The 133,748-nt window shown below is 41.8% G+C and overlaps 3 protein-coding genes across 4 annotated transcripts in view; all 3 read left to right on the plus strand.

The window, feature by feature from the left end:
- LOC140118890 (acidic mammalian chitinase-like) overlaps positions 1–6,500 on the plus strand; it is a 10,244-nt gene extending 3,744 nt beyond the window's left edge. Inside the window, exons 7-11 of the mRNA XM_072137316.1 lie at positions 2,014–2,137; positions 2,220–2,405; positions 3,499–3,615; positions 3,763–3,904; positions 6,226–6,500. Coding sequence (XP_071993417.1) covers positions 2,014–2,137; positions 2,220–2,405; positions 3,499–3,615; positions 3,763–3,904; positions 6,226–6,458 — 802 coding nt within the window. The 3' untranslated portion in view covers positions 6,459–6,500. The remainder of the gene's footprint in view (positions 1–2,013; positions 2,138–2,219; positions 2,406–3,498; positions 3,616–3,762; positions 3,905–6,225) is intronic.
- Positions 6,501–48,972: 42,472 nt separating this feature from the next.
- On the plus strand, positions 48,973–85,070 carry LOC140118891 (uncharacterized). Of its 2 annotated transcripts, none has more exons than XM_072137318.1 (17): positions 48,973–49,360; positions 50,801–50,830; positions 54,570–54,771; positions 55,429–55,485; positions 55,562–55,727; positions 56,030–56,154; positions 59,522–59,636; positions 64,974–65,159; positions 65,661–65,780; positions 65,951–66,092; positions 66,967–67,041; positions 67,666–67,851; positions 68,482–72,327; positions 72,634–72,795; positions 73,510–73,683; positions 83,138–83,311; positions 84,838–85,070. In XM_072137318.1, the coding sequence occupies exons 1-17, from the start codon at positions 49,336–49,338 to the stop codon at positions 84,861–84,863; spliced, it is 5,811 nt and encodes a 1,936-aa protein (XP_071993419.1). In that variant the 5' UTR covers positions 48,973–49,335; the 3' UTR covers positions 84,864–85,070. The 2 variants fall into 2 exon arrangements, with proteins under 2 accessions (XP_071993419.1, XP_071993418.1); XM_072137317.1 differs by having other exon boundaries at positions 49,003–49,360; positions 66,967–67,413.
- A 19,586-nt stretch (positions 85,071–104,656) lies between these two features.
- On the plus strand, positions 104,657–113,478 carry LOC140118892 (acidic mammalian chitinase-like). The gene is made up of 11 exons (XM_072137320.1): positions 104,657–104,776; positions 105,987–106,016; positions 107,234–107,435; positions 109,671–109,727; positions 109,814–109,979; positions 110,093–110,217; positions 110,892–111,015; positions 111,198–111,383; positions 111,589–111,708; positions 111,792–111,933; positions 113,114–113,478. The coding sequence occupies exons 1-11, from the start codon at positions 104,752–104,754 to the stop codon at positions 113,386–113,388; spliced, it is 1,452 nt and encodes a 483-aa protein (XP_071993421.1). The 5' UTR covers positions 104,657–104,751; the 3' UTR covers positions 113,389–113,478.
- The last annotated feature ends 20,270 nt before the right edge of the window (positions 113,479–133,748 follow it).

Genomic DNA, 133,748 nt, shown 5'->3' on the forward strand with positions numbered 1-133,748 from the left:
TGGTGAACAAATAAGGTATATTCATACAGAAAAAGATGCAGTCTTCCTAGTTGGCTGCATCTGGTTATGAGTATCCTCTCCGTTTTGCTTGAATCAATTATCTGTTACTAGAATTTTACCCCTCACAACAGAAATACCGGCTGGTAAAAGATTAAAAGTCCTCCACATATCATGTAGAATTATATGCCATTGAGGCGCTGTGCCTTTATTACAGCTGTTTTTCTGATATGCAAATGAGTAGACATGAGTAGACACGTTTTCTCCAGGCTGCCAGTAACCCATGCCTTCTACTTTTGATTAGAAAATTAAATAAAAGACACAGGCGGCACCTTTTTTGTAGTCTGAAAGTGTATAGGGAAAGTAACTTGTGTCTTATGCGTCGAACAGATATCAGGGGTCCATTATTCGGTGGATTGCTATGTCATCCTGGAGACTGGTACATACTGGTATATCACATAAATGGGATAAAAGACCAGGTATGTGTTGGAAGCTGTGTTGGAACAGTAAATCATTTAGGGATAGCGTGTCCAACACATACCAGATTTTTTTATCTCATTTATGTCATAGTCCTATTTTTGATTGACAGCTCACGGTCTCTTCAAATCTTGGCCTGAGCAGACAAAGTCCTCTTCCTAGCCACTTTCTGTGCTTACCAAAATGCTGTCCCTCTTACTTGTATGGTAAATTTAGCAGTGATCATTGTGTGGGGAACTGATAGGACTTCATAATGACAGGTTCCCTGTAATCACCAACATCTACTAACGAATTTACCAAAAGTCTGTCCTTCAATTCCAACTCTTTAGGGATCTTTACAATGGCAAAAACAAAAATGATTGATTAAAGGGGTTGACCACTTTAAGCACATATTTATTATTGTTTGTGCAATTAAAAGGTATTACAATTTTTAATATATTTTCTGTATCAGTTCCTCATGGTTTTCTAGAGCTCTGCTTGCTCATTAAACAGAAAACTGTTTACTATTCTTTACTTGCTGTGGATAAAAACCAGTCAAAGGTCATGCAATGTCACACAGCTTGTTATGAGACATGGCTCTGATTATTGTCTGCTCTGATTATTGTCTACTCTGTGATTATTGTCTGCTATCCTGATGAGCTGTGCACCTTTTTGGCTGTTTGTGACCATGGGCAGGTTTTTTTCCATTCAAAGTAAACAGTAAAACTTTCTAAATCAGGGTTGCACAACCTGTGGGCCGCATAAACAAAGCCCAATGGTGCAGATGTAAGATGAGTGCTCACCACTCTGAGTATTTTCTCTTCTGCCCCTGGCTTCTAATGATGCTTTATCTGCCGGTTTTAGGACCCAGGGCAGTGCAGCACCCGGGGCAAGAGGAGACTGCTCTGGGAGTCTCTACTATTATACAGCTGCTCTCTGGGTCTCCATTATTAAAGCTCTGCTTTGGAGATATCCAGTATTAGTTTCTGTTCTGGGGTCTCCACTTTTACATATCTGCTCCGGGGGTCTCTAATATTATAGGTCTGCTCTGGGGGTCTCCAGTATCATATGTCTGCTCTGGAGAGCTTGGAATTTGTGCTTCACTGTGGTTTTAGGTGCAGCTAGGATTTTGGCAGCCCCTTGAAGTTGAGATCCTCGGACCAACAGAGGTTGTCCGATGGCCATCCTTGTTCTATATAATGGCAGCAAGAAGAATTCCAAATGACAGAAAATTGTATTGTATTGGAAAAAAAGTATAACTTTGCACCACACAGACAATATCAATTATTTGCTGAAAGTAGGCAACCTCTTTAAGTTATGACACATAGCAATAGTGGCATAATGTGGAAATAGAAGGAACCTCAGCATATAGATTTCATCTTCTCATGGCACTTCTTTACATTGTTCCAACATTTTCTCCAACTAGCTTTTTAATTGGGTGGATTTGGATAAACCTTTTTAGTTAAGTCCATAAACCTATCAGAGAACTAATAGGTATAGTGTTATACTTGTTGCAGGCAGCATTATTGATTTATTATATATTTAAATTTTTATCTAAAGGTATTTGGACCTTATTAATGTAATGACATATGATCTTCGTGGTTCATGGGAAGGATTTACAGGAGAAGATAGCCCTCTATACCAGGGCCCAGCTGATCAGGGTGGTTATATCGATTTCAATGTGGTATGTTCCCTTCATGTTTATCTTAACAGTTTAGTTTTATTTTTGAATTTATATATTTATTGCTGCCGTTCTTATATTTTAGGATTATGCAATGAATTACTGGAAAAATAATGGAGCTGCGCCAGAAAAGCTTATGGTTGGATTTCCAGCCTATGGACGAACCTTTATTTTGTCTGACCCATCTAACAATGGACTGGGTGCCCCTACTTCAGGTGGAGGCCCTGCTGCTCCTTACACACAGGAACCTGGATTTATGGCATATTTTGAGGTAATAATATATGACTGTATGTTTAGTAAGCTGGATTGACTTTGATCTTATATTCATGAATACCATTATAAGGTCCTGGTAGGGTGATTGTTCATGGAAAGTAAGAGATCACATGACCCTTCATTTGCAGTCATTTGGAAGAAATGTCTGACTAATGAGGTAAAAGACAGGAGACTTCACTTTAAATATCAAGAGGTGCAGAACTTTTAATATATTGGTAAATTACCTAATATCCTGCCCCCCACACTTACACACACATTACAAAAACATGAAGTAAAGTGGCCAACCCCTTTAAATGTAAGTGTATTAAGTATCTAATTCTTTATAACTAGGCAAATATGTGGGATCTGGGAAATAGTGACAAGATGTTTATATAATATGTAAAAATAAATTTATAAACTGCTTCTAGTCTAAGCTAGTAGAGGATGCCCCCTTGTCCTGGCCATGGGCCTAGGTATAAAAAGATCTTTGGAGAGATCCTTGCACTGCTCATTCAGATATTTGTACATTGTAAAGAGGTCTTTGTTTTTTTCCTAAGCTGAATAAGCCCAAGTTTTGTAATATAATACATTAGATTACATTTTAATAATAAATTAGGTTTTAATAATAAAAACTAAGAATATATCTTTTTACATACAGAATTGTTTGGTTGGTTAGCCCTCCTTAAATAGATATTAAATTACAATATATGACAGATGCGCCAATTGGCTTTCCCTTAAAAAAAATAAAGTGGAAAGATAAAGGCAGATATTAATGTATTTCTGGGTCTCTTTTCTGGAAGTGTAGCAGATGATTATATATTTCTGCATAGCTAAGGAATATTTTAAATACTTGGTGAAATTTTGGATAAATACTGTTTCTGTGCAAAGTGGCAATAATTAAATATAACCAAATATTAGCATATTATTTTTAATAGTTTTTCTGCATATCTATATTCAACTTTTCAGCATTTAATTTTATGTGGAAATGCTATAAGCTTATTTTGAAATATACCTATAGTAAATTTGAGAAATGATGACATTGTCATTCAAGAGAAATACTTAAACAAAAATGCTCCAAGATGTTTCATTTTTCTCTTTCCATCTGTGTGCAGATCTGTAGTTTCTTGCATGGTGCCACAGAGGTTTGGAACAGTCCTCAAGCAGTTCCTTATGCTTACAAAGGAAATGAATGGATTGGTTATGACAACCAGAAGAGTTTCCAGATCAAGGTATGCAATCATTGTACACACAAATAAATGAAGTTGAGCTGCAGGAATAGTTTACTTTTTTTTATAATCATATTTTTAAATTATATAATTTAAATAAAATAATGGTGACGAGAATTTGAAAATTGCGTGGTTTTATTCTTTTTGCAGGCTGAATGGCTACTGCAGAATAACTTTGGAGGTGCCATGGTGTGGGCACTTCCTTTGGATGACTTTAGTGGCCATTTCTGTGGTCAAGGCAAATATCCCCTTATGAACGCACTGAAATCAGCTCTGGGTATCTCTTTTCCAAGTGAGTGTTAATACTGAAGCACTTAATGTAATTTAGTCTAGTGAATTTTATATGCTGCCTTCCCACCATTCCACTAGTCTGAAGATTTAACATATTGTATGTAAGTCTTACTAACAAATCTGCCTCTTGATGTAAAAAAATGGGATATGGGCACATAGGGGCTAAGAATTGGTAGCAGAATAGAGTGGAAATTACAACGTAGCATAATTTGTAAAATATGTTGAGGAAATAAAAATACAGTGATGGCAAACATTTTAGAGGCTAAGTGCCCAATTTGCAACCCAAAACCTACTTATTGTAAAACGTGCCAATATGGCAATTTAACCTGAAAGGCAGAAAGTGCCAATATGGAAATGTAACCATGAAGAGCTCTAACCTCCTGCAATCATGAACGGGGGGAGCTCCTCCCTAGTGCATTTAATTTCCATTTAAATGCCACATCTGAACTTGGCCTAATGTTGACATTATATATACTTAGAAAAAAAATTGCCCTCCTTATTTATATATTTTTTACTTGGCTGAGCAGTGCTGTTTAAGTGCATATTGGATTGCTGGGATACCAATTCCCATACATTACACAGGACTGCTGCAGTCTGTCCCTTTTATTTCCATACATAGTACTGCTGCCTTTTCTTCCATGTCAAGCAGATAGTCATGTGTTCATGTGTTAAGTCATACATTAGACAGAAAAAGAGGCAGCAGTCCTATGTAAGAAAAGGAAGTTTTCTGGCTGCAGAAGTCCTGTGTAAAATATGGTTCAATAGGATGCAGTAGTCAGGACTGCCTCATATTTATTAAAGGAGAGGCAGCAGTCTTATTTAAGTCAGTGACTTAAGATTGCTGTTTTCCTCTCCATGTAAAATAGATAGTCCTGTAGAAGTACTATGGGATTTCTGCCTTTTTTGTGAGGCTCCCACCACCTTTTCTACTTTCCGACCCATTTATTAGTGGTTGCCGCCAGAATAAATGTGATTTTCAGCATCCTCGTATTCTGCTCCAAAAAGGGGTGAGATTTTCATGGTGTGAAATCTCCAACACATTTAATATCTGTCCTTTCCATTTTTTGGCCTTGAAAAGTGGCAGAGAGTACAACAAAAGAAAAATGGGCTAGCAGAATAGAAACTGACACTCAAGACAGAAAATTGTCCCCTTGACAGAAAATTTTCCTAGGGACAGAAATATTAAATATGTACCTCATTACCGATATCTAGTCGGAAACCAAGCCAGCAGGGGTAAGGACAGTTTATATAAATGTCCCTCAATGTGACTAAGGATCAGGATGTTTGTGGTGTCAAATGAAACAGGATACATACAATGTGGCATGAGGTTGAGAAGAACTGAAAGCTCACCAGTTCACCAATTCTCACAGCTAGTTTTATTTCTTGTCTGCTGTTTGTTGCTACAACATTTGGAAAGGAATCAGGGGCTGAATTAGCAGACACTGGCCCATATTTATTCTATTTGACTTTGCAGTGAAAAGAACGTGTAAACTGCTTGCACATGTATTTATAAAGTGTCTGTAGTATGCCCACCATGCAATAAAGTTCTGCACCTAATGGGGGGTTCCGATGCAGAGTCGGACCATGCTCCACATTTGATACAGTGACCCGAACATTGCAGATTGCACAATACTAATGAAGATTGTGCACTCTGCACATTTCACAGACAAACTGCACATTGTACAGCTTGCATTAATTTTGACAAATGTGGCCCACTGTGTTAGCCTCCAGCATCAGGGTAACCTTGACCTGTATCTGTTACCTGCTGAAGTTGTTCTGACTGTCAAGTTGAGAGCAAACAGCAGCACCCGCCAACCTGAAGAAACCCCATAGAGAGCAGGTGGCGCAGGAATGCCCCTGGAACAATTAGCAGGACACATTGCAGTGGCAGTCTGGCAGTGGCCACGGCCGTGTGCCCTCTCTGGCACAAATGCCTTAGGTTCACCACCACTGTCCTAGGCAGTTGTCCATTATAGTAAATTACTGAGTTACATTAGAGATTTTCAGAAAATCCATTGCATAATATGATGCCATTAAAGTAAGTGTGATTTCTTAAATATAGCATTTGCCACCACTAATCATGACTGTGAAAATCTGTATTAAAATCCATAAGTGTTCGGCATGAAAATCTGCACAAGCACATGTGCATTTCCTACACTGTTTTTGATGCGGATCTTTCTGTAGTTATCTCGCATGCAGATGTGCATCATATGCAGCTACTTTTTGGTTTCATAGAGAGAAAATAATAATGGTGTCTAGCAGTATAATAATCTGAAAATAAATGTAAATGATTAAAATGTGGCATTTATATATTTCTTGCAGATTGTAAAGCGCCAACAATAACAGCGGCACCAAACACAGCAGCACCCCCAACAACAGCTGCAGAGTCTCAACCGGGCAGCAGCAGTTTCTGTGTTGGAAAATCAAATGGTCTTTATCCCAGCCCAACTAACAAAAGTCAGTTCTATAACTGCCTGAATGGAAACACCTACCAGCAGTCTTGCCAGTCTGGCTTAGTTTTTGACACTAGCTGCTCTTGCTGTAACTGGGCATAAAGTAAGAAGTGTTCAAATAATAAACATATTGTAAATAACAAACTGCATATTTTGTTTCATTTTTTTGCTTTGAAGCATAATAGATGATTTCTTTGATCAAAGTTTTATTTGCTTCTGTATTGAAGTAAACCCACTACTTCTTTGTCCCAATCTTATTTGTTGAGTATTGGTTTTTTTACTAAAATACATTGAGTGTCATTTATCTTAGTTTTTCCTTTTTTTCCTCTTTTTTGGTGCATTTGAATATATGCGATGAAATGTGCAACTTTTTCACCATTAGAGCGCTAGGGATTCTGGGAATCTGGTTACACACATGTCCCTATAATACATGGCTTACTGTTTACTAAGTTAGGCTAAGGTCACATCTCTGTTTGTATTTCTGTTATGAAATTATGTTTAACATAATTTATACTAATTGAAACTAAAGTTAGCCTACTTTCCCTTATCCTTCTGTTTTACCTGAAATAATAGAAGGAAGAATGTAAGAGTATCAAATGGTAGCAAATATAAACCAAAAACATATCCACTGTTCAAAAAGAATTTTAATTACACTTTATAACAAAAAGAATACAGGCGGTCCATGACTTAAGGACACTCTACTTACAGACGACCTTCTAATTACAGACGGATTTCTCTGCCGACTGTGACCTCTGCTGAAGCTCTCTGGAAGCTTTACTTTAGTCGCAGGCTGCAATGATCAGGTGTAAGTTGTCTGTAATAAAGTTTTATTGTTAATCCTTGTTCCCATGACAAAAAAAAACAAACCCACAGCTACAAACTCATCGCCCACTCCCACTCCGTAGAGGTATCCGTAAGGGACAGTATTTGCGAGTTAGGAGAAATTGTAGCAATAGTGGAGAATTCAGGAACCAAATTAACTGCGGCAGCAGCCCATTGAAATATGTAACCCTGATGGTGTTCTTCGGACAACCTTCCATCATGCTTCATGATTATTACCACTAGACTTATTGCCACCTTTGATAATGGAGCTGAGAAAGCAAGAGAATTCTTGCAACACCTTTGGCCCATCCTATTGATGGATGATGACATCAGGGAAATGGTTGGTCCTAGACCACTGATTACCTTTAAGAAAGGACAGACTATTAGGGATACAGTGGAGCGCAGCCACTTTGTCCCTCCGAAAGAAAGAGAATTTGGTTCCAGACCACAGTCCCAGATCGCAGACCACTGGGATGCTTCAAATGTGGTAACAACTGTGTGGCCTGCCCCTATGTTCAGACCACCCAATCCTTTTGTAGTGAAGTGACAGGGAAAACTTTTGCAATTAGCGATTTTATTAACTTACTTTCATCAGGGGCCATCCATAAGGCCACATGTGTTTTTGGTTAAGAATATGTCGGCAAGACAAAGAAAATTTCACAGAATGGTGGGGGACCACCTGGGATATATTCGACATGCAAGGGATAATCGGTGGCATGACACATACATCAGGCACATGGGGGTGGCTCTAAGGTACTGCGTTTTTCCTTGGTATTGATCTAAAACCTTACTCTCAGAGGCATGGAGCCTCAGAGGCACCTGGAACACTCAATGAACAGCTACAATATGTGTGCTTCTTATAATTAGACATGTAGCTGTCATTACATTGTGGCATTTCTTCATCCGATGATATATCCGATGATATATCCATTTACTTAACCCTCTTGTAACATATATCCCCTTGAGCTCCCTCAGGTTACATTAGAGTGTAACTGTGCACTCTATTCTTTATCTCCTAAAAGCCTATTTTTCTTGAAAGGACATTCTAGCGCTTATGGTGGGCTGGGATCACTGCCAGGCTACTTCATTTTGTGCTATGTATTGTCTATTTTGTGCCTCTTAAGAGCCTTATTAATCTAAATGGTCATTTGAGCACTTATGTTGGATCTGGCCACTGCCAGATCATCTTGATTAAGCATTATTTGTAGATCAATTGGTATCTCTTAGGAGCCTCTTTACTTTAGTTGGTGATTCTAGCGCCTACGGTAGCTGTGGCCAATGCCCGGTCACTGTAGATAGGGCCATCAGTGGCTCTTTACCATTTTCAGACTCTCATTAACAATCTCTCTCTCAGAATAAGGCAGCCTATAAAAACCTATTTTTACTAATGCCTGTATGCCGATGCGTCCAGCATTAGTAAGGTCATGTTTCCATGACGGGTACCTGGCAGGTGACTTCTAACTAGGGCTCACCTATGTTTACACCCCTGGGGATCTCCTCAATTGAAGTGGCCCCTATATTCAAATGTAGCATTTTACTGTTGTCCCTCTGATGAATCCTGCTGAAGATGAAACACGTCAGGGAGTGAGGATGCGGGGTGTTTAAATGAGGGCATAGACTTTGGTACTGCCCTTGCAAGGGAGGTTGATCTTTTTGTTGGTGCCAGGGATAGTGAGAGGTGTTCTTTCTGATGCCCAATACCTTCCTGTAACTTCCCTATAACTATAAGTGAATCATGTGGGCTCCCTGTCCGTGCTTAACAGGTATAAGCGAATTTAGCACAAGCACTGGTAATAGTGTCAGCTTGATTGGTATTAACATCCTTTCTGGTAAGATAATAATTATTTAATATGCTACTAGCAATATGTTTTATGCAGACACCACCTGTTGAATGTACGTCTTTGCCATAAGCTTGGTATGATTTTTCCCTTATGTCTTATGTCATACACTCATTGATATTGACATTGTGGTGAAGACACTTTATTTTATTTGTCCGGGTATTACTGTATATACTCAAATATAAGCCGACCCGAGTATAAGCCGAGGCCCTTAATTTTACCATCAAAAACTGGGAAAACCTATTGACTCGAGTATAAGCAGAGGGTGGGAAATGCATTGGTCACAGACCCCCCAGTATGTATACAGCTTGCCCCAAGTAGTATACAGCTTGCCCCCAGTAGTATACAGTTTGCCCCCAGTAGTATACAGCCAGTCCCCAGTAGTATACAGCCAGTCCCCAGTAGTATACAGCACTGCCCCCAGTAGTATACAGCACTGCCCCCAGTAGTATACAGCACTGCCCCAGTAATATACAGCCTGCCCCCAGTAGTATACAGCACTGCCCCCAGTAGTATACAGCAATACCCTCAGTAGTATACAGCAATGCCCTCAGTAGTATACAGCAATGCCCCCAGTAGTATACAGCAATGCCCCCAGTAGTATACAGCACTGCCCTCAGTAGTATACAGCACTGCCCTCAGTAGTATACAGCACTGCCCCCAGTAGTATACAGCACTGCCCCCATGCGGTGGCCCCGATGCGCAGCGCTGCTCCCCCGATGTCCGCGCGGCTCCTCTTCTGGCTTCCCCGCTCCTCTTCTGGCTTCGGCACCCGTCTTCTTTCTTCTCTAACTTTGTGCTGGGCGCCGCCATTGTTCTCTCCCGGATGGCGCCTAGTATGACGCGCTGTTGCTGACGTCATACTAGGCGCCGCCTGGAAGAAAAACATGGCGGCGCCCAGCATGAAGTTAGAGAAGACAGAAGACGGGCGCCGAAGCCAGAAGAGGACCCGTGAGGACATCGGGGGAGCAGCGCTGCAGGTCGGGGCCACCGGAGGGTGAGTATATAAGTTTATTATTTTTTATGACTGTATGACTTATGTATGACTCGTGTATAAGCCGAGGGGACGTTTTTCAGCACATTTTTTGTGCTGAAAAACTCGGCTTACACACGAGTATATACGGTACTATGTTTTAATGTACAGTACAGACCAAAAGTTTGGACACATCTTCTCATTCAAAGAGTTTTCTGTATTTTCATACTATAAAGATTGCAGATTGACACTAAAGGCATCAGTGTGAAACAACTGAAAATATGTCTTTTATTCTAATTTATACTGATTTGCACACTCTTGGCATTCTCTTGATGAGCTTCAAGAGATAGTCACCTGAAATGGTCTTCCAACAGCCTTAATGGAGTTCTCGGAGATGCTAAGCACTTGTTGGCCCTTTTGCCTTCACCCCACGCTCACCCCAAACCATCTCAATTGGGTTCAGGTTTGGTGACTGTGGAGGCCAAGTCATCTAGCGTAGCATCCCATCATTATCCTTCTCGATGGTCCAACTATACGCAAACCAGATGGAATAGCATGCCGCTGCAAGATGCTGTGGTAATTCAGTATTCCTGAATTTTTTATTTTCCCCATTATTTTCAATAAATCCCCAAAAGTGTCACCATCAAAGCACCCCCACACCATCACACCTTCTCCTCCATGCTTCATGGTGGGAACCAGGAATGTCGCATCCATTCGCTTACCTTTTCTGCATTGCAAAGACACGGTGGCTGGAACCAGAGATCTCAATTTTGGACTAGAATTTATTTTCTATTGTGTTCACATACCATGTGTTTTACTATGCTTAGTACCATCCCCCGCGCACACAGATCATCTTTCAGATACATCCTGTTGAAGGCTATTGGAATGTGGACATGCTCAGTAGGTTCCTTTGTCCCTAAAACCTATAAAAACTGTCTGCTACCTAAATAAATTGGAATCCTCTGAAACAACATGTGAAGGTCTGAGTGATTCACCGAACAGCTCGGAGATCAGAGATGGGGATATTTCCCTAACAGACTCATCAGACCAAAGCACATATTTCCACTCGTCTAATGTCCATTCCTTGTGTTATTTAGACGAACCAAGTCTCTTCTGCTTGTTATCTATCCTTAGTGGTTTCTTAGCAGCTATTTTACCATAAAGGCCTGCTGCACACAGTCTCCTCTTAACAGTTGTTAAGAGCATTGACCTGGTCTTTAATCTGAGCTGTTGTTAACCAGCGATTTCTGAGGCTGCTGACTCACATGAACTTATCCTCTGTAGCAGAGGTGACTCTCGGTTTTCTTTTCCTAGGGCGGTCCTCATGTGAGCCAGTCATTAAATCTGACAGGACACACCTGTGATGTGAAAACCATTTCAGGTGACTACCTCTTGAAGTTCATCAAGAGAATGCCAAGAGTGTAAAAGCAGTAAACTTTGAAGAACCTAGAATATAAGACATATTTTCACACTTTTTTGTTAAGTTTATTATTCCACAATTTTTATAGTCATTGAAATACAGAAAACTCTTTGAATGAGAAGGTGTGTCCAAACTTTTTGGTCTGTAGTGTATAAAATCTTGATTTAAGCTACTCATTGCTGTGCTGAAGGTTTTACAAGATTTAGTGAGTTAGAGGGTCTACTCCCACTAGTGGTTCTGTAACAATAAGAAGATACAGTTAAAAAACAGATAAAATTAATTTTGACACTGAATCAAATGTTGGATGTAGTCATATGTACATAATATGCAATTAGGGAGACAAAGTATCATTATGAAAAAAGTAATAGATTCCAGTTAAGTAAAATGGCTAAAAAGACAATAAATAAATTCATAAATAAATTTATAAGAAAATTCATATGCATAAAATAGCCATCAATTTAAAAAGGATGTAAGTGAAAACATACCGCAAACAAACAGACATTTCATTGTCTCTATATATTGTTCATGTAGATATTGTACTGACCAGTCTAGTTGCTTAACAATATGCTTCTGCGGCCTGATGCAGCTATTGTAGATGGAATGCTTAACAAATAATGTGTTTGTTAATATATTGTGAAGGGATCAGAATATGAAAGGGAAAATATCATTAATGGATGATCACACTGACCAGAGTGAAGGTTTCTACAGGGGAAGCAGGGGTGAACCAAGCCCTTCTGCTGCCCGAGGCAAACCATAGAGAGATGCCCCCCCCCCCCATATACTTGATATATCAGGGAGTGTCAGGACCAGATCCATCAAATTGGTTTTGTATGAAAATTAAAGCAATGCAAAATGCATACAGCGTGCCGCCATGTAGTATAAAATGCATACAGCGAGCTGCCATGTAGTGTAAAATGCTTACAGCATACTACCATGTAGTATAAAATGCTTACAGCACACCGCCATGTAGTATATACATACAGCACCTATTACAAACACACCATAAATTACACCTATATATACAGCTATTACTTGTCATACCTCTATATACACACACATGACATGTACACACATAAATACATGACAAAACACATTTACATACACCGTATATACTCGTGTATAAGCCGAGTTTTTTCAGCACAAAAAATGTGCGTCAATACGAGTCAATACTTAAAAAAAACACTTCTGAGGGCAGAATGGGCTGGCTGTATACTTCTGAGGGCAGGCTGTATACTTCAGGGGGCAGAATGGGCTGGCTGCATACTGCAGGGGAAGAATGGGCTGGCTGTATACTACAGGGGGCAGAATGGGCTGGCTGTATACTACAGGGGGCAGAATGGGCTGGCTGTATACTACAGGGGGCAGAATGGGCTGGCTGTATACTACAGGGGGCAGGCTGGGCTTGCTGTATACTGCAGGGGGCAGAATGGGCTGGCTGTATACTACTGGGGGCATAATGGGCTGGCTGTATACTACATGGGCAGAAAGGGCTGGCTGTATACAACTGGGGGCAGGCTGGGCTGGCTGTACACTGCATGGGGCAGAATGGGCTGGCTGTATACTACTGGGGCAAAATGGGCTGGCTGTATACTACTGGGGGAAGAATAGGCTGGCTGTATACTACTGGGGGCAGGCTGGGCTGGCTGTATACTACAGGGGGCAGGCTGGGCTGGCTGTGTACTGCAAAGGGCAGAATGGGCTGGCTATATACTGCAGGGGGCAGAATGGGCTGGCTGTATACTGCAGAGGGCAGAATGGGCTGGCTGTATACTACAGGGGGCAGAATGGGCTGGCTGTATACTACAGGGGGCAGAATGGGCTGGCTGTATACTACAGGGGGCAGAATGGGCTGGCTGTATACTACAGGGGGCAGGCTGGGCTGGCTGCATACTACAGGGAGCAGAATGGGCTGGCTGTATACTACTGGGGGAAGGCTGGTCTGGCTGTATACTACAGGGGGGCAGGCTGGGCTGGCTGTATACTGCAGAGGGCAGAATGGGCTGGCTGTATACTGCAGAGGGCAAAATGGGTTGCTGGCTATATACTGGGGGAGGGGCTGTGACCAATGCATTCCCCACCATAACCTTATACTCAATAGGTTTTCCCACTTTTTGGTGGTAAAATTGGGGGTCTCGGCTTATACTCGGGTGGCTTATACTCGAGTATATAAGGTACAAAGGGAAGACACACACACACATAAATACATGACAAAACACATATAGACAGGGAAGACACACACACACACCTATATATATATATACATGAATAAACATATACACAGGGAAGACACACATTTATATATACATGACAAACATATACACAGGGAAGACACACACATATATACATGACAAAACACATATACACAGGGAAGACACACACACATATAAAAACATGACAGAACACATATACACAGGAAAGACACACACATATAAAAACATGACAGGACACATATACACAGGAAAGACACACATTTATATATACATGACAAACACATACACAGGGAAGACACACACACACACATACACAGCATACCACCATGTAGTATAAAATGCTTACAGCACACCACCATGTAGTACAGTATATACATATAGCACCTATTACAAACACACTACAAATTACACCTATATACAGCTATTACCTCTACATACACACATGACATGTACACACATAAATAACTGACAAAACACATTTACACAGGGAAGACACACACATATATATATATATAAACATATACATATACAAACATAAACATATACATATACACATATACATAAACATATACAAACATATACACAGGACACACACACACACATATACATGACAAAACACATATATACAGGGAAGACACACACATATATACATGACAAAACACATGTACACAGGGAAGACACACACACATATATACACATGACAAACACACATATACACAGGGAAGACACACACACATATAAAAACATGACAGAACACATATACACAGGAAAGACACACACACACACATATATACATAACAAAACACATACACAGGGAAGACGCACACACACATATATATATACATGACAAAACACATATACACAGGGAAGACACACACACATATATACACATTATTCTGCCACAGATATACGTTGAAGAAGACCCTGATAGTTTGTGAGTGCAGTCTCCGTATAAACTGGATGGAAGATAGTAGAACTCACTGACATTGATTCCACAGCCTTGCCATTTGCATGAAGGAAGGATGCAATGGATGTGGTTAAGGTTCAGTTCAGTAGCTTTACCTTAGAAATGACATGCCATGCAGTCAAAACACATTGCTACTGCGCAATGAAGATGAATATGTCTGCAACAGTCACAAATGGAGGACAGCATGAATATGGAGGAAGTGATGTCACAGAAAGAGGAGGAGAAACTGGGCAACAGTGCATGATGGGATAGCTAGCTTAAAGATACAGCAAGCAAATGATCAAACAATAAAAACTTTGACCATTAGGTGGCAGAATGCATAACATGAGAATGAACATATCACTGAATGTACACATTACAAGACCAATAGCAACATGGGCAATATGACAGGCTGTCACAGCATACTCCCCATCTGAAATCCCTGTGACAGCCTGTTATATGAAGTGAAATCCAGGGATTTCCAGCCTGTCATATTGCCCATGTTGCTATTGGTCTTGCATACCTCCCAACATTTGTGAAAGGGAAAGAGGGACAAAATGGCAGCACGCCGCACCCCCAATCGCTCCCTGGCCACGCCCAAAATTTTATTATAATAATAAAAATCATCTCAATAAAAAAAAAAATTAAATTATCCTCATTGGGATTTGAACCCAGAACCTCCAGTGTCCATGTACAATAATGACACAGTGCTTCAACCAACTGAGCTATAACCTCTGTGATTATCTAAGTATAGTATTTTGGTAACTAAGAACTATGACTACTGTTACACTGTGACATAGATTTAATGCTTTGGTATATAGGGAGGGATCTTCTCAGAAATTATTGTAATTATTGAGACTATTATTATTATTATGGAGATGATTATTATTATTATTATTATTATTGAGATGATTATTATTATTTTTACTATTATTAATAATCGTCTCCATAATAATAAAAATAATAAAATTTATAATAATAATAGTTTCAATAATTAACATAAATAATCTCTGAGAAGATCCCTCTCTATATATCAGTGCATTAGTCTGTGTCACAGTGTAACAGTGTAACACTGGCAGATAACACTTCTTAGTTACCAGAAATCCTCAGCTCTGTATTACTGGGCTTATAGCTCAGTTAGTTAAGGCTCCTGACTACAGTGCAGAGGGTCCCAGGTTCAAATCTCAGCCTGGGCAAAACTTTATTTAATTAAATAAATAGCTTGTGTCTGGGGAAGCCCTGGAGACCACATATGGGCAGGGCAGATGCTGATCTGACCTGATGACGTGGTCCCTACTCTCCGGCTAAGCTGACACTTCTCTGAAAAGGATTCCCTGCCCGATGTCTGTAGCAGCCATTCTGTACTGTGAGTTCAGGCTTTCAAAGTATTTACTATGCGGACACAGCGCCGGGACACAGCGGGACCTGGGGGGAAAATCCGTGACAATCTCATAGCTGCCCGTGACACGTTTAAGAAAAACGGGACTTTCCCGGCAAAATCGGGACGGTTGGGAGCTATGGTCTTGTATTGTACATTCAGTGATATGTTCATTCGCATGTTATGCATGCTGCCAACTAGTGGTCAAAGTTTTTATTGTTTGATCATTGGCTTGCTGTATCTTTAAACTAGCTAGCTAGCTATAGATCAAGCATAATGTAAATGTCCTTTGGTTTAGAATGACGATTCTGAACCCTTCAAACAAATGCAATAACTGAAAAACAGCTGATCAGGAACAGTTCAATGGTAGATAATCCAGCTCGCAGCAAACCGCTGTCCCTGGCATAGTTCTGTGTTGAATGACTGAATCAATGTACTTGCATTGTCCCTTCTGCATGACTTATTCCTCAATGGGTATCAAGAGGACAGTCTCAGATATTGGCCTAATGAATGTCTTGGGGACTCCTTGACGTGTAGTGGTAATTTCCACCTTACAAACTTTACCGTCCTCACTAGGAAAGATTTCAGATATGATCCCCATGGGCCAAGAATTCCTTTCCACTTTCTGGTCCTTCATCAGGACTAGATCTCCCACTTGCAAGTTTGGTTTGACCGGCTGCCACTTTCTTTGTCCTTGAAGAAGAGCTAAATACTCCTCTTTCCATCTGTTCCAGAAGCAATTGGCCAAATGCTGAACATGTTTCCACCGTTTCTGATAGATGTTACCAGATGAAAGCTCTTCAGGTGGTTTAGGAACAGATCTGAGTTTCTGAGTGAGGAGAGTTGCTGGAGTGAGAAGAACAGGAGATTTAGGGTCTGTAGATAAAGGGACAAGAGGTCTGGAGTTGACAATAGCGGACATCTCAGCCAGGAAGGTGGTTAAGGTTTCATGGGTGAGCCTTGAGGAGTTTAAGTCTCTGAACATAGAGTCCAATATCTTACAGGTGATGCCTATAATTATTTCCCATGAACCACCCATGTGAGAGGCATGTGGAGGGTTAAAGACCCACGTACAACCGTTGTCGGCCAAGTAGTTTTGAACTGGCTTAGAATCCATCTGCAATTCTCAGGAGGCCCCTGTAAAGCTGGTCCCACTGTCGGATCTCAGTTGCTTTACTGGTCCTCTGATGGCGATAAAACGTCTTAAAGCATTGATAAAACTAGAAGTGTCCATGGACTCTATAACTTCAATGTGTATAGCACGTACACTCATGCATGTAAACAAAACTGCCCATCATTTGCTCTCAGCATGACCACCTCTGGTTCGGCGTGCAGACACTGCCCATGGCCCTAAAACATCCAGACCAACATAGGTAAACGGTGGCTTAGTGCTTGTCCTGTCAAGTCCGACATTTGCTGTTGCTGCAATTTCCCTCTTGACTTGCGACATGGAACACAATTGTGAATTATGTGAGCAATCCGTCTTTTTGCTCTTAAAGCACCCTCAGTAAAATGTCTGCCCTGGTGCTTGACCCTTTCATGATGATGCCGTATGAGCAAAGTAGTTACATGGTGATGGCCAGGAAGAATGAGAGGATTCTTTTCATACACTTCTAACTTGGCCTTGTTCAGGCGGCCACCAACCCTCAGCATACCATAATCATCAACCACTGGTTTCATGTTGACAATTGGGTTGCTTTTTGGAATGTCCTGTCTGTCACAAAGACATTTCAGTTCATTATGAAAAGCACTCTGCTGTACATTACGTATCACTAACACATCACTTAGTGTAATGTCTTCTGCAGAGAGAGGGTTGTGACACATGTGCCAACCACGACATTCAGTGCTATCGTTACTGGTATGAAAACACTGTGCAACGTGAACTAACCTTACAATGGTGCATACAAGTTTTAGCCATCTGGAAAAGCGCTCAAAGCGATGACAGTTCAAGCCGGACCTCCTTCCAGACTTCGTGATGAGGGTACTCACTTCAGGACGTATCTCAGAATCGTTGTCAGGATCTTGGAGACTGAAGACGTCTTCATCAGATGCTTTTTTATTCTCCTTTAGCAAGAACTCTGGACCTGTCAACCAAGAAGACTTGGCAAAGGCGCTAACAGACGATGGTCTGGTGGCACAATCTGCAGGGTTAAGGTTAGATGACACATAGTGCCATTGTTCAGTGTTGGAGAATTTTCTAATCCTTTCTATAAAGTCCACAAAGGGATTTTTCATCTCAGGCTTTTTTACTTGATGTACGTTGCAAGGAGATGAATCTGGATGATGCTTGCCCCTGGTTGTTATGAACACTGGCTCTTTCAGCCTGAAAGGGTAAGGGTGCAACCCAATGGTTAGATTGATCCTTGAAGCATTCACTGTCCATTATTTTGATAAACTCTTTATCTTCTATGGACAAAGCTACTTGTGCGAAACACTGATCCTCCTAAGTCATCATAAGGCGTAAGAATGATGTCTGGTGCCTTATGGAAGTTAGAAAGATACTCCTTTACCTCATAATAATGAGGACATGGCCTAAAGTGAGTTGTGCGACCATTATTGAGCACAAAAGTTTTAAAGGAGTTGACTTAAGATGGTCTAAGATTATTATCTGAACACACATTGCCAATGATTACCCAGCCTAGATCAAGTCTTTGTGCATATGGGGCATAGTCTGGGCCATTGCATTGTTGACATACCTTACAAACTCTCAGAATGTCTCTCCCAAGCAAGAGAAAGATGTCAGCATTCAAATCCACATGATGGATCTCTTTAGCCAGGTGTCTCAGGTGGGAATGATGATAAGCAGCTTCAGGAGTAGGAATTTCCTCTCTATCATCAGGAATCTGGTCACATTCAATTAACGTTGGTAGGGATATGTGGATATCCCTGTTAATTGGAGAAATAAGGTATCCAGTGGCTCTTCTGCCGAGGGTCTGTACTTTTCCAGAACAAGTGTTAAGGGTATATGGAATTGCTTCTCCCTTTATACCGAAAATCTCAAAGAACTTGGGTTTTGCTAGAGACCTGTTGCTTGTCTATTATGGCATACATCCTGATGGCCCTTTCAGGTTGCCCTTCTGGGTAGACACTCACCAGACACACTTCGGAACCATTTTCCTTGCCACATACTTCCATGCAGGAGGAGAAGACAGTGGTAGTAGCTGAAACTTGTGCTGGTGGCTCCCCACCATGCACTGTGACGACTTTAGATGCTGCTTGAATTTGTGGGAATTTGTGGCTACAACATGTGTTTCACTACCGCATTCAGTACACTTGATGACAGCCTTACAGTCTTTAGCAAAATGGATTGAAGAAGCACAACACTTGTAACACACTCCTAGTTCCTTCAGCATGTCTCTGCGTTCTTGCAAAGTCTTTGCCCTAAGCCCACGACATTCTTTCAGTGGATGAGGTCTTTTGTGTACGGGGCACATACGGTTAGGGTCTTCGTCTTTATGGACAGGAGCGTCCTGTCTAGTGTTGCAGGATGCAGTCAGTGGGACATCTGTCTTCCTAACAAACACTGTTCCTATGTTTCTATGTTTGCTTGTTTGTTTTTCGTACCTTGAGCATGATGATGACGCGAGTAGAGTAGATTCTGTGAAGTCAAAGCTGGGATCATTCTTCTTCTGAGCTTGGTCGCTGATGAATCTGGAAAAGTAGGAGAAGAGTGGAAAAGACACATTGGGGGTCATTTACTAAGTAATTTCCCGACGTGTTACCCGAATATTTCCAATTTGCGCCGATTGTACCTGAATTTCCCCGGGATTTTGGCGCACGCGATCGGATTGTGGCGCATCGGCGCCGGCATGCATGCGACGGAAATCGGGGGCGTGGCCGAACGAAAACCCGACGGATTCGGAAAAACCGCCGCATTTTAAAAAAAAATGTGTCGCGAAAATTGCGCTTACCTTCATCCAGGATAGGCTGGTGAATTTCAGGGCATTTTGGCGCACCTCTGGGAACTTCAGTGCAGCAGCGCCACCTGGTGGACGGCGGAGGAACTACCTTCATAAATCCCGGCTGGACCCGAATCCAGCGCAGAGAACGCGCCGCTGGATCGCGAATGGACCGGGTAAGTAAATCTGCCCCACTGTGTTCTCTTTTGTACCTGGAGCCCAGATCTGCCCATTTTTCTTGCATGCCATATGGTAGTTTGGACACTATTGGGTTAACACAGTGAGTTGTATCAAGGTAACTCAGTCCTGATGGACGTGGATCTGTTTTGGCTAACTCCAATTCCTTTAATAGGTCGCTTAGGTCTTGAAGCTTGCGGTTGTCCTTGTTGGTGATCTTTGGGAAGATATGAAGTCTCTTAAATAAGGCACTTTCTATGGCTTCAGAACTGCCGTAAGTCTGCTCAAGTCTTTCCCACGCTGCAGCATGACCTTCCTGTGGCCGACTTCAAAGGTGGATTTCCAGGCTCTATAGTTTTCAGCATGGTCGTCAAACTTTGAGAGACTAATGTTCATCAGTTCTCTGCGCATCATATATCTGGCAAAGTCTGACATATCTGATCTCCCACCTTGTGTCACCAGATTACCTTGCAATATCCCTGGGGTATCTAGATTCTCTGCCATATGGGGCTGAGATGAATCAGAATTAAATGAGGTAGCATAAGGGTTAAGTGGCACTTTAGTCTCGGGACGATCCGCTCACATGAGCTTGTCGTGTAATGCAGACCTATTGGAGCGGGAGGTTATGGAAGATGATAGTGTACGTTTTGTTGAAGTGGACCGGTGAGATCTTACTTCTTGCAAGTGTGCAATGCGAAGTTTTGCCTTATTTTTGGCGTCTTTCACTATGGTATCCTGTGTATGAAGTAAAGTCTCTCTCTTGGCTAGCTCTGCTGTGGCATCATCAAATTCGGCGTTACTCAGGAATGTGATGTACTCTGAGGACAGCCGCTGGTAGCGATCATAGGCGGTAGATAAGCCAATTAATATTGTACTTAATTTGGCTGCATCACTGTCATAGCGTGAGATGGCTGCTACATGGTGTTCAATTCTTTGCCATAAATCACCAAGATTATCACAGAACTCTTCCTTAATTACATCAAAGTTCTCTCTGATCTTTTGTGTGGGTTTGGTAACACGTTTAAATCGTACCATTTGTTCTTCCTGGAGCACAAACTCTGTATCTTGCATATCTGTGGGTCGGGTAATAGGGTGCACTTTGCTAGGAGCAGTGATTTTATAGAGCTTTTTGTGGACATGTTAATCCTTGTCAATGTCGTACTGTCTCTTTAAGATGGGGTTGCAGCTAGTTCACAATGGTGAGGAAGCCACCTGCTGCTAAGATGGTGGGCAGCTATTTGCTTGCTTGCAGACTATAGGGCATATTTATCATACGCTGGGGATATTCCCGCCGCATGTTCGCAGCCCAATACATCAAGAGGCTTCCGACATATGAAAAGTCGCCGGCAGCAGCGAGTGTGCAGACGCGGGGACAGTAATGCCCGTGCCAGCCCACTCCCGGCCGTCCGCGCCCTACGCTCGGCTGTCCGCCCCCCCCCCCCCGTTCACGCCCCTTCACGCCCTACTGGTGTGAAGGTGGCGGATCAGGGCAAATAATCGCAAAAGCTGGAAGGAACTGCAGATTCTTGCAGGAACTGAAGATTCAGCTGTGTTTTGACTATTCTGCCACAGATATACTTTGGAGAAGACCCTGATCGGTTGTGAGTGCAGTCTCCGTATAAACTGGATGGAAGATAGTATAACTCACTGACATGCATTCCACAACATTTCCATTTGCATGAAGGAAGGATGCAATGGATGTGCTTTAGATTCAGTTTAATAGCTTTATCTTTGAAATGACATGCCATGCAGTCAAAACACATTGCTACCGCACAGTGAAGATGAATATGTCTGCAACAGTCACAAATAGAGGACAGCATGAAGAAGGAGGAAGTGATGTCACAGAAAGAGGAGGAGAAACTGGGCTACAGTGCATGATGGGATAGTTAGCTTAAAGAAACAGCAAGCAAATGATCAAACAATAAAAACTTTGACCACTAAGGCAGCATGCATAACCTGAGAATGAACATATCCCTAAATGTACAATACAAGACCAATAGCAACATGGGCAATATGATAGGCTGTCACAGCATACACATGACAAAACACATATACACAGGGAAGACACACATTTATATATACACGACAAACATAGGACCACTAGGATTACCGGACTGCCACAGGATTAAAGGACCACCACAGGGTTGCAGGACCGCCACAGGATTACAGGACCGCAACAGGATTACAGGACTGCCACAGGAATACAGGACCGCCACAGGATTGGAACATGGGAACACCACAGAAACACAAGGACACCACAGGAACACAGAAACACCACAGGAATCACGAAGGCATCTGGAAACACTCAGGAAACACGGAGGCATCTGGAAACACTCAGGAAGGCTTTCACTCCAGTAGAATGACTTGAAGATCCGTCAGGGAATGCTGGGAGTCCCCGAGCTATATAGCCGAGCCGGGAATGCTAGAGCCAATATAGAGGACGCTGGCCCTTTAAGGCTGGGAGAAGTCAGCGCCCCCCCCCCCCTAGTGGCGGGAGCGCGCAGGGAAGAAGCATGTAGCCTACACGCCAGGAGCCAGAGTACAGACCGGAACCAGGAGAGGTAAGTGAGGGCAGGGGGAGCGGGGACCATGGCAGCAGGCACATGTGCACCCGCTATACGTACCAAGGATCGCGGGAGTAACCGTGACACATATATACACATGACAAAACACATATACACAGGGAAGACACACACACATATAAAACCATGACAGAACACATATACACAGGAAAGACACACAAACACATATACAAGACAAAACACATATAAACAGGGAAAACACACATACTTCTGAACAGTGGAAGAGGTGGGCATGGATGTCGTCCGAAGACAACAAAGAAGGGAGCGGCACCAGCAGATTCAGAGTCCAGAGAGTTATATGAGAATTCTTCCCAAGGTAAGAGGGTAGACCAATCGTCCTGCCGAGCAGAGACATAGTGCTCTAGATAGCAGTCCAGAGTCTGGTTGACCCTTTCCACTTCGATGATATGCAGAAGAGAAGTCCAGCTTAACTTGCAGTTAGCTGAACAAGGAACACCAGAACTTGGAAACAAACTGGACTACTCGGTCCGAGACGATGTGTTGAGGAAGCCCATGAAGCCGAAAGATGTGGAGAAAGAACAAGCTGGCAAGACATGGAGCCGAAGGAAGACCAGGCAGAGGCACAAAGTGGGACATCTTGGAGAACCTATCCGTTATCACCCAGATGACTGTATTACTGAAGATGGGAGATCCGTAATAAAGTCCATGGCTATGTGAGTCCATGGGCAACTGGGTATCGGCAACGGCAGGAGCAGACTTGTTGACTTAAGATGTGAAGACTTGTTACAGGCACCGGAAGCACAGGAACTCACAAAATCTCGAATGTCCATGATCAGATCTGGCCACCAGTAATAAAAAGATATGATAGCGATAGACCTCTGCACCCCAGGGTGCGCAGCCACACGAGAGCAGTATCCCCAAGTTAGTATCCTCTTCGAAGAGCTGGTCAGACATAGATCTTGCCAGGAGGAAGCTGCCATAGGTCCACAGGAGCAGCAACAACCAGAGGTTCCGGAGGAATGATATGACGAGGACCAGGTTCTTCCCCAAGAACATCAGAGGCACGAGAGGGCATCAGCTTTGACATTCTTCTCAGCTGGGCAGAGCTGGGTGAGCCTGTCAAGGATTGCGACACTGGGTGGTCTGTAGATATAGGAGATTCTTGTGGTCAGTGTAGATATAGACCGGATGATGAGCTCCTTCCAGAAGATAGTGCCATTCCTGCAAAGCGAGCTTTATGGCCAGAAATTCCAGATCACCAATTAAATAATTCCTCTCTGCAGCACAGAAGGTTTTAGAGTAGAAGCCGCAGGTGAGGGTTCGACTCTTGGGCCCTTTTTGGATGAGAAAGGCTCCTGCACCAACGGATGAGGCATTGACCTCTGGCAGGAATGGACTCTCAGTATCAGGCCAGAACTGTGAGAACTGGAGCAGAGGCAAAGGCAGACTTCAGCTTAGAGAAAGCTTCTTCAGCCACCGCAGGCCAGAGTCTCGGATTGGCGTTTTTCTTGGTCAGCTCCACAATAGGAGATACAAGTGATGAGAAATGTGGAATAAATTGCCGGTAATAATTGGCGAAGCCCAGAAATCTCTGTATAGCATGCAGTCCCACTGGGCAAGGCCACTGACGCAGACAGCTTGGCAGGATCCATCTGTAGTCCTTTGTCAGAAATAATGAACAGAAGGCTACTTTGATGAAACTGGCATTTCTCGAATTTAGCATACAAACGATTAGCCCTTAGGTGCCTAAAAACTTGCAGGACATGGACCTGATGAGACTGCAGGTCAATGGGGCAGTTATAGGGTCGGTGCGGTGGCAGAATCTCCGCTTGCTTTGGAGGAGTCCGGAGACGACATGGTGGGAACCGAATGGAGAGCCTTGAGACAGCGAGAGTGGCACTCTGCTCCCCAACTAAGGATTTCCCCGGTCTGCCAGTCGAGCACTGCCGTGTGTTGCTGCAACCACGGGAGACCCAAAAGCACTGAAGATGTAGACCGGGGGAGCACATAAAATGACAGTCTCTCCTTGTGCAATGCCTCAATTTGCAGAGACAGAGGCTCCATACGGTACTGCACAGGGTCATGAAGAATCTGTCCACTCACGGAAGAAATAAACAGCGGCTTCTCTAGGCGAACCACAGGAAAGTGATGCTGGGAGACCAAGGTAGCATCCACGAAATTCCCTGCAGAGTCAGAGTCCAGGAAGGCTGAGACTTGAACTGGGTTGCCTGTTCTAAAACTAAGAAGAACAGAGACATTCAGACGAGGGTAAGCCTTGCTCTCACCTAGGGATGCTTCTCACAAGAACCCTAGGCGCTTTTCCGGACGCTGTGGACGGACTGCACAAGTCTCAAGAAAGTGCTCCGGACTTGCACAATAAAGGCAGAGATTCTCCTGTCTTCATCTGGAATGCTCCTGGGGGTTCAGACGAGCTCTATCTACCTGCAATGGTTCCTCTGTAGCAGACACTGCAGGTGGCAGCCATGGACTTTGGAAAACAAAGTCTTCCAAAGTCTCTAGCCAGGTGTCTCAGGTGGGAATGATGATAAGCAGCTTCAGGAGTAGGAATTTCCTCTCTATCATCAGGAATCTGGTCACATTCAATTAACGTTGGTAGGGATATGTGGATATCCCTGTTAATTGGAGAAATAAGGTATCCAGTGGCTCTTCTGCCGAGGGTCTGTACTTTTCCAGAACAAGTGTTAAGGGTGTATGGAATTGCTTCTCCCTTTATACCGAAAATCTCAAAGAACTTGGGTTTTGCTAGAGACCTGTTGCTTTGTTTGTCTATTATGGCATACATCCTGATGGCCCTTTCAGGTTGCCCTTCTGGGTAGACACTCACCAGACACACTTTGGAACCATTTTCCTTGCCACATACTTCCATACAGGAGGAGTACAGTGGTAGTAGCTGAAACTTGTGCTGGTGGCTCCCCACCATGCACTGTGACGACTTTAGATGCTGCTTGAATTTGTGGGAATTTGTGGCTACAACATGTGTTTCACTACCGCATTCAGTACACTTGATGACAGCCTTACAGTCTTTAGCAAAATGGATTGAAGAAGCACAACACTTGTAACACAATCCTAGTTCCTTCAGCATGTCTCTGCGTTCTTGCAAAGTCTTTGCCCTAAGCCCACGACATTCTTTCAGTGGATGAGGTCTTTTGTGTACGGGGCACATACGGTTAGGGTCTTCGTCTTTATGGACAGGAGCGTCCTGTCTAGTGTTGCAGGATGCAGTCAGTGGCACATCTGTCTTCCTAACAAACACTGTTCCTATGTTTCTATGTTTGCTTGTTTGTTTTTCGTACCTTGAGCATGATGATGACGCGAGTAGAGTAGATTCTGTGAAGTCAAAGCTGGGATCATTCTTCTTCTTAGCTTGGTCGCTGATGAATCTGGAAAAGTAGGAGAAGGGTGGAAAAGACACATTGGGGGTCATTTACTAAGTAATTTCCCGACGTGTTACCCGAATATTTCCAATTTGCGCCGATTGTACCTGAATTGCCCTGGGATTTTGGCGCACGCAATCAGATTGTGGCGCATCGGCGCCGGCATGCGCGCGACGGAAATCGGGGGCGTGGCCGAACGAAAACCCGACGGATTCGGAAAAACCGCCGCATTTTTTAAAAAAAATGTGTCGCGAAAATTGCGCTTACCTTCATCCAGGATAGGCTGGTGAATTTCAGGGCATTTCGGCGCACCTCCGGGAACTTCAGCGCAGCAGCACCACCTGGTGGACGGCGGAGGAACTACCTTCATAAATCCCGGCTGGACCCGAATCCAGCGCAGAGAACGCGCCGCTGGATCGCGAGTGGACCGGGTAAGTAAATCTGCCCCACTGTGTTCTCTTTTGTACCTGGAGCCCAGATCTGCCCATTTTTCTTGCATGCCATATGGTAGTTTGGACACTATTGGGTTAACACAGTGAGTTGTATCAAGGTAACTCAGTCCTGATGGACGTGGATCTGTTTTGGCTAACTCCAATTCCTTTAATAGGTCGCTTAGGTCTTGAAGCTTGCGGTTGTCCTTGTTGGTGATCTTTGGGAAGATATGAAGTCTCTTAAATAAGGCACTTTCTATGGCTTCAGAACTGCCGTAAGTCTGCTCAAGTCTTTCCCACGCTGCAGCATGACCTTCCTGTGGCCGACTTCAAAGGTGGATTTCCAGGCTCTATAGTTTTCAGCATGGTCGTCAAACTTTGAGAGACTAATGTTTATCAGTTCTCTGTGCATCATATATCTGGCAAAGTCTGACATATCTGATCTCCCACCTTGTGTCACCAGATTACCTTGCAATATCCCTGGGGTATCTAGATTCTCTGCCATATGGGGCTGAGATGAATCAGAATTAAATGAGGTAGCATAAGGGTTAAGTGGCACTTTAGTCTCGGGACGATCCGCTCACATGAGCTTGTCGTGTAATGCAGACCTACTGGAGCAGGAGGTTATGGAAGATGATAGTGTACGTTTTGTTGAAGTGGACCGGTGAGATCTTACTTCTTGCAAGTGTGCAATGCGAAGTTCTGCCTTATTTTTGGCGTCTTTCACCATGGTATCCTGTGTATGAAGTAAAGTCTCTCTCTTGGCTAGCTCTGCTGTGGCATCATCAAATTCGGCGTTACTCAGGAATGTGATGTACTCTGAGGACAGCCGCTGGTAGCGATCATAGGCGGTAGATAAGCCAATTAATATTGTACTTAATTTGGCTGCATCACTGTCATAGCATGAGATGGCTGCTACATGGTGTTCAATTCTTTGCCATAAATCACCAAGATTATCACAGAACTCTTCCTTAATTACATCAAAGTTCTCTCTGATCTTTTGTGTGGGTTTGGTAACACGTTTAAATCATACCATTTGTTCTTCCTGGAGCACAAACTCTGTATCTTGCACATCTGTGGGTCGGGTAATAGGGTGCACTTTGCTAGGAGCAGTGATTTTATAGAGCTTTTTGTGGACATGTTAATCCTTGTCAATGTGGTACTGTCTCTTTAAGATGGGGTTGCAGCTAGTTCACAATGGTGAGGAAGCCACCTGCTGCTAAGATGGTGGGCAGCTATTTGCTTGCTTGCAGACTATAGGGCATATTTATCATACGCTGTGGCTCGTGCACCAGCGTATGATATTCCCGCCGCTGCATGTTCGCAGCCCAATACATCAAGAGGCTTCCGACATATGAAAAGTCGCCGGCAGCAGCGAATGTGCAGACGCGGGGACAGTAATGCCCGTGCCAGCCCACTCCCGGCCGTCCGCGCCCTACGCTCGGCTGTCCGCCCCCCCCCCCCCGTTCACGCCCCTTCACGCCCCACTGGTGTGAAGGTGGCGGATCAGGGCAAATAATCGCAAAAGCTAGAAGGAACTGCAGATTCTTGCAGGAACTGAAGATTCAGCTGTGTTTTGACTATTCTGCCACAGATATACTTTGGAGAAGACCCTGATAGGTTGTGAGTGCAGTCTCCGTATAAACTGGATGGAAGATAGTATAACTCACTGACATGCATTCCACAGCATTGCCATTTGCATGAAGGAAGGATGCAATGGATGTGCTTTAGATTCAGTTTAATAGATTTATCTTAGAAATGACATGCCATGCAGTCAAAACACATTGCTACTGCACAGTGAAGATGAATATGTCTGCAACAGTCACAAATAGAGGACAGCATGAAGAAGGAGGAAGTGATGTCACAGAAAGAGGAGGAGAAACTGGGCTACAGTGCATGATGGGATAGTTAGCTTAAAGAAACAGCAAGCAAATGATCAAACAATAAAAACTTTGACCACTAAGTGGCAGCATGCATAACCTCAGAATGAACATATCACTAAATGTACAATACAAGACCAATAGCAACATGGGCAATATGATAGGCTGTCACAGCATACACATGACAAAACACATATACACAGGGAAGACACACATTTATATATACACGACAAACATAGGACCACTAGGATTACCGGACTGCCACAGGATTAAAGGACCACCACAGGGTTGCAGGACCGCCACAGGATTACAGGACCGCAACAGGATTACAGGACTGCCACAGGAATACAGGACCGCCACAGGATTGGAACATGGGAACACAACAGAAACACAAGGACACCACAGGAACACAGAAACACCACAGGAATCACGGAGGCATCTGGAAACACTCAGGAAACACGGAGGCATCTGGAAACACTCAGGAAGGCTTTCACTCCAGTAGAATGACTTGAAGATCCGTCAGGGAATGCTGGGAGTCCCCGAGCTATATAGCCGAGCCGGGAATGCTAGAGCCAATATAGAGGACGCTGGCCCTTTAAGGCTGGGAGAAGTCAGCGCCCCCCCCCCCCCCAGTGGCGGGAGCGTGCAGGGAAGAAGCATGTAGCCTACACGCCAGGAGCCAGAGTACAGACCGGAACCAGGAGAGGTAAGTGAGGGTAGGGGGAGCGGGGACCATGGCAGCAGGCACAAGTGCACCCGCTATACGTACCAAGGATCGCGGGAGTAACCGTGACACATATATACACATGACAAAACACATATACACAGGGAAGACACACACACATATAAAACCATGACAGAACACATATACACAGGAAAGACACACAAACACATATACAAGACAAAACACATATAAACAGGGAAAACACACATACTTCTGAACAGTGGAAGAGGTGGGCATGGATGTCGTCCGAAGACAACAAAGAAGGGAGCGGCACCAGCAGATTCAGAGTCCAGAGAGTTATATGAGAATTCTGCCCAAGGTAAGAGGGTAGACCAATCGTCCTGCCGAGCAGAGACATAGTGCTCTAGATAGCAGTCCAGAGTCTGGTTGACCCTTTCCACTTCGATGATATGCAGAAGAGAAGTCCAGCTTAACTTGCAGTTAGCTGAACAAGGAACACCAGAACTTGGAAACAAACTGGACTACTCGGTCCGAGACGATGTGTTGAGGAAGCCCATGAAGCCGAAAGATGTGGAGAAAGAACAAGCTGGCAAGACATGGAGCCGAAGGAAGACCAGGCAGAGGCACAAAGTGGGACATCTTGGAGAACCTATCCGTTATCACCCAGATGACTGTATTACTGAAAATGGGAGATCCGTAATAAAGTCCATGGCTATGTGAGTCCATGGGCAACTGGGTATCGGCAACGGCAGGAGCAGACTTGTTGACTTAAGATGTGAAGACTTGTTACAGGCACCGGAAGCACAGGAACTCACAAAATCTCGAATGTCCATGATCAGATCTGGCCACCAGTAATAAAAAGATATGATAGCGATATACCTCTGCACCCCAGGGTGCGCAGCCACACGAGAGCAGTATCCCCAAGTTAGTATCCTCTTCGAAGAGCTGGTCAGACATAGATCTTGCCAGGAGGAAGCTGCCATAGGTCCACAGGAGCAGCAACAACCAGAGGTTCCGGAGGAATGATATGACGAGGACCAGGTTCTTCCCCAAGAACATCAGAGGCACGAGAGGGCATCAGCTTTGACATTCTTCTCAGCTGGGCAGAGCTGGGTGAGCCTGTCAAGGATTGCGACACTGGGTGGTCTGTAGATATAGGAGATTCTTGTGGTCAGTGTAGATATAGACCGGATGATGAGCTCCTTCCAGAAGATAGTGCCATTCCTGCAAAGCGAGCTTTATGGCCAGAAATTCCAGATCACCAATTAAATAATTCCTCTCTGCAGCACAGAAGGTTTTAGAGTAGAAGCCGCAGGTGAGGGTTCGACTCTTGGGCCCTTTTTGGATGAGAAAGGCTCCTGCACCAACGGATGAGGCATTGACCTCTGGCAGGAATGGACTCTCAGTATCAGGCCAGAACTGTGAGAACTGGAGCAGAGGCAAAGGCAGACTTCAGCTTAGAGAAAGCTTCTTCAGCCACCGCAGGCCAGAGTCTCGGATTGGCGTTTTTCTTGGTCAGCTCCACAATAGGAGATACAAGTGATGAGAAATGTGGAATAAATTGCCGGTAATAATTGGCGAAGCCCAGAAATCTTTGTATAGCATGCAGTCCCATTGGGCAAGGCCACTGACGCAGACAGCTTGGCAGGATCCATCTGTAGTCCTTTGTCAGAAATAATGAACAGAAGGCTACTTTGATGAAACTGGCATTTCTCGAGTTTAGCATACAAACGATTAGCCCTTAGGTGCCTAAAAACTTGCAGGACATGGACCTGATGAGACTGCAGGTCAATGGGGCAGTTATAGGGTCGGTGCGGTGGCAGAATCTCCGCTTGCTTCGGAGGAGGCCGGAGAAGACATGGTGGGAACCGAATGGAGAGCCTTGAGACAGCGAGAGTGGCACTCTGCTCCCCAACTAAGGATTTCCCCGGTCTGCCAGTCGAGCACTGCAGTGTGTTGCTGCAACCACGGGAGACCCAAAAGCACTGAAGATGTAGACCGGGGGAGCACATAAAATGACAGTCTCTCCTTGTGCAATGCCTCAATTTGCAGAGACAGAGGCTCCATACGGTACTGCACAGGGTCATGAAGAATCTGTCCACTCACGGAAGAAATAAACAGCGTCTTCTTTAGGCGAACCACAGGAAAGTGATGCTGGGAGACCAAGGTAGCATCCACGAAATTCCCTGCAGAGTCAGAGTCCAGGAAGGCTGAGACTTGAACTGGGTTGCCTGTTCTAAAACTGAGAAGAACAGAGACATTCAGACGAGAGTAAGCCTTGCTCTCACCTAGGGATGCTTCTCACAAGAACCCTAGGCGCTTTTCCGGACGCTGTGGACGGACTGCACAAGTCTCAAGAAAGTGCTCCGGACTTGCACAATAAAGCCAGAGATTCTCCTGTCTTCATCTGGAATGCTCCTGGGGGTTCAGACGAGCTCTATCTACCTGCAATGGTTCCTCTGTAGCAGACACTGCAGGTGGCAGCCATGGACTTTGGAAGACAGGAGCCAGGCATAAAAAAGTTGGGTTCTCGTTTGAAGCTATTCCAGACGTTGCTCCTCAGAACGCTCAGCAAAGAGGATATCAATCTGAGTGGCCAGAGAGATGAGACCACTGCAAGTCACGTGCAGACAGCATGTCTTTAACTTGTTCCGAAAGTCCCTTTTTAAAGGTTGCAATCAGGGCTGCTTCGTTCCAGGCTAACTCAGAATCCAGAATTCGGAACCGAACCACATAGTCACCAACGGATGTATTGCCTGGGGACAAAGCATTTTATAAGGCTGTGAGGCACAAAGATCCGGCAAGGAAGACAGGAAGTGGCTGGGCTGGGAATCTATAAAGAAGGGCAGCTGGCCAGGACCAAATTTCTGTGTGCTGGCCCTTTAAATCTGACAGAGCTGGCGTTCGCGTGCCCTAGGTGGTGGGGATGCACGCAGGAAGCAGCTGGACATGACGCTGGATCCTGGCAACGTGAGTTGCACGGCAAGCGCAGCGGCCTGCATAGAGGTTGCGCCTGCAACCCGAGACAGTGGGCCATGACACACTTATATATACATGACAAAACATATATACACAGGGAAGAAACACACATATATATACATGACAAAACACATATACAAAGGGAAGACACACACACATATATACATGAGAAAACACATTGGCGAAGCCCAGAAATCTCTGTATAGCATGCAGTCCCACTGGGCAAGGCCACTGACGCAGACAGCTTGGCAGGATCCATCTGTAGTCCTTTGTCAGAAATAATGAACAGAAGGCTACTTTGATGAAACTGGCATTTCTCGAGTTTAGCATACAAACAATTGTTCAGGACGTATAGTATTGACTATTGTGACCTTTCTGCTCCATTACCCAAACCCCTACCCACTTAAATAATGTGATACATTACTCTGAAATCATATTGTTGCATTAGGACCTAAAGAACTTTATAAAAAGCAATACAAAACTAAATTAATTTTCAAAATGACATCAGTGAAAACTACAACTTATGGAAAAACAAATTACCAATAATAATAATAATAATAATAATAATGCAATAATATAACATTAAAAATAATCCATGCATCTTTGATATATATGGCTGCTTCAATTTAATAATAAAAAAGTTTAAAAAGTTTCTGCTATTGGAAATTGAGGCAACATTTAACCTTTTGTCCCTAAAGGGGTATTCTCTTGTGGACATTGATATTTAATTAATCTGCCATATATATATATATATATATATATATATATATATATATATATATACGCATTTCTTCAATTGGATGTTACCTGTGTGAAGATAATTCCCCATGAATATGGTCATGTTGTCCCTTATAAATGAGATAGTTGTCCTTGGATACGACCACCCCTGCTGGAGGTATTGCACACCGAAACAAATAGTTTTTGTGTGTGAAATGTCCAGTAGTTATTGCATGTCCTGCAGCTGTCCTGTGGTAATGTCCTCTGAATGCAGGTGGTCAGGCAGGGCTCAATAGCACATGTGCGTTCACCGCTGCAAGGGTGCAGGCTTGGTGTATATAAGGACAGTCATCTCATTTCTAAGAGACAAGATGGTGACATTTCTGAAAAATCAGTGCTGCAATTATTTTAAATAACAAACAATTGAAGAAATGCATATACACTCACCGGCCACTTTATTAGGTACACCTGTCCAACTGCTCGTTAACACTTAATTTCTAATCAGCCAATCACATGGCGGCAACTCAGTGCATTTAGGCATGTAGACATGGTCAAGACAATCTCCTGCAGTTCAAACCGAGCATCAGTATGGGGAAGAAAGGTGATTTAAGTGCCTTTGAACGTGGCATGGTTGTTGGTGCCAGAAGGGCTGGTCTGAGTATTTCAGAAACTGCTGATCTACTGGGATTTTCACGCACAACCATCTCTAGGGTTTACAGAGAATGGTCCGAAAAAGAAAAAACATCCAGTGAGTGGCAGTTATGTGGGCAGAAATGCCTTGTTGATGCCAGAGGTCAGAGGAGAATGGGCAGACTGGTTCGAGCTGATAGAAAGGCAACAGTGACTCAAATCGCCACCCGTTACAACCAAGGTAGGCAGAAGAGCATCTCTGAACGCACAGTACGTCAAACTTTGAGGCAGATGGGCTACAGCAGCAGAAGACCACACCGGGTGCCACTCCTTTCAGCTAAGAACAGGAAACTGAGGCTACAATTTGCACAAGCTCATCGAAATTGGACAGTAGAAGATTGGAAAAACATTGCCTGGTCTGATGAGTCTCGATTTCTGCTGCGACATTCGGATGGTAGGGTCAGAATTTGGCATCAACAACATGAAAGCATGGATCCATCCTGCCTTGTATCAACGGTTCAGGCTGGTGGTTGTGGTGTCATGGTGTGGGGAATATTTTCTTGGCACTCTTTGGGCCCCTTGGTACCAATTGAGCATCGTTGCAATGCCACAGCCTACCTGAGTAATGTTGCTGACCATGTCCATCCCTTTATGACCACATTGTACCCAACATCTGATGGCTACTTTCAGCAGGATAACGCGCCATGTTATAAAGCTGGAATCATCTCAGACTGGTTTCTTGAACATGACAATGAGTTCACTGTACTCAAATGGCCTCCACAGTCACCAGATCTCAATCCAATAGAGCATCTTTGGGATGTGGTGGAACGGGAGATTCGCATCATGGATGTGCAACCGACAAATCTGCGGCAACTGTGTGATGCCATCATGTCAATATGGACCAAAATCTCTGAGGAATTCTTCCAGCACCTTGTTGAATCTATGCCATGAAGAATTGAGGCAGTTCTGAAGCCAAAAGGGGGTCCAACCCGTTACTAGCATGGTGTACCTAATAAAGTGGCCGGTGAGTGTATATGGACAATTAATCAAATTAAATGTGATGTCCTAATGTTTGGCTGTATGAACATCATAATTTGTATTACTTCTGCAATCAGCTCTAGGATTTATGATACATAGACTGCCAGACAAGATACATGCGAAATCAGTTGCTTGGAGGAACCATTCTAAATTCTGGAGCCCTATGGTGGGGCCTATGAGATTTCGGCTGCACTCTTGTTGTCTGATTTTTATAACTTATATTAAAAATAATATTAAGTTACTAACACATTATGTTACTAAAATGTGACTGAGCAAAGTGTAGTCTAGCCTTTTAATTCATTCTGCTAATGAGAGGTTTTGTCACTGCAGAGTAAGCTTTCAGTCCAAATGCTCTTTAAATGTCAAGACACTGCTTGACGAGACAGATATTTACCTTTTTGAGTGCTGAACATTCCAGCGGCAGTGTTGAAATGATTACCCATGGAGTTGCTCCGCATTGTCCTGGCCCCTCTTGCATTTTTCCTTCAAGGTTGACCAACCTTATTAGGAGACTTGAGTGAGTTTGTAATGTTGTAAAGATGTGATATTCTATAAATTACAGAGTCTGGACATAGAATTTCATTCCATCCCCACATTTATTACTTGGAACAAGAAGGGAAAAAAGTGAATCGTTTTGGCCAAAAAACACAAGAGATACACACTAAACTAGTAGAAATATGCATGGGCTGGTGCACAATGGGGCTCATTTACTATGGGTCACACTGCTCATTTTCATCGGACTGTGCGTTTTTTGGGGGGATTACATGGCTTGCACTATCAGTAAACCATGGCAAGTGACTACTTCATGCAGCTTGAGACAATGCCAAAATGTCAAGAATATCTAAACTATCAAAACATATTCTGATTAAAGGGGTATTCCTACAAATATAATTCCAACCTGTCACTATCAGTCCTGGTGTACACAATTTTGGTTGCTCCTGGTCCCAACCCTGAATATTCTGACTTTCCTGACTGATGCTGCACTGAGCTGGTCTCTGCCTCTAGCCCCATCCTTGCATTCCACAACGATCTCACACAGAGACTTCCTGCTGGCAAGCAACCAATGGTAAGGAGAGTAAAGCTACAAGTTACAGGCAGATAAGGTCTTTATCCAGGGGAGGGAGGCATATAAAATGTTAGGATCAGTGGATCAGTGGATGCCACTCCTTTCAGCTAAGAACAGGAAACTGAGGCTACAATTTGCACAAGCTCATCGAAATTGGACAGTAGAAGATTGGAAAAACATTGCCTGGTCTGATGAGTCTCGATTTCTGCTGCGACATTCGGATGGTAGGGTCAGAATTTGGCATCAACAACATGAAAGCATGGATCCATCCTGCCTTGTATCAACGGTTCAGGCTGGTGGTTGTGGTGTCATGGTGTGGGGAATATTTTCTTGGCACTCTTTGGGCCCCTTGGTACCAATTGAGCATCGTTGCAATGCCACAGCCTACCTGAGTATTGTTGCTGACCATGTCCATCCCTTTATGACCACATTGTACCCAACATCTGATGGCTACTTTCAGCAGGATAACGCGCCATGTTATAAAGCTGGAATCATCTCAGACTGGTTTCTTGAACATGACAATGAGTTCACTGTACTCAAATGGCCTCCACAGTCACCAGATCTCAATCCAATAGAGCATCTTTGGGATGTGGTGGAACGGGAGATTCGCATCATGGATGTGCAGCCGACAAATCTGCGGCAACTGTGTGATGCCATCATGTCAATATGGACCAAAATCTCTGAGGAATTCTTCCAGCACCTTGTTGAATCTATGCCATAAAGAATTGAGGCAGTTCTGAAGCCAAAAGGGGGTCCAACCCGTTACTAGCATGGTGTACCTAATAAAGTGGCCGGTGAGTGTATATGGACAATTAATCAAATTAAATGTGATGTCCTAATGTTTGGCTGTATGAACATCATAATTTGTATTACTTCTGCAATCAGCTCTAGGATTTATGATACATAGACTGCCAGACAAGATACATGCGAAATCAGTTGCTTGGAGGAACCATTCTAAATTCTGGAGCCCTATGGTGGGGCCTATGAGATTTCGGCTGCACTCTTGTTGTCTGATTTTTATAACTTATATTAAAGATAATATTAAGTTACTAACACATTATGTTACTAAAATGTGACTGAGCAAAGTGTAGTCTAGCCTTTTAATTCATTCTGCTAATGAGAGGTTTTGTCACTGCAGAGTAAGCTTTCAGTCCAAATGCTCTTTAAATGTCAAGACACTGCTTGACGAGACAGATATTTACCTTTTTGAGTGCTGAACATTCCAGCGGCAGTGTTGAAATGATTACCCATGGAGTTGCTCCGCATTGTCCTGGCCCCTCTTGCATTTTTCCTTCAAGGTTGACCAACCTTATTAGGAGACTTGAGTGAGTTTGTAATGTTGTAAAGATGTGATATTCTATAAATTACAGAGTCTGGACATAGAATTTCATTCCATCCCCACATTTATTACTTGGAACAAGAAGGGAAAAAAGTGAATCGTTTTGGCCAAAAAACACAAGAGATACACACTAAACTAGTAGAAATATGCATGGGCTGGTGCACAATGGGGCTCATTTACTATGGGTCACACTGCTCATTTTCATCGGACTGTGCGTTTTTTGGGGGGATTACATGGCTTGCACTATCAGTAAACCATGGCAAGTGACTACTTCATGCAGCTTGAGACAATGCCAAAATGTCAAGAATATCTAAACTATCAAAACATATTCTGATTAAAGGGGTATTCCTACAAATATAATTCCAACCTGTCACTATCAGTCCTGGTGTACACAATTTTGGTTGCTCCTGGTCCCAACCCTGAATATTCTGACTTTCCTGACTGATGCTGCACTGAGCTGGTCTCTGCCTCTAGCCCCATCCTTGCATTCCACAACAATCTCACACAGAGACTTCCTGCTGGCAAGCAACCAATGGTAAGGAGAGTAAAGCTACAAGTTACAGGCAGATAAGGTCTTTATCCAGGGGAGGGAGGCATATAAAATGTTAGGATCAGTGGATCCTCTGGACCACCGCGGGAGATGTAACTAGCCAACACCCGGAACCGGAGCCTAGCGGCACCTGGTATTCACCAGAGCCCGCCGCAAAGCGGGTTGGACTTGCTGCGGCAGGATACCACTAGGTCGTTCCCAGGTGTGACTAGCCCACGGTGGCATCCGAGGTCGAGGTACCTTAGCGGATGACAATCTCGTAGACAGGTCCAGGCACAGGGTCAGGGCAGGCGGCAGAGATGCAACGTCAGGTCCAAGTCCGGGGTCAGCAACAGGAGGTCCAGGCAGGTGGGAACAGGAACACAGGCACACGGAACACAGCAACACGGAGGAACTCTGGTAACACGGCAACACAGGATTCAGGAGCGGGAACACACAGGAATACACAGGAACACAGGAATACGCAGGAATACACAGGAACGCAGGAATACTCGCTTGGAAGCTTTCTCTAAGGCTATGAGGCACAAAGATCCGGCAGGGGACACAGGAAGAGGCAGGATTCTTAAAGGTGAGGTTCAGCCAGTGCACCAATTAGCGGTGCGTTGGCCCTTTAAATTTTCGGCATGAGCCGCGCGCGCGCCCTAGGAGGCGGGGACGCACGCGCACGGCAGTCCGGGGAAGAGCAGGAGCCGGGAGAGGTGAGTGCAGAGACCGGCCTGCAGTGGGGGCACATGGGGGGGCACGGATGCGCCCGCGATCCGAGACAGGGATCGCGGGAGCACCCGTGACAGTACCCCCCCTTCAGCCTCCCTCTCTTCTTGGGCCTGAGAAAACGTTGGAGCAGGCTCTTGTCCAAGATGTTGTCCTCTGGCTCCCAAGATCTCTCCTCAGGACCAAATCCCTTCCAGTCTACCAGAAACAACCGCCTTCCTCTCACTGTCTTAGTATCCAGGATCTCCTTCACCTCGAAGACATCAGTAGAGTCTGCTTGTGGGGCCGGAGGGAGAGGAACTTGTCGGGTGAAGCGGTTTAGGATGACTGGCTTGAGGAGGGAAACGTGAAAGGAGTTGGGTATGCGCATGCTAGGAGGCAGCCGCAATTTGTAGGCCACCGGGTTGATGCGACTGAGGATTTCAAATGGACCCAAGAACCGGGGTCCCAATTTGTAGCCAGGGATCTTCAGTCGGATGTACCTTGAGGATAACCAGACCCTGTCACCAGGAGCTAAGACAGGAAAAGGCCGACGTTTCTTGTCCGCTTGATGCTTGGTCTTGGCAGAGGTTTGGAGCAATGAGGTACGGACTTGTTCCCAGATGGCTTTTAGATCCTGTACCAAGTCCTCCACAGCAGGAACATCTGCAGACACAGGTAACGGAAGAGGAGGCCGTGGGTGCAGTCCGTAATTAATAAAGAAAGGAGCAGAACCAGCAGAAGTGGAGTCCAGGGAATTGTAGGAAAACTCCGCCCATGGTAAAAGAGAAGCCCAGTCATCCTGACGAGCGGACACAAAGTGGCGGAGATAGCATCCCAAAATGTGATTCACCCTCTCTACTTGGCCGTTGGACTGAGGATGATAGGCAGAACTGATTGCACAGAGATCTCCAGAACTTGGACACGAACTGAACACCTCGATCAGAAACGATGTGCCGGGGATGGCGATGAAGCCGGAAGATGTGCTGGAAGAAGAGACTGGCAAGACGTGGGGCTGAAGGCAAACCTGGTAGAGGGACAAAATGGGACATCTTAGAGAAGCGGTCTGTTACCACCCAGATAACGGTATTGGCGGCAGATCAGTAATGAAGTTCATAGCCACATGAGACCACGGGCAGGTAGGCACGGGTAACGGCAACAGAAGACCAGCTGGTTTTTGTCGTGAGGGCTTATTGCGAGCACAAGAGGCACAAGACCGCACAAAATCCCGAACGTCCTTGACCAAGTCAGGCCACCAATAGAAACGGGAAATCAGGGCCACAGAGCGCTGCACCCCAGGGTGCCCAGCCACTCGAGAAGAATGTCCCCAGGTCAGGATCCTCTTTCGAAGTCCAGGTCGTACATAAGTCTTGCCGGGAGGTAGTTGCCGAAGGTCCACCGGCGCTGCCAGCACAAGCCTCTCTGGAGGAATGATGTGTCTCGGAGCATAGTCCTCCCCCATAACATCGGAAGCACGTGACAGGGCGTCAGCCTTGATGTTTTTCTCGGCTGGGCGAAAATGGATCTGGAAGTCAAAACGGGAAAAGAATAGGGACCACCGGGCTTGACGTGGGTTCAACCGTTGAGCTGTCTGCAGGTACTGGAGGTTCTTGTGGTCCGTGAAAATACTGACTGGAAATCGAGCTCCCTCCAGCAGATGACGCCATTCCTCCAAGGCAAGCTTGGATCGCGGGAGCACCCGTGACATAAAAGTTCTGTGTATGTTATGCCTGTGATAGCATAGCTGAGAATGTCATGTGTAATATGCATCTCATCTCGTCATCTCTCATCTATGATCTGTCCCATCTCTCTTTCTATGTGTCAGATACTAGTACAATGTTCTGAAGCCAAATGAAAGTGTATATAAACCCAGTACCCTGATAATCTAACCATGTTTTCAGCAAACAGCATCTAATAGCACAGAGGAATTATAATGTGTCTGCTTAGAAAGTCCTCACAAACACTCTGTAATTTTACACTGACCAGCCTATGGAGTGATAAGAGCTAAAACAGCTAAAATTGTAAAATAAGGGGCTAAGAATGATCTTTATCGTGAAAACATTACTATGGAAATTTGAGCATTTTCTTTCATGGGCAAACCCCTTTAACTCTTTTGCATTCACTACCTAATTCTCTATGTATTTCTTCATAGTTTCATGTCTTTAAAATCCATCTACTATGCAAAAAATAAAAACAAAAGAAGTAAACCATTGAATTAAAAGGTGTTTCCAAACTTTGATATATATTAGAAATATTAAACTTCTAAACAGTCCTATGAGGCGACTTTCACACTTTCTTTATTGGACCAATGCACTGTATGCACTTGTGGCAAAACATTTCCTCTAGATAGTGGTTGTGCTTTGTTTAACCCCTTCACGGGTGTTAACATCTTCTCTGCCTCTTCTCTGGGCGCCGCCATCTTTCCTTAGATTGTGTCCAACCCCCCACCCCCCCGAACGTCATGGTATGCATGGTATCTGCATATTCGTTTCAATGAGCAAGTGGCTCATTGTAATGAATCATGTGCAAAAAGGCCATATACATTAAATGGTCTAAGAAATAGTGGAAAAAAAAACAAGGAAAAAAAAAAAAAAGTTTAAAAAATTTAAAACATTTCTAGAATATAAAAAATTCAAATCAACCCCCTTTCCCTTGAACTGATATAAAACATGATAAACAGTCAAAATCATAAAAACATTAGGTGTCGCTGCGTCACAAAATGCCTGATCTATCGAATTATAAAAACAGTTATTGCCGGGGGTGACCTCCAAAACAGGAAATGGGGCCCAAATGTCCAAAACGCGACTTTTACACCTTTTTACATGACATTACAAAATGTAATAAAAAGGGATCAAAATACTGCACAGTCCTCACAATGGTAGCAATGAAAACGTTGGCTAATTTCACAAAAAAAATGACATATCACACAGCTCTGTACACCCAAGTTTGAAAAAGTTATTAGCGTCATCAGATTGTAAACATTTTTTTTCTTTTTCATACACATTTGTTTAATTTATCAAAATGTATTTAAACGCAATAAAACCTGAATGAATTTGGTATCAGTGTGATTGTACCGAACCAAAGAATAAATTAGAGGTGTTATTTGGAGCGCATATGCATTTTTTTTTTCAATTTTTCCACATTTGGAATTTTTTCCTGCTTCCCAGTATATGGCATGGAATAATAAATAACATCACAGGAAAGTAAAATTTGTTACGCACAAAATAAACCCTCACACAGTTCTGTACACAGAAAAATGAAAAAGTTAGGAAAATGAGGAGAGAGAGAAATGAATGAAAAAACCTGCATCCTTAAGGGGTTAATATCCTACTATCAACGCATGATAGCATGTCTTGACCCTTACTGCAATTTATGGGTACCTAGGCAGCGCCACTAGGAAAAGTATATTGCAGCATTGGTTAAATGCAGATGCACCGCCTATTTCTTTGGTGACGTTCTTGTTTAAAATGGAATGGTTGAATATCTGAACAGACAAGGAAAAATTAACATAGTGCTTCTTTACTGTTTGGGCCCCATGGATAAGCCATTTATCAAGTTTGAATGCACTAACTGGTATTTGAAATAACTATTATCAGGGTGTGATCCTATAGGGACTACATGAAATGGATCCAGGAGAATTGTTTCCCTTTCTCTTTTTCTTTTTTCTTCCTCTGAGCCTCAAATAGGGGAAGGGTTATGGGATAGGATTGGGTAAGGAATGTATATTATTGATACATATGATATCTGTAAACTGTTTTGGCAATGCAATATACATTGCAGTATTACTTTCCACTTATGGTTATGTGAAGAAGTCAATAAAAAAAGGTTGCAACTGGCTTGAGACAGCTCATGGAATAGTTACTGCTTGTCACCTTGGAAATGAGACATCTTTTTATAGGCCATGAGTTGAAACAGCTGAAATTACCCGTATATACTCGAGTATAAGCCGACCCGAGTATAAGCCGAAACCCTTAATTTCAACACAAAAATTGGGAAAACCTATTGAGTGAAGTATAAGCCGAGGGTGGGAAATGCATTGGTAACAGCATCCCAGTATATAGCCAGCAAGACCCCTGTAGTATATAGCCTGCCAGAACCTCTAGTGTATAGACTGACAGCCTCCTGTAGTATACAGCCTGCCCAGCCCCTGAAGTATACAGTCTGCCCAGTCTTATTTCTGATGCTCCGGTGCTGCCTCGTGTCCTTCGGTCCTCTTCAGATTCTTCCACTCCTCTTTGTGTCTTTGCGCTCGGCCTCCAGAAAGAATTACGTCAGCTGCTTGCCGACGTAATTGTTTGTGAGCCGCCGGCATTGCAAGGGGACCTGAAGAAGAGCAGAAAAACCCGAAGAGGATCCGAAGGACCCGCGGCAGCACCAGAGCATCGAAACAAGCATAGGACCTACGGGTGACGTCGGAAAGGTGAGGTTTGACTATTTTCATGACTCGAGTATGAGCCGAGTTAGGGTTTTTGAGAACAAATTTTGTGCTGAAAAACTAGGCTTATACTCGAGTATATATGTTTTTCAGCAAGTGGCAGAATTGTTTTCTTATTACTGGTACAATTGACACACACAGAAACACAGTGGGGCACATTTACTAACAACAGTGCAAACTGCACTAAATGCAATTTGCCTGTGTAATGTGCAGGGTGCGCCATATGTAGGATTTCGACAGAGTGCACAAGTTTTTTTTTTTTGGTGCACCTTTAACATGGGGCATGCCTCACAATTCTGTCGGACTTTGCATATTAAATCTGGAGCACGTTGCCACGGCCCCTAACTTGTGTCGCATGATGCCTAGTTCAGCTATGCCACAAAAGGGTTGGCATAAAGACCTGTGTAAGGTATAACTTTTAGAGGAACAAGTTGCCATTTTCATATCTGTTTTAGAACTGTACAACCTTTTTGATCACTTTTTATACAAAATTTGGTGTGTGGATCTCTCATCTTGATCATAATGAGAGGCAAAGGTTGAGTCTTCTATGGAAGAATGGGCAGGGTTTTGAGGTGGTGTTGTTTTGGGAGGGTATAAAACCTGTCATTATGGTCTCAGTAATGTATACCTATATTACTTGTTACAAATGAAAATAAAAAGTATTTATTAAAAAAACCATTTATTTAATAAGTTGGCAGTTTGTTTCTCCATATTCATTCTCATACAATGAGGTAAATTAAGTCATGTTACCATGTGATTGACTGTGTGGGTGTCTGGGATTACTTGTTCTGTACCTGGAGTAGGGTGTATCTGGGTATACTGGTAGGGTAACCAGGAGTAGGCATCCTGGAGGCTGTAACAATGGATAGCGGCATGGGTGATTATATATGTAAGCAGAGTGACTCAACAGTAGAATCCGTAGTTACAGCAGCAGTGGGTAACAGAGAGTGTCGTTCTCACAACTGTATGTACAACCACAAGCAAAAATCAGTGTGTCATAGGGCAAAGTACAATTAAAAAGTACAAAGTACATACAAAAAATGCCACGTTGGTTACACAGATAAGTATACACCAACAACACCCCCTCACACACTGAATATAGTATTCACAAAGGTAACTTGTAAACACCTGACTGTGTGCTAGTTAGTCCCAATGATGGACAAAAGGATAAACACAATTAAAGTGCATGATATACAAGAGTGAATGGGTCCTGCATGAGGCCTAGACACATTACGCTGCACATGGAACCATAGTGTTCCAATCGGTGGAGAAAAGATCACTGGGTGAGATAACGGAATGAAGGTGGAGGGGGTGGAGGGCTCCCCACGCGTTCCGTCTCCTACTAGGAGACTTCCTCAGGGGTAGAGGTCTTGCTTGTCAGTTCTCACAACTGTAGTTAGCTTATGTATTTACATTTCTTTTTTTTCACCACAAATAAGCATCATTACCCTTGAGGGTGCATTCACACGTTGAAGTCACAACTGCATCACAATCAGTTTTGAGGTGGTTTTATGTGCAGTTTTGTCAATATTACAGATGAAAGCCATTAACTGAAAAAGATCCAGGGATTGTGAGCGTACAGCTCATCAAGAAAAAATTTCCATTTGGCACCCAACCGTGGTATTTTACTTCTTTTATTGGTACTTAAAAAATGTGATTATCACTAAAATTATCACTAAAAGCAATTTAAAACATAATGGTATAAATAAACAAGGAGGAGCCTTTATTGGCACGAGACCACAATGACGGTGCATCAATGGTGCATCACAATGATGTCATGCGACTTTACATATTTACACATGTATTATTGTGTATAGATAATAAAAACAACAAGATCTTTACTATGGATAAAATACCTTTTATAAGGTAAAGATCTTGTTGTTTTTTTGAGAACCAATAAAACTAGTAAAATACCACGGTTGGGCGGCAAACTGAGATTTCATTTTTTACCCACTGGTATAGATGACAGCGGGAAAACCCAAGGCTGCCTCGTGAACTGATTAACAAGGTTGTAACGATTACACAAACTGAGAAGATGAGCATACAACTACTTTTATAGATAATAACGAAATAACTTAAAATTACTACACAATGGGGCACATTTACTTACCCGGTCCATTCGCGTTCCAGCGGCGGCTTCTCTGACGAGCAGTCGGGTCTTCCGCCGATTCATGAAGGTCCTGCGCCCGATGTCCACCAGGTGGCGCTGCTGCGCCGAAGTCCGCCGAGGTGCCCCGGAGTTCATCGTCTTCATCGTGGTGCATGTGAGTATGGCCCGTGCGACCACTTTTTTTTTTTTTAAATGCGGCGGTTTTTCCGAATCCGTCGGGTTACTGTTCAGCCACGCCCCCGATTTCCGTCGCGTGCATGCCAGCGCCGATGCGCCACAAACCGATCGCATGCGCCAAAATCCCGGGGCAATTCAGGGAAAATCGTTGCAAATCGGAAATATTCGGGTAACACGTCTGGAAAACGCGAATCGGGCCCTTAGTAATTGACCCCCAATATTTGCACTTTACATTTTTTTTTTCCTTTTCTTTACATTAGCTTAAAGGATGAATTTGATTTTGAAACCTGTTTAACAAATGTCTTTAAACTGTTTAATTAACAAAGCTACACCTAAAACCACCTCAAAACTGATTGCAATGCAGACTCTCAAAGAATGGGTTCACTCATCATCATCTAATATCATAACTGATTTACATTTGGCTCCTGAATGACAGCAAGCAGAAATGATACAGAAAATATAAAATAAATTGTATAACTTTTCATTGCACAAACAATATCAATTATTTGCTGAAATTAGCTTAAAGTGGACAACCAATTTAAGTAGATCAAAAAATCTTAGTTTACACATTAAACTAGAAGCGACCTCAGGTAGGATGTTTTATATCCATTCTAGCATTGTCCTTTCTGTGTGCCACCTCACCAGTTTACCTATTGGAAATCTGCCTCAACGTCTCCTTCAAAATGAGCAGAGAAAAGTCATATTTAGTTTGAGATTAGTCAAGTTAAGGTCACTTTAGATGCTTAAATCTTAAGATCTATAGAATGAACTCTTTCAAATCACGTGTGGCTTTATGAGCTACACAACTGAGATATGGGCAGTTAATACAAAGGAGGGAATTGGGTCTTTAACCCGTTCACGACCCGTGACGTAATAGCACGTCACGGGTCGGCCGCGGGTGAATGGAGAGGGCTCACGCGCTGAGCCCTCTCCATAGCCGGTAAGTCTTTCCCGCTGATCACTTCAAAAGGATTGCGGCGCATGGGGGGCGGCGATCCGTCGCCATGGTAACCTCCAGTCTCACGAAGACCCGAGGCTACTTCGGGTTAACCCATGCATTACAATGTGCTATCAGCACATTGTAATGTATGAGTAGTAAAATACACATATACTGCCATACTGTAGTATGGTAGTATATGATAGGATCGATCAGACACCCTAGGATTAAGGTACCCTAGGGAGTCTGAAAAATACTAAAAATAAAAAAATTAAAAAAAAAAATTATAATAAAAAACCCTAAAAACTCAAATCACCCCCCTTTCCCTAGAACTGATATATATATAAATAAACAGTAAAAATCATAAACACATTAGGTATCGCCGCGTCCGAAAATGCCCAATCTATCAAAATATGATAACGGTTTTTCACTGCGTTTAATCCCGTAACGGAAAATCGCTCCCAAAGACGAAAATGGCACTTTTTTTGTCATTTAAAAAAATAATAAAATTATATAAAAAGTGATCACAAGGTCGAACAGTCCTAAAATTGATAACATTGTAAACGTTATCAAAATCCGCAAAAAACGACACCACCCACAGCTCTGTAAACCAAAGTATAAAAAAGTTATTAGCGCCAGAAGATGGCAAAATCCCCAAAAAATTTTTGTACAGGAGGTTTTAATTTTTTTAAATGTATGAAAACATTATAAAACCTATATAAAGAAGACGGCACAAATGCGTTTTTTTACCAATTTCACTGCATTTGGAATTTTTTTCCCGCTTCCTAGTACACGGTATGGAATATTCAATACCATCTCTATGAAGTGCAATTTGTTACGCAGAAAATAAGCCATCACACAGCTCTGTACATGGAAAAATAAAAAAGTTATGGATTTTTGATCATGGGGAGTAAAAAATGAAAATGAAAAAACACAAAAGGGCCAGGTCCTGAAAGGGTTAACTTGAGCTTGCATTCTAAACAATGAATTTACCTGCTTGTATCACCAGTAATGTAGATCACAGAACCACAAGCTTGATGGACGTGGTTTGAAAGAGAAAATTCTATTCTTTCTAGGATTTAAAGTAACATGCCCCTCCAGCCTCTGACAAATTGGGAAATCTGGATTAGTATTACAAATAGTGTTCAGCGGGTCTGGCACCCAAGACCCCAAATCTAAATGACATGTTCTAGAAAATGTGGCAAGCTTAAGCTCATTGATGAATTACTTAGAAGCCAATAAACCAGGGTTCATCTCCCGAACAACCATGTGGGACATGATGGGACATGTGATACAGCTGTAGAAGAGGCAGGGTCACATACCCCAGCACAATTACAGATAGGAGACAGAGCTTGTAGAGGCTGAGGATCGAGATAGGGTCGGTCAGATAACAGTAGTTAGTAGAAATGAGCGATTGCCATTTGCAGGTCAGTTAGGTAGTGAGAGGAACCTGCTGTTATAAGGACAGGTAGATATCTGAAATAATAGCCCTTTTAAGAGCACTCTGAAGAACTACACATTGATAATTAAAGGCTGCTACATTGCAGTTTTACTACTATTCATTATTCATTACTACCATACTGTAGTAGTCTTAGTACTATTTGCCTCATATAGTGTTTCATTAAAGCACCAATCTTGGAACTATTTGCATCATACAGTTCTATGTTATCGTACCAGTTCTAGTGCTATTTACATTATACAGTGTTACCTTACCGTACCAGTCTTAGTACTATTCACATCATACAGTGTTACCTTACAGTGCCAGTCTTACCTATTTTCATCAAACCTTAACTGGATGTGTGTATTTCTTAATTGCAGTGTCCCTGTGACCTAGATTCATTTATTTCTAAAGAGCAGTAACAGTACTAATTATATCTATATCATCATAATATAGTCAGGACATAGCTAGAGAAAGGATACTATTGGAGATAGGGTCAGTCAAGGAAAATTAAAAATTGGCTTTGATCCATGTTGGGTCTAGGACTTTGTGATCACCACTCAGATCTTTTTCCACCAAGACTTCACTGTTGCACTCCACATTGCAGAAAGCTCCAGAAGTTGGTATTTTGGTTTCAAATCTTACAACGGTGCATTATCCACATCCTCATCCTCCAAAACAAGTTGTTGGGCATCTGAGGACTGGGGCAGAGACAGGTAGATTGCCAACAGAGCTAGGAAAGTTATCATTGAGCATTAGTGACTGCTCTATCAGCTTATATATCTTAGCTTTTTGGAGCAGGGATGAGGTGGAGGGCTGAGCACAAAGGAGGTAGAGTGGGTTGAATGCAATCTGATGGAACTTGATGCACTCTTTGCAATGTAAGTAACCAATGCCTCAACCCTGGCCTCTCCATTCTGTTAATACACGTACAGTATTTCACACTGCCTTGAAAAGGACAAATATTTCAAATTTCGAGCTGCCCCTCACTGTCATTTTAGCTGAGTAAAACAGCAGCTACCCAAACCGTCATCAAACACCAGCATTTTTTTAATTACATTTTTTTTATTGTTTCTTTGTTTATTTTCATTTATTATGTCATATTATTATTTTCAGTACTTTCATTAGACTATTTTTGACAACTGCCCTGTTGTTAAGCCCACCATTTTTACTACCTCAATTTTACAGCTATTTGTGTATGATAAAATTCGAGTCCTCATTGACTTTGAGGTCAAGTACAGGTCACAAACCAAATTTTTCCCAATATTTGTCCAAATCCGATAAGGGTCAGTAGTTTTTCAAAATATTAGATATTACACTACATAACTTGTCATCCTAGTAGTCTTCTTCCTACCATCCCTAGAATCGAAAATTGTCCTAATGTGGCCTCCTATTGTATCCTCACTGCTGCCGAGATTATAGGAAGTACAGGGGAGGGTCAGACTGAGACATGCTGCTAAGCAGTGTAAAAATAGCCTGTGAAGCTACTGGACAGAGGGTTTCTGTAACAAGCCAAAAGGCCTTCCTGGCTCATCAGCATACTTTTAAGTTGACTTTAGAAGAAAGGAGGCCATAGATAACCAGTCACAGTTAAGTTTACCAGTCACAGTGCCTGGATCTATAATTACGGGTCCCTGGTTTATCATGCTGGATTTTGATGGTATATTTCCTTTAAAGCACAGTGTATCAGATTAAAAGCTAAATGTGAACATAGCAATTACAATAGATATGGAAGTGCATAAGGCAGTTTAAACTTTAAGGCCATGTTCACACTTCTGCATGGAATCTTATGTGTACCTCAGCTGACCTAGTGCTGACATTGATTTTGATCAGATCTCCTTGGCTAATCTACTGAACAAGGCTGAGTTACAATATTTCCATAGTTAAGTATTGTTTTTGGCTTCATCTAATTCATTTAGACACAGCATTTTTATCAGTTGTGATTAAAATATTTGATATAACTTGTAAGATTGTTGTTCTGTATTGCATAACAATATGTCTCTGAACTAAATGTGAATAGAGATTAGATTCTTATGCTCTTTCATAATCAATCTGACTGATGTGTAAGCTGATACACTGCTAGTAGCTACAACATGTTTCTACAATACAATACATCAAATATGTGCCGTTGCATGTAATAATACCACGTTTATTAAGCAATTATACATTTCCTAAACACAAGTCTGTTTTCTGATAGGTCACTGCAGTCCTTGTCATAATAGCTGTAAACTATAAAAACTCACGAGTTGCACATTGTTGCTGGTCGTTGGGCAACAATGGCAAAGGTTATCCTTTGCACAGGTTAGTACTTTACCGATATATTTCCTTTTAAAAGAAACTCAAATTACAGCTTTGATAGAGTATATAGATATTGGTACAATCATATATAATGGTAGACTTACATATTTGATTTCACCAAAGGATCAATAATAGTCATTGTTATGCCACAAAGGTTTGTTTTTACTAGCAGGATGAGTTTGCATTTGTAATGCTACTATCTTTGTTTACATAGAAACCATGCCATGGTAAAGAAGGTGAAGGGGATGCTATGGCTCTATTGAGAACTACTCTGGCACTGTTTATACAATTACCAAATACCCTTGTGCTCTGATTTCCAACCCAGCAGTAAAGGAAATTCCTAAAGTATGATTTTTTTTAAAGCGTAAAAATAAAATGAAGTCTCCATTACTTCATCATCTTTAAAGGCACGTGAGCAACATGGTAGAGGGAAGGTATTATCAAAAAATGGTAAGGGTTTCAAGAGTGATCACTCTGAATTGTAGACCCTTAATGATGTGAAACAGATAAGATGTTTGGATTATACCTTCCCACATGTTGGTTATGTGCTTTTAACAACAAAACTTCATTTTATCTTTAATTCCATGGCCATGACCATCTAATTCATGCTATTGAACTTTATCCTTACATGCTGTTGACACACAGCTTCAAGACCATGCAGCTATTGGTGAATCAGATTGTATATATGGTATTTTGGACTATGTGTAATTGTAACTTTATTAATGTAAAACCCCCCAAAGTTAATGCACTTTGATTTATTAAAGAGAACCTATCAGCAGAAATTGAGCCAATAAACCACTACCAGTATGCTTAACACCATCCGGATCATGCTTCTTTCATGGCTCAGCATGATGGCATAATCTGGGAATTAAGTTTGAAGTGAGATATGAATTGGTTGTATAAAATCAAGGAGTTGGAGAGTTTATCACTGAAGTCAAGCTTTCCCTGCCTCAGAATCTCCCCTTCACTGTAAGGGACATCTTGCACCAGACTTCTGGACTGCTGGTTACAGATGTCCTTGGACACAGGTCATTCAGTGAAGTTGACATTCTTAGCCAAGTAAAGCTTGACTTCAGTGCTGAACTCTCCTCCTCTTTGACTTTATACAACCAATTCAAATTTCATTTGAAAGTAGATTTTCTGTATGGTGTTATCACATGAAAGAAACATGAATTTTAAGGTTCAACATAGTGGTAGTAGTTTATTAGGTCTATTTCTTCTGACAGGTTCTCTTTAAGTGCATGCCTGCCATGCTGCACATGTAGTGTGCAAAGGGCAGAAAGGGGTAAAAATATGATTGCAATATCATTACCAATTAATAATTGTTATGACATTAATGTACTGTGATATGTCATCTTCCACATCTTGCCAGGTTCTAAATGTAAACAATACAGTAAGTGCTTATTTAAAACAAAATATTCTGCTTTATTTCTTATTTTGTAGTATTGGCACTGGCATTGGGAGTTCAATTTGGTAAGTTATATAAGGTTTTGTTTATGGAAAGAATACCTACCTTAATGACTAGTTGTGACCAGAATTGCGAACTTCGGTTCCGCTGCTGTTCCCGATCTGTGTCTATATATTCGGGAAAAAGTACCAAGCAGCTTAATTGACTGCTGAGCGGTCTATCAAGCAGCTTGCAGCCCATTAGCCACCTAAGGCATGTCCTCTGTGGGCATGCCTATGATTGGCTAGGCTGTTCATGTTATGTAGAATAAAAGCAGGGGCACATGTTCAGACGCAATGCCATACAGGAGATAAAGCTAGGTAGAGCTTGCTGCTGTTAATAGGGTCAGTCAGACAGGCAGGGAATTCTGAAATGCCACTGATTGTCCTTTTCAGGGCACTTTGTAAATGATATGGTGCTGCTGTGATTAGGGACAAGTGGAAATATGAAATAATTGCCTTTTTAGGGCACTCTGAAAAATCAGAAAGATGCTGCTGTTAGTGAATATCGTGCACTAATACCTGGAGGGCAAAGGTGGTATTGTAAATGAAAAGTGTGCACGAATACCTAGATGGTAAAGGTGCTATCATAAGTGAATACCATGCATTAATACCTAGATCATAAAGGTTCTGATGTTAGTAAATAGCATGCACTAATACCTAGATTATGAAGGTTCTGTGGTCAGTGAATAGCATGCAGTAGTACCTAGATTCTACAGGTGCAGTCACTGTATTGTTTTCTACTGCAGGTCTTTTAAAATGAGGAAAGCAGGATTTAAGGGAGAGGAACATGGCTATGGTATTGCTGGTGGTGTTGATAGAGCTGGTGCTACAGTGAAAGGACATGTGAAGTCTCAGCCTGTTCACCATGTTCATTTCTCCTCAACCTTCAACACCATTGGATGGAGCATGTAGTACCAGAAGGCAGAATGTTACCTTAATGGTGGAGATATACCACCGGTAAATAAAAATGTCCGGGGTGAAACTGGCTAATTGGGCCGCCGCCAGTCACCACCGGTATGTGCAGAAAAACAAGCAAAGCACATATAAATTATTACAAAACTTATACTTTATTAGTTATTGTACATTCAACACATCTTTATCCTTAAAGGAACATAAAAGGGACAGACAGACTCAAAAACAGTACACACTGTTCATTGTAAAACATATAAATAAGCAAAGTTATCACAAGAGAGCTGCTAAGTCTGAGTGTAGACCAAAATAAATCCACACACACCCGTGTCAGCAGCCAGAGACACAAATACATAACCAGGAGCCCAACAACAAAAATAGGGGTAACCAGTAAATCCCAAATACAGAAGGGTAAAATGAGGGAAAATCTATCACTGATACAGACCAAAGGCGTGTTCACGACCCCAACACATGTTTTTCATAATGGGCTTCTTCTGGGGCCCTTCTTCTGGTACAGAAGGATGGGTCTTCCCTTCTCGAATTTTGGGTGTGATAATTGGATACATGGCCAGAGCTTGCCCTTTATGCCATGAAGGTGCTGTCCTGCCCTGCGGCTAGTAAGCTGTTAGAATGTGTGTTCAGCACCACTAGTGGGGTCATCATTGACAAGAGGATCTGCTTTCTGCAACCAATGTTTTCCAAATGTTTATTAAGATAAACCAGGCATGGATGTCATGTAACTTGGTTTAGTTTGTGTCTGAATAAATTCTGCATTTCTTAAAAACTTCAACTGTAAAGTTTTTTAAATTTGCATCTCATGAACTTCAACTTTTTCAACTCCACATTTTTTGAACTAAAACTTGTAATTTTGACTTTCCGTATACCCGGAACTTGAACTTGAAATTTTGACTTTTCATATTATGTAACTTGAATTTTCACTTTCTATATTCCCGGAACTTGGGCCTGAAATTTTGTCAATCTGCATTAAAATTTTAAACAGGTGAGAGGAACTATTTCTGGTTTTCCCATTGCATCTTTTACCGCATAGAGACTACTTCAGTCTAAACAACCAGAGCACCTTTTTGCGTAGTGATAGAAAGGGCTTGTGGTTTTCCTATTGCTGGGTCTGAACACCCAGAGTGCCATTAAACACTGTGACATAATTTTTTTCAGCCCTTTAGCCCTTACTAAGTGATAAAATCCAAGTCCCCATTAACTTTGTGTCCCAAGTGGAGTTTTTGGTGAAATTCATATGAATCAGTTGAACCCAAATTTTGACCAACCTGCTCATCTCTCAACTTTTTTGCATTAATTAAATGTATATGCAGATATATAGTATGTAAGTGAATAATATTTTTATTATTAGAAATTCTTACACTTACTGTGAGATGATGCTCTTAGTTTTATTTAAAATGTCACAACAAATAGTGCAATACATTACAAAAGACAGGATAGACACTAGAAAAGACACTAAACAGGATAGTAGTGAGAATAACAACCCAAAGTCAGGACAAAAGGAATCAAAGATACAAATTGCAAAGAAGGTACAAAGCTTACAAAAAACTTCTATAAATGGCACTCAAGAAATGATAAAGAAGACTAGGTTGTGATCTCAATGCCACGGTATCAATAGTGATTAGATGAGTGCTTAGAGATCCAGACATCACAGGGAGCAGGTGATTCTGAAGCTTGTCAATCATCACCAATTAACTATCACTGGACCAAAGCTAAACTGCAGAAAAGAGACAGGTGTGGTATACATCAAAACAAACAGTATAGCAAATAAAACCTATGTTCAAACTACAGAAGTCCAAGAAAGGTGCAGAGATAAAATCAGCGCCTCCTTAGTCACACACCACATACCGAGAATGACACTGACACAGATGTTACACCCTACTAATCACATTTCACTGGGTCTTATACCCAGATCATCAGGGAGCATACAGGCATATTGTTGGGATGGCATATAGTTAGCCGTTGCAATGATTGCACCAGACGAGTGGCTATTTAAACTGTAAACACCCTCTACTCATTCTGTGCCTCTAGCTACATTCAATAACCATACAAAGAGAAGAATCATTTCAATTCTGCTCCTTCTGCTGGGTGACATTATAAGAAAGTGCGATCAATTCCATATTACATTGACTTGCAGATTTTTGTTTCTGTACCAGACTCTCAGCAGGTGAGGTGTAAAATAATCTAAGCAATTCTAAGATATCTGTATGCGGAGCTGTGTCCCTAGTCCCATGGGAGTGACCAGTGAGGAGTGGGGCAGACATGTATGATGTCCTGAGGGGGGAAGCGGCAGGGGGGTGGCGGATATATGGAGACATAGGATTTTTTTTTTTATTGAAATCAATGAATGACAGAAGTTTACCGAGGGTGGGGAGGAAACCACTCTTCACTGGCCACTCCCATAGGACTCGGGCACATCTCCGCATACAGAAAGGTAAACTTTAATTTATATTTTTTTTGGAAGAAGACAGTTTTACTACAAAAACTCTTTTCCAATGTGTACACTTTTCTCTATGGGGACATTGGGGAGCCAGAAAAAGGGTTCCTGAAAACAGGTTCCCTTTACCATAATACCAATTTTATAGATATATCCAATCATAATGGTGTTTAATACTGTATTTTGTCATACTGAGTACAAGAAAATACATGTTGATTTTGTTCTCCTAAGTTTTATTACGTTGAAACCTTTTTTTATTCTTGAGTGTCAAGCCTTCTCATAAATGTTTCAAGTTTTGAATAAAGTCTATGTAATAATATAAAGGGTATATTGTATATAAAACCTAATATTGTATTCCATAAACAGTTTTCTAATTACTTTTTTTCATCTGGTAAAAAACAGGCTCGGCTTATGAATTGATATGCTATTTCACCAACTGGGCACAGTACAGACCTGGACTAGGGAAGTTTAATACAAATAATATTGACGCATGTCTGTGTACACACCTAATATATGCATATGCTGGCATTTCCAACAACAAAGTTACTGCCTTAGAATGGAATGATGTAAATCAATACAATGCTATCAAAAGCCTGAAAAATCGGTATGTAACATTATGTTATCAAGATCATATTATGAAGAACCAAAATATAGCTTATTATTCATATTGGCTGGTTGCCTAATGTGACAAAACATCACGATTCTTAAATGTTAAATTCTTCTTCATGTTCTAAATCTTTTTTAACCTAGCAACAATGATGAAACACTATTGTTGTTGCCATGTAAACAATGACTGGTGGAGAAAGGAAAACCATGCTGAGGAAATTGTGCATTTGACAGTTAAAGGGGTTGTTTGCTTTACTTCAAGTTTTTTGTAATGTCGGGGGGTTAGGATATTGGGTAATTTACCAATATACATATATCAAAAGTTCTGGACTGCTCCTTTGAAATGTAAAGTAAAGTCCTCTAGTTCAGAAATGCCTGCCCATAAAATGGCTGCAGATGGTTGGTCATGTGATCCACATGGAAACCATATGGAACCGAGACTTGTAATAACACTTTTTTACTAAAGACTAAGGTTGTCTTGTGATAAGCGAAGTATCACTTCATGAATACCTCCATCTCTCTGTACACTACAGTATATAATGCAAAGTACGTATATTTACCAATAAAGAATATATTTTTTTATCTTACTTTAGAGATTGCTGTATTATTTGTTAAATTACATGAACAAAAAAAACCTACTGTGTCTTCTTTGTAGAAATAGTGACTTGAAAACACTAGTATCTCTTGGTGGATGGAGTTTTGGAACAAAACCGTAAGTAAAGAACTTTTAAGTACATCAAGATTTATGACTAATACAGGTTATACAAGTTACATTTGCTTTTCGGCAGTTTCATGTCAATGGTGTCAACATCAAAGAATCGTCAAACATTTATTGCATCAGCAATTGAGTTTCTCAGAAAGTATGATTTTGATGGATTGGATATTGACTGGGAGTATCCTGGCTCAAGAGGAAGTTTACCAAGGGACAAGCAACTGTTTACCATCCTGGTTCAGGTAACAATCTCAGTGCAACCATAAATAAGCCAATTGGCATGAGAATTATGCAGGCTTTATTTGCCTTCCACTGGATGAACATTTTTGGAAGGACCTTTATCAAACCTAATTTACTATGATACTATGGAAACAATTGTTTACAGCTGCTTGCTTATCTTTTTAATATACCGTTTTTAAATGGCCAGTGAAAAGTGAAGGAAGCCACATCTCCACATAAGGTGTTGTCTGGGTAATGGCTGGGAGAGATGGGTAGAAATAATTATTCTTTTCTGAATTAAAACTATGCTTGTACACTGTCACAGGAAATAAGAAGAGCATTTGAAAAAGAAGCGTTGACAACAAAAAGACCAAGACTCCTGCTGACTGCTGCAGTGGCTTCAAGCATCAACAATATACAATCTAGTTATCAGATACAACAAATTGCTGAGTAAGAAAATATATTCATTTTGCCCTATTATCTAGATATCTATAAATCTGTATAATACATGTATTTGCAATTTTATTACCAGTATGTCCTTGGACTACTTACCAGTATGTCCCTGGACTACTGTACATATTGGCATCATGTTAGTTGTTTTTTTAATTCAATTATTGTACATGAAACTTTACTTATTCTACATGAAACTTATTAGTCAACCCATATTTTTAAAGGAAAAAGAAAAATTAACAGGTTCAATATGCACATCTTCAGATTTTATGGCGCTGGGCTCTTACAAGTGTTTAATGAAAGGGGTCCTTCTGGCCTCCCCATCATTGTGGTGCTACTCTCCAGCAACAAAAGCATATAATGCTTTTGGCATTAATTCTCATAAATACAATTATTGCCAAATGAAATGGTTTTAATTTACTTCAATGTGTGTCATACACTCTAGTCATATGATAGTATCCAAATAACCCAATCAAAATATTATAAAATACATAAATTATAATAATAAAAGGATTAATGTGGAAATGTTGTAACATATGTTATTTATGTAACTTATTTAAAAAATGTTTACTTAAACATATTATACCCATTGCACTCACTTTGACTTGTACAAAAAGTTTAGCTCCCCAGTTTAGCGCCCCAGTTATTTAACCGCTTAACATCCGAGTGAGTTAGCGTTCAGTGTCTGATATACCGAACGCAGAGCCGATGCCGGTTCAGCTCAAGATCTGAGCCAAACCAGCATTGGAAAACACAGGGTGCCAGCTGTAACTAATAGCCGACACCCCAGTGTAACACCCAGTGCTTAACCTGTTAAATGCCGCGGTCAGCGCGCCATCAAACATGCCTTTTGCGGGTCTTTAACCCACGATCGCCCCCCCCCCAAACCATTTTTGTGGAGCGCCGATCGTTGCTGTGGCATCACTGGGGTTCGATCTGGACCCCCGTGTTGCCTGCAGGCATTGCCAGTAAGATGGCGTCTATGACGTCATCTTACTGGCACAGTGCCAGCCTATGCATCTACATAGGCTGACACTGCTAATACCCTGCAATATAGAGTATTATCATGAACAAGCAATCAGATGATTGCTTGTTCATGTCCCATGGTGGAAAAGGTGAAAAAGTAAAAAAAAAATGTTATTCAATAAAAAATAAAGAAAGAAAGAAATAAAAATGCCCCAAAGCCCCAAAACATATAAAGAGAAATATAACGCAAAAAAAAAGTCTAAATCATAACACAAACCACTCAAATATAGTATCACCGCGTCCGTAACAACCCGTAGAATAACAGTAAATAATTATTTAACCCGCACGATAAATGCCGTAAAATAAACCCTCCAAAAATTATGATTTTTACCTATTCAATCCCACAAAAAATGCAATAAAAAGTGATCAAAAAACATATGTAGTCCAAAATGATACTGGTGCAAAGTACAACATGTCCCGCAAAAAACAAACCATCAACCGGCTCCGTAGCCAAAAAAGTAACAATGCCAATTGGAATATGGCAATACAAAAATGATAGATTTTTCCCCACATTAGGGTTTTATTTGACAAATTTAGTAAAACATAAGCCTAAATATTCATGTCTGGTATCCACGTAATCGTATCGACCCGTAAAATAAAGATGACATGATTATTAGGCTAAACGGTGAACACCAAAAAAAAAGTAAAAAATCCAGTACAGAATTGATGCTTTTCTACTCATGCCCTCAAAAAAAAGTTCCTAAATTTTCAACAATAGGGGATACTAACCCCAAAATGGTAATAGTGGGAAAAGCATCCCGCAAAAAATGCTGTCACATGGCCCCAATAACGAAATCACCTCCATTTTGATTAAATTACAACGAAGATCTCGTGGGGTTAACAATCTTCGTAAATGCTGTTTCTGATAGCTTGAGCGGTGCAGATTTGAAAATGGGCTGATTATATAGGGGGTTTTGACGCTAAATATGTAAAATTTCATTCAAAACTGTATTTATCCACAAAGTAGTCGAATCTGAAAATCCGGAAAAGCGATGTAAGCCGCGTGACATCAAAATAAATTATCCAGACATTTCAAAAATTATGATAATGTAAAGTAGACAAATGGGAAATGTTATTCAGCAATTTTTTTAGGTGGTAAATCTATCTGCCTGAAAAGGCAATGATTTCGAATTTCGAAAATGGCAAATTTTTTTTCTTTTTTTTAAATAAAACTTATCAGCGAAAATTTACCACTAAAATGAAGTACAACATGTGGGGAAAAAACTATCTCAAAATCGTTTAGATAAGCAACAGTGTTCAAAAGTTAACCATATAAAGCATGCGCGCGACCACTTCATATTCAGGCGCACAAAGTGGTTGCGCGCATGGTGCGCCAATCGCGGACCACGGTGCAGTGAAGGTACTTGTATATAAAGATTACTAAAGCGTTTAAATGCTTTACAACGGTTTAAAAACATAACGAAAATAAGCGCCGGCACCAGCTCACCCTGAGCTGTTGCACAGCATTTGCTGCTTATAAACACCATCGGAATTGGTGGGTTTCCTTTAATCATGGTGCAGGTAGGATGCTTCAGGCATTGTTGATAGGTCAAGAGTGGCTTCAAACATGAAATGTAACACTTGTAGTCCATGTTCTGGATATGTCTGTGTGGTTACTCGTGCACCTTTTTTCTACCACGTTTTCCTTCAACTCAACGTTCTTTAATATCCTTTAATACAGCAGTTTTCCCCACAATTGTGTAGCCTACTGAACCAGACTTAATGACAGTGGCATAACCAGGAGAGACAGGGTCCCCTAGCAGGCTACTGCATGGGGCCCACCTTTGCACTTAAAAAATATACATGTTGGTATACTCACACATGCGACTTACAATCACATATAAATACACTCATGTGCATATACACATACATACAGTACCATATGCAACATACTCACAAACAGTGTATACAGACACCATATACACATCACAGATACTGCATATATACATCAAAGTACATGTTATATACATATTATGCTGGACAATGTGCAGTACAGTATAGATATAATGGTGCACATCCTCCATTCTTTATTGTGTCAAATCAGTTGACGGGGCCCCCTGACACTGCGGGCCCCATAGCGGCTGCTATGGCTGCTACCACTGTAGTTACGCCCCTGCTTAAGGACCTTTTACATTTTAGGAAGGTGTTTTGCAGGTGCAGTTGTAGAAGTAAATGACTTTTGGGTTTCCCTTCATCAACAATAACAAAATTAAACACTTGAAAAGTTTAATTTTAATAGCTCTATATAATATTGTATATGAGTTTGAATTAAATTACCGTACTGAAAAAGAACGTTTTCTGAAATTCTAATTGTTCAGTGGTCAAATTCTTCATCTTACAGAGCCCTGGATTTTATCAACATTATGACTTATGACTTGCATGGCTCTTGGGAAGGATATACTGGAGAAAATAGTCCACTATTTGGCAATTCCAGAGAATCAAGAACCCTAAATATTGTAAGTATAACAAATATGACATTATAGTTCCAAGTTTTATTTTATTTCAATATTTAAATGGTGTTTTGGGTGAATTCTTTCCTTAGCTAGAAAATGAGACAGAAAATGTCTGTGCTAGTGCAGACCAGGAATGTAGGAATGCACAGTGACAACTGCAAATGTGTCCTCAGCAATTTCTGTCCTCAGTGAATAGAGTGGGAGGACCCATGCTGGTCCTGCCACTGCATTCATTAGTGAGACAGTGTTTGCTATTAGTTCCGGCAGAAAGGGTAAAAGTGGATTAATCTTCCAGGATTTTAGCTGGACTTGGAGTGCTGGGTTAGTCTTCTCAAACTGATCAAACAGCTCCCATACCCCGCTAAAATATCTATCCAGAAGCCTGCTCACATAACAATAACGGCACATGCCTTCTACTTTCTTCCTTAAAGGAGTTTTCCCCTAAAATTTCAATACCGGAGTGATATTAACACAATAAAGTGTCGAGACCTAAAAACACAGGAAAGTCACCAATGGAGTGTAATGATTCAGCTAGAACTGGTCTCCCAGGTAGCCAGACTAGTAACCGATTCAGGACAAATATAGTGGTGTACCTGCAAAGTGCAGTAACTCAAAATTGAGTAGGGCAGATCGCGGTGGGAGATGTGCATGTGCTGTGACTATCGCTCCACAATAGATTCTGGACCACTGAAAATGCTAGTCACTGTAGCTGTTATATGTCAATTAATAAACGCATAAACAATCCTGCATAGGGCCAGGTACAGTGGTCTAGATGACATGCACAGGTAACATAGCCTGGAAAACACGTCTTGAATTGAAGTGTCGACCCACAGGGACAGTAGGTAGCTACAGTGGTTTGATATAGCATGCATCAACTTGTGGCCCACTTGTGGTGTCAGCAGAGGTGTAAAAGATGCAGTCAAAGATACAGCCGTCAGCAGGTCAGGCGATCAGATTGTCAGCCTTGACAGCACACTTTTCTGGAGTCACACACACAGATTGTTAGATTGTTAGATTTTAGTTTTGTACTCCTACTGCAACACACGCACACCCCACCCCCTCCTAGTCTGCCCACGATTCTAGTCTAAAGTACTCAGAGTCATACACATTGTCGGTGGATCCTGCTATTTAAAACTTATTGCCAGAAGCCCCCCAACATGTTTTGCCGTTCTCACACGGCTTAATCAGGGGATATGGGCTTAGCTCAAAGATTATCATGGTACAGATTTATATACACTTGCATCTGGCTTCTGTACATTTTACTAACACACTGACACATAGAAAGAGAGATGAGACAGATCACAGATGAGATGATGAGATCCATTAGATGCCTATTACACACTGTCAGCCCTGCTACATCTCTCCTATTCCACAACACACTAGATCTCCTGTTCCATCCTGCTGTGTTTCCCCAGATAAATAACTTATCTGTCTGTAGCTTGTAGTTCTCTCCATGCTGCTGCTGCCGGCAGGAACTCATTGGGGCTCATTTACTAAGGGTTCTGAGGCTGCACTTTGGTTGGATAGTCTGATGACTTCCAATCCGCGCTGAATTTGGCAGAGGATTTTGGCGCAGGTGATTGGATTTTGACGCATTGGCGCTTTCATGCGACACAAAATGGAGGGGGGGCGGGCACCATCTACGTGAATCGCAGCAGAGTTCATACTCATCGGACATTCCGGATCGGGAATTGCACAGGGACCGGGTAAGTAAATGTGCCCCATTGTCTGTGTCTCAGTGTGCATCAGTGAGTGAGCTCCATCCTGGACTGTAGGGGAAAGGGGGGCTAGATTGCAGGGAGAGAGAAACTCAGCAGCATGGCAGTTATACAGAAATCCAAGATGGCGTCCCCGACGCTAAGTCAGAAGTTACAGGGTCGTGTCTAGGGGAAACTTAAATTGGACTTATATCTGTGAAATGCTGTATTTTTGTGAATTAGAGAATGTGTTATTCTCTAAGGGACCTTTTCCCTTTGTTATTTTTTATGACCTTGTAAGGACATATAAAGCATTTAAAACACCCAACATATACACTCACCGGCCACTTTATTAGGTACACCTGTACAACTGCTAGTTAACACTTAATTTCTAATCAGCCAATCACATGGCAGCAACTCAGTGCATTTAGGCATGTAGACATGGTCAAGACAATCTCCTGCAGTTCAAACCGAGCATCAGTATGGGGAAGAAAGGTGATCTGAGTGCCTTTGAACGTGGCATGGTTGTTGGTGCCAGAAGGGCTGGTCTGAGTATTTCAGAAACTGCTGATCTACTGGGATTTTCACGCACAACCATCTCTAGGGTTTACAGAGAATGGTCCGAAAAAGAAAAAACATCCAGTGAGCGGCAGTTCTTTGGGCGGAAATGCCTTGTTAATGCCAGAGGTCAGAGGAGAATGGGCAGACTGGTTTGAGCTGATAGAAAGGCAACAATAACTCAAATTGCTACCCGTTACAACCAAGGTAGGCAGAAGAGCATCTCTGAATGCACAGTACGTCGAACTTTGAGGCAGATGGGCTACAGCAGCAGAAGTCCACACCGGGTGCCACTCCTTTCATCTAAGAACAGGAAACTGAGGCTACAATTTGCACAAGCTCATCGAAATTTGACAGTAGAAGAAAAACGTTGTCTGGTCTGATGAGCCTCGATTTCTGCTGCGACATTCGGATGGTAGGGTCAGAATTTGGCGTTCCATGAAAGCATGGATCCATCCTGCCTTGTATCAACGGTTCAGGCTGGTGGTGGGCCCCTTGGTACCAAATGAGCATCGTTGCAATGCCACAGCCTACCTGAGTATTGTTGCTGACCATGTCCATCCCTTTATGACCACAATGTACCCAACATCTGATGGCTACTTTTAGCAGGATAATGCGCCATGTCATAAAGCTGGAATCATCTCAGACTGGTTTCTTGAACATGACAATGAGTTCACTGTACTCAAATGGCCTCCACAGTCACCAGATGTCAATCCAATAGAGCATCTTTGGGATGTGGTTCGGATCATGGATGTGCAGCCGACAAATATGCGGCAACTGTGTGATGCCATCATGTCAATATGGACCAAAATCTCTGAGGAATGCTTCCAGCACCTTGTTGAATCTATGCCACGAAGAATTGAGGCAGTTCTGAAGGCAAAAGGGGGTCCAACCCGTTACTAGCATGGTGTACCTAATAAAGTGGCCGGTGAGTGTATCTATATGTATACTTTTAAAAATAGGCAGAAAAGAGCTTAAGAAAATTTTGGCCAGTTCCGCTGAAACATGAGGTGAAATACACTCACCGGCCACTTTATTAGGTACACCATGCTAGTAACGGGTTGGACCCCCTTTTGCCTTCAGAACTGCCTCAATTCTTCGTGGCATGGATTCAACAAGGTACTGGAAGCATTCCTCAGAGATTTTGGTCCATATTGACATGATGGCATCACACAGTTGCCGCAGATTTGTCGGCTGCACATCCATGATGCGAGTCTCCCGTTCCACCACATCCCAAAGATGCTCTATTGGATTGAGATCTGGTGACTGTGGAGGCCATTTGAGTACAGTGAACTCATTGTCATGTTCAAGAAACCAGTCTGAGATGATTCCAGCTTTATGACATGGCGCATTATCCTGCTGAAAGTAGCCATCAGATGTTGGGTACATTGTGGTCATAAAGGGATGGACATGGTCAGCAACAGTACTGTAGTAGCCTCAGTTTCCTGTTCTTAGCTGAAAGGAGTGGCACCTGGTGTGGACTTCTGCTGCTGTAGCCCATCTGCCTCAAAGTTCGACGTACTGTGCGTTCAGAGATGCTCTTCTGCCTACCTTGGTTGTAACGGGTGGCGATTTGAGTCACTGTTGCCTTTCTATCAGCTCGAACCAGTCTGCCCATTCTCCTCTGACCTCTGGCATCAACAAGGCATTTCCGCCCACAGAGCTGCCGCTCACTGGATGTTTTTTCTTTTTCGGACCATTCTCTGTAAACCCTAGAAATGGTTGTGCGTGAAAATCCCAGTAGATCAGCAGTTTCTGAAATACTCAGACCAGCCCTTCTGGAACCAACAACCATGCCACGTTCAAAGGCACTCAAATCACCTTTCTTCCCCATACTGATGCTCGGTTTGAACTGCAGGAGATTGTCTTGACCATGTCTACATGCCTAAATGCACTGAGTTGCCGCCATGTGATTGACTGATTAGAAATTAAGTGTTAACCAGCAGTTGGACAGGTGTACCTAATAATGTGGCCGGTGGCCTCTGCTGTTTGCTCGGGGAGGGCTGCCTAGGCTGAAGGTTTTGTGATAGCACCAGCTTTTTATATATATATATAGAGAGAGAGAGAGAGAGAGAGAGAGAGAGAGAGAGAGAGCTATAAATAGAAAACTCTGCCATATATCCTCATATTGTTAAATATCATAATAAAGAACAGCATAAAACAGTAGGGGAAATTTCTTAAGACTGACATTTTAAACAAGATTTTAGCTTTACCTTGTCGGTTTTCTGGTGGAGACTATAGAAAATACAGTAGACCATAGAGTTCACACCCCCTGCACTCCCTGCCACGCTTCACTACCCACCCTGTTACGCCCAAAGTTTTGTGCAGGTTAGAATATCTAAAAGTGGCATGTATGAGGATTTTTACATGCCCTCTCCATTAGAAATCTGACAGAGAAGGCATAGTAGGCAGGATTACTTAATTACAATGCAGCAGTAACCCAATAACCTTTTCAGTTGTTTACTTTTGTATATATTTTTTTTTATGCTTTATATATAAATACATTATATATACATCTACATAGTACCCTGTTTACCAGACACTTTACATTTTTACATATTATATATCAGAGAAACTATCACACCAGAGGGAATTCATTTATAATGGTCATTTTAAGTTCATGTGACAATTTTGAAGAATTTGACCATGCATTACAATTTTATTTTCACTGTTTGTAACTATAACATCAACTAAATCTAAAAACAAAATAGAGAATCTTTTGGAAACTTTTTTCTTTTTAAATGTTTGAAGTGAAAAACTGAAACTGGAAACGTGATTTCTCCTGAAAAGGTTAAATGCTACATAATGTCTGTTGTAGATGTTAAGTATTAGTCTACTGTTAATGCTGCAGTCTTGTCCTCAGTCTAGTGTTAATGCATTCAGTCTCGACTGTTGTGTGAACATTACAGTCTAATGGGAACACTGTGGTCAGTTTACTGTCTGCTATACAGTAGGAGATTGATCTGTAATCTACTGTCAATGCTGCCTTCAGTTCAAAGTGCAACTGGGCAATTTCATATTACAGTATGTGTATATGGTAAACTTTCCCTTTTTATAACTTTGAAATTAAAATATCACATTCCAGGAATTTGTGATGAACTACTGGAAGATCCATGGAGCACCAGCTTCAAAACTCATTATTGGGTTTCCAACTTATGGACGCACCTTCCTACTAAAGAATCCATCTGATACTGCTATGGGTGCTAAAACTGTAGGGCCTGGACCTGCAGGTCCATATACCAATCAAGCTGGTATTTGGGCTTACTATGAGGTATGATGCTTTTCCTTAACTTGTATTTCTCTCACTTGTATGTATACTGATTACATATAGAACTTATATATGCTGGTTCTGAGTCGAGACTCTGAGAACCAAGCCATACAGCCTTGTCATGCAGGCTCTGTTAGAAGCTTTATGTACAAGTCAACAGTGTCTGATAAAGTGTGTCACATGCGCCTGGTAGGAAAATCTGCCATATATCCTCATGTTATTAAATATAATAGTAAAGTATAGCAGAAGACAGTAGGGGAAATTTCTTAAGACTGACATTTTAAATAAGATTTTAGCTTAAACAAGTTTTGTGCAGGTTAGAATATCTAAAACTTGCAGGTATGAGGATTTTGTACATGCCTTCTCCATTAGAAAATTGACAGAGAAGGCATAGTAGGCAGGATTACTTGATTACAATGCAGGAGTAACTAAAGAACTTTTTCAGTTGCTTACTTTGTGTATTTTTTGCTTTATGCTTTTTTTTAAATATATTTTCTTTGCCAGATTTGTATGTTTCTGAAAAATGGAGCCACAAGTGAATGGTCATTTGGAGAATACGTTCCTTTTGCTTTCAAGGGCAAAGACTGGGTGGGATATGATAATATGGACAGCTTCCAACTTAAGGTATATGAAATGCTTGAATTAGTTACATATATTTTGTTCATGTTCCAGCTTGTAATCTATAACAATAAGCTTCTGAATTCTTCTAATTTCATTTTCTACTAACTAATAAACTATTATCCATTTATTAATCATCATTAAAGGTGTCACCATGTAGTTTTATTAAATTTTAGGCAGAGTGGTTAATCCAGAATAGTTTTGGTGGCGCTATGGTGTGGTCTATTGATATGGATGACTTCACTGGTACCTTCTGTAACCAGGGTAAATACCCTTTGCTTTCAACATTGCACAGCACCCTTGGCATCCACTCAATGGGTAAGTAATTTCTATAGCAAAATAACTAATACATATAATACATTTTTGACTACTCACCTATAGCTCAATGCAGTATAGATAGATAGATAGTTGAGTAGGAGATGCAATAATAATTCCTTTTTATTATTGGTCCAATCTAAACCAACTTAATAATAACAAAATAGAAGACAAACTTGATGCTAAAGCATATTTTCCATTATTAACTTACTTACAGACTATGTTGCTAGATCTCAGTACATACTGGAAAGTAACAACAATATATATGATAAGATTCAGTACCCACCTAGGTTAATTAAACGTTTCTTCTACATGTCCTGAGAAATTATCATTAAATCTGGGTGTATACATTTTTATACCCTTGCCTTTGTATACCATGCAAAAGTAAAATGTAGTTTATTACAAACAATACTTATGAAGCCTATAACTATGTATGGGGTTTTGGTTATCTGGGGGGCTATAAAACAATAAACCCTCTCCTGCGGTCCTACTGTTAAGTTGCAGTGCCACATATCACTGCAAAGTCTCTGTTTATTTACAGAGGCCAATGGCGACCTTACATCTACAGCAGCGCACCTGCTACAGCCTGAACTTCGGTTGTAGCATGTCACTGCAACCTCTCTATACACATAGAGAACAGCGGTGACGGGAAACACTGCAGGTGAACAGGAGCGGCAGAAGAGTGGAACATAAGAGGTTTATCGTTTTTATAGCCAGCCCGGCCTTATATATATATATTTTTTTTAATTCCCGGCCAGCCCCTTTAAACTTAGCCTGACTGTCAGCAAAAGATCAGTTATACATACTACTACAATTTATTCACACTGAAGGTATGTCTGTTGAGCAAGAAGTGACATGTAAACTATTTATCTAACAGGTTGCAACACTTCACCAAAAGCGCCTTCAGCAAACCCACATGGAACCAGCAGTCATGAAAAGAGTAGTGATTCTGGTAGGCACTCAAAAATCAGTGATTCTCACAACCATAGCAGCAACAGTAAGGACCTTCCAAAAAACAGTGATACCGGAGGTGGACATTCTGACAATCCAAAAATCAATAACAATCCAAGTAGTCATTCTAATGGGAATCCCAAGAGCACTCATTCTACAGACCACACAAAGAACACTAAAGCTGATGATAATTCAAAGGGCAGTGAAAGCCATTCTTCTAAAACTTCTGGAAGCAATGGATTCTGTGTAGGAAAAAAAAGTGGTTTGTATCCTGTTGCAGGGGAAAAAAATGCCTTTTGGAACTGCTGGAAAGGTCTCACCTATCATCAAGTTTGTCCTGATAGTTTGGTTTTCAGTATGAGCTGTCAATGTTGTAAGTAATTGTTTTAATAATATTAATAATTTAAAAAAAAAAAAGATTTGTGTAGCGTATCTCTAGTCCTCCGATATGAGCAATAAATTGAGTATTAACGTATACTGGTATATTTTACACATGACAGGGGGCAACCTTTATATTTCATTGTGTGTTAGCGCTCTCTCTCTCTCTCTGTATATATATATATATATATATATATATATATATATATATATATATATATATGAATTGTTTATTATTACTTTACAGGCATTAATTCTGCTCCCTCAACTAAGGGCAGAAGCAGTTCAGATGAAAACAGCTTCTGTGTTGGAAAAGCAAATGGCCTTTACCCAGTGGCAGGGAATGAAAGTGCTTTTTGGAACTGCTGGAAAGGACTCACCTACCAGCAAGATTGTCCCACTGGCCTAATTTTTGATCAGAGCTGTCAGTGCTGTGAGTGACTTTTATGTACATTGCTGCACAATTACATTGACCTGCTAGGCAATAATCACAATATAAACAAAAGCAGAGTCTTCTCATATTATTTGGCACCCGAGTCTTCTAATATAATGAGATTAAATAAATATACAATTGTATAATAATATATTGTAAGTTGAGGCTGTTCTAACATTGCCATGGACAGAGATTCTTTACTGAAACAGCAGTGAGAATATGGCTGATAATTTGTACATCTACAAAGGGGTCTGGATGACTTTCTTGAAAACAAAAATATCACATGAGAACAAAAACATTGTAAAATTGATATTGATCCTGGGAGTTATTCTAACTGCATTATTGGGGTAAGAAAAATTTTTCCTATCCCCTCAATCAGAGGGGATTATTCAAGATTATTCAACATTGCCTTCTATAAAGTTATGATGAAATTAAACATTGTTTACATCTTTCATGACTTTTTGCTCTCTTGCCAGCTTTTTACTTTGTGAATGGTGTTGTTCCATTTTTTTGATCAAAGATTGTAATTATTGTATGTGTTTAGGAATGGTATTTGCACAGTTCTAAAGCAATAATGTTTTTTTCTCTTAAAGAGGCAATTATTATATTCCTTTCTCAAATGTTTACCAGGTTCTCCTCTCCATCATCATGAGATTCATTCATCAGAAAGTAACCCTAAGAGTGATCCTTCTGGTAGCAGCTCCAAAACCAATCACCCAAAAATCATACCCTCCCAAAACACTCCAAGCAACAGCCCCAGGAATGGTCACCATGAAACGATTCCCTCCCATAACAGTCCAAGCAGCAACACTAAACCCCCTCAACCTGAGAACATTCCTTCTCATAGCAACCCTAAGATCAGCCCTTCTGGTAATATTCCCAAGACCATTCATCATGAAAGCATTTCCTCTCATAACATCCCAAACAGTAACCCTAGGACCACTCACCATGAAAAAATTCCCTCTCATAAGATTATTCCCTCTGGCAACATTCCAAAGACCATTCATCATGAAAGCATTCCCTCACATAGCAACCCAAGTAGTAACCACAAAACCACTCACCACGAGAACATCCCCTCTCATAACATCCCGAGCAGTAACAAAAAACCTACTCAACATGATAACATTCCCTCGCATAGCAAACCTAAGAATATTCCCTCGGGCAGTATCCCCAAAACAATGCATCATATGAATATTCCCTCTCATAGCAGCTCTAAAACTAATTCCTCTGGCAATATTCCCAAGACCACTCATCATGAGAGCATTCCCTCTCATAACATCCCAAGCAGTAACCATAAGACCACTCACCATGAAAAAATCCCCTCTCATAGCAGCCCCAAAACTAATCCCTCTGGCAATATTCCCAAGACCACTCATCATGACAGCATTCCCTCTCATAACATCCCAAGCAGCAACACAAAACCTACTCAACCTGAGAAGATTCCATCTCATACCAGCCCCAAGACCATACCCTCTGACAATATCCCAAAGAGTGTCCATCATGAGAACATTACATCTCATGGAAGCCCAAAAACTAATCCCTCTGGCAATAATCCTAAAATCAATCATCATGAGACCATTCCCTCTCATACCATCCCAAGCAGTAACAAAAAGCCAACTCAACATGCGAACATTCCCTCTCATGACAGCCCTAAGAACAAGGCCTCTGGCAACAATCCCAAGACCACTCATCATGAGAGCATTCCCGCACATAACATCCCAAGCAGTAACCCTAGGACTACGCCCCATGAAAAAATCCCCTCTCATAAGATAATTCACTCTGGCAACATCCCAAAGACCATTCATCATGAGAACATTCCCTCACATAACATTCCAAGCAGTAACAAGAAACCTACTCAACATGAGAATATTCCCTCTCATAGCAAACCTAAGAACATTCCCTCGGGCAGTATCCCCAAGACAATGCATCATATGAATACTCCCTCTCATAGCAGCCCCAAAACAAATCCCTCTGGCAATAATCCCAAGACCACTCATCATGAGAGCATTCCCTCTCATAAGATTATTCCCTCTGGCAACATTCCAAAGACCATTCATCATGAAAGCATTCCCTCACATAGCAACCCAAGTAGTAACCCCAAAACCACTCACCACAAGAACATCCCTTCTCATAACATCCCAAGCAGTAGCAAAAAACCTACTCAACATGATAACATTCCCTCACATAGCAAACCTAAGAACATTCCCTCGGGCAGTATCCCCAAGACAATGCATCATATGAATACTCCCTCTCATAGCAGCCCCAAAACAAATCCCTCTGGCAATATTCCCAAGACCACTCATCATGACAGCATTCCCTCTCATAACATCCCAAGCAGTAACCATAAGACCACTCACCATGAAAAAATCCCTTCTCATAGTAGCCCTAAGATAATTCCTTCTGGCAACATTCCCAAGACCATTCATCATGAGAGAATTCCCTCACATAACAGCCCAAGCAGCAACACAAAACCTACTCAACCTGAGAAGATTCCATCTCATACCAGCTCCAAGACCATACCCTCTGACAATATCCCAAAGAGTGTCCATCATGAGAACATTCCATCTCATGGAAGCCCAAAAACTAATCCCTCTGGCAATAATCCTAAAATCAATCATCATGAGACCATTCCCTCTCATACCATCCCAAGCAGTAACAAAAAGCCTACTCAACATGTGAACATTCCCTCTCATGACAGCCCTAAGAACAAAGCCTCTGGCAACAATCCCAAGACCACTCATCATGAGAGCATTCCCGCACATAACATCCCAAGCAGTAACCCTAGGACTACTCACCATGAAAAAATCCCCTCTCATAAGATAATTCCCTCTGGCAACATTCCAAAGACCATTCATCATGAGAGCATTCCCTCACATAACATTCCAAGCAGTAACAAGAAACCTACTCAACATGAGAATATTCCCTCTCATAGCAAACCTAAGAACATTCCCTCCAGTAGTATCCCCAAGATAACGCATCATATGAATACTCCCTCTCATAGCAGCCCCAAAACAAATCCCTCTGGCAGTAATCCCAAGACCACTCATCATGAGAGTATTCCCTCTCATAAGATTATTCCCTCTGGCAACATTCCAAAGACCATTCATCATGAAAGCATTCCCTCACGTAGCAGCCCAAGTAGTAACCCCAAAACCACTCACCACGAGAACATCCCCTCTCATAACATCCCAAGCAGTAGCAAAAAACCTACTCAACATGATAACATTCCCTCGCATAGCAAACCTAAGAACATTCCCTCGGGCAGTATCCCCAAGACAATGCATCATATGAATACTCCCTCTCATAGCAGCCCCAAAACAAATCCCTCTGGCAATAATCCCAAGACCACTCATCATGAGAGCATTCCCTCTCATAAGATTATTCCCTCTGGCAACATTCCAAAGACCATTCATCATGAAAGCATTCCCTCACATAACATTCCAAGTAGTAACCCCAAAACCATTCACCACGACAACATCCCCTCTCATAACATTCCAAGCAGTAACAAGAAACCTACTCAACATGATAACATTCCCTCGCATAGCAAACCTAAGGACATTCCCTCCGGTAGTATCCCCAAGATAACACATCATATGAATACTCCCTCTCATAGCAGCCCCAAAACTAATCCCTCTGGCAATATTCCCAAGACCACTCATCATGAGAGCATTCCATCTCATAACATCCCAAGCAGTAACCCTAAGACCACTGACCATAAAAAAAAAATCCCCTCTCGGAGTAGCCCTAAGATAATTCCTTCTGGCAACATTCCCAAGACCATTCATCATGAGAGAATTCCATCACATAACAGTCCAAGCAGCAACAGAAAACCTACTCAACCTGAGAACATTCCATTGCATAAGACTATACCCTCTGACAATATCCCCAAGAGTGTCCATCATGAAAACATTCCATCTCATAGCATCCCAAGCAGTAACCCTAGGACTATTCACCATGAAAAAATCCCTTCTCATAGTATCCCTAAGATTATTCCCTCTAGCAACATTCCAAAAACCATTCATCATGAGAGCATTTCCTCACATTATAGCCCAAGCAGTAACCCCAAGACCACCCACCACAAGAACATTCCCTCTCATAACATCCCAAGTAGCAACACAAAGCCTACTCAACATGAGAACATACCCTCTCATACTAGCCCTGAGCAGAATCCCTCTAGTAGCAGCCCTAAGCCTAGTCATCCTAAGATCATTCATTCTGAAGGAAAGCCTAAGACCAGTGCCTCAGGAACCAGCCCAAAGACCAGCCACTCAGAGAATATTCCTTCTCATAGCCATCCAAATAGCAAACCCAAGGTCAATCACCCTGGAAGCGTACCAACTAAGAGTGTCCCTCCTGGCAACAACCATGAAACAAATCACCCAAAGAATATTCCCACTCACCCTCAAGGCATTCCCACTCACAAAATCCATGAAAACAGTCCTTCAGGGAGCAGCCACTCACATACTCAACACAAAGGTAAGTTTCACTGTGAAAGAGCTAACTTATAATTTGCTTGCCTTAATAGACTCATTATTGTACCTAGTGATGTAGTGATACAGTGTGCATAATAGGCAGATGTAATGCTAAAAAGATAATCTGATTTGAGAGCTATAGTATAAATTCTATTAATTATTACTAACGATACACAACTTTTAATTGTAAAATATTTTATGATACCGTATTTTGATGTTGAGAGCCAAATCCCTAAATACAACTATAGAGTTCATCAGCAATGTACAGTAAACTTTGTTCTCTACCTCAATATTATTTTTTGTTTTTAAGACAACCCACCGGCTAAAACTGACAAAGAATTCTGTGCTGGGAGAGCCAGTGGCCTGTATCCTGTTGCTGGTGATAAAAATGCTTTCTGGCACTGCTCAGATGGAATCACCTATAAACAATTTTGTCCTGTTAGCCTTGTCTTCGATGTGACTTGTGAATGTTGTAAGTGTTTGTGGTTAAAGATAAATGAAATTTGAACTTCAAAATCTACATCTATGCTCCAGTTTTCAGTGTGACTTTGCACTGATAAGAACGTGCAAACCGCTTGTATTAATGAAGTGTTTGCACCAGTTTTGTGTGGCGGCTGCACTGCGTCCAACGCGCCACAAAACTCTGCACCTAAAAGGGAGTTCCAATGCAATTTAGACCGTGCACCACATTTATTATAAGCGACTTGACAATTGTGTTGCACGCTATATGTCAAAGGTGCACCAAAAAAAAGTTGGTGCAGACTTCCCGAGCAGTGCAGGGTGCGCTAGATAATTGAAGACCGCACACCAGTATTCAATAATCCTACACATCAGTGAGGCAAAGTGCACATACAAGTACAGACTGCACTACTTTTGCCTTCAGTTGTCTGTTTTTTAAAAACTTTTTGAAATAAGTTTTCTTCATTTTAGATGATTTTTTTTATATTGGGGCTCATTTACTAAGGGACCGTCGGATGCATTTTCGACAGGTTTCCGTCGTTTTCCGTTTAGCACCGAATTGCCCCGGGATTTTGGCGCACGTGACCGGATTTTGCCGCATGGGCGCCGGCTTGCACGAGTCAGAAAGTATTAAAGTGTAAAAATGTGTTCAAGATGAATTTATTATAAGAAAAAGCTCTTAAAGTTCATTGATGTGTTTAATTTATTTTCTGCTTTTATGTTTTAGGTAATTATCCTTCTGAACCACCAGCTAAGAAGCAGAAGCAATTCTGTACTAATCGCGCAAGCGGACTGTACCCAGTAGCTGGTGATAAAAATGCATTCTGGAACTGCGCTAATGGAATAACCTACAAACAATACTGCCAAACTGGCCTTGTATTTGAGGAAAGTTGTCAGTGCTGTAAGTAACAAAATTCTCTCTTACTGCTACTGCACTAAGTATACACATTGGGGCACATTTACTTACCCGTCCAAGTCGTGATCCCCCATCCGGACTCTCTGACAATGATGCACTGTGCCATGTAGATCCTGCGCCCGATATCATGCATGTGTCGCTCCCCGCTCAGGTCCGCCGGAGTTCACCTTCTTCTTCCTGGTGCATGTAAGTGCTTGGCTTGCAACACAAACTTAAATGTTAAATCCCGCAACAAATTCCAGTTTTGTATCCTCCAGTGGGGGGTAAGCTAAGTTTTTTTTTCTTCTACTAACCATGGGGAGTACTTAGTGTATGCAAAGGATTTACATAGCCTCATTACAACACATACATGTATGTCATACACATAAACATATATATGTAATACATCCATATACAAATATGTACCGTATGTTTTGGACTATAAGAAACACTTTTTAGCAAGAAAAAATCTTGCTAAAAAGTGCCTGCGTCTTATAGAATGAAGATCAGGAGGATCCAGCACTGCCAGACCGCTGTAATGGAGATCGGATGATGCCCTGACATTGCGCTTCATCTGATCGCCCAGAGAGGAGAGCCTCCGCACTGCTCTCTCCCTTTGCACACAGGACCTGTGGTGATGTCAGAATCATGTGACTGATCACATGCTTCTTACATCACCATATACTGCCAAGAATGGGGAAATGCTGCACTGGGACAGGGTAAGAAGAAGAGGGAAAGAGGGGAAGAAGGAAAGAGGGGAAGAAGGAAAGAGGGGAAGAAGTAAAGGGGGGAAGAAGGAAAGAGGGGAAAGAGGGGAAAGAGGGAAAGAGGGGAAGGGGGGGGGGGGGGGGGGGGGTCTGTGTGTGTAGAGTAGTTCCCAGTGTGTTCCTTATTTGTGTATGGTAGAGCTGTGTATGTATTCATGTGTAAAGCAGTTTCCAGAGTATTCCTTATATGTTTATAGCTGATCTATGTGTGTTACTGTATGGATGAAGCAGAGCTGTGTGTGTAACTGTATGGATGTGTGCTGTGCTTTAGAGCGACCAACAGGAAAATTTTAATTGGTTTAAAATATATTTTTCCTTTTTTGTAAGCCTAAATCTTGGGTGCGTCCTATAGTAAGAAGCGTCTTATAGTCAGAAAAATACGGCATATCACACATATAAATCACACACACATATGCATAACACAGACACACACACACACACACACACACACACACACACACACACACACACACACACACACACACACACACACACACACACACACACACACACACACACACACACACACACACACACACACACATACATGCATATATATATATATACACTCACTGGCCACTTTATTAGGTACACCTGGCCAACTGCTCGTTAATACTTAATTTCTAATCAGCCAATCACATGGCGGTAACTCAGTGCATTTAGGCATGTAGACATGGTCAAGACAATCTCCTGCAGTTCAAACCGAGCATCAGTATGGGGAAGAAAGGTGATTTGAGTGCCTTTGAACGTGGCATGGTTGTTGGTGCCAGAAGGGCTGGTCTGAGTATTTCAGAAGCTGCTGATCTACTGGGATTTTCACGCACAACCATCTCTAGGGTTTACAGAGAATGGTCCAAAAAAGAAAAAACATCCAGTCAGCGGCAGTTCTGTGGGCGGAAATGCCTTGTTGATGCCAGAGGTCAGAGGAGAATGGGCAGACTGGTTCGAGCTGATAGAAAGGCAACAGTGACTCAAATCGCCACCCGTTACAACCAAGGTAGGCAGAAGAGCATCTCTGAACGCACAGTACGTCGAACTTTGAGGCAGATGGGCTACAGCAGCAGAAGACCACACCGGGTGCCACTCCTTTCAGCTAAGAACAGGAAACTGAAGCTACAATTTGCACAAGCTCATCGAAATTGGACAGTAGAAGATTGGAAAAACGTTGCCTGGTCTGATGAGTCTCAATTTCTGCTGCGACATTCGGATGGTAGGGTCAGAATTTGGCGTTAACAGCATGAAAGCATGGATCCATCCTACCTTGTATCAACGGTTCAGGCTGGTGGTGGTGGTGTCATGGTGTGGGGAATATTTTCTTGGCACTCTTTGGGCCCCTTGGCACCAATTGAGCATCGTTGCAACGCCACAGCCTACCTGAGTATTGTTGCTGACCATGTCCATCCCTTTATGACCAAAATGTACCCAACATCTGATGGCTACTTTTAAGCAGGATAATGCGCCATATCATAAAGCTGGAATCATCTCAGACTGGTTTCTTGAACATGACAATGAGTTCACTGTATTCAAATGGCCTCCACAGTCACCAGATTTCAATCCAATAGTGCATCTTTGGGATGTGGTGGAACGGGAGATTCGCATCATGGATGTGCAGCCGACAAATCTGCGGCAACTGTGTGATGCCATCATGTCAATATGGACCAAAATCTCTGAGGAATGCTTCCAGCACCTTGTTGAATCTATGCCACGAAGAATTGAGGCAGTTCTGAAGGCAAAAGGGGGTCCAACCCGTTACTAGCATGGTGTACCTAATAAAGTGGCAGGTGAGTGTGTATATATATATATATATATATATATATATATATGCACATAGCCCAGATATATATATACATATATATATACACACCTATATGTATATATATTATACATACACACATATATGCATAATACAGACATGCAGTACACACATATATACAATATGCATGGCACATCTATATACACTGTTCGGAATGTTCACGTTCTTCATTGCTAAAATGGCTTGCACAGGTAAGCTGCGGTTGTGACACCCTTTTGTGGCACAGCTGCGCTGGCTTCCATGCAACACAACTTAGGGGGCGTGCCAACGGACAGTCCGACTGATTCGGACCAAGCACCGTATTTAACTTTCAAATTGTGTTGCTCGCCCCTTTGTTAAAAATGCACCACAAAAAAAGATGTTGAAGTCTTCTTAATCTGTGCGGGGAAGTGACACAATCATGATTTCTGGCACACAATCTTAGTGAATAGCCACACTCATTATACTGCATTATAGACGGACAATGCACTTTCAGTGAACACCAGTGACCTGGTAAGTAAATGTGCCCCATTATATATCTGTGATATGCATATAAGTGTATGTATATATCTTTTATGCATATGTGTGTATATGTCACATAGTCATTTATGTTTATTTGTGGGTGTGGCTTGTCTTTGTTTATTGGTTTGGTTTAGGATGTGATGATCGGTTGCGTGAGGGTTGTGGTATTTGGTGTTTATTCATTTCGGTGTATTTTAAGTTATTGTTCTTGCTAGGTTTGAAAGTGGCTGGACCAGCAGGTAAGTTATTGTATATATTTTGTACATATTGTATATTATGTTTGGTTTGTGTTATGTATTGTTATGTTTTTTACTTTTATATAAAATAAAAGATCTACAGACATATATGTATGTGAACTGTATAGACAACTTTTACACACTGTCCACTTACAGTTATCAAGGCACAGAGCAGCCTCTGGATCTTCCGGGTCACTGCATACCCCTCCTCCTCTTCTCTCTCTGTCCCAGCTCCATTTCAAGTATCCTAGTAGGAGTACAAGCTTCCCCAAACTGCTTCCTGCTCCCAGGGATGCACTGGGAACTTCTTTTAAACATTTTGAGTTGCGGGGCCCCTCTGACAGGAGCACAGACATTGGCCTGCACCCAGCTGTGTGCTGCATCAGAGGGGCATGCGGTGCTCACTGTTTAAAAAACTGCATCTACCTCATGCAGTGCGACCTGTCTGCTCAATATCTGAGCGCACAGGCAGATGCTGTTCTTCTAAGTTACGCCACTGGATGTAATGAATAATGCGAAACTAGCACATACCCTTACTTATTGATTTGCCCTGAGGCTTATGTGAGAATTAAGGGAGCAGTGAACAATGCACCTTAGTGACAAATATGTCTACACTTTAAGTTTTGTGTTTGTGTGCATGTTTTAACCCCTTAAGGACGCAGCCATTTTGTAGCTTAAGGCTCAGCCTGATTTTTTGGATTCTGACTTGCTTCGCTTTATATGGTTATAACTTTTGAACACTGTTACGATTCTGAGATTGTTTTTTCCCCACATGTTGTACTTCATTTTAGTGGTAAATTTTGGCAGATAAGTTTTGCGTTTATTTACAAAAAAAAAGAAAATATGATAAATTTTTTAAAAAATTTGCCATTTTCGAAATTCTAAATCATTGCGTTTTCAGGCAGATAGATTTACCACCTAAATAAGTTGCTGAATAACATTTCCCATTTGTCTACTTTACATTTTCATAATTTCTGAAATGTCTGGATAATTTATTTTGATGTCACGTGGCTTACAAATAGAATATCGCTTTTCCGGATTTTCAGAATTGACTATTTTGGGGATAAATACAGTTTTGAATGAAATTTTACATATTTAGCATCAAAACCCCCTATATAATCTACCCATTTTCAAATCTGCACCCCTCAAGCTATCAGAAACAGCTTTTACGAAGATTGTTAACCCCTTGAGATCTTCATAGTAATTGAATCAAAATGGAGGTGAAATTTAGAATGGTCATATTGTTCCCTTATACGTTCATTTAGCACTAAAATTTACACATTTCCAAAATATAAAACGAGAAAACCCACCATACAATTTGTTCTGCAATTTCTCCTGAGTACAAAGACCCCCCACATGTGGCTGTGACTTGTTTTATGGGCGCACAGCGAGGTGCAGAAGGGAAGGAGGGCGCTGCAGCTGCCAGGATTTTAGTTTCCTCATTGGCCCCTTTTGAAGGCTATAAAATTTTCGCTTTTTCGTTATTGGGGCCATGTGACGGCATTTTTTTTGCGGGATGAGATGCTTTTTCCATTGTTACCATTTTGGGGTTGGTATCACCTATTGTTGAAAATTTAGGAACTTTTTTTGAGGGCAGGAGTAGAAAAGCATCAATTCTGTACTGGATTTTTTACTTTTTTTTTTTGGTGTTCACCGTATAGAATAATAATCATGTTATCTTTATTCTTTGGGTTGATACGATTATGGGGATACCAGACATGAATATATTTTCTTACGTTTTACTAAATTTGTCAAACAAAACCCTAATGTGGGGAAAAATCTATCATTTATGTATTGCCGTCTTCCAAGTGGCATAACATTGTTACTTTTTTGGCTACGGAGCTGCTTGATGGCTTGTTTTTTGCGGGACATGTTGTACTTTGCACCAGTATCATGTCTGAGTACATATGGTTTTTTGATCGCATTTTATAGCATTTTTTGTGGGATTGAAAAGGTAAAAATCATAATTTTTGGAGGCTTTATAACAGTTTTTTTTTACGGCGTTTATCGTGGGGGTTCAATAATGATTTACTTTTATTCTACGGGTTGTTACGGACACGGTGATACTATATATGTGGGGTTTGTGTTATGATTTAGATTTTTTTTTTTGTTATATGTCTCTTTATATGTTTTGGGGGTTTGGGGCATTTTTAGTGATTTATGACTTTATTTTTTTATTGAATAACTTTTTTTTTTTTACTTTTTCACTTTTATACCATGGGAAATGACCAAGCAATCATCTGATTGCTTGTTCATGATAATATTCTGCAATACTGATGTATTGCAGAGTATTATCAGTGTCAGCCTATACACTTGCATAGACTGGCACTGTGCCAGTAAGATGACGTCACAGACGCCATCTTACCGGCAATTCTTGCAAGTAACTCTGGGGTCCAGATCAGACCCCAGAGTTGCTATAGCGGTTCGGGGGGGGCGATCGTGGGGGAAAGACAACCCAGATGCATGTTAGATGCCGCGGTCGCGCTGACCGCGGCATTTAACGGGTTAAGCACCCGCGATCGGAGACTACTCCGTTCGCGGGTGTTACACTGGGGTGCCGGCTATTAGTTACAGCCGGCACCCCGTGTTTCCCGATGCCGGTTTGGCTCTGATCCAGAGCCGAGCCGGCATAAGCGCCGTGGCGGATATTTCCGCCACTGAGCGCTAAGTCACTGCGCTCCGTGGCGGATATATCCGCCACGGAGCGTGAAGGGGTTAATTCTAGTGAGCTCATTTTAATAATTAATGATTAAATGAAAGCTAAGTTTTACTGTTATCATAAAGTGACTCTAAAATTTGCAGTGAATTAATTAACAGGCTCAGCCCTTTAACCATAGTATAGACCATTGGTGGCGAACAGTCCCAGGCAGCCCAAACATGTCTAACCACATCCATGGCTAACCCTGCAAGAAGAATGAAAAACTGTAAACAGAGTAGGATTATCATTGCAGCTCCTTCACCAGGTCTTATGATTCTTCCTGTTTCAGTATAATGATTTTCTACAATGAAAATCAAAACTTCCGCCTCTTTCAATGGTATTGGCATCCTCAGGGTGCCTATACTGTTGAAAGCTATGGCAGCATTAAGTTATGTCTCTTTGATTAAGTTATGTTTCTTAAATCTGTGTAGAGGGTGCCAGATTTATAATTTGTGACGACCCTTCTTCATGTGTTCTTTTATGTGCAAGCGGTTTGCACATAAAAGTATGTACAAAGTCAGACAGAAAACTGGCGCACTGCTTTTTGTTAATCTGAGTGTTTTAAACAGGTGCATCTTACTAAATTTAAGATTTAACATCATTTGTCTCTAACATCATGCCCTCTTTCTTCTTGAAACTTGATCTTTCTAAGACTGAACTTCTTGTCTTTTCACCCTCAACTAACTGACCCAACCCTGACCTCTCCATCTCGGTTTGTGGGATCACTAGAGCACCGCATATTCAATCTCTTGCTCGGTCTTGTCGCATGCATTTCAGAAACATCTCCAGAATCCACCCATTTCTTACAATTTAAACCTCTCAAATGCTAATTGTCGCTCCGATTCACTATTGAACAGACTACTGTAACTCCCTACTAATCAGTCTTCCACTCACTAAACTCTCTCCTCTACAATCTATTCTTAATGCAGCAGCAACCTCCCTATCTCTCTTCTCAGTTTATTGCCCAACCCGCGCTCTTCCATCTGCCAGTGATATTAGAATAATCTCTACCTGTATATAAGATGATGGTTGGTTGCTGGTTCGAGGAGCAGAATTTTTATGTATTAAATTTTATACTGTTCCCTTATAAAGAATGGCTGGACCATTATACAAACTTTTATACCTCCTGTGTCACCCCCTTCATCCTCATAGACTGTAAGGTCTCGCTAGCAGTGCACTTGCTTCTATTGTTCCATATGACTGTTTGTTCTCTGTAATGTCATTTTACTATATATACAGGTATAAGCTAAAGTACCTAATTTTACCACCAAAAAAAATGGGAAACGTATTGACTCAAGTATAAGCCTAGGGTGGGAAATGCATTATCTAATAAAATGTCCAGTTGTCTCCTCTCATCAATAAAATGTCAAGTAGTCTCCCCTCATGAATGAGCTATCCACAGCAGCACCTACAATTTATAAACTGTCCATCAGATTGCCCATATTAATATAATGTCCAGCAGGGTGCCTTCAACATTGCCGCGTCATAGATTCTGTGCCAGCAGATCTCATAAGTGGTGCCCCAAAAGGGTGCTGCGGGGAGAAGAGGATGCCGGAGGTCAGCGCCGGAGGGTTTTTTAAAGCCATGTGGGGCTTTTTTAGCACACAAATTGTGCTGAAAATCTCATCTTATACTCAAGAATATATGGTATATTTATATATGTCCCCTATTATTTGTAAAGCGCTGAGGAATTTGATGGATATATACATAAAAATTATTATTATTATTTTTTACAGATATATTTGTGAAAACCTATAATGCTTTTTTGATTTTACTTTCTTCAAACAAAAGGGAAATGAGATTTAATGGAAATTTAATCCACAACAGTAAAACAAAAATGCTTTTGTGACAAAATTCAGTTCGGGACCCAGACTTCACAGCTAAACTTTGACCCAAACAAGAATCCCATTGAAGTCAATGGGGTCTTGGATTTTAACAGCCAAAAATAGAGGTAGTAAGGGCTAGATGGCTTGCAATAATAGCCTAGGGGAAGCACTTGAAATAATAACGGAAAGTTCCAACAAATAAACAAAGAAATAAAATAAAATATATTGGAAAGTATAATTCCAAATGCAATTAAATTGGTCAAGAAAAGAATTTGTGCCATTATATTGTGGGTTCTGGTTTTAGGACTTTCACTTTTCCAAATGATATGTCTCCTTTATTCTTTTGGTTGGTACGATTATATACATATATACGTTTTATAGTGTTTTAATACATTTTTAATAATTAAAACCTTTTGTTTGAAAAAAATATCTTCATCTTCTGATGCTAAGAACTTTTTAAGTAATAGCTTTGTCACCGGGAATAACCTACATTTGGAATTTTGGAACAAGGAGATACCTAAAATCTTTATGATTTTATTTGTTTATTTATTAATAGTAAAATGGTGACGATGTAAACTTTTTTTATTTCTTTTAACTTCTTAAAAAAATGTATTTTTACTGTATTTTTAGATCCCAAGGTATTTTAACCCTTTAATCCTACCATATATTGCAATACTACTATATTGCAGTATGCGGATAATTTGCTGTAATAACCTGTAAATAACCTGTAAAAAGGTGCACTGGCACACAGTTATATATCTCCAGCAATGACAGGTCCTGGAGTCTTATAAAGACTCCATGTTGTCAAGATAAATGATCCTTGCTCCCCAATGACATCACTGAGAGTGACGATTAAAGCCAATATGCCGGCCCCCATGCCCTATTACTGATTGTGGGTGTTACAGGTGGGTGTTTTCTGCAATATGCAGCAAACACACGGCTTGTATGGAGAGGAATCAGCCTGTGAGATCTCTCCATATTCCTTTAACAGACATGTTACCTATCTGTATGTCACTAGTCTTTTAAGGGAGTGGGGAGATAGGTCACGGGCTAAGTCCTCTTCATGCAAGCCTTGGATTTGCTGCACATCCACTGGTAACACCCGTATTGTAAAGGGGTCAAAGGAGCTGTACAGTTTCAGCAGGTAAATGAGAAGTACAATTCTATCATGGAAAGTTATACATTTTCCAATATACTTTCTGTAAAAATTTCTCACAGTGTTTGCATCCACTGGAGAAAAATCTATACATGATCATGTGATGGACAGAAAGCTGTACTATGACATGGTCATAAATAGATTTTTATCCACTGGAACTGAACCATTCAATTGAGTAGCAGCAAGCAAAGATATAAAAACAGTGAATAATTTATGCAGAAAGTATACTGCAAAACTGTATAACTTTTCATTATTAAAACAATATGATTTATTTGCTGAAAATGGAAACCCTTTTCAACACAACATATAACAAATTCAATTGTTTTATGATTAAAGATATATGATAAACTTTGAACAAATTGCAAAAAGTTTTGCAGTATGTTATTGCCATAGATGAAATATTTACTAACTTTCTTTCCTTGAAATATTTTAAAATAAAAGATCATAATTTTTTATGTTTCAGGCAACTACCCTCCCGTTTCTCCAGTCAAAACTCCAAAAGAATTCTGTGCTGGGCGAGCCAGCGGCCTGTACCCTGTGTCTGGTGATAAGAACGCTTTCTGGAACTGTGCTAATGGCATTACCTACAAACAATATTGTTCTGCTGGTCTTGTCTTTGATACAAGCTGTGAATGCTGTGAGTTACCCTAATCCAGAAAACAGTTGGTATACAGATGGCAGCAGGAAATGTCACTCTGCTCATTGGAGTAATAGCAAAGGTTTATAATGTAGAACTGCAACTAGTTTTTATTATTAACATAATCCTATTCAGTCCATACACACATTGCACTCCAATGCCAATGTTCTTAATCAGGTTTCACATTTGCAACAATGGGGGTCATTTACTAAGGGCCCGATTCGCGTTTTCCCGACGTGTTACCCGAATATTTCCGATTTGCGCCTATTGTACCTGAATTGCCCCGGGATTTTGGCGCACGCGATCGGATTGTGGCGCATCGGCGCCGGCATGCGCGCGACGGAAATCAGGGGGCGTGGCCGAACGAAAACCCGACGTATTCGGAAAAACCGCCGCATTTAAAAACCGAAAAAGTGTCGCTCGGGAAGCGCTTACCTTCACCTGGTCCGAGGTGGTGCATTCCGGCGCGTTGAGATGATTTTCAGCGCAGCAGCGCCACCTGGTGGACGGCGGAGGAACTACCTTCATAAATCCCAGCCGGACCCGAATCATGTGCAGAGAATGCGCCGCTGGATCGCGAATGGGCCGGGTAAGTAAATGTGCACCAATATCTCCCATAGACTTTAAAGGACAAAGCACAGTCACCAATTCAATAGATATGGGACAGTTAGGAGTTTCCTCTTTCCTAATAAGTAGAATTCCAGATTGTGGCCCTCCTCCGCCGAAATATTGTTATGTCCTGTGCAAAAATACATATATCATAAGTGTTCAAATACAAAATTGGCTGATTATTACAGGGTACAAAAAAGATTCACACTTCCCTTTTAAAATACAATAAGTATCAACCAATGCCATGTGTGTATCCTGCCTACAGTCTTAATAATAATGTAATTTATAAGGTAATTAAATATTTAAAGCAGTTACATCATTATAGACATTTGTACCATGTGATAAGGAAAAAAGAAATAAATCCAACCAATCCAAACAATGTGACCCTTGCAGATTTATCTGTGTCTAGTCAGCCGAACAATTAAATGGAAGGCCAATACTTAGTAACATTTAGCTATTTTGCCATATAATTTCATAACCACAAAGCACGAAACCAGAAATAGTTGGCTCCATACTGCCACTGCAAAGAGCACAATGGCCTCTGGACTCTGTTTATAAAATGCATAACAACATTGCAGTTGCCATTATTCAAGGCCAACCACTTTAAGAATACAGGAAGTCCCCTACTTAAGGACACCTGACTTACAGACAGACCTCTCTGCCCAATATGACTGCTGGTGAAGTTCTCTGGATTCTTTACTTCAGTCCCAGGCTGCAATGATCAGCTGTAAGGTGTCTGTAATGAAGCTTTATTGATAACTCTGGTTCCCATTACTGCAAAAAAATATGAAAAATCCAATTGTCACTGGGACAAAAAAAATTTGTCTGGAGTTACAATTATAAAATATACAGTTCCAACTTACATACAATAATGCATGTAGCAATTATTTTGCTCAAAATAATCTTTTCTTTTGCAGGTAATTATCCTACAGCAAGTGATTAGTAGCCATGAAGCCATGAAGAGTTTTAGTTTTAACTCATCTAACAGGTGGTCGTGAACCAAAAAACGAAAAGGAACTTCCTACTCTGTATTCTAATGAGATACATGGGTACACATATTACAATAAAACTATATGTGGGTGAAGTTTCCCAGAATGTGCTATTTTATTCTTGATTGTGAATATTTCAATAAATGGTAAATTCAATTCAATTAACAACAAACGTGTCTTTTATTCACAACACATGTAAGACAACATAAGGAGGCACATTTATCAAAGTATTAAAACCAGTTTCCAAACTATAAAGAATGTGCAAACTGCTTGCACATGTATTTATGAGGTGTCTATGGCACAAAATTCTGTACATAAAGGGGTATTCTGGTGCAGAGTTGGACCGTAAGCTACATTTATTTCTGCAACTCAACAGAAATGTTGAGCACGCCCATTAAATTGCGTGCACCTAAAAAGAATTGGCACACTCAGATTAAGTATGACTCGCACATGCAGGGTGTTCCAGATTATTGAAGACTGTGCACCAGTATTCATTAATCTGGCGCACTCTGCACATTAGTGAGACAAAATACACATAGTGCAGTTTGCATCACTATTGATAAATCTATTGATGAATCTAGGTCAGGTAGTTTCGTTATAGCGGGCACCAATTCACTTACCTGCTATCTCTACCCTTATGTAGACCTCCATCTCCAACATTATGACCAGAACTTACAGTGATATCTGAAAGATTCCACAAGACTGACTAAAGAATTAGATCACATCCTATAAAAAAAAAAAAACTACTACAAATATAAAATATACAGTATCGACTTACATACAAATTCAACTTAAGAACAAACCTATGGACCCTATCTTGTACATAACCTGGAGCCTGCCTGCACTCACCTTTCCAACGCCCACCACAGGTCCTCCTCTGTCTTCAGCTCTTCGGGTCCCGTGCTGCATCGCACATGCCATAACGTCAGCAATAACACCATCGGCACACACTATGATGTCAGTAAGCGGCTGACGTCATAGTTTATGCGACGGCACCACACAGGGACCTGAAGACGGAGCTGGAGATGAACAAAAAGAAGACCTGTGGGGGGCATCAGAAAGGAGAGTACATTGTTGTTGTTTTTTAGGCTGGGCAGGGGGCTGCTGGCTACATAGTGGGGAGCAGGGACTGGCTACACACTGGGGGCAGGCATTGGCTATATAGTGGGGGGCAGGCAATGGCTATATACAAGGAGGCTGATGGCTATATACAAGGCGGCAGTCACTGGCTATATACAAGGGTGCTGCTGGCTAAATACTAGGGGGCTGCTGTCTATATACTAAAGGGCTGCTGGTTGTGTACTAGTGGGTAGGGGCTGGCTATATACTAGGGGATATGGGCTGCTGGCTATATACTGAGGGCAGGGGTCTACTGGCTATATACTCGGGGAAGACACTGGCTATATATTAACAGGGGCTGGCTATATACTGCGGGGCTGCTGGCTATATACTGGGGGGCATGTGCTTGCTCGCTATAAACTGGGGAGGCTGTGATCAATGCATTTCCCACCCTAGGCTTATACTCGAGTCATACGGTATATCAACAAACTTGTGGTACTGCAATGGGGGCATGGTTTTCCTCTACTTGTGCAAATTCTATATTTGAAAATCTTTGAATATAAACATATTTTTGGAAACTCAGCAGGATTGCCTCATATTATTTACTAGAAGCGATACATCGATGATTATATGTTCAAATATTGGATGGAATGGAAAAAGAAATTGACTCTGTTGTCAATTCCCTCAATATCAATAATTATGGGATGTCATTATATCTACCTAGTTCAGAAGAGAAATACATTTCCTTGACAATGTATTGTTCCACAGCTCCCCATCATCCATGGGTAACCAATCCCTTTAATCAGTTTCAGAGACTAAAAAAAAAATTTTCAAATTAAAAATACCCACATCCTGTAAATTCTGGTACCTACAAAACATGCAAAGAAAAATCCCCCAACCAAAAATGATACCAATAAATACACTACCATAAAGCAAAAGCAGGAAACTAAATTGTATCACTGTTATAGATCATGCCCATTAAGAAATTATAAAAAATACTCAACCTTCTTTGGCACTTAACTCTGACCACTTTCTCCAAAAAAGTTGACACTCACCGATAGTAAAATAGTGCCCCTAGAACCAACCCTGAATCTTTGGCAGGGTTTAGTGTTCAGCAGACATCTTGTCTGATGTTAGAGTGCTGAGCTGTTCTCTGCCTCTAGCCCCCACCCTTGCATTTTAGGAGAAGCTCACACACTGACTTCCTGTCGGCAAAGCTACAGGCAGATACGTTATTTATCCATGGGAGAGAGAGGGAGGCACATCAGATCTGACAGTGTGTTGTGACATCGCAGAAATGTAGCAGAGCTAAGCATTTAATATGCATCTGATGGATCTTATCATCTCATCATTGATCTGTCTCATGTCTCTTTCTATGTGTGAGATACTAGTGAATGTTCAGAAGCTAAATGGTTCTCCCAGGTACAGCAATACCCGATATGTGGCAATTATCTACAGAATGGGCACATGTCTGTCATTTGGACATTTTACATATTTTGGTAGAGCTCAGAAAGGCATGAGGCATGTATAAGCTGAGTACATCAGGGTAAATTTTTTTTTAAAAGTGTTACCGAATAAATTCAAAAATATTAATATCCAGGCAACTTCTCCTGGAAAATGCTGCTCTAGTAAAATACATGTGACATTGCTTCCAAGTACTGGCACTCCCCCCTTCATGGTCTCCAAAATGCACATGTTTTATTACCACCTGTTGAAACTCAAGGAAAGTTCCCCTCTGGCCTACATATCAATGTAACATGTATGAATTCTACAGTGCTATCTGCATGTTATGCATTCCTGGCTTCGTGTACCATACTCTTGATTTCCGCATGGCGTTACATGGCTGAATCGCCTGGTCCGAAAAGTCAACATCTCCCATTTACTTGTTATAATCCAATATACAATCAGTGAATGTGGGCACTAAAATAGAAACTGTCTCAGATTGTTTCAGAATATATAAACAATATATTTAATTTGATTGGCTTATACCGATACAATGATAAACAACAGTGGTTAAAAAACAGTGATTAAAAAACAGTGATTAAAAAGACCAAGGTATGACACAAGAAAAATTCTTATTATATCTGCTTATGTTTTCTGAATGTAATATAGTCCAAAAAATGTCGCTTGTTCTCCAATGAGTAATTTATCGTTGAGTTCGTACACAAGAAGAGATAAAATTATATATTAACAGAAAAAAAAGGAAAAAATAAAGCTTTTTTTTCAAGGTACCTTGGTAAAATTCTTATGGAGGAAGAAACAGGGATAGATCGTCACATATATTTAATGTGTGAGGAATCTGTTGTATAGCACATATGAATTGTCGTTTGTGACCAAGGGGTAAATACTCCAGGAGGAGTCACAAACCACAAACTGCCTTTTTTTCTTTTTTTTTTCTCTTTTTTTTCTCTTTTTTTTCTCTTTATTTAGAAACAATTCTTCTGATTTTAAAGCACAGATATTGGTATATTTTTTATTTATTTATCTATTTGGTCGTTTTTTGCCTATAGGTTTATTCATCTATATGTATATATATGTATGTGTTCGTGTTTATGTATATGTATATGTGTATGTATATATGTATATATATAAAAATTATTTTTTTTTTGTTTTTATTTTTATCATGTATTATCTGTCTCCTCCATTTCCAATGTGATCACCAATTACCTTAGAGGAGGCCATAGAAGTATCATTTCCTAACTTATATGAACTTTTTAAAGCCTATGTTTTATTCCTTTTGGTATACCGAGCCTCTGCATGCTATTCTCTTTTTTAACTTATCATAAATATTAAAATTAATTTATTTGTGTATTATATTAGACCTGAGAAAGCACTCGTTGGAGTGCGAAACGCGTTGCCCAAAATATCTTTGAATAAAAGGAAACCTCTTACCCCTTATGACCAGCGCCTTTCTGACGTCCCATTTTTACACATAGGGTGGCACAACCAGTGACCTACCCTCCAGCCCATTTGCTATACGCCCTTGTTACCCAACCTTGGGGCGAGGGTGGGGACACGGCAGCGGTTACTTATCACATATGCCTGACCCAGCGTTGTGCCTGTCTCTAGCACAACCAGCAAAGGTGAGTACCCAATCTCACCCAAGAGCACCTCTTCCTCAACAGCACCCCCGAACTAACCAAGGATAATCTCGCACTAGGTAGCGCTGTTTCTCTCTGTCCCCATCCCTTTTTCTCTGCATATCCACAGTAAATCTCCAGTTAGCACAGTTCTTGACTTTCAATATCCTCCTATTCTTTTCATTATTTAATACATAAACTAACTAACCAAATCTAAATAAATCCTTACTGATTAGCATCCCCCGCGTTTCTCCCATATAGGAGATATAATACAATATGTGTTACACCTTTCCTTTCCCAGAAACACATATCATTCATTTTACACAATTCAGATAAATTAATATTCCCCCATAAAGGAGTGAATTCAAAACTGTTAAATAATAATTTTACCAAAGGTACATTTTTATAAATTTCAAATACCAAATTGTCTTGACTCCAACAACCGAAAAAGTGAATCATACTTAGACTGTGTATAACCAAACAATGCAGAAAAGGTTTCAGATTACATATTTTATCCAATAAATTGGATTTGTGCAGAAAAGTATGGTAATAGTGATAAAAGGAAGGGAATGACTATCATCATCCCCTATTATCACTTGTACCTCTTGCTTAATACAAGAGGTAAACTTTCTTCCCCAAATGAATTGATTTATTTGAATAAAGGCAAACAATTTCTTATCTATCCAACAAGGACAGTTACATAAAACATAGAATATCTGAGGCAATATGATACTTTTAACCAACTACTCTTTCTGCCCTAGAGAGATGTAGTGTGTTCCATGTATTAATTTTGGTATTCATCTTCCCAAATAGAGGAACCAGATTACACAAAATAAATTCTCCTACTCAAGGCCTACCTCATAGTACTAAATATTGTACAGGCTGTGTTTTGTTGAAATCCCCTAACTCATGTAATGACCAACTACACTTATGTAATGGCATCAAACTAGATTTTTGTAGATTAATCTCAAGACCTGAGATCCAAAACTTCTAATCACTTGAATAGCATTTGGGACTGAAACTTAAAGTAAAATAAAATAAAAGAAGAATGTGATCCATATAGAGCAGTGATGGCTAACCTATGGCACGGGTGCCAGAGGTGGCACTCAGAGCCCTTTCTGTGGGCACTCAGGCCATCACCAGAGATGACTCCAGGTATCTTCCTGCAGTCTCAGACAGCCCAGGACTTGCTGTGCACAGAGCTATTTTAAAGTAACAGCTCTACCTGGGACTATTTTCTGCTTTATTGGTGTCCTCAGGGTGCTGGTATCAATGAAAACTGTGACAGAGAAGGGAGCATAAATCATTTTAAATCATCATAGATTTCTGTGTTGGCACTTTGCGATAAATAAGCAGGTCTTTGTTGTAGTTTGGGCACTCGGTCTCTAAAAGGTTTGCCATCACTGATATAGAGCATGTGTAATGAAAAAGGGAGATCCATGTGCCAGATATTGTCCTGTTCATTAAGCCACCCATATCGCTTACTTCCCCAGCCTCAGCTTAATTAGCCTAATTGAGATAGCTCTGTGTCTCGGTTATATACATGCTATCAGGTTGGTTCCTCACCCTATATAATCCCGTTACAGACTGGTCTTATATTAAAGGAGGACTGGTGGCAGCTTAATTGGGTTGATACGTTTTTGTTTCACTGAGGCTAGTGAAAAGGGTCTTTTAGTCATTCAGGGTTGGGATTTATTGTTGTGCCATATCTGAAGGTTGTGTGGACAACTTTAAATCACTTCCTGCACCTCTCAGAACCCGTGTATACTAGGAGTGTCAAAAAAGCATAATTAAGTGACCCTTCAGGGGCCCAAAACGTCACGGTTTCCTTCACATATGTCATCCATATAGAGTATGACTTTATCCTAGACACCTGCATATCCAACCCCCTCCTCTTATCTCCTTCATTGCATTAATCTTCAAAGCTAGAGGTTTAATTAACATAGTGAACTGCAAGGGAGACAGGGGACATCACTGTCTTGTACCCCTTGTTAATGAAAAAAAGAAGAAATATCACTGTTCATCCTCATGCCCTAGGTTCTACATAACACAATTTTACCGAATCGACAGAGGTATCTCCCACCCCAAATTTGCTCAATACTTCCCAAAGAAAGAACAGGTCTGCCCCCAGCCCAACTGAATGCCAGTAAAAAGACACCTCAAATTTGTTCTAATATGCCGACCCGGAACACAATTTGGCATCCCAATTCAATATTGAATTTGGCCTATAAGATTCTCTCTCAACTGGATTTTTATTTTTTGAAAAACTTAAAACAATCATTGCACTATACCATGACTATACCACCCCTGAGGAAGCTCTAATCCAGCACCTTGCACTATCGGGGTAATGTAATCTTTGCTTACTTTCACTTCATTTTTTGCACTACTGTGCACCTACTTTGAGATTTTTAAATTGTACTGTTAGCATTTGATTGTGCAATATTCAGTCCTGAATAAGATTCAATAATATTTATTATATATTTTCTCTTATTCTCAAACAATTCATATATATATATATATATATATATATATATATATATATATATATACATACCGTATATACTCGAGTATAAGCCGACCCGAGTATAAGCCGAGACCCCTAATTTTACCACCAAAAACTGGGAAAAACTACTGACTCGAGTATAAGCCGAGGGTGGGAAATGCATTGGTCAAACCCCCCCCGTAGTATACAGCCTGCCAGCCCCCAGTAGTATACAGCCTGCCAGCCCCCATGTAGTATTTAGCAGCCCCTAGTAGTATTTAGCAGCCCCTAGTAGTATACAGCAGCCCCCTAGTAGTATACAGCAGCCCCCTAGTAGTATACAGCAGCCCCCTAGTAGTATACAGCAAGCCCCTAGTAGTATACAGCAGCCCCTAGTAGTATACAGCAGCCCCCTAGTTGTATACAGCAGCCCCCTAGTAGTATACAGCAAGCCCCTAGTAGTATACATCAGCCCCTAGTAGTATACAGCAGCCCCCTAGTAGTATACAGCAGCCCCCTAGTAGTATACAGCAGCCCCTAGTAGCATACAGCAAGCCTCTAGTAGTATACAGCAAGCCCCTAGTAGTATACAGCCTGCCCCTAGTAGTATACAGCAAGCCCCTAATAGTATACAGCAAGCCCCTAGTAGTATACAGCCAGCCTGCCCCCACGGCCCTTAAAAAAATAAACTTATATACTCACCCTCCGATGTCAGCGCGGCTCCTCGATGTCGGCGCGCCTTACCGATGTTCCCGATGTCAGCGCGTTCCGTCTTCTTTCTTCTCCGCGGCTCCTCTTCTCTCTTCCGGCATGGACGCGGCCATGTTTTCTGCTAGCATGCGCATACTGTGACGCAGCCGCTGCTGACGTCATAGTATGCGCGGCCACTAAGAAACCATGACCGCCTCCATGCTGGAAGATAGAAGAGAGAAGAGGAGCCGCGGAGAAGAAAGAAGACGGGACGCGCTGACATTGGGGACATCGGTAAGCCGTGCCGACATCGGGGAGCCGCGCAGACATCTGAGGGTGAGTATTTAAGTTTATTTTTTTTTAAGTGGGTAATTTCTTTTGTTATAGACTCGTGTATAAGCCGAGGGGACGTTTTTCAGCACATTTTTTGTGCTGAAAAACTTGGCTTATACACGAGTATATACGGTATATATCCAATTTGTATCCTTCTATATATTTAGTTGTTATTTAGCTGTTTGTGTGATTTTGCAACACATGCTTTTCCATGCGTTTTTAAATGATTTTATTGTCTATGAATAAAGATTGCATTTATTTTGCCATTATAGCACATCTCTTTTCTTAAATATATGATTTCAAGTACTTTTTGATGTGTTGATGAGTTTGTACTATTTCACACAATTTCACATCTCAAGGCAATAAAATTTTCCAGTAACTCTTAAATATTTCAAGGGGCAACCCATCTAAACAAGGGGCAGAGTTTCTCCTACACAAAGCCACAATTTCTTCCAATTCCATAACTGTCACTGTGACCATTACCTTCTTTCTATCCTCACTAGCTCACCTAGAGAATTAAATTATAAGCAAATAATTTCTTATTTCCCCTATAGAGCCATCCAGGTCTGAAGCATATATATATTTTGAAAAAATTGTAAGAAAATATCTTTCATTTATTCTTCCTTAGAGATAAACTGATTCTTTATCCACAATTCTATTCTGCTCTTGTTATTTGTCGATTTTATGTATTAATCCTTTAGTTTGGATACCACTCTCACAATGTGACATGTGAAATTTGATCCAAGAAAAATTGCCTTTGAAGAGCCTTATTTGTTAAAAACTTATTATATTGCCTTTGCACTTTACTATACGCTTCTGTCATTAACCTTATCCAGTGAGAGTTATGTTTCCAAAATCTTGCATGTCCACAGTCATTGTGATTATTTACTAATTTTATCATCATAGGAGAGTGATCTGATACTATTCGATTTTCTTATTGCATCTTCCCCACCCAGTTCAAAGCCAAATCATTAGCAAGCACCATATCAATTCTTGACAATGAACTATGAGATTGACTATAACGTTAATAAACCATCAAATCCCCCTTTAACTTCCTCCGTATATCAAATAATCCTACTTTCATACAAAATCTTGAGAAAGACGTAACAGACTGAACTGTCGATACAGATTTACCTTTAACCAAACAATCTTTAATATTAGAGAAAACAGAATTTAAATCCCCCAATACTAACACCGGGCAGTCACCAACCTTGGTCAAAAACTGTAGTAATTTCTTTAAAACATCAAATCTAAAGGGAGGGAGAATATAGACACCTGCAATCAGAGATTTCTTTCTTTCCAGAAAACCAAAAAGGTGTAGCTCCCTTCCATTTCTCACAATGAATCTAACAATTTGTTCTATTGTTCTATGTATTAAAATAGAGACTCCCCAGAAAAGGATAAGTAAACTGAGCTGTAGATCTGTTCCGCCCATTTCTTTTTAATCAAACACGAGGAATCCTTGTCTAAGTGGGTCTTCAACAGTATAACAATGAGTGGAAGCTGTTTAACAATACAATCAAAAATAACACATGTTGGTAAGAATTTTTTTTTTTCTTTCCTCCATTCCTTTCAACCTGCCCTACCTAACATCCCCAGCACACCCATTCTGCCTCCCCTTACTCCATGTCCTATTGAAATAATAGAACTCTACCTACTGAAGCCACTTACCTCCCCCCCCCCCCCCCCTGCCACCATTATCCTCCCCGGACACCATAGAAACAAAAAAATTACAGTAAAGTCCCAAAGCTCATAGCCCTTTTGCATCTGGCCAATCAAATTCTCGCTGATGTACATTTTTTAATCCAGCTGGATATATGAGTGAATAGGGGACATCTTTTTACCCTCAGCCTTTTCATGAGTTCAATGAAACCTTTTATTTCTTTGTAACATATCCCTAGAAAAATCTGGATACAGGGGGATTTTAGCTCATCCTATTGATAGATCTGCTATCTCCCGCGCTCGTCTCCAAATAATGTCTCTATCCCTCGAAAACAAAATTTTACAAATAATAATTCTAGGACCATTACCAAGAATCAGAGATACCTGGCCTATGGGCCTGTTCAATATCAAAGTTTATGGAAAGATGTTCTTTCCCTATTTTCTCAATTAACCATTCCTTCAGAAAGCCTACAGGTTTACCCCGCAATTTTCAGGTACCCCATTAATTCTCAAATTCTCTCTTCCAAGGCCATCCACAAGATCTGCCAGTTTCCCTTTCAGGTCTCTATCCTCAGATACAATTGTATCTGATATTTTCTCCAATGACCCTACTTTGCTCATCCTCTCCTCTGTAACTTCCTGCTTTTCCCTAACCTTGTTAAAATCCCCTCTCATCAAGGATATATCACTCCTTATCCCCCCAACCTGATCTTAACTCCAAGGTAAACAGCCATATTACATTTTTTTCGAAGAGGTCAACATTTCTTTTAACATTTCATTTTCTTCCCCATTTCCTATCTCTTTTTCTTCTTGCTCATCAAACCCCAAAGGAGAAAAACTGGTTCCCTGTTTTTTTTTCTTTTTCCCCATGGGACGTTCACTTCCTATACTATTTTGACTATTACGATCAGTACAGTTTTTAGTTGGGGGGGGGGGTTTCAGAGTTTATCCAATTTAGCAGATGTTATCCCCTTTACCAGCGCCCTTTTCTTTTTGTGGGAAAGATCCTAACACTTCCTACCAGGATTTTTTAGCCAACTCGTAATGTATTATAAATACTCACAAAACTTTGAATAATACCCTAATTAAGACAAATAGAACAGTAGTCTACAAACATATTAAACAAATTGTAGAACATGATTCCTTTGGCTCAAGTTTTGATCAGATAATCACGGGTATATGTTAATATCCACAAGTAAATCCATTAACAACTTCTCATAGTAATTTACTCTGTTAACTTATATACTGATAAAACGGATAAGTGCAGGTACAGTTAAATAGTAACAGTTTAAGTATAAGTATAATGATAATTTCAGGGCACAAACAAAATGGATCTTCTATAGTTGATCCACAAGGTCGTTGGCAGGCACTATCCAATGATGATTAAACAATATGTAGTAGGTTAGTAGCTGAATCAGTTAGTAAGTCAAAGTAGATGGGATCCAGACCAGAAATAAAACAGTTCATAGATATAATAAGAGTTAATCCATTTAGGTATGAGAACTGAATCTCTTTGTATGGATACAGCAAAAGCACTAAGGCCTCCTATCACTTCAGCTAAAAGAAAAGGAATGTCCAAGGACTTCCAGAGTTGCAAACCAGCAAATAGAATAGCAATTAATGGGAACACATTCTCACAGGTTACTCTGCTCAGAAGTCAAATAGCAATAAAGCAAAATCTGGTTTACTTTTTTAGGGTCAACCTCATACATAACAGCCACTGTAACCTTCTTACTTCATGTGCAGTACAGGAATATCCAATGTCCATTGAGAGCTTCAGCCTGTCAAAGAGTAAATACAAGCACAGTTAACCCCTCATCCTCTGTAAAGAATATTTCAAGTGATCCCCTTAATTAGAGTTCCTTCACTACCAGGAATGCAGCCAGAGATTCACACTTCCGCTTCAGAGCCACAGCAGCGCACCACAAGGTTAGCCCCACACTACATCCTAGAAACAATATGACCACCCAGAGGTTGCATTGATATCAAATGGGACAGCCATACTTGACAAAGCAGACACTCTCCTGGGACCCAACACACGGCTGTGCAGACAACAAACCTGCCACCTGTAAAGCTGCAGCTCCCAGGCCTCCTTTTCAAGTACATCCAGCACAGCCGCCCTTTCCTCCACAGCAGGTCTCACTTGGAAGGAGCGGAACATCTGATCTGCTCAGCCAGGCATCAGCATCAGGCATCCCACATGCAATCTATCACATGTGGGGCACGAGTCTGGGTGAGGAAAAGAGGCAGGATGTTTGGCATGTCCTACGTCATGCCCTTACGCTCCACTGACCTTCACTTAATCCCTTATTTGACAGGTACTGGCGGAATTGAAGTCTCCCTTTAAATTGTACCAGGGACAAGTAAAAATGTATAAATGTATGAATGGCTTCAAAGCGCATTCTACCCATGACTGCGCATTCTACCCATGACCTTGCTAAACATTAGTGTGTGGTACAAAATGTCTGTGCCCCAATAGGACTTTAATAGCCCCATAAGCAGTATTATGCCACAATATTTCCCTATCTCTTCTGAAGTGACACGGGTCCACATGTGGGGTTGTATATAAAATAAGTGGGGTTTGGACAATATGTTATACCGCATAGAGAGTTGTCTGGCATTTTATCAAATTCATTAACTCATCATTAACCCCTTAAGGACGCAGCCTGTTTGCAGGTTAAGGCTCGCAACTTTTTTTTGAAATTTGACCAGTGTCTCTTCCTGTGGTAATAACTTTTGAACACTGTTACTTATCAAAGCGATTCTGAGACTGTTTTTTCCCCACATGTTGTACCTCATTTTAGTGGTAAATTTTGGCTGATAAGTTTTGCGTTTATTTACAAAAAAAAGAAAAAAATGATGAATTTTTAGAAAAAATTGCCATTTTCGAAATTCAAAATCACCGCGTTTTCAGGCAGATAAATTTACCACCTAAATAACTTGCAGAATAACATTTCCCATTTGTCTACTTTACATTTTCATAATTTTTGAAATGTTTGGATAATTTATTTTGACGTCACGCGGCCTACAAATCAAATAGCGATTTTCCGTATTTTCGGAATTGACTATTTTGGGGATAAATACTGTTTGAAATCAAATTTTACATATTTAGCAACAAAACCCCCTATATAACCAACCCATTTTCAAATCTGCACCCCTCAAACTATCAGAAACAGCATTTACAAAGATTGTTAACCCCTTGAGATCTTCATAGTAATTGAATCAAAATGGCGGTGAAATTTAGAATGGTCAAATTTTGTCGGTTATACGTTCATTTAGCCCTAAAATTTACACATTTCCAAAAGATAAAAAGAGAAAACTCACCATAAAATTTGTTCTACAATTTCTCCTGAGTGCAGCGACCCCCCACATGTGGACATTACTTGTGTTATGGGGGCACAGCAAGGCGCAGAAGGGAAGGAGCACCCTGCAGCTGCCAGGATTTTAGTTTTCTCGTTGCCCCCTTTTGAAGGCTATAAAATTTTCGCTTTTCCGTTATTTGGGCCATGTGACGGCATTTTTTTTGCGGGACGAGATGCTTTTTCCAGTGTTACCATTTTGGGGTTGGTATCACCTATTGTTGAAAATTTTGGAACTTTTTTTGAGGTCATGAGTAGAAAAGCATCAATTCTGTACTGGTTTTTTTACCTTTTTTTTTTTCGTGTTCACCGTATAGCCTAATAATCCTGTTATCTTTATTCTATGGGTCGATACGATTATGGGGATACCAGACATGAATATTTTTTCTTATGTTTTACTAAATTTGCCAAATAAAACCCTAATGTGGGGAAAAATCTATCATTTTTGCATCGCTGTCTTCCAAGTGGCATAACATTGTTACGTTTTTGGCTACAGAGCTGGTCGATGGCTTGTTTTTTGCGGGACATGTTGTTCTTTGCAACAATATCATTCTGGAGTACGTATGTTTTGTTGATCACTTTTTATTGCATTTTTAGTGGGATATAATAGGTAAAAATCATAATTTTTGGCGGGTTTTTAACGGTTTTTTTTTACGGCGTTCATCATATGGGTTCAATAGTTATTTAGTTTTATTCTATGGATTGTTACGGACGCGGTGATACTATATATGTGGGGTTTGTGTTATGATTTAGACTTTTTTGAGTGTTATGTGTCTCTTTATATGTTTTGGGGCTTATGGGCATTTTTAGTGATTTATAAAGTAATTTTTTATTGAAAAACATTTTTTTTTACATTTCTTACATGATCCATCATGGGATATGAACAAGCAATCATCTGATTGCTTGTTCTTGATAATACTCTGCAATACTAATGTATTGCAGGGTATTATCAGTGCCAGCCTATGCAGATGCATAGGCTGACACTTTGCCTTTAAGATGACGTCACAGACGCCATCTTAAAGGTAAACCCTCACAGTAGAACCCAGGTGTGTGACACCAAGCACCCAGTGACCTCCTCAGCAGTGGCTTCTCCTGGAGGGGATCCCCCAGTGCTGGTCTCCTGCTGCACCCCTGTAATTCTGCACAGTATCCCCCTCAGACACACTGGTGATACTGAGCTTTGAGCTCAGGGTTCTGCAGAATGTTTTGTAAATAGAAGTTGATGAACTGTAAATAGAGTCTGCAGCTCCTGTCTGCAGAGTATCTCATGTCTGTATGATCTGTTCAAGTGTCTGCAGTGTCTGGCTGAGCTTTGCTGCTAGAAATGAGCTGTTCTGCAAAGGGGCTCAGTGCTTTCTTCTCAGTTAACGCCACCTTCGGGTTGGAGTGTTTTTGCGCCCGTTTTTGCGCTAAATTCAAAGTCGCAAGTGATGAATATCATTAGGCACAGCAAAACATCTGGATTGCTAGGATAAATGAGGGAAAGCTGATTATTTTTGCTGCGCAGCTAGCTTGGCGTTTAGTTGCAAAAATGGCACAAAAACGGTGCGCCTATATGAAAAGGCGCAAAAACAACAGAAAAAACGATTGATACATGTGGCCCAAAGTGTGTTCTTAGATAGTTCTGCATAGAGAAGGGTTAAAAACATGAATATTAGTTGATATTATCCCTTCTCAAAATGTAGTAACATATAAAGTGAATTTTTCCACTATCTGTGAGGTGCAGCAGCTCCTGTGTGCAGCAAATGCTCCCTGAAGCCTGATGGCTAAGAATCTGGATTGGGGGGGGGGTTAATTTCAGGGGCCTGTTTCTCTGGCTCTGTGACACATAGAACCTTACTTCTTTTTTCCTATGAAAGAAGAGAGTCTCCTCTTTTATATGAATCTAAAATGTGTTTCTAAAATGTAGGAAAACGGAGATAATAACTGTTAAACTGCCATTGAGAGTGATTTATATATATATATAAATGGCACCTGATATTCTCACTTTAAGGGCACATTCACATGGCCGTCTGCGGGGACGTACATGCGGCCGCAAATTTGAGGCCGCATGTACGTCCCCATAGACGGCAATAGCGGCGCAGATACGGTGCCACACATGTGTGGCACCGATCCGGGCCGCACACCGCAAAAAGATAGAGCATGCTCTATCTTTTGGCGTGTGTGCGGCCGTGCGCCGCTATTCTCTATGGAGGGAGGAGGGGCCGCCTCCTCCTCCTCCTCTCCAGCACACGGCGGTATGTCCGCACGGCGGGCATACTGCTGTGTGAATGTACCCTAAACCTGAATATCTCTGGATCCATAGCACCTAGAAACAAAATTCAAGATTCATTTGAAAGAAGAGATTCTCCCCTTTCTCCACCTTTGCCTACCCATAGCGCCGGCCCTGTATACAGCACACCTAATAGATGGCACAGAGGAAAAATTTATATCAAGTGCACCTAACTATACGCATGATCCAATAGCTGCACAAGAAAGAATTATATCAAGTACACCTAACTATTTGACACACCTAATAGATGGCACAGAAGAAAAATGATATCAAGTGCACTTAATTATATGGCACACCTAATAGATGGCCCAGAGGAAAAACTGATTTTAAGTGCACCTTATTATACGGATCACCTCATAGGTGCACAAGAAAGAATTTTATCAAGTACAGATATATACTGAACACCTAATAGATGGCCCACAAGAAAAAAATTTACTAAACACACCTAACTACGACACAACGAATAGATGGCACACATGAAAAATGATATAAAGTGCACCTAACTACAGTCATGGCCATAAGTTTTGAGAATGATACAAATGTTAATTTTTACAATGTCTACTGCATCAAATTTTATAATGGCAATTTGCATATACTCAGAATGTTATAGTGATCAGCTTAACAGAAATTAATTGCAAAGTCAGTATTTGGCTAGAAAATTAACTTTTTCCCCCAAAACACATTTCAACTTAATTGCAGGCCTTCGTTAAAAGAAGCAGCTAACATCATTTCAGTGATTGCTCCATTAACACAGGTTGGGTGTTGATGAGGACAGGGCTGGAGATCAATCTGTCATAATAAAGTAAGAATCACAAAACTAGACATTTTAAAAGGAGGCTGGTGCTTGGCATCATTGTTTCTCTTCTGTTAACCATGGTTATCTCTAAAGAAACACGTGCAGTCATCATTGCACTGCACAAAACTGGCCTAACAGGGAAGAGTATCGCAGCTAGAAAGATTGGACCTCAGTCAACAATCTATTGCATCATCAAGGAATTAAAGGAGAGAGGTTCCATTGTAGCCAAAAAGGCTCCAGGGCGCCCAAGAAGGACCAGCAAGCACCAGAACCGTCTCTTAAAAGTGTTTCAGCTTCGGAATGGGGCTACCAGCAGTGCAGAGCTTGCATAGGAATGGCAGCAGGCAGGTGTGAGTGCATCTGCACACACTGTCTCTTGGAGCAACGCCTGGTGTCAAGGAGGGCAGCAAAGAAGCCACTTCTCTCCAGGAAAGATCATCAGGGATAGACTGATATTCTGCAAAAGGTACAGGGAGTGGACTGCTGAGGACTGGAGTAAAGTCATTTTCTCTAATGAATCCCCTTTCCGATTCTGGAAAACAGCTTGTTCGGAGAATACAAGGTGAGCAATACTACCTGTCTTGTCTCATGCCAACTGTAAAGCATCCTGCAACCATTCATGTGTGGGGTTGCTTCTCAGCCAAGGGAATCGGCTCTCTCACAGTCTTGCCTAAAAACACATCCATGAATAAAGAATGGTACCAGAATGTCCTCCAAGAGCAACTTCTCCCAACCCTCCAAGAGCAGTTTGGTGATCAACAATGCCTTTTCCAGCATGATGGAGCAGCTTGCCATAAAGCAAAGGTGATAACTAAATGGCTTAGGGAACAAAACATAGAGATGTTGGTTCCATGGCCTGGAAACTCTCCAGATCTTAATACAATTGAGAACTTGTGGTCAATCATCAAGAGGCAGGTGGACACACAAAAACCAACAAATTGTGACTAAATGCAAGCATTGATTGTGCAAGAATGGACTGCTATCAGTCAGGATTTGGTCCAGATGTTGATTGAGAGCTGCCAGGTAGAATTGCAGAGGTCCTGAAGAAGAAGGGTCAACACTGCAAATATATTGACTTGCTGCATTAACTCATTCTAACTGTCGATGAAAGCTTTTGTTACTCATAATATGATTGCATTTGTATTTCTGTATGTGATACAAACATCTGACAAACACACATAAAAACCAGAGGGCAACAGATCATGTGAAAATATAATATTTGTGTCATTCTCAAAACTTATGGCCATGACTGTTTACGGCACACCTGTTAGATAGCGCACAGGAAAAAAAAAATAATATGAAACGCACCTAGCTATACAACACACCTAATAGATGGCACACTGTAAATATTGTTTACTGTTCACTGGCCAATCACAGTGATCGCCAGAGCAGGACCACTCCAATTGACTGGGTGAAATGGGCAAGAGGGTATCCTGCTTACTTTACCAAAATCTCATCGTAATATCAGCATGTCAGCCAACATGGTGATATCAAATGTAAGCAATGTGCCCATGAAGTACTATTACGGCATGGAGGGATATCTGTCCATCTCCATACCATAATAGTATGTCATGGAGCAACATGGTAAGGATTGTCCTGTCTTCTGTGATATTCTGCTTTACATTTTGGTACTCTCTGTACTGTGAGTGAGTAGAAGGAAAACATAGCTCTGGTATTTGTGTGGTGTTTCATATCAACACACAATATGACAGTGTTACAGATACATAGGGAAGCAGAGACTGATCTTCTCTTTTGTGTATTACTATAGAAGTAAATCACCATCTCCCCCCCACTAGCTTTGCAAACACAAACAGTAAATATTCAAAAAGACATATTAAATCATTATGTATTTTTGTAAAATTTGCATCAATAAATACCTTTCTTCTTGCCTTTCTTCCTACACTAAAGGGTTTGTGTAATTCAGCTTTTTTCACAGTACCCCACTGACAGCTGACAGATAAATTAATCTAATAATGTTTCTTATTATGTAACTAATTACTTTCTTTAGTATACTTTATTAACCCCTTACCGACATGTGACGTAGTATTACGTCACATGCCGGGTCCCGGTGCATGGAGAGGGCTTGCGGGCCGAGCCCTCTCTATAGTCGGTAAGTCTTTGCTGCATATTGCAGCAAAGGCTTACCGGTAACACCTGCGATCGCTTTGCCGGCGAACGCTTTGCCGTGACGTCATCGGGGAGCGGCGATCCATTGCCATGGTAGCTTCGGGTCTCACGAAGACCCGAGGATACTTTGGGTTGACCCATGCATTACAATATGCTATAAGCACATTGTAATGTATGAGGAGTAAAATCCCCATATACTGTTATACAGTAGTATAGCAGTATATGATAGGATCTTACAAGTACCCTAGTTAAAGTACCCTAGGGAGTCTGAAAAATAGTAAAAATAAAACTAAAAAAAGTTAAAAAATATAATTAAAAAAGCTAAAAACTCAAATCACCCCCCTTTCTCTAGAACTGATATAAATCATAAACACATTAGGTATCTCTGCATCTCCATATGATAATGGTTTTTCACTGCATTTAACCCCGTAATGGAAAATCGCGCCCAAAGTCGAAAATGGCACTTTTTTGCCATTTTAAAAAAATTTTTAAATTCTATAAAAAGTGATCAAAAGGTTGCACAGTCCTAAAAATGATAACATTGTAAACGTCATCAAAATCTGCAAAAAATGACACCACCCAGGTTTTAATTTTTTTAAATGTATGAAAACATTATAAAACCTATATAAATTTGTTATCCCCATAATTGTACCGACCCAAAGAATAAAGTAGACGTGTCATTTGGGGCGTACAGTGAAATCCGTAAAATCCAAGCCCACAAGAATACGGCACAAATGCATTTTTTTTACCAATTTCACTGCATTTGGAATTTTTTTCCCGCTTCCCAATACACGCATGGAATAATAAATACCAACATTTTGTAACATTCTGTTACACAGAAAATAAGCCGTCACACAGCTCTGTACATGGAAAAATAAAAAAGATTTTTGAAGGTGGGGAGTGAAAAATGAAAACGCAAAAAACGAAAAACAGCTGCGGCGTTAAGGGGTTAAAGAAAAATGCTCAGGTGCCTTTCTTTTTCACCTGCCTTTATTCCTTATCTATTTGCTGTGACTTCATATACACTGCTCGCAACAGGAAAACATAAAAACAGTAAAAAGGCTGAAAAAAGCTATTCTTCTTAATGAAGTATTCAATGAAGACCACATGGCGTTATGGATCCAGTTCTCCCATGATCAATGCATTGCTAGCACTTTACCTCAGATGTCAATTATCTTAATGAAGTATGTTTCAAAATGTACTTTTATCCCATGCAATACTAATTCTTTCAATTTAAAATAATTACCATAAAGGTTTAGTTATACTTTATTAGGTTTTATATGCTAAGCATGAAAACTCTTAAAGTGTTAATAGTGTAACATGTATATTATGCATTTACTTAACTATACTCTATAAATTATTTGAATTTTATTACATTTTAAGTTTATATTATAATGTCCCTAAATTATGGAAAGATAAATATACCAAAAGCCTAATTGTGAATGACGTCTTTTATTGGAAAGCCCATATTTAGCAACGTCACATGTGTCTCCTTTTATTAATGTACAGGTTATCTATTTAGGTAGTTTAGCATATCTTTGTGGAACTCCCAATTTAACTTCAAAAGGTTATCATCAAAGGCGATTAAATAGTACCGAAGGTCATAGTGATAATATTATCACACTGCTCTTTACTTGAAAATGGGTTATCTAAACTAGGACTGTAAAAGAAAGACATTCAGTGATTGTTAAGTTTTAAGTACACAAAGAAACACTTTTTAGCCTCCTTTTTGGCTTAATTATTTTCCCGCAAATATTACTTATCCTGAGAGACTGTCCAAAAATAATATTTCAAAATTCTGATAAAATGTTTTTAAATAATTACTTTTTAATCAAGATATTTACAAGTTAAACAATAAAAATCTGTATATTTACAGAGTAATAATGTGTAAAATTTACATTTTCTGGGTGATAAGGAGAATGGTAAGGAAAGAGAAGTATAAATAGTGATACATCTCTAGGTGAAATCAGTATAGAGGCACAATGGCGAAGCTTATCCTCCTCACCGGTAAGAGAATAATAGCAAAGGTTTAGAGATCTAATAAGTTGCTATTTTTTTTGGTATTTGCTTTGTTGTATTTTATATTTTAGAACGTTTAGGACATAGCAACATAATAATATTTCCTTATAATTATCATTACTTTAAGCTTCCCATATTTCAGGAAACAGATTCTGTATTCATCATAAATATGAAGAGCACTCAAATATTTAAGACAGCAACTTGTACTGTATTCATTTATGGAAAGTTCAGCTAGCTGGATTAATGTTCTAAAAAATACTACAGACCATGTTTATCTCAATTAATTCGTATTCTCTTCTAGTTTTACATGACACTATTTAACATCAAACCAAGTGTAAAATTATTAGTAGATATTTTTGTTACATTAAATGAAATCTACCATCAAAATCAAGCATGATAAATCAGGGCCACTTACTCATAGATCCAGGCACCGTGACTATGGCAATCTTCTTATATTTGTTATCCTTCTAAAATTAACTGAGGAAGTAGGGTAAGGGGGAGACAGTGTAGCCCCTCAGGCTCATTAATAATACCTTAAAAGTTAAATTTAGATGGAAGGAGGCCATGTATAACATATATTACCACAGATTACCACGGTCACTGTGTCTGCATCTGTGAGTAAGTGTCCCTGGTTTTTCTTGATTGATTGTAATGGTAAAATTCCTTTCTATTATAAAGATTGGCATACAGTTCAGTGGTACCCTTGTCTGAAAAGCATAGTACTGTGAAGGATATAGCCATTACTCATGAACCATCCCAGGTCTTTCAGAAACAGGATACTTCTTAGATGTCCCACAGTTCAGTGTGTAGTATATACACGGTATATACTGTACAGCCTTACTCACCCATCAGAGGATAGTTGTACCCATTGTGCTACCTCTGCAAACATATACAGAAATATTCTAAAAACAGACACAGCAAAGATAAATCTTTAGAAACATGTATAACTGAAGGGTGACAGTTTAGGGGACTAAAAAGATTGGTCATGTTCTCTCTACTTCAGCCTGTATTGATGATGCACCGTAAAAAAAATTAAATCAGTAAGAAGATAATTTAATTTCTGTGATGACTATACAGGTGCAAAAGCTAATAAAGACTTATGTTGCAGCTTCTTTATAAAAAAAAAATATATATATATATATATTCTTGAGTTTCTAGTCTTAATGAATATGTATTAAGGTAAATTTCTGTTTTTTAGGGCTGGCACTGATGCTGAACGCTCAGTTAGGTAAGTTACAGAATTAAGAAGTTGACTATACACATAAAAACAAAAGTGATTCTTTTGATTATTTTAAATAAAATATGACGCTGTTCGCCAGTAAAGGACATCTACTATCAGTTTACCTGATGGTAGATGTGTATTACCTCCTCATCCCGCCTCCGTGCGGATCTTCTTTTATTTTAACTGTGACTAAGTAGATTTTGGCGAAAATAAGATCAGCCCAAGGCATTCTGCAGAGCACTTCCAGGCTCCTCCTCAATCTAATTTATTCATGCCTCATTGCCTTCTTGCATCGCCTACGGAGTATTTGGTGACCAGTGACGTCACTAGCTCTCTCTGCAAGCCTTGTGCATGTGCAACAATAGCTTTTGGGAAAGCTATTATCGTGCTTATGAGATTTGCAGAGCTCCCTGAATGCCCAGCAGGTGATGCTAGGAAGCATCAGGGCATGAATAAATTACATTGTAGAGGAGCCTGAAGGTGCTCTACAGAGTGCCTTTTAAAAAATGTTATTTCGCCAAATTCCTGGCATTCACAGTTTTAATAAAAGTAGACTCACGCTACCGGGATGGGACAGGGAGGTATTGAATACACATATACCATTAGGTAAACTGTCCTTCAATTAACCCCTTAACGACCTGGGCCTTTTTAGTTTTTTCACTTCCTTTTTCACTCACCACCTTCAAAAATCTATAACTTTTTTATTTGTCCACATAAAGAGCTCTGTGATAGCTTATTTTCTGCGTAACAAATTGTACTTCATAGTGACAATATTTAATATTCCATGCCGTGTACTGGGAAGCGGGAAAAAAATTTCAAATGTAGTGGAAATGGTGAAAAAACGCATTTGCTTTCACTGTGCACCACAAATCACATGCCTGGGCCCGTGAGCCTTCTCCATGCTCCGGGACCCGGCACGCACCGTACTAGTGAGAATTTCCAAAATAATAAAGTGTATTTATCTATGGTCATAGATATCATGGCTCAACTGATTTTAAGAATAATAGGAGGGTATTTCTCTTTACAATGTTCCAACACAGTAAAAACCTTTTAACAAACACAGAACATAATTTCTAAGGCTGATGTCTAAATATTCACACAGAAATTGTTGTATAGTATATTATTTATTATTATATTCTGCATTAATGTACAATATATGTAATACTATTTTAACATTTTAATGTGCATATTTGTATACACGTGTCTATTCTTGCTTCATATAGGCTCTGCCTACGAGCTGTCATGCTATTTCACCAACTGGGCTCAGTACAGACCTGGACTGGGGAAGTTCAAGATTGACAATATTGACCCATGCCTGTGTACTCACCTGATTTATGCATTTGCTGGCATGTCAAACAACCAAATTACCACAATTGAATGGAATGATGTTACCCTGTATAGCTCTTTCCAAAACCTAAAAAACCAGTGAGTGGTCAGATAATAATTTGTTTATAATATTGGTGTACGGAGATATAGAAATATAATTTTGTATGGTTAATATTTGGACCTGTTTAAATCTAATTGTTCAAACTTTAATAGTGAATTTTGTTGACAATGTTGCATTTTTGGTTCCTAGAACTAATTTTACTATTTAATTTATTAAGATATTTCTCAAATACATTAACCCCTTCAGGTCTAAGACATTCTAGGGCTTTAGAACCAAGCCTGATTTTTTAAATTTCCCATTATAGGAGGTTATATATACTCCAGGTTATATAGATCCAGGCAACGGGACTGTGTGGTAGTTTCCCTGGTTTATCATGCCCGATTTTGATGGTAGATTTCCTTTCAAGGGGGAGATAATGAGCTTTAACATATCCAGGGTATTTTGAGATTGTTTTCTCATCACAAATTGTACTTCAAAGTAATAGAAACATTTTTGATGATATCTTTAGTTATAAAGAAAATGGAAATTTGGCAAAAATTTCTAAAAATTATTCATTTTCAAAGTTCTAAATTTTCTGCTTTTCAGGGAGATAGTCATAGCACCCAATTAACTTTATAACTAGCATTTCCCAAATGTCTGCTGTGTATTGGCGTGGCTTTTTATGCATTCTCTCTTTTTTTTAGGTTGTTAGAAGGTTCAGAATTTTGGGTGCCATTTTTCTCTTTTTTATGAAAATCACCATAGTCTTTATTTAGAGGCACCTTCTCAACTTTAAGTTACTTAGAGACGCCTAAATAGCAGTAAAAATGCATAAATTATGCCATTTTATAAACTACACCCCTCCGGCACTTCCTATGGAGGCGCGCGCGTGCACGGCCACGCGCAGCGCCGTAGCTACCTCGGGACTGTAAATCAAAATGTGTTTAAACCGCGATATAGCGGTTTAAAACACTAGCTAAGGTCAGCTCCGGCATCAGATGTTTACATCTAATACCTACCATCAGCAGTGGTAGGTTTCCTTTAATCTGACTAGAATACAAAATCTCCCTGACAGTACAAGTTCACATCTCAGTAAGTTTACAGTTATTTCAACATTTTTTTATTAGTTATTTTGAGACATCACTAGAAGTTATGTAAATCATAGAACAGGTACAGATATTTCATTTAAACCTTATCTCTGTGTAGTAATCACGGTCAGTGTTGGCTCTCAAAAACGAAACAAAATAAGAAAATTGATGAAATAACAGAAATGTGAATTGGCCCGTACTAGACAGTAGTTGAAAGTTCAAAGTTTATGGCAAAAATAGCCAGAATGGACATCTTTAAGACTTTTACACATGACAGGTCTATATACCTATATTAAGAAGATATTTTACTATAAAAGCAATGGGGAACATTTACTAACAGCAGTGCAAATTGTACTAAATGCAGTTTGCCTGTGTAGTGTGCAGGGTGTGCCAGATTCAGGATTTCTGGTGCACATTCTTCATGAATCTGGCACCCCCAGCACAGCTCCAACAGAGTGCATCACTTTTTTTGGTGCAACATGGGGCGTGAGATACAATTCTGTCAGACTTTGCATGTTAAATCTGGCACATGCTCCGACTGAGCACTAGAACACCCCCTAATTTGTGTTGCATGAAGACTAGTGCAGCTAGTCGCATGCAAAAGGGTCGCAGGCAACACAAATGTGGCACAGGCATTTCTTGAATACCTGTGGAAGCAGTTTCCACTACAAAGAATGTGCAAAGTCTAAAAGGAAATTGGTGCAAGACCCTTTGTAAATGTGCTTCAATGTCTTTAGTGGAGAATGCCTGCCTAATATGACAACCAATTGAAAATGTATCACATTATTTTAGGTTGAATGAAATCTTTAGTATGATACTGCAGTCATATGGAAGTGGAGTAGGCCCGCAGATATACAATATGGACCCACATGCTTGGACTTGCTAACTGCTGCTATGTGGGCATGCATTCCTGGCTTCCAGAACCTAAAGGGTCTAAAGTCAAGTAAAGAACCAGTCAGCAAGTTACTGACAGGACCCCAGGACCATTTTAGTCTGAGTTAAGGGCTTGGAAGCAAACTACTATTGAAAGAACTGTGACAGCTATGTTTTAGGAATGTGCAAAGTGGTGTCAGTTAACACGTGTTTGTATCTGTACATTAGTGGGTCCAAAAAATGTAGGTTGGCTCTAGGTATCCCAGCCCAACATCTACAGTGCAGTGAAATAGGAAATTTTCATATGTTTATACATGCATTTCCTTGTTCCAGAAATGGTAATCTGAAGACTCTGCTGGCCATTGGAGGTTACAACTTTGGCACTGCTCCGTAAGTAGTAAATAATTCCAAAGTCCTAGCTTCAGATTTATATGTCTTTCTTAAATTAAGACATTTTTTCCAATAATTTTTTACAGTTTCACCACCATGGTCTCTACTGCTCAAAACCGCCAAACCTTCATCACATCTGTGATCACATTTCTGCGTCAGTATGGCTTTGATGGGCTGGACATTGACTGGGAATATCCTGGCTCAAGAGGCAGTACACCTCAGGACAAAGCACTGTTTACCACTTTGGTTCAGGTAATGTCAGATGCAGTTAACTCTCACCATACTCTTCTGTTAATAAATCTTTCAAATAAAAATTCTCATTCTCAAAATTCGCATAAATTTCATTTAAAATGCTATTTTTACAGGAAATGAGAGCAGCATTTGAAACAGAGGCTTCCCAGTCAAACAAACCTAGACTCATGGTTACTGCTGCTGTGGCTGGTGGAATTTCCAACATTCAGGCAGGTTACCAGATCCCTCAATTGGCTCAGTAAGTTGATATAGCCAAACTATAGTTTAAGGGTTGTTTCTGATGGCTTTTGGTCTGTGAATAATGAACCGCGTTGTTTTCTGTTTCACATACCGGCCACAGTGCAGAGAACTAATTATAGTTTGACACTGTTGTTTTGTGGGGAAGCAGAGACTCCCTGTATCTTGTATTACTAGCATGCTCAAAGTCATGTTCATGGCAATGTGTTTTGTTTATGGAACAGGACAATGCACATTTCATGTAAGGAAGATGTGTACTATCATTCAGGTAAAGGAGATGATAATAGAAGCAACTATATGTTCAGACTTTTCATGTGGGCACTTAAAGAACTTTAAGTTCATTTTGTTACAATTGACATCATTAACAAATGGATTTTTGAAAGGAGCAAAAAAATCTTAAATAAAGTGTTCATGATTAGAAAAAGAGTTCCACACTTATCTACTGGTTGCATGTGGTATTGCAGTTCATTAACATTGAAGTGAAAGAGGTTGAATTGTAATATTACACATAACTTTTAGACAGGAGATACATGTTTTTCAAATGCTAGAACTACCTTGTTTGTCATAAAATAGTTTTTTTTTTTTAAAAGTTAAATACAAAAGTTTTATATGCACACACTCTGTATGTGTGGGATTGCAAATTTTGCAATGTTTTGATTGTTTACAATATTGTAGGGCTTTGGATTACTTCCATGTGATGACATACGATTTGCACGGATCTTGGGAAGGATATACAGGAGAGAACAGCCCACTGTATTCTAATCCTTCTGCTACTGGTGCCAATGCTTACCTGAATGTGGTTAGTATTTCTAGATTTATATAGCTATAAATAAACATGTTTTGTAGTTTGTTCATTTCTAGGCAAATATTTATGTGTTCACGTGCATAAATATGTAGCCACGCTGAGCAAATCAATAAATCCATGCAACAATTTATCACTCATTTTTGTAGGCTATTTAATAAAATCTAAATATCTTTTAGGATTATGTCATGAACTACTGGCTTAACAACGGTGCCCCTGCTTCTAAACTCATTGTTGGTTTCCCAACATATGGACACACTTTTATTTTGAGCAATCCTTCTAACACTGCCATTGGTGCTCCTACTTCTGGACCTGGACCTGATGGACCTTACACTAGGCAAACTGGATTCTGGGCCTACTATGAAGTAAGATCTTAAAATAATTTACAAAGTCTTTGAGGTATAAATAATCATTAAAGCCAAGACAAAGAAGACAAAAGGGCAATTAAATTCAAGCCAAACTTTGAACAGAGCAGAAGTCAATTACATTATCGCAAAGTCAAGTCTAAAAAATATTTTAACTGTGTATTAAAAGAAAAAAATTACATTCCTAACTTTATAATTTCCTTAGATTTGTACTTTCCTAAAGAATGGAGCTACTAATGAATGGTCTTCTGCTGAAGATGTCCCATATGCCTACCAAGGTAATGAGTGGTTGGGATATGACAATCAGAAGAGTTTCCAGATAAAGGTAATTACAAAAAAAATGAAACGTTAAAAAAAAAATGAAAGCATAAATATGCTGACTTGTATTTTCACATTTATAATTTATAGGCTGAGTGGCTGATGCAGAACAACTTTGCAGGTGCTATGGTGTGGGCAATTGATTTGGATGATTTCACTGGTACCTTCTGTAACCAGGGAAAATACCCTCTAATCTCCACACTGAAGAACACTCTAGGCATTCAAGCTTCTGGTAATTATTATGTTCATATTACTTTAGTTCTTAGGCCTCATGAACTCAACTGCGAGCAATATCTAGGATGCAACCAACGGGCCATGTGCCGTTGTTTACTGCCTGGCTGACATGTCCATTCAAAGTGCCTGGCTGGACTGCAAATCTGGACAGGAATACGACCTGCTCTATATTTTGTAGCACGGCCACCCAGCACATTCATGGTGTGACGAGACACAGTGGCCTCACCACACTGTAAACATGTATAACTAAAGTCAATGGGCACACAACTTCACATTGCAGCATATCACTATGTTGGAAGTCATCTCCACAGCATTGTGGTTCATGAAACAGGACACTGCACATGTCATTTACTATCATTCAGGTAAAGGAGAAAATAATAGAAGCAACTATGCATACTGTTCATGTGGGCAGCTTAAGAATTTTAGTTTATTTTGGTACACTTGATATAATTTACAGATAGATTTTAAAATCTTGAAGTGCTAATTATTAGAAAAAAAAACAGTGCCACATCTATCTACAGGTTCCGTGTAGTATTGCAGTTCATCAACATTGAAGTGAAAGAGGCTGAACTGTAATATCACACATAACATGTAGACAGGTGGCACACTGCTGCTCTGTGGATCCATCTAATGCCAAGAGGTCGAAGTTAAGAAATCATTTTTTCACTTTTGGGCCAATTGATTTATATCAGATGAACTGGGGGTCATTTACTAAGGGCCCGATTCGCGTTTTCTTGACATGTTACCCGAATATTTCCGTTTTGCGCCGATTTTCCCTGAATTGCCCATGGTTTTTGGCACACGCGATTGGATTGTGGCGCATTGGCGCCGTCATGCACGCGACGGAAATCAGGGGGCGTGGCCTTACGAAAACCCGGTGGATTCGGAGAAACCGCCGCATTTTTTAAAAAAAGTGTCGCGGGACACGCACTTACCTTCACCAAGTATAGGATCGTGCACTCCGGCGGACCTCGACGGACTTCAGCGCAGCAGCGACACATTGTTGACGTCGGAGGAACTGCCTTAGTGAATCGCCGGAAGACCCGAATCCACCGCAGACAACGTGCCGCTGGATCGCGAAGGTAAGTAACTCTGCCCCACTATGTGCAAAAATTATGTGATTATATATACTGCAATGATTACTACAAAACAATTTACACTATTCCCTTTTTTTGTAGGATGCACACCCCCTGCAACTCCTGTTGCTCCAGTCACAGCTGCTCCACAAACTGTGCCCAGTGGTTCAGGTGGAAGCTCAGGTGGTAGCTCAGGTGGTAGCTCAGGTGGTAGCTCAGGAGGAAGCGGATTCTGTGCTGGAAAAGCAAATGGACTTTACCCTGTCGCTGGAAACAAGAATGCTTTCTGGCACTGCTTGAATGGCATCACTTACCAACAAAACTGCCAGTCCGGCCTTGTTTATGACCCTAGCTGTGAGTGCTGCAACTGGCCATAATCTGTAAGGAGTTAATAAAGATTATAGATAATGTGTAATTGAATAGTTACAGTGCTAAAGAGCTACAATAATAAACAAGTGTTTAGCATATCCAGTGTCAATCTATGATTCCAATTTTGTTTTGTTTTTTTAATTCTTTAATTTTAAAACTATACAGCTATAGCAAAAACTTAATACAGAGTAATAGTGGGGAATTGCAGTTATAGAACTATGGACTACAAGGTTGGAGAAATGTTATTTCTCGTTTTGTTTTTTTAACAAACTCTACTAAACTCCCCATCACAATAAACTTGAGTGAAAGAACAAGAACAGATTAACCACAACTTCTATTTGTTCTGTTGATTTTAGTTAAAGACCTGATATAGTCTCTCCACATACATCCATTAGGGGGGTTTTAGGGAAATTCCCATTTAAATAATTAAGTCTTGCTATAAATTAAGTAGAGGCGGTTCCCTACTTAAGAACACTCGACTTACATAAGACCCCTAGTTACAAACAGACCACTGGATTTTAGTAATTTATTGTACTTTAGTCCTAGGCTACAATAAACAACTGTAACAGTTATCAAAGGTGTCTGTAATGAAGCTTTATTGTTAATCTTGATTCTTATGACAACCAAACATTTTTAAAATCCATTTGACACAGAGACCAAAAAAATTCTGGCTGGGATTACAATAATAAAATATACAGTTCCGACTTACATACAAATTCAACTTAAGAACAAACCTACAGTCCCTATCTTGTATGTAACCCGGGGACTGCCGGTATTAAGAAATATTTTAAATATTTTAAAGTATAGGGAATCTCCAGACTTCTACTAGATTTCTACTAGTTAAAGATGGACCTCTCTGCCCACTGTGACTTCTGGTAAAGTCCGCAGGATACTGGGAATGTACACAATTTTATCAACTATAAAGAAGCTTTATTGTCAATGCTTGTTCTCATTACAATCCAATGTTTTGAAAATTTAATTGTCCAAGAAAAATTGTCGGGAGTTAGGCTTTTTTTACACAAACATGTGCTGCTCACCCCTCCCCTCTCCATAGGGAGGCAATTTATGCAATTTAACCCTATAAACATCTAAGTAATTTATATATTTTTCCCCTTACTTATTATAAACAGTAATTTAATATCCTTAAACTTCATGTAGAGAAACAAAACTATTACCCGATAACTCAAATATAGTCCATAAAATTCCCCTGTTAACCTCTTGGCCTACGTAAAAAAGATTGCTAGTGTGCACTCTTACATTTAATGTTTATAATTCCTATGTATATGTATAATTCCTCTATTCAACAGATAATTCATACATGAGAGTGTTAGGATTCAGGAACAGTGGATCCTCTGGAGCACCGTGAGAGGTGGTATTAGCCGACACCTGGGCCCGGAGTCTAAGTGGCACCTGGTTTTCACCAGAGCCCGCCACAAAGCGGGATGGTCTTGCTGTGGCAGGGTACCACCAGGTCGTTCCATAGGTGCGACTAGCCCACGGAGGCAGCCGAGGTCAAGGTACCTTAGCAGGAGGCAGTCTCGTGGTCAGATCCAGGGAGGAGGTCAAGGCAGGTGGCAGAGATGCAAGGTCAAGTCCAAATCCGGGATCAGCAATGGGAGGTCCAGACAGATGGGAACGGGAGCACAGGCACACAAGACGCAGGAACACAGCAACACGGAGGAATACTGGTCACATGGAGGGACTATGGTAACACAGGAACACGGGAGCAGGAACTCACTGGAACGCAGGAACACAAAGGGATGCAGGAACATACAGGAACGCAGGAATACACCAGAACACAGGAATACACAGGAACACAGGAATACACAGGAACAGGTTCTTACAGTTTCTTATAAAAAGAACTGGTTCTCTTTACTCAGTTCCTAGGAGTTTGCATCCGTGCTATTTCCCATAGGCATCCTTCATGCATCACAGGAGTAACATAGAACCCTCACATATATACACTCACCGGCCACTTTATTAGGTACACCATGCTAGTAACGGGTTGGACCCCCTTTTGCCTTCAGAACTGCCTCAATTCTTCGTGGCATAGATTCAACAAGGTGCTGGAAGCATTCCTCAGAGATTTTGGTCCATATTGATATGATGGCATCACACAGTTGCCGCAGATTTGTCGGCTGCACATCCATGATGCGAATCTCCCGTTCCACCACATCCCAAAGATGCTCTATCGGATTGAGATCTGGTGACTGTGGAGGCCATTTGAGTACAGTGAAATCATTGTCATGTTCAAGAAACCAGTCTTCAGATGATTCCAGCTTTATGATATGGCGCATTATCCTGCTGAAAGTAGCCATCAGATCATTGTGGTCATAAAGGGATGGACATGGTCAGCAACAATACTCAGGCAGGCTGTGGCGTTGTAACGATGCTCAATTGGTACCAAGGGGCCCAAAGAATGCCAAGAAAATATTCCCCACACCATGACACCACCACCACCAGCCTGAACCGTTGATACAAGGCAGGATGGATCCATGCTTTCATGTTGTTGACGCCAAATTCTGACCCTATCATCTGAATGTAGAAGCAGAAATTGAGACTCATCAGACCAGGCAACGTTTTTCCAATCTTCTACTGTCCAATTTCGATGAGCTTGTGCAAATTGTAGCCTCAGTTTCCTGTTCTTAGCTGAAAGGAGTGGCACCCGGTGGGGTCTTCTGCTGCTGAAGCCCATCTGCCTCAAAGTTCGACGTACTGTGCGTTCAGAGATGCTCTTCTGCCTACCTTGGTTGTAACGGGTGGCGATTTGAGTCACTGTTGCCTTTCTATCAGCTCGAACCAGTCTGCCCACTCTCCTCTGACCTCTGGCATCAACAAGGAATTTCTGCCCACAGAACTGCCGCTCACTGGATGTTTTTCTTTTTCGGACCATTCTCTGTAAACCCTAGAGATGGTTGTGCGTGAAAATCCCAGTAGATCAGCAGTTTCTGAAATACTCAGACCAGCCCTTCTGGCACCAACAACCATGCCACGTTCAAAGGCACTCAAATCACTTTTCTTCCCCATACTGATGCTCGGTTTGAACTGCAGGAGATTGTCTTGACCAGTGCCTAAATGCACTGAGTTGCCACCATGTGATTGGCTGATTAGAAATTAAGTGTTAACGAGCAGTTGGACAGGTGTACCTAATAAAGTGGCCGGTGAGTGTATTTATATATAAAAAGACTTATTTTTTTCCTTTAATTATATTTTATTTCATCATACAAAAATATCATACATGATGCCATTTGAAACAATTACAATTCATATTCTAATTAAGCATAATAATAAAACATATTGCAGAATATCTGCAGTAGTGTCCAACCCTTATCGATTGCATCTGTATGATACGTCTACAAATAGTTATCAGTGGCCTGAAATATGGGAAAAAAAATAAAATTTTAGTCCTCCAATCTCGCTGTTATTTTTAAACCTAAATATTCCATCTCTTGTTGGGGTGCCAAAACATTCCCACAGGCCTCAATTTCCTGGAGAGAATCTTTCAGGGGCAGTAACGTGGTCTTATTCCAATTAATTTCCAATCCTGAACTATTTTCATTACATTAGCTACAGATCTATCTATGTTCTTTAGACAGAGCAAGATGTCATCAGCATATAAAATGATTTTGTCCCTACTACCGCTACACCCAAATCCTGAGATGTTCCTATCCTCTCTAATGTCTACCGCCAGTGGTTCCAGAAATAGATCAAAGAGCATGGGTGACAGGGGGAATCCTTGTCTAGTGCCCCTCTCTAGCTTTATGACCTCAGACCATACCTCGTTTACATCGGTTCAGTATATAATAGTTTAACCCAGGCGAGGAAATCCTTGCCAAAGCCAAACGTCGCCATCGCTGCCCACAGAAAAGACCACTCCACCCTGTCAAAGGCTTTTGAAGCATCCAGTGACAGAAGGGAGTCATCTCTCCCCAGGCAGCTAGCCTGCATATTCAAATACAAACTGTCAATATTGTTTAACGTCGACCACCCGGGATGAGACCACTCTGATTATGCATCAACTCGTCTATAACCTTCTGTAATCTCAGAGCAAGTGTTTTGGCTAAGCTCTTGACGTCTGTATTAAGTAGTGATTTGTGCCTATATGATTCACATTCCATTAAGTTTTTATTTTTCTTCAGAATAAGAGTTATTATAGCTCCCCTCATTGAACCCGCTAAACCTTTTCCATCTTTTCCCTTGCATAACATCTCTAGAAGCATGGGTAAAAGGATGTCGCCATTCCTTCTATAAATTTCAAAGGGAAGACCGTCTGATCGGGAAGCTCAAGCTCTCTCAGGTAGGTATGTATCCCCTCCCCCTCAGCAACATTTTGGGATTCGTATAATTCTGAATAAAATTCCTCAAATACATATGTAATCTGCTGCTCTTCCACTACCGTGTTTCCATGTCTATTCAGTATTTCCTCGATCTTATGTTTTTTGTTTTGCTCCTGAATAGTTTCTGAGTGTAGTTTCCACGGTTTGCCTGATTCACAGAAGTGCTTCTGCCCTCTAAAGAAAATCCCCTGCTTTGCATTATGTTCAATGTATTCTGTGTAGGCCCTTTTTGCCCTATGTCACTGCTGACTACTTTCTAATGTCAGGTTAGTGATATGTATCTGTTCTATCTGTTGCATATTTTTCTTCAACTCCTCCTAATTTTTCCTGCATGTCTTGTTAGCAATTTGTATATTACTGTACCACCACTTACTGGGTCCACTGGCCAGTAACTGGGCATCGTTCCCTTGCTACACCAAAGTGAGAACATGAAACAAAACTCACAAATAAATAACAAAAAAACAAGGTCAAAGGTCAGGTCACAACAGAGATAGCAAATACGTCACAAAATCGGAGGACAAAAAGTTACATACAATACAAGATCAGAAAAACTGAACGGCGAAATATAGCAAGAGACACAAAAGCTGGCCAGGAAAAATGACCAGCATTGAATTAGCTGTGAACCAGAAGTCTGAGAGCCTCCTTTGCAGATGACTGGAGCACAGCTCTCTCTATCACAGCAAGATAAACAACAGTTTACACCATGAAATATCAAGCCAAACAAATAGATAAATTTAACACATCATAAGGGTGATGCCACACATGGCATTTTAACCCGTTCTTGGTCCGTTTTTAAGCAATCCGTTAAAAAACGGGTGACAGGTTTTATCAATTATCTTAATTAAAACTGGTCAAAAACGGATGCGTTTTCGAAAAACGCATTGTTTTTTAGAGTGACTTAAAAACGGACCAAAAACAGGTTCAAAACGCCATGTGTGGCATCACCCTAAGCCCCATTCTGGGGCCGCAATGGTATTACATTTTTTTCTGCGATTCACTGAAAAAATGTAATATACCATGTGTGCAGTAAGTACACACTCCTTGAGGACCTCTCCTAGAGGAGAAGATCAAGGACCTGTGATGTCATCATCACATGACCCTCTGGCTTCTCTATGCAGCCTCCTGTGTGAGGAGAGGGAAGCTAGGGCAAGGGGGGGAACTTGAGAAGGGGAGAAAAGGACTAGAACTGGGGGCAGCTGGGGGGGGCTTGAACTGGGGGCAGCAGGGGGGACTAGAACTGGGGGCAGGAGGGGGGACTAGTACCTGGGGCAGAAGGGGGAACTAGAACTGCGGGCAGGAGGAGAGAAAGGGACTAGAAGTACGGGCAGCGGGGGGAAAAGAACTGGGGTCAGTAGGTGGGGACTAGAACTGGTGGGGCAGGAGGGGGGAACTTGAACTAGGGGCAGTAGGGGAGCGGGACTAAAACTGGAGGCAGGAGGGGAGAGGGGAATTAGAACTGGGGGCAGCAGGGGAGGGAATAGAAATGGGGGAACAAAGGGTAGGCAGAAATAAAACTGAGGGAAGTAGGGGGGGACTAGAACTGTGGGAAGTAGGGGAGGAAGGACTTGAACTGGGGGCAGCAGTGGGGTATTAGAACTGGAGGCAGAAGGGGAGGGGGACTAGAACTGGGGGCAGGAGGGGAGAGGGGAATTAGAACTGGGGGAAGGACGAGAGGGGGGACTAGAACTGGGGGCTCAAGGGGAGGGGGAGTAGAGCTGGGGGCAGGAGGGGAGGGGGGCTAAGACTGGGGGAAGGAGGAGAGGGGGGACTAGAACTGGGGGCAGGGGAAAGGGGGATTAGTACTGGGGGCAGGGGAAAGGGGGAAGTAGAACTGGGGGAAGGAGGGGAGAGGGAACTTGAACTGGGGGCAGCAGGGGGGACTAGAACTGGGGGAGGTTGGGGAGGGTAGGGGGGACTAGAACTGACAGGAGGGTGGAATAGAACTTGGGGCAGGAGGGAAGGGGGAATATAACTGGGGCAGGTAGGAAGGGGTAACTAGAACTGGGGGCAGGAGGGGAGGGCTTAATAGAACTGGGGCAAGAGGGAGGGGGAATAGAACTGGGGGCAGGAGGGGGGAATAGAACTAGGAGAAGGAGGGGGACTAGAACTGGGGGAAGTAGAGGAGGGGAGGGGGACTAGAACTGGGGCAGCAGGGGGAACTAGAACTGGGGCAGGAGGGGAGGGGGAACCAGAACTGGGGGCTGGAGCGGAGGGTAACTATAACTGAGGGAAGAGTGGAATTGAACTAGGAGGGGGAGTGGAGGGGGAATAGAATTGGGGGCAGGAGGGGAGAGGGAACTAGAAATGGGGGCAGCAGAGAAGAGGGTGCACTAGAACTGGTGGGAGGGGGGAATAGAACCAGGGGCAGCAGGGGGAACTAGAACTGGGGACAGGAGGGGGTAACTAGAACTGGGGACAGCAGGGGGGAACTAGAACCTGCGGCAGCATGGGGGGACTAAACTGGGGGCAGCAGGGGGGAACTGGAACTGTGGACTGGAGGGAGGGGGAACTAGAACTGGGGACCGCAGGGGAGTTTGGAATACAACTGGGGCAGGAGGGGAGGGGGACTAGAACTGGGGCAGCAGGGGAAAGGGGACTAGAACTGGGGACAGGAGGGAATGGGGGACTAGAACTGTGGGTAGGAGGGAGGGGGAACTAGAACTGAGGGAAAGGTGGAATAGAACTAGGAGCAGGAGGGGAGAGGAAACTAGAACTATGGGCAGGGGGTAAGGGGGGACTAGAATGGTGGGCATAAGGGAGGGGGAACTAGAACTGGCGTAGGAGGGAAGGTGAACCTAGAACTGGGGGCAGGAGGGTAGGGGGAACTAGAACTGAGGGAAGCGTGGAATAGAACTAAGAGCAGGAGGGGAGGGGGGAATAGAACTGGGGGCAGGAGGGGTGAGGAAACTAGAACTATGGTCAGGATGTAAGTGGGGACTAGAACTGTGGGCAGGAGGTAGGGGGAACTAGAACTGGGGCAGGAGGGGGGAGGGAACTAGAACTGGGGGCAGCAGAGGGGAGGGGGAACTAGAACTGAGGCAGGAGGGGGAACTAGAACTGAGGGAAAAGTGGAGTAGTACTAGGAGCAGGAGGGGAGGAGGGAATAGAACTGGGGGAAGGAGGTAAAGAAGGACTAGAACTGTGTGCAGGAGGAAGGGGGGGATAGAAATTGGGGCAGGAGGGGAGAGGGAACTAGAACTGGGAGAAGGGGGAACTAGAACTTGGGGCAGGAGGGGAGGGGGGAATAGAAATGGGGGCAGGATGGGGGGGATTAGAATTGGGAGCAGGAGTGGAGGGGGGACTAAAACTAGGGGCAGGAGGGGGGAAGGGAATAGAACTGGTAGGACTAGATCTGGGGGCAACAGAGGGGACTAGAAGTGGCGGCAGGAGGGGGACTAGAACTGGGGGCAGAAGGGGGGACTAGAACTGGGGCAGGAGTGGAGACGGGAACTAGAACTAGGGGCAGCAGAGGAGGGGGAATAGAACTGGAGCAGCAGGGGGGGCTAAAACTGGGGGCAGCAAGGGGGACTAGAACTGGGGGCAGAAGGTGGAACTAGAACTGGGGGCAGCGGGGGGTCTAGAACTGGGGGCAGGCGACAGAGGGAACTAGAACTGGGGGCAGGAGGGGAGGGGGAATAGAACTGGGAGTAGGAAGGGAGGGGGAACTAGAACAGTTGACAGGAGGGGAGGGGGGACTAGACCTGAGGACAGTAGGGGAGGGGGAATATAACTTGGGGCAGGAAAGAGGAGGAACTAGAATTAATGGCAAGAATGGAGGGGGGACTTGAACTGGGGACAGTAAGGGAGGGAGGACTAGAACTGGGGGCAGGAGGGGAGGGGGGAGTAGAACTGGGGGCAGCGGGTGGAACTAGAACTGGAGGCAGCCGGGGGGAACTAGAACTGGGGGAAGCAGGGGGGGATTGGAACTGTTGTGCATGAGGGGAGAGGGAAATAGATCTGGAGGCAGGAGAGGAGGGGGAACTAGAAGTGGGGGCAGGAAGGGAGGGTGAACTAGAACTGGGGGCAGGAGGGGAGGGGAACTAGAACTGGGGGAGAAGGGGAGGGGGGAATAGAACTGGGGGCAAGAAGAAGGGGGAACTAGAACTCAGGGAGGTAGGGGGAACTGGAATTGGGCAAAGGAGGTAAGGGGGACTAGAACTGTGTGCAGGAGGAGAGGGGGGACTAGAACTTGAGGCAGCAGGGGGGACAAGGACTGGGGGCAGAAGAGGAGGGGGAACTAGAACTATGGGCAGGAGGGAATGGGGGACTAAAACTGGGGGCAGCAGGGGAAGGGGGAATAGAACTTGGTGAAGGAGAGGAGGGGAGGGGGGACTAGAACTGGGGCAGCAGGAGGGACTAGAACTGGGGCAGAAGGGGAGGGGGAACTAGAACTGGGGGCAGGAGGGGAGAGGTAACTAGAACTGGAGACAGCAGGGGGGACTAGAACTGGGGACAGGGGGAGACTAGAACTGGGGGCAGGTGGAGACTAGAACTGGGGGCAGAGGGGATTAGAACTGGGGGCAGGAGGGGAACTAGAATGGGGGTAGCAGGGGAAGGGGAAATAGAACTGGGGGAAGGAGAGGGGGGACTAGAACTGTTGGCAGGAGGGGAGATAGAATTGGGGCAGAAGAAAGTGAGAACCAGAACTGGGGGCAGGAGGGAATGGGAACTAGAATTTGTTGGCAGGAGGGAAGGAGAACTAGAACTGGGGGCAGCAGGGGAGAGGAAAGTAGAACTCGGGGCAGAAGGGAGGGGGAACTAAACCTGGGGGCAGGAGGTAGGGGGTACTAGACTTGGGGTAGGAGACAGGGGGAGCAAAACTGGGGGCAGGAGGCAGGGGGAATTAAAATGGCAGATGGTAGGGGGGAGGAGTAGACCTAGTGTAAGGCGTGGGGTCTAGAACTGGGGGCAGGTGACAGAGGGAACTAGAACTGGGGGAGGGGGGCTAGAACTGGGGGCAGGAGGGGAACTAGAACTGGGGTAGCGGGGGAAGGGGGAATAGAACTGGGGGAAGGAGTCAGGGGACTAGAACTGGGGACAGGAGTGGAGGGGGGACTAGAACTTGGGGCAGCAGTGGGGACTAGAACTAGGGGCAGAAGGGGAGGGGGAACTAGAACTCTGGGCTATAGGATGTCCCATCGTATCCTGTACTAATTCACTTACCAAGAGATTTTGACTTTGGCTGGACGGTCTCCTCCAACCCCTTGTGACACAACGTCCCGGATATATCGGAGACACCAAAGTGGTCTTAGCTGCCATGGAGAACTTTTCCTGGACCAATGACAATTCTTGGATATCATGTGATGTTTCAGCTCTCTACATGTCCATCTCCCATTGTTTGGCGTACATGGCTGTAGAACACCACTTTAGGAAGTATAGTTTGTATACTTTAGATCTACAAGACTATATTGTGTGTGTACTATCTTTTTTGCCCCATGGGAGCCTATTTCTCCCCTTCACTCGCCAAGCTTTACAGGGCGTTGTGGGAGGAGAGACACTTATATCATTTTGACAACCCCTTTGCACAGTTTATTAAATGGTATAGTAGATACATTCCCTCTTGGCATGGTATAGGCACCAGGAGGCAGTCATCGATTTTGTATTATACATTGGGGGTCATTTACTAAGGGCCCGATTCGCGTTTTCCCGACGTGTTACCCGAATATTTCTGATTTGCGCCGATTGTACCTGAATTGCCCCAGGATTTTGGCGCTGGCATGCGCGCGACGGAAATCGGGGGCGTGGCCGAACGAAAACCCGACTTATTTGGAAAAACCGCCGCATTTAAGAAGGAAAATGTGTCGCTCGGGACGCGCTTACCTTCACTCAGCCCGAGCTGGTCAACTCCAGCGTGTTCAGATGCTTTTCAGCGCAGCAGCGCCACCTGGTGGACGGCGGAGGAACTACCTTATTAAATCCTGGCCGGACCCGAATCCAGAGCAGAGAATGCGCCACTGGATTGCAAATGGACCGGGTAAGTAAATCTGCCCCATTAATATTAATTATTTAAACCTTACTTTTACTTTTGAATATGGTTGTGCATAAATTGCTTTTCTCGATGTCACACTTATTTGTAGTCTTTCTGATAGCCGTGTTCACACTACTCTGTACCGCAAACCATCCAGCGGAAAAATTCTTTTAGGTTCTAATAGTTGTCATTCACGTCATACAATTCGTAATTTACCTATTGACGAATACATCAGAGCCAAACGTGCATCTTTCAATATTGCCACCTACACTTTGGAGAGTAACATTAACACATCCAGATTACAACAAAGAGAATATTGCTCTGCTATATGTCAACGGGCTCACACAAATGTGAATACTCATTCTTGTACACATTGCTTGACTGTTTTTTGGCGCACGCGATCGGATTGTGTCACATCGGCACCGGGTTGCATGCAACGGAAATCAGGGGTGTGGCTGTCGGAAAAGCCAACGGATTCGGAAATACTTTTAAAAAAATGTGTCGCTTACATGCACCAGGAATAGGATGGTGAACTTCGGCGGACCTCAACGTAGCAGCGTCACCTGGTGGACATCGGGCGCGCAACCTTAGTGATTCGCCGGAAAACCCGAATCCTCGTCAGAGAACGTGCCGCTGGATCACGACAGGACCGGGTAAGTAAATGAGCCCCAGACTGTCTGAACACATCACAGAGGCTGACCCTAACAGGATAGCGAGTACCCATAATCTTACCAGACTATCAAAAGACTTTCGGGATGTCCACATCCCTACGTGTTACCGCTATAGACTATGTACGACATAACAAACGTGGTGGCAATAGGGTTAAAATCCTTCGCATAAAAGAGGTCAAATGGATCTTGCATCTAGACATTAGACACTCTCTGGGCTTAACTAAAAAAATGATTTATTGTATATTTACTAATCATTTGACTTGAAATATTGCACTAAGTCAATTAACTCGTTGTTCTTATATTTTTAAGCTCTAAGTGGCATGTGCTTTTCATTGGTGTTTAATTACTCTCAGCCCAGTGTAGGAGTTTCATGACGTATTTCCTCCCTACTTATACCGGTCTGGCGAGTTAGTAAACATAGAATAAGGACCAATCTGCATAGGTCCGAAATGCCTTACCTCCTTCTCTTCCATGGAAGTTTAATGTTTTTCCAATAAACATTAGCATTTTTTAAATTTGTATTTTGCCGGATTCAGATGGATTCCTTTTCTATGTTTCATTTGCTTTCTGACCACAAGACCAAATCGGTCTTTGAACCATTGCGGTACGGCATGGATATGAGCTACTGGACCCATGGGATAGCTGACACTTTCTTTTTCTTGTTTTTTTTATTATAGTAGTTATATTCTTGTACGTAGGGGCCAGTATTATAATAGTTATATTCTTGTACATAGGGGGCAGTATTATAGTAGTTATAATCTTGTACATAGGGGACAGAATTATAGCAGTTATATTCTTGTACATATGGGCCAGTATTATAGTAGTTATACTATTGTACATAAGGAGCAGTATCATAGTAGTTATATTCTTGTACATAGGGGGCAGTATTATAGTAGTTATATTCTTGTACATAAGGAGCAGTATCATAGTAGTTATATTCTTGTACATAGGGGGCAGTATTATAGTAGTTATATTCTTGTACATAGGGGGCAGTATTATAGTAGTTATACTCTTGTACATAGGGGGAAGTATTATAGGAGTTATATTCTTGTACATAGGGGACAGTATTATAGTAGTTATATTCTTGTACATAAGGGGTGGTATTACAGTTGTTATATTCTTGTACATAGGGGGCAGTATTATAGTAGTTATATTCTTGTACATAAGGGGCAATTTTTATTAGTAAAAACAGGCAAAAAAAAATAACAATACATTCTCATCAGAATGACCAAACAATTATTTAACAGAAATCATACATATTAGAATATAATAATTGATAATAATATTAACTTAAACAAAGTCTATCACTGGTAAGAAGGGAAATTAGGAAATTACATGACATGATCAATTACCCCAGATATATGTTCCTCCATATCTCAACATAATTACCCTTTTCCTGGTGTGCCAGTGGTAATATTTGAGAACGGTGATGATCAGGTACATGGTCCCCCTGTCTATGCCGGTTACTTGTGGAGTAACCGCACTCGGCGGTAAAATGCTCCATAGTCTCCTGCTGCTGACATCCCAAGGGGCACATACGCTCAGAGACGCTCAGAAACTTTAAATTTCCCCTGACAAAGAGCCTCCCATGCAAAGATAACCAGGCGATGTCATAGAACTTTGCGGGAAGCCTCGGACTATTGAGGAGCTGCAGACTCTCCCGCAGGGCGGCCGTTGTGCAGTCCCTCAGAGCTGGCTGAATAGTATAGAAGGTCCTACATATATTAGTATACAGCTCCTTCCTGGTCCTACTCTCTAAAAATGTCTTGTCTAGCCTCCACTTTTTCATGCACCTGAGACCATACTCCAGATACTGGGGGTGGAAGCCAGGAGTCCATCGACCCCTCTTGAGACTGCCACCTCGCACCCAAGACTCTGCAAAAGGCAATATCCAGTCCCTGACACTACTTACCCACAGGAGACCGTTATTTGAGTCCAGGCAACCAAAATTAACTTTCAGAAACATGGAGTCAAAGAAAACCCTTGGATTTAACATATCCAGCCCACCCTCTCTCCTCTGCAGGTAGGTGATCCCTCTTTTTACTGGGTTCACCCTGTTCCCCCATAAAAGCTGGAAGAACAGGCTAAAGAGCCTAGCAGAGAAAGATTCTGGCAAAGGAAAGACGACAGAGTTGTAAAGGAAGACAGGGACCAGGTAAGTCTTCAGCAGAGTAACCCTTTCTCTATAGGTCAGCCTCCAGTTCTTCCATCGCTGAACCTTTGCATTTCCAGTTTCCAACTTCTCTTCCCAATTTAGTTTGGCATTATCTTTCCTCCCAAATTTCACCCCAAGGATCTTAATATGGGTGGAGGCCTTGGCGAATTGTAGCAGATCAAAGCCAGGAGCAGTATCCAATGTCCAGAAAGCCTGACTCTTCTCAAGGTTGACCAGAGACCCGGAGGCCTCTGAGTAACTTCTGATGGCTGCAGACAACATCTCCACCTCACGAGGCTCAGATATCACCACAGTCACATCATCCGCGTAGGCGACTACCTTCAAAGGCAAGCAACGGGGGACCGGCACCCCCTGAAAATCACACCGCTGCAGTGATCTCAGAAACAAGTCTATGGCAAACACATACAGCAGTGGACTCAGGGGGCAGCCCTGTCGCACCCCCGCCTCTACTCCGAAGGTGTCACCTTGCCAACCATTGATCAGAGGAAAGCTCTTCGCCTCTCTATACAAAGTCCTGAGCCAATCTATAAATTGTCCCGGAATACCGTACTTTGACAAAGTGGCCCATAGATAATCGTGATCAACCCTGTCAAAGGCTTTAGTTTGGTCCAGACCTACAACATATCTCCCACACCTCAGAGCTTTACATATGTCAAACATCTCCCTTATCGAGAGGACTGCTCCAGAGATGTTCCGCCCTTTTACTGTGCCGTACTGAGAGCCTGCCAACAGTGCCGGGGACAAACAGACTAACCTAGAAAAGAGGATTTTTGCCAGAATTTTCCTGTCGACATTCAAGAGGGCGATCGGCCTCCAGTTCTTGATGTCACTAGGCTCCTTACCTTTAGACAGCAGAATAAGGGAGGACACTCTCATGGATGGAGGCATCAGGTGATTCTCTAGACAATTAGTAAATACATCCACAAGGATCGGGGCTAAGAGGTCTCTAAATTTCTTATAGAATTCACATGTTATACCATCAGGACCTGGTGCCTTCTTCAGATGTAACTTATCAACGGCCTCTTTAACCTCCTCCTCTGTTATTCCTGCTGTCAAAGGAGAAAAGTCCAAATTTTTAGTGTCAGGGCCTGGAGTTGCCTCCAAGAATTGAGCCATTTTCTCTTTATCCAAAACCTTCTTCTGAAATAATTCAGCATAGTAGGATCTCACCACTCCCAGGATACCCTCCCGAGATTCCTGTAAAACTCCGTGGGAGTCAGTGAGACCTGTGATCAATTTCTTGGCCACACGTTCCCGGAAATTTTCATACGGATCAGGAACTCCCAGTTTTCCGTAATCTCTTTCTATTACCAGGGACGTGTAGCGGCTGTACTGATACTGCTTTATCTCAGACTTCAGTTGGTCAATATTTTGTTTGTCATCCTCACCCGCCGAATAGAGTGACTCCAATTCTTTGCGCAGTTTGAGATACTGGCTATATTTACTCTTACCCTTCTTCACTGACAGTCTCTTTAAGAGGGACCTGATCTCCTCCTTGACGTTCTCCCACCAGTCAGATATGTTGTCATAGAAGTCTACTCTCTGGAGCTGGTCCTGAAAAAGGGAGTGAATACAATTCTGGACATATACATCATCCAGGATGCTGGAATTGAGCCTCCATAACCCCCGACCAATATACGAGCAGTTAGTGGCTCCCATACAAAACAATAAGGCCAGATGGTCAGAATATGGGACAACTCTCTCGCTCATCCCACTTACATTCTCTGAGGGACTGACAAACGCCATATCGATCCTGCTATGTCTGTCAGCACAGGAGTATGTGTACTTAGGTGTCCTACCATCCAGGGTGAATACATCACATAGATGGGCCTGTGATATGATGCTCTTTAGGACTTTGGAGTCTCTGACCACTGCTCTGCCCGAGGACCTGTCACCTGATGTCATGGTAACATTAAAGTCGCCCGCCATTATCACAGGGATCAAGGTAAATAGATACTGCTGTACCTCATTGAACAGCTGGATTCTCTCTGTCACTGTCTGTGGGCCATAGATGTTGATCAGCCGGAGCCGCCTACCATGGATGGTCACTTCCAGCACCAGGCACCTCCCCATAGCGACCTCCGTCAGCCTGTGCACCGTCACGTCTGTGGTGTTAAACAGTATGGCGACCCCGGCGTACGGCTCCACAGCCAGTGACCAGTAAGAAGGACCAGACCGCCACTCACGCTCAGCCTCACGGAGATGCCCTAAGGTGGTCAGATGGGTCTCCTGCAGGAAGATGACATCAGCGTCCAGATATCTCAGGTGGTCATACACGGCGTGTCTAGTCCTTCTTACTTTAATACTGTTGACGTTGCTAGAAGCAACTTTTAGAGAGAATCCAGCCATTACAATGAGAAAAAGCAGAGCAGCGACCCCCATCATCATGAGTCAGAGTCAAAGTCCCCCTGTCTTCCACCTGTCTCCATGTCTGAATCCTCAGCGGTATCTACAGGAGGGGGCTTCTTCTTAGTTGGAGGATCCCCTGTGTCCACCTCACACTCACTGTCAATTCTTTCTAGCTCTTTTTCAAAGTCCCCATCTGACTCTGACAGAGCATCAAACCTGTTGGAGAGGACCATGACCCCAACATCACCTCTGGACTTCCTCCTGGTTTTGGGCTCCGCACTGTGCTCCTCAAGCTTACCGGAGGATTTGTCTTTTTTCCTCCTTTTATTCTTTTTCACCTCCTCATATTCAGTAGATGTTACAGAGGTGGCTGCCTGAGGCTGGTCGTGGGTTACAACCTCCACACTCCCCTGAACACTGTCTGATTGCTGGGGTTCTGCATCACCTGACCCCTGTACCTCCCGCCTGGTCAGAATTTCCCCCGACACCAAGGCCTCCTCCTCTAAGGCGTCTGCCTCCTGCACCATCTCATCATCTGAGAAGTCCCTGGCGATGTTATGCCAGGCCTCCGGGCAATCCTTGTGCGGGTGCCCAATCTCTCCGCAAAGGTTACACCTGACCGTCTCACAGGTGGCACTGAGATGGCCGACCTCCCCACACAGATTGCATTTAACTACCGTACATACTTTGGCCACGTGACCAATCCTACCACATCTAAAGCACTTCCGTGGTTGTCCGGGATAGAAGCATACGCCCTTTTCTCTACCTATATAGAAGGAGTTGGGGAGGTGCAGGGTAATGTTATTGTATTGCCTCAGCTTCACCAGCACCTTCCACCCTCCAGTCCAGATACCGTTGGCATCTCTGTTCTTAGTGAGGTCAGACACCAGATCACAATGGCGCCTGAGCCACACTAAAATGTCCTGAGATGGAACAGACTCATTCCAGAATATTATATTCAGCGCCACGGTACCTGGCCTGGAAATGGGGACAAACATAAACTTACACCAGCCATCGGTGTCCCTGAACCGGGGGAGTTTATCCCAGAACCTATCCAGACTAGACATAAGCTTAAAGCTGACATCATAGCCCTGTCTGTCTGGCAGGTTGATAACCGCCAGGATATCATCTGGGGAGAACCCCATCTGGTGGCACAGGAGATCCCGCACTACAAACCTCCTATCTGGGAGATCTTCCTTTGCGCCTCTGTTCTTAAAGCGCACCACGTTTCTCCTCTTAAATGCCTGCCCTGAGTAGTGTGCGCCGGAGATGAAAGAGGGAGCGCCGTGGCTCCAGGCGTTTCTGGGAGGTTCCTGACGGGGCTCTCTATGATTACTGGGTGGAGGATCTGATCTAGAGGGACCTGACTCTACTAGGGGGCTCGATGTTAAAGGGGGGAAGTCACAAGCATCATTCTGCACCACCCCCTGCCCCCCATCCACCTCTATGTTAGCCCCCGGTGGCTGTACATCCCAGATAGACTGAGGGTCCCCTCTGTCCTCCGACCCCTCAGCTACAGCAGAATGTCCAACAGTGCCCCCAGTCTCAAGCACGTTAGAGTTCTCCTGGGTCACCGCATCACCCTGACCCATAGATGAAAGTCCACCATCAACAGACACTGCTGGGACTTGTGGTACTACAGGTCCATGCACCTGCTCTGGGACCTGCTGACCTGGTGCGGCCTGTGCAGGCCATGCTGGACACCACATCGCTCTGCTGCAGGTTTTCTCGCAGGGTCTGTCTCTCCAGGGACGTTCTCCTCTGTCTGGGTGCAGGAGTGGGGGGCTGTGCACCTGCTGCTTGTCTCTCACTCTGCTGCATCACCTGTGCTCCTCCACGCTGGCTGGTCATGGGACTTGCTGCTTTCACTGCAGTATTCATGTTCAACTCTTTCTCTTTCTTCACAACAACATCATGTCCACAATCTTCATTACATATTACTTTGGGATTTGCATCCCTTGTAGAAAGTTTGTGGGAGTTCACTCCCGGTGTAGGCCTGGAAGCCTGGTCCTTGCCTGGGGAATCTCCCCACCCAGGGTGGCCCCGCCCATGGCTAGCTCCAGACATGAGGAGGGTCAAGAGCACACACTACACACAACCTCACCTCTAGGAGGCAGTATTATAGTAGTTCTATTCTTGTACTAGGGGGCAGTATTATAGTAGTTATATTCTTGTACATAGGGGGCAGTATTATAGTAGTTATATTCTTGTACATAGGGGGCAGTATTATAGTAGTTATATTCTTGTACATTGGGGGCAATGTTATAGTAGTTATACTATTGTACATAGGGGGCAGTATTATAGTAGTTATACTCTTGTACATAGGGGGGCAGTATTATAGTAGTTATATTCTTCTCAGACAGCAAAAAGGCAAGAATCCATGTGCAGAAGATAATAAGTATGAATACCTGGTTGGCTGCAGGGAGGGCACAGTATTGGGGCATATCAGAGCCCTTGCATGCACCCAGTTATTCACAATTGTTACCTACTGCATGGGTTCTGAAAATTTTCATCATTAATATCGTCTTGTTTGTGCGCTGTATTGTAGTCTGCTCTGGGCTTTATGTTACTTGTTGCATAAATACAGTATTATGCACTAGTGATTTCTGTGGGTAATTTGCGCTGTACAGACGGTCCCCTACTTAAGAACACCCGACTTACAGACAACCCCTAGGCTCATTTGTATAATTAAAAAAAAAACGGTTTTCTCAAACATTAAGCAATTAGAAGAAAAATGACAAATGAATCTTGTTAGCACGTAAGTGTATTTGGTTTGCAAGCACTGCATCCATGTGTCAGTTTCCTTTAAGGCCCCTTCCACACTAGCGAGTGTGATGCGATGAACTCGCATCACACTCGCAACGCAAGCTGCCGGGAACGCACGGCCCGAACGCTGCACCGCGGGAGTGAACTCAGCATGTCAGTTCACTCCCGCGGTGCAGGGTTCGGGCCGTGCGTTCCCGGCAGCTTGCGTTGCGAGTGTGATGCGAGTTCATCGCATCACACTCGCCAGTGTGGAAGGGGCCTCAAGCTGTCTAGTTCAGAGGTTGTCTAGAGCTGCAGTCATCAGAGATGATCTAAAAGTAAATTCGAGCACTGGATGTGACTGGAGTATATAATGGCAAGGATAAGACTGAATCTCTGGCTGTGACTGGAGTATCACAGATGATTTAAGCATAGGAATTGTGAATATATTATTTTATGTTACCTCACATATTACCTCAATCAAATTGATATTCCATTCACAGCCAGATCTGCAGTCATCTCAGATGATATAATGGTACATAGATGATTGCAGCTCTGAATGTGATTAGAGTATATAATGTCATGGATAAGACTGCAGCTCTAAATGTGACTGGAGTATTGCATATGATATGAGTATATGATGAAGTGGCGCAATTAAAAATATATTACCTTACACATAAGCTACTAACAGGATGCTGACTTCTGGGGCGGCGCCGATGGTGCTGCACGGCTAGCGCGTGCACGCTGGTCTCCCTCCTCTCTACATCATAGAAAAATGCCGGGTGCCGATATCCCATGCAGACACTGATGCAGAGGAGCTTGGGCATTGGAGGCATGAGGAAGCTAGAAGCTTTCAAAGTATCCAGTGATGCAATCCTGGTAGCGGCGCCCTAAACAACTGCTCTACTGTGGACTCTGGAGCAGTGTCATGGAGGGAGTAAGTCCGAGGAAACACCTAGACCAGCTGTTTTACCACTGACCCCAGAGCTCTGGTGAGAGTAGTGCTACAGGGGTTACAAACGGAGCAACACTCAGATCAACTGTTTTATTACTGACCCCGGAGCCCTGGTGAGAGCAGGCTGCGGGGGATGCAAGTTGTAGCAGCACTTGGATCAGCTGTTTTTTGGGGGTTTTTTTACTCACTCTGGAGCCCTGGTGAGAGCAGAGCTGCGGGGGATGTGAGCTGTAGAAGTATGTGGACCAGCTGTTTCATTATCGACTCCGGAGCCTGGTGAAAGCGCTTGCCCTTGCTGTGGCTTCACTAACTCCACCAATTTCTTGCAGTTGAAGGCAAAGGTTGGTGATGGTTCTAATCATTCCCACAAGCTTTTAGGATAATATTGACAAATTAACATTTGGACTTCTCTAATGCTTGAGGGACTCACTAACCAAGTCCCTAACAACTTGCATAGGGCTTAAGGAATATGGAAAGAGGATAACAATAAGGATTATTGAAGGTCATAATAACTTTGATAAGTCACTAACTTTTTGATAATTTTTGATAATTGAAAAAGTGGGAGTTTTGATTTTGCTTTTTGATTTTTGTTAGTCCACCGGATGGACTAACTAACCTTCTAACAACTTTACATACGGACTGAGGAACAGGGAAAGACTATAATATTTCTGCTAACTCATTAACCTTCAGAACAACTAAACAACTTTAAGGACTTTTTGTGTTTGTTTGTTTTTTTTTTTTTGCAGAATGAGAGATAACAGTTGTATATTGAACAACAAATGTTTGCTTCCTGTATTACTTGAAAGTTCAATGTGAAGTTGGCTGGTTTCTTAACAGCAGATTCTGTAAGGGATTGCAACAATTAGTGGAGTGCAGATATTATAAGTATTATAGCAAACTATTACTTGCTTTTTTTTTTTGTTTGTTTGTTTGTTTTTTCCTCTCTTCCCCGTCTCCCTTCCCCTCTCTTAGATTCTACTGTGTAAACAATCATGCCTGGCAAAGGGAATTTGACAAGTAAAAAGGTGGATACTTCCAGACGGGAATCAACAAAGATTACCCCAGAGAAAAAAAACGGATCCCCCTAAAAAGAGTAGTTGTGAAGGAGCTCAAAATGAAGAGAATTATCAGAACATAAATGTTAAAGAACTAGCCGAGGCAGTGGCT

The sequence above is a fragment of the Engystomops pustulosus genome, chromosome 2 (genome assembly GCF_040894005.1).
Source record: "Engystomops pustulosus chromosome 2, aEngPut4.maternal, whole genome shotgun sequence".
NCBI lineage: Eukaryota > Metazoa > Chordata > Amphibia > Anura > Leptodactylidae > Engystomops > Engystomops pustulosus.

Coding starts and splice junctions, on each gene's coding strand:
- LOC140118891 (XM_072137317.1), top strand. CDS start 49,336: ATGGCAAAGGTTATCCTTTGCACAG. Junction 55,486..55,561: donor TGGAGTTTTGGAACAAAACC/GTAAGTAAAGAA, acceptor GCTTTTCGGCAG/TTTCATGTCAATGGTGTCAA. Junction 72,796..73,509: donor CGATGTGACTTGTGAATGTT/GTAAGTGTTTGT, acceptor TTTATGTTTTAG/GTAATTATCCTTCTGAACCA.
- LOC140118892 (XM_072137320.1), top strand. CDS start 104,752: ATGGCGAAGCTTATCCTCCTCACCG. Junction 111,384..111,588: donor GATTCTGGGCCTACTATGAA/GTAAGATCTTAA, acceptor TAATTTCCTTAG/ATTTGTACTTTCCTAAAGAA. Junction 111,934..113,113: donor TCTAGGCATTCAAGCTTCTG/GTAATTATTATG, acceptor CTTTTTTTGTAG/GATGCACACCCCCTGCAACT.